General features: G+C 43.8%; 3 protein-coding genes and 35 non-coding genes across 38 annotated transcripts; 36 read left to right on the top strand and 2 right to left on the bottom strand.

Moving 5' to 3' along the window:
• Positions 1-26,366: 26,366 nt before the first annotated feature.
• LOC143712778 (zinc finger BED domain-containing protein 4-like) lies at positions 26,367-28,520 on the bottom strand. The gene has a single exon (XM_077204787.1). It carries the CDS (start codon positions 28,518-28,520, stop codon positions 26,367-26,369), a length of 2,154 nt encoding a protein of 717 aa, XP_077060902.1.
• A 1,256-nt stretch (positions 28,521-29,776) lies between these two features.
• On the top strand, positions 29,777-92,791 carry LOC143712777 (FGGY carbohydrate kinase domain-containing protein-like). The gene is made up of 11 exons (XM_077204785.1): positions 29,777-29,817; positions 31,781-31,896; positions 31,999-32,127; positions 38,233-38,336; positions 38,413-38,520; positions 83,816-83,877; positions 83,919-84,072; positions 84,648-84,722; positions 84,852-84,976; positions 86,439-86,541; positions 92,594-92,791. Exons 1-11 carry the CDS (start codon positions 29,777-29,779, stop codon positions 92,789-92,791), a joined length of 1,215 nt encoding a protein of 404 aa, XP_077060900.1.
• Positions 92,792-96,165: 3,374 nt separating this feature from the next.
• trnav-aac (transfer RNA valine (anticodon AAC)) lies at positions 96,166-96,238 on the top strand. Its single transcript has one exon. It is a non-coding gene; the product is annotated as a tRNA-Val (tRNA).
• A 123-nt stretch (positions 96,239-96,361) lies between these two features.
• On the top strand, positions 96,362-96,434 carry trnav-cac (transfer RNA valine (anticodon CAC)). The gene has a single exon. It is a non-coding gene; the product is annotated as a tRNA-Val (tRNA).
• Positions 96,435-96,700: 266 nt separating this feature from the next.
• On the top strand, positions 96,701-96,773 carry trnav-uac (transfer RNA valine (anticodon UAC)). Its single transcript has one exon. It is a non-coding gene; the product is annotated as a tRNA-Val (tRNA).
• Positions 96,774-97,441: 668 nt separating this feature from the next.
• trnav-cac (transfer RNA valine (anticodon CAC)) lies at positions 97,442-97,514 on the top strand. The gene has a single exon. It is a non-coding gene; the product is annotated as a tRNA-Val (tRNA).
• A 526-nt stretch (positions 97,515-98,040) lies between these two features.
• trnav-cac (transfer RNA valine (anticodon CAC)) lies at positions 98,041-98,113 on the top strand. The gene has a single exon. It is a non-coding gene; the product is annotated as a tRNA-Val (tRNA).
• Positions 98,114-99,109: 996 nt separating this feature from the next.
• On the top strand, positions 99,110-99,182 carry trnav-cac (transfer RNA valine (anticodon CAC)). Its single transcript has one exon. It is a non-coding gene; the product is annotated as a tRNA-Val (tRNA).
• Positions 99,183-99,448: 266 nt separating this feature from the next.
• Positions 99,449-99,521, top strand: trnav-uac (transfer RNA valine (anticodon UAC)). Its single transcript has one exon. It is a non-coding gene; the product is annotated as a tRNA-Val (tRNA).
• A 1,837-nt stretch (positions 99,522-101,358) lies between these two features.
• Positions 101,359-101,431, top strand: trnav-uac (transfer RNA valine (anticodon UAC)). Its single transcript has one exon. It is a non-coding gene; the product is annotated as a tRNA-Val (tRNA).
• A 1,673-nt stretch (positions 101,432-103,104) lies between these two features.
• Positions 103,105-103,177, top strand: trnav-aac (transfer RNA valine (anticodon AAC)). The gene has a single exon. It is a non-coding gene; the product is annotated as a tRNA-Val (tRNA).
• A 123-nt stretch (positions 103,178-103,300) lies between these two features.
• trnav-cac (transfer RNA valine (anticodon CAC)) lies at positions 103,301-103,373 on the top strand. Its single transcript has one exon. It is a non-coding gene; the product is annotated as a tRNA-Val (tRNA).
• Positions 103,374-105,205: 1,832 nt separating this feature from the next.
• Positions 105,206-105,278, top strand: trnav-uac (transfer RNA valine (anticodon UAC)). Its single transcript has one exon. It is a non-coding gene; the product is annotated as a tRNA-Val (tRNA).
• A 1,493-nt stretch (positions 105,279-106,771) lies between these two features.
• trnav-uac (transfer RNA valine (anticodon UAC)) lies at positions 106,772-106,844 on the top strand. The gene has a single exon. It is a non-coding gene; the product is annotated as a tRNA-Val (tRNA).
• Positions 106,845-107,254: 410 nt separating this feature from the next.
• On the top strand, positions 107,255-107,327 carry trnag-ccc (transfer RNA glycine (anticodon CCC)). Its single transcript has one exon. It is a non-coding gene; the product is annotated as a tRNA-Gly (tRNA).
• Positions 107,328-108,513: 1,186 nt separating this feature from the next.
• On the top strand, positions 108,514-108,586 carry trnav-aac (transfer RNA valine (anticodon AAC)). The gene has a single exon. It is a non-coding gene; the product is annotated as a tRNA-Val (tRNA).
• Positions 108,587-109,046: 460 nt separating this feature from the next.
• On the top strand, positions 109,047-109,119 carry trnav-uac (transfer RNA valine (anticodon UAC)). The gene has a single exon. It is a non-coding gene; the product is annotated as a tRNA-Val (tRNA).
• A 214-nt stretch (positions 109,120-109,333) lies between these two features.
• On the top strand, positions 109,334-109,406 carry trnav-aac (transfer RNA valine (anticodon AAC)). The gene has a single exon. It is a non-coding gene; the product is annotated as a tRNA-Val (tRNA).
• Positions 109,407-109,529: 123 nt separating this feature from the next.
• Positions 109,530-109,602, top strand: trnav-cac (transfer RNA valine (anticodon CAC)). The gene has a single exon. It is a non-coding gene; the product is annotated as a tRNA-Val (tRNA).
• A 578-nt stretch (positions 109,603-110,180) lies between these two features.
• Positions 110,181-110,253, top strand: trnav-aac (transfer RNA valine (anticodon AAC)). Its single transcript has one exon. It is a non-coding gene; the product is annotated as a tRNA-Val (tRNA).
• Positions 110,254-110,923: 670 nt separating this feature from the next.
• trnav-uac (transfer RNA valine (anticodon UAC)) lies at positions 110,924-110,996 on the top strand. The gene has a single exon. It is a non-coding gene; the product is annotated as a tRNA-Val (tRNA).
• Positions 110,997-111,123: 127 nt separating this feature from the next.
• On the top strand, positions 111,124-111,196 carry trnav-uac (transfer RNA valine (anticodon UAC)). Its single transcript has one exon. It is a non-coding gene; the product is annotated as a tRNA-Val (tRNA).
• A 137-nt stretch (positions 111,197-111,333) lies between these two features.
• On the top strand, positions 111,334-111,406 carry trnav-uac (transfer RNA valine (anticodon UAC)). The gene has a single exon. It is a non-coding gene; the product is annotated as a tRNA-Val (tRNA).
• A 127-nt stretch (positions 111,407-111,533) lies between these two features.
• On the top strand, positions 111,534-111,606 carry trnav-uac (transfer RNA valine (anticodon UAC)). Its single transcript has one exon. It is a non-coding gene; the product is annotated as a tRNA-Val (tRNA).
• Positions 111,607-111,841: 235 nt separating this feature from the next.
• On the top strand, positions 111,842-111,914 carry trnav-aac (transfer RNA valine (anticodon AAC)). The gene has a single exon. It is a non-coding gene; the product is annotated as a tRNA-Val (tRNA).
• A 670-nt stretch (positions 111,915-112,584) lies between these two features.
• On the top strand, positions 112,585-112,657 carry trnav-uac (transfer RNA valine (anticodon UAC)). The gene has a single exon. It is a non-coding gene; the product is annotated as a tRNA-Val (tRNA).
• A 2,888-nt stretch (positions 112,658-115,545) lies between these two features.
• On the top strand, positions 115,546-115,618 carry trnav-aac (transfer RNA valine (anticodon AAC)). Its single transcript has one exon. It is a non-coding gene; the product is annotated as a tRNA-Val (tRNA).
• Positions 115,619-116,077: 459 nt separating this feature from the next.
• On the top strand, positions 116,078-116,150 carry trnav-uac (transfer RNA valine (anticodon UAC)). The gene has a single exon. It is a non-coding gene; the product is annotated as a tRNA-Val (tRNA).
• A 137-nt stretch (positions 116,151-116,287) lies between these two features.
• On the top strand, positions 116,288-116,360 carry trnav-uac (transfer RNA valine (anticodon UAC)). The gene has a single exon. It is a non-coding gene; the product is annotated as a tRNA-Val (tRNA).
• Positions 116,361-127,941: 11,581 nt separating this feature from the next.
• On the bottom strand, positions 127,942-129,249 carry LOC143712776 (uncharacterized protein F54H12.2-like). The gene has a single exon (XM_077204784.1). It carries the CDS (start codon positions 129,247-129,249, stop codon positions 127,942-127,944), a length of 1,308 nt encoding a protein of 435 aa, XP_077060899.1.
• A 9,028-nt stretch (positions 129,250-138,277) lies between these two features.
• On the top strand, positions 138,278-138,350 carry trnav-aac (transfer RNA valine (anticodon AAC)). Its single transcript has one exon. It is a non-coding gene; the product is annotated as a tRNA-Val (tRNA).
• A 123-nt stretch (positions 138,351-138,473) lies between these two features.
• On the top strand, positions 138,474-138,546 carry trnav-cac (transfer RNA valine (anticodon CAC)). The gene has a single exon. It is a non-coding gene; the product is annotated as a tRNA-Val (tRNA).
• Positions 138,547-139,120: 574 nt separating this feature from the next.
• On the top strand, positions 139,121-139,193 carry trnav-uac (transfer RNA valine (anticodon UAC)). The gene has a single exon. It is a non-coding gene; the product is annotated as a tRNA-Val (tRNA).
• Positions 139,194-140,388: 1,195 nt separating this feature from the next.
• Positions 140,389-140,461, top strand: trnav-cac (transfer RNA valine (anticodon CAC)). Its single transcript has one exon. It is a non-coding gene; the product is annotated as a tRNA-Val (tRNA).
• A 476-nt stretch (positions 140,462-140,937) lies between these two features.
• trnav-uac (transfer RNA valine (anticodon UAC)) lies at positions 140,938-141,010 on the top strand. Its single transcript has one exon. It is a non-coding gene; the product is annotated as a tRNA-Val (tRNA).
• A 654-nt stretch (positions 141,011-141,664) lies between these two features.
• trnav-aac (transfer RNA valine (anticodon AAC)) lies at positions 141,665-141,737 on the top strand. The gene has a single exon. It is a non-coding gene; the product is annotated as a tRNA-Val (tRNA).
• Positions 141,738-141,858: 121 nt separating this feature from the next.
• Positions 141,859-141,931, top strand: trnag-ccc (transfer RNA glycine (anticodon CCC)). Its single transcript has one exon. It is a non-coding gene; the product is annotated as a tRNA-Gly (tRNA).
• Positions 141,932-142,197: 266 nt separating this feature from the next.
• On the top strand, positions 142,198-142,270 carry trnav-uac (transfer RNA valine (anticodon UAC)). The gene has a single exon. It is a non-coding gene; the product is annotated as a tRNA-Val (tRNA).
• Positions 142,271-142,301: the final 31 nt, after the last annotated feature.

The following is a 142,301-nucleotide window of genomic DNA, read 5'->3' as shown; positions in this document are numbered from 1 at the left end:
GCCACCTCCATTGCATCCAGGACCCGCCGGGCGTGGAGCTGTACACTGAGACCGGCAGGATGACCAAGGGGGGGATCAGCCTGCCGGTGTACCGTTGTGCACGAGGCTCCACGTCCCTGGAGTCGTTCCACCTGCATCTCAACCGCTTCATTCCAGGTATGTTTCACATGCTTCACTGTCATGTCAATCTTTCACTGTCATCGACTCGCTGTCATTCACATTGTGTGCACTGAATAAACTGCTAAACAGATCTGTGTTCCTCCTCAGGAGAAAGTGCCAATGCCTGGCACTTCCAGGCATTTCTCCTGGAGGGGTTGACGCGGTGGAACGCCGACAGGGCGGCGTCCGTGGCACAGGAGGGACGGCCGCTGATCCGCTCCTACAATGGCCCCCTGCAGCACTCCCTTGACCAGCTCAGCCAAAGGGTGCTTGGCACGAATGTGGTCAAGGATTACACCAAGCCCAGGGAGTACACGGGTAAGAACACTCAAGCCACCGCGCTTACACCTGTCCACACTGAATGATATTTGTACCAGACTGACTGATGCGATTTGTGTTGTTGTACTTCAGGGGAACTCATCGGCATCGAGTACCTGTACTCCCAGACGGGCAGAGTGCTGCAGGACGTCAGCTTGGACCTTGACATTCCGGACGCGGGGGGGGGACGTTCCCCAACTTGTCGAGGATGACGAGCTCGCCGACGGCCCGCAGGAGGTGGAGGACCTCACCCTGCCTGGCGAGTTCCCAGCTCCTCAGACGGACCCGCGGTCAGGGCGACCGGCTGACGCACCCGCGCCCGAGTCATCCAGTCCGACCGGTGCCCACGAGCCCGCACCCCACTCCCCCGGCCGGTCCTCGCCAGAGCCTCAGCAGGCTGCTGAGGTAAGCACGCCACCTCTTTGTGGTCTGCGACTGCAGTGCATCTCGCATCACCAAAAACTGCGCTCGCTCTGTTCCATCCAACTGACTTATTGTTTTCCATCTCTTCTTATGTGTCTGCAGGACTACAGAGGACCGGATGACCAGCCGGGGTACCTGGCCGTGGTCCAGTTGGCCACGGCCTTGGTGGGGTTGCGTCACGACCCGGCCTTGTCCGAGGGGAGGGTAGACGAGCTTATCAGGCTCTACGAGGCCCTGTCACCGTACGACAGGGCCCGAGTAGTTTACCCTCCCCGCTACAGGGACAGGCCAGCTCAGGGGCGCTTCATGGCAGCCAAGCCAAGCCCCACCAGTATACCTGGTGTGGAAAGCTTGAGACGGTAAAGCTACGCTTCCATCATACATTTCCCTGGTGTACAAACAAGCTGCTTTATGTAATGTTGCCCATTATCATGCTCATATCTGTCATTGTTTTTGTCCATTGTCCACAGCTGCCTGGTCAGAGAGACCTCTGGACCTGCCAGCAGTCCCAGCGCAAGCCGGCTGGTAGAGGCAGTATGCACCCAGCTCTGCCGCTTGATCCCCTCGGGCAGCCGTGCGCGCGGTGCCCGGAGGTCGCGGTGGGACAGCATACTGCTTCGGTACCAGCACATCCGGGACCTTGTGCTGGGCCACCAGAGGCTGATGGCTCGGGCGCCCATACAGCTCTTTGAGCTGAACGCCAGGACCCTCTCGCTATTGTATGTTTGATGCTTTTGATGTTATGGTAATGACATGCTTGAATGGCATGCTCTCAAAATTGAACATGTAACTAAAACACTACGTTGAAATCCGTTTTCAGGTTCACCAGGATGCAGCGGGAGAAGGAGAGGACTGTGCTAGCTTCAGGCGTTGCAGCAGAGGGACGACCACCAGCGGCAGCGGCAGCGGGTTCGGCGCCGTGCCCAGCAACAGCGGTGGATCGTTCTCCGGCAGCAGCAACAGGCCAGGCGAGGACGGCAGCGCCAAGGGCGGCGGGACCTCTGGCAGCAGCACCGGCTGTGGCAGCACCGGTGCCTGTTCTGCCAGCGCCAGTGCGCCCACTGGCGCCTTTACCGCATGCCCCCTCAACTGTTGTCCTGGCCATACCACCGGCTGCTGCAGCTGCAACAGGACCTTTTCCGGCAACACAGCCTCTCTTTCTGGACCTCTCACTGCCCCAGCAGAGTGTGAGGGTGCTCCCCATCCCAACGCTCCCTCTGACAACGCCAGCCCCACACGTCCTCTCGCTGCCGCTGGCCGCCGCACATCACGCCGGCCCTCGGCTGCCTGCACCACCTCCTGCTCCCCCTCCTCAGCCTCGCTCTGCGTACAAAACTGAATGGCTGAGGAGGAAGAGGGCTGAGCAGAGGGCAGCGGCAGGAGCAGTCGTCGCTGCCCGGGCCGGCGTGCCACAAGAACAAAAGTGCAGGAGATGCGGCCAGCCAAAGCGGAGGGAGACCGGACACACCCGCTACAGCAATGTACATTTTTGCTCTGCCGCCGCGGCGGGTAAGAGTGTGGAGGACTGACTGAGGGAGATGAAGGACCAGGGTCGAGCTCCGGACTGATTTCGCATTCTCGCTGGGGCAGGTGTATATAGTTGTTTCAGTGTTTGTTTGTTTTTTAAAGACATTGACTTTACCCTCCACAAGGACCGGGACCTTGCCGCGGTGTGGAGGCTTCCTACAAACACCGGTCCACACCTGCCACAACTTTTCTACAGCAAAAAAAACATTGTGTATCCCATTCACACCTGTACAACATTGCCATGCCTTTGTACTATTCTGATTCTTTGCACTGACAAGTTATACGGGCCTATACTGTGTGTGTATGCTGCCTATCATATGGCTTAAGAAAAAGAAAAGAAAACATTGTCTGTCCCATTTACACCTGTATAACACATTCACACCTGTATAACACATTGTCATGCATTTGTGCTGTCGTGATTTTATGCGTTGACAAGTTACATAGGCCTTTTGGACATGTGGGTATGTTCAATAATGTGGTCACTGTCTTTGGAGTTACGTCCAGTTGCCACTGGCTCTGTTGCCGCCGCGTTGGTACTTCACACTGTATGCTGCTGCTTTATGTATCCATGCATGTGTGTAATGAGCCCTTATACTATGCGTCTGTCTGCTGTGATTTATGTGGTTTAAAATAAGAGGAATGAAGCCTTGTGCCACTGTTCTGCATCACTACCACTGTTCTGCATCTCGCCCCAGAATATTTATGCCATGTGTCTGCTCTGATGCTCTATTTTTATTATTATTATTACTATCATCATCATCATCATCATCATCATCATCAAAATCATCATCATCATGTTTTATTGTATTGTAGTTTGAAATAAATAATCTATTTCACACTGTAGTCTACTGCTGCTGTGTTTGGTGTTTTCTGCATCTATACATCATCATCATCATCATCATCATCAACAACAACAACAACAACAACATCAACAACAACAGATATTTAATTGATATTTTTTTTACTGAAGAAAAAGGTGAAACGAATAATACACGGTATGTAACTTTTATTTATACATCGAAATAAAATTATTGACATAATATAAATGTAATATAATGTTTAACATAACAAATTGTAATATATATGCAGAAAAAGGTGAAACAATATAAATACAATATATCTATGCAGAAAAGGGTGAAACAATATAAAAAGGGGAAACAATATGAATACAATATATTATTTAACATACATTTTAATAAGGTGACACAATATAAATACAATATAATGTTTAACACAACAGATTTGAATAAAAGGTGAAACAAATAATACACAGCATGTTACTTTTATGTATACACATGAAATAGGCATAATATGAATATAATAGTGTGTAATATAATGTTTAATATTTGTGCTTCGGTCGGGATTCGATCCTGCGTTTTGATGGTGTCTCGTTTGTACCGCGTTTGTGCGACTGGGCATGCGCGAAGGCACTAATGCGCATGCGCGACAACAGAGAAGAACGATGGCTGAGCTTTTCCCAGGGGCTATGTTAATCTGCTCTGTATCGATCCAATTTTAGTATATATGCTGCCTTAGCAAGCACAAGTTTGGTGCCCAGCTCAAGGCATATCTACACCTCGGGTTCCAGCGAGCTATCACCAAGGTGGTAGGGCCCAGCGAGCCATCTCGCCTCTGCATACCTTTGCTTGACACAATGATTGATGCAAAAGCTCAATCAGTTTAGGAATAGGACACCTTAGAGCTTTAGGGTTCATAAATGGCCAATTCCACCATGATGTATGAGAGCATCTACTGAAAGAATGGGTTGGGCAGACTTATGGATGGTACCAAAATACAAGCTCTGAATGGGCTGTGTCCTCCAGGTTTTCGAGAAAAGACCGAGTTGGCAGAAAAACGGAAAGTGCTTAGCGGATGGTGACAGAATCAACACAAAGTGAGCATTTAATGTTGTGTTTAGACTATTGTCTTTATATCTGGCATTTATAACCACCTATCTTGTGGAACTGTGTTATTTGGACCAGTAACATTAAAATGATCACTTATTTTAAGGTGGATAAAAACATGTGTACAAAATGTTTTGAGCAAATGTATCACATAGTCACACATAGACGTCAAGATTTTGCATATGATTCACAACAACGGTGACAACCAAAACAAAAAAGCTTGGGAATCAAGGATGTTTTGTACTTTGAAAGCTACCCATCATGCATTGCAGCATGAAGCTTTTTTTTATTGTCACCATTGTTGTGAATCATACGCAAAATCTTGATCTCTGTGTTTCACTGTATGATGCATTTTCTCATAACATTGTGTAAACATGCTTTTCTTTTATCCACCTTCAAATAAGTGATCAATCTAATGGTACTGGACCAAATAATGCAGTTCCACAAGATTGGTGGTTATAAATGCCTGATATAAAGACAAAAGTCTAAACACAACATTAAATGCTCACTTTGTGATGATTTTATCATCATCAACGAGGAGCTGATGACAGTCGATCTTACTTTTTCTTGGCTTTCTCTGCCACAACAATTGTGTTATACAAACACACAGTTACAACAGCCACAGTAAAGTTAAAGTAAGAAGAACTGGGACCAAGAGCCCAACTAAAGCAAACACTCATCACCACAATGGTTACTTAAAATAAAACATGATGTTGAAAATATGTCCACAATGGCCACATTTGAACTAGTTTTTAAACTGGTACGAAGGTTCGATGGACGTCTATATCGGACGTGCAGAACACGTCAAAAAAAGACGTCATAAAAACGTTCATTCTGGCTCCTCAGTGGACGTCTTTTCAACGTCCGACTTTTGTGACAAAGACGTTGAAAAGACGTCTTTTGGACATCATGTTGTTTAGTGGGTACTCCGTTGCCAACCAACACTAGCAGAGCTAGCTTCTCTCTACCCCATGCCTTGTCAACAAAATTATTCTAGTCGTGATTTCTAGTGTTTAATCCTAGGTACGAGAGACAGATGTGTTGAAAACGTCAATGAGTACATGAAGCGTCTGACATCAAATGTTTTATTTAAATGCCTCCTTCCCAAATGCCCCCTCGCCCAAAGAGTGAACTGCCGGTACGCTGTTAACCTTAACAGTCTGAGAAGAGGATATAAGTTAGCCTAGCCTAGCCCAGTTGCCAATTCGTAAAATACACTGTTACATACCAGCTACTTATGGGGCGCTCCAGCGTCTCAGCTCGGACATCCCTTAGAGATAGCATAGCCTCCTCCAACATGTCTCTCTCACCGCACAGCATCCGAAATGAACGGTGCATGGTGATGCATTTTCGCCGATCAATAAATGTTCCAGGTTGACCTCTCTGCAACAGTTCTGCAACTCTCTCCGGCAGTGCCCGCGCCCACACACTTCCCCCAAACGATCCTGTACTGTATGTGGAGCCTGAAACTGGTTCAGATTTTTAGTTACTCTTGCTTTCATATTATAGTTTGAATTCATTTTCTACAATATTTATTTCATAATTTAATTAAAAATTAAAAGGTTTTTAATTAAAAATTAATAACAACCTGATAAAAAAAATTGGACCAGGCACAGGGTCAGAGTGTTTGCAAAAACAGGTATTTCATTTTACTTTAAAGGATCATTCAAACAAAATGTTAGTGTAACTCTGTTAAGGAATGCTAAATTATACTCACTGTATTTTTACTTCAGGTGACTATGAAACTGCAAAGAAGTGGTCCAAAAGAGCAGCTGTGCAGTCTTCTGTGGAGAGCTCTGATGACGTTCCCAAGAGAAAAAAACGACCAGTGTGTCTCAGCAGCTCTGATGGAGGTATGAACCTGAGCATGTGAAATAAGTTTACAAGTAAACAATTAAAGTAATTCTAAAATCATTTTTATTCATTTTTTTAAAAGATACTTCTTCAGTACCTCACCCCAAAAAGAAGAGCCGGGTGAACTGTACATCAACTGGTAGGCCTTTCTTAGTTTTAATTATTTTACTTTACCACTTGTGCACAATTTCATATTAAAAAGTGTTTGGGGGTTTTCAGAATACCAAAATTTCATTAGTTGATTGATACCAATACCAGTACATTTCATCGTTTTTCGTTTGTTCCTATTTTTTAGTAATTACCTTCTAATTTACAGTGGAACCTCAGCTGCCATTTCCCCGAGCATTTAAACCCAACAAACAAACCACACTAACACCAGCAAGACCTGAAGATTATACCATTCTTGATGCATCATTAAGACCAGTGCCTCCTAGAGACATCCAGAAGAATGGTAAATGCAAAACATAATTTGAAACTTAGTTTTTACCTTTATTTGAATGAATCAATCTTGATTCTCCCAGATCAACTCCTGAGTTACTCACTCAGAGAATCATCAGCATTGAGAGTGAGATGAAGGCGATGAGGAGCTCAACAGCAGCCCTGTATGAACTGTGCTCGTGCCCTGGGTGATGGGACTAGTCAGCGAGTGGAGGAGATGAGCCTTGATGTGTGTGCCACTATGGAGGAACTCCTCTCTCTCTCGAAAGAAAAAATGAAGAGGAGACATTTCGGAATAGTGTGGTATGTTAATAGTGAACTATCCGTGAAATGCCAAAAAAGTGTTAGAATTAAGTTAAATAACAAAAGTTATTACCATTTTGAAAATGTATTCCATCTTGTAGACACACCATTTAAGTCTTGTTGGAGGTCCAAACCCTGGGGAAAACACCCGTAGGGTGATGCGGGCACTGGCCTCCTACAGTGTCTGGAAGGAGTTTAGTCTGAAGGGGAAGAAAGGGAAGAGCAAGTCCTATATGTTAGTGACACAAAAAACCTGTATTACCAGTACTTTTTTAACCATTGCTGCATAGTTAAGGAATTTAATATTACAGAGGCAGTGATGATGTCCAATCCTAGAATCCAGCAAGCAACAGTGGAGGACATTGTGGCAGACACACTTAAGCTCCAGCAAGCTGTCAGAATGTAAGCTCCTTTGGTGCAGTTTTCTATAAAATAGTTATTATATTCTAATTACATAATTAAAAAAAAAGGGAGATTACATGTTTGTCAGGAACCAATCAGACACCACATCCTTCACAACACAACGATCACTCTCACCAGAATTCTAATCACCTGCACCTGTTCACAATCAATAGCCTCTGAATAAAAACACTCACCACAGCTTCATTCACCGTCAAGCCTCCAACAGGAACAGACCATTTCCCGCTGTCTACCAAAGTCTATCTCCTCGTCATCGCCGACCAAGTAACGTATACTCACCTGTGTATTACTGACCTCTGCATTCCTGTTCCACTGTCTTCAGACATCCTACCCGAGTCCTGGTTTCCTGCATTTCCTGTCTGGATCCCTGTTCCCTAGAATCCTGTATTTTCCTGAGTCCCTGTGTTCACGCCGAGTTGTCTCATCCACGACGACACCTGAAAGAGAAAAGACAAGTATGAATGATCTGTGACCGCTTGACATCCAATTAACCTGAAGAGGACCTGCTCACCTGTTATCTGCCCCGCACGTAGAGACCCTCACCGCATCTGCACCTGAACTCTGAGAATACTCACCTATGCACTTGTGTCACGTTCAATAAAGCTGTGTTTGGATTCACTTACCTCTGTCTCCTTGCCTGTATCCTGACAGAAGGCTTGACCAACTACCGCTATGGATCCAACACAACCGCCAATCGATGCGGCGAGTTCGTGTCCTCAGCCCACCGCCACTTCCGCGAACCCCACTTCCACGCTAGTATGCATTGCTAGCCCCGCTTCCCGACCAGCGCCCTTCTCTGGCCGGGCGGAGGATTGCAATGGCTTCATATTGCAGTGTTCGCTCATCTTTGACCAGCAACCTCATCAATTCCCCACAGATCGTTCGCGAATCTCTTTCATCATCCAGCAGTTGTCTGGAACAGCATTGAGATGGGCTGAATCGCTGTGGGCACAGGAGACTGAGGTTATCAGGTCACTACAAAATTTAATAAATCATTTCAAGGAAGTTTTCGGCCAACCAGTCAGTGATTCCACCATCAGTGATAAGTTAATTCAACTCCGTCAAGGAAAAAGACCCGTTTCAGAGTACTCCATTGAATTCCGGACTCTGGCTTCAGTGAGCGGTTGGTACGAAAAGGCTTTCTTGGCTGTTTATCGCGGCGGACTAAATCCTGCACCTCGTCTCCAAATGGCGATCTATGATGATAACCTGGGACTAGAGAAATTCATACAGCAAACTCTCCGTGTTCATCAACGATCTCAGAGCTGCTATCGAGATGCTCGACTTTCTCATGTCACATCCCCTCATGTCCTCGCAAACCATGAGTCTGAAAAACCCCCTGAGGAAATGCAAGTCGATGCTCATCGACTCACCCAAGCTGAACGCTCTCGTCGCAGAGAAATGAAGTTATGTCTGTACTGTGGTGGTAAAGGTCATTTTCGATTTTCATGTCCCATTCGGCCACCTCAGATGACGGTAAGCTCCGTTCTGGATCACCACGATGTATCGACCCCGCTCACTATCTCTGTAACCTTGAAAATCCTAAATTCCCATGTATCTGCAACAGCCATCGTCGATTCCGGATCAGCGGGGAACTTCATATCAGGACGGCTCAGCGAGAAACTTAACCTCAGGAAGGTCGACATTCCCAAGCCATATTCCATCCATGGAGTGACCGGCGAACCCATTAACAAGGGGTATGTGACATCTCAAATAACACCCATCCAGTTGTCTATTGAAAAGCTTCACCATGAAATGTTCGAACCTTTCATTCTACAAAATAGCCAAACAGACATCATCCTCGGCCGTCCATGGCTATCCGTCACCAACCTACCATTAATTGGCAGTCCGGCAAGATAATCAGTTGGGGATGTCATTGCTCGCTTAAGAAAAGCGCACACTCTGCTCCCCCAGCCACGGAACCTAAGAAAGTGCTCACTGTGAGTTCCACCTCCATCGAGAGTCCCACGGAGAATCTGTCCACAAATATTCCCTCTTGTTATTCCTCGTTCTCTGACATATTTAACCCTGTTACTGCCTCCAACTTGCCACCCCATAGACCATGGGATTGCGCCATTGATCTGGTCCCCGATGCATCGATTCCTAAGGGAAAAATCTACTCACTCTCCATTCCTGAGCAAGAATCTATGCGGAAATACATCGAGGAAGCGTTACAACAGGGTTACATTCGTCCCTCTACATCCCCTGCGGCCGCTAGTTTCTTTTTTGTTGCCAAAAAGGATGGAGGGTTAAGACCTTGTATCGATTACAGAGCCCTGAACCAAATCACTGTCAAATTCAGTTACCCACTACCTCTCATCCCAGCAGCCCTCGAACAGCTCAGAGAAGCCAAGATCTTCACCAAATTGGATCTGAGGAGTGCATACAATCTGGTCAGAATCAGAGAAGGGGATGAGTGGAAAACTGCTTTCATCACGCCTGCAGGGCACTATGAATACCTGGTCATGCCGTATGGGTTGGTAAACGCTCCCTCCGTTTTCCAGAGTTTCATGGACGAGGTACTCCGAGACTACCTGGGGCAATTTGTGTTGGTGTATATTGATGATATTCTGATTTATTCCAAGAACCCTGTTGAACACCAACATCATGTGGCCCTGGTACTCCAGAGACTCAGAGAGTTTACCTTGTTTCTAAAGGCAGAGAAGTGTACGTTTCACCAGACTAACGTCGAATTCCTGGGATACCAACTCAGTGAAAGAGGTGTAGAAATGGATAAGCGAAAGACCGAAGCCATCATGTCCTGGCCCACTCCACAGTCGGTGAAAGAGCTCCAGAGGTTCCTCGGTTTTGCAAATTTTTACCGACGGTTCATACACCGATACAATTTCTTGACAGCTCCTCTGACCTCCCTGTTAAAGGGAAAACCGAAGGTGTTACTTTGGACCCCAGAAGCAGAGCGTGGTTTTAACTCCCTCAATGCCGCTTTCACCACTGCACCCTTGCTCCACCATCCAGATCCAGAGAAGGTATTTGTGGTGGAGGTAGATGCCTCCACTACCGGGGTGGGAGGAATTCTGTACCAGTACTCGGGTTCACCCTCCAAGACCATACCTTGCGCGTTCTTTTCCAAGAAATTATCTACGGCAGAGATCAACTACGACATTGGAAACCGGGAGCTTTTGGCTGTGAATCTTGCCTTGGAGGAATGGAGGCATTGGTTAGAGGGGGCGAAACATCCATTCCTAGTACTAACGGATCATAAGAATCTTCAGTACTTGAGAGATGCGAAAAGACTGAATCCACGTCAGGCCCGATGGGCATTGTTTTTCACCCGGTTCCATTTCAAGATTTCATATCGCCCAGGCTCCAAAAATACTAGAGCGGATGCCCTCTCACGCATCCATGCCCCAGAGATCCCGAGGGAGGAACCTGAGGCCATCCTGCCTGAGAAGTTGTTTGTCAACCCCATCCAGTGGGAGATCAACAAGCAATTATTGGAGCTGTCCCGACAACAACCTCGAGTTCCAGGATGTCCCCCCGAGAAGATTTACGTCCCAGAGGACTTCCGAAACTCTCTCATTGCTTCAGCTCACTCCTCCGTAGGCACAGGTCATCCTGGCATAAGCAAAACGTCCACAACTTTCCAACTCAAGTACTGGTGGCCCAATATGCAGCAAGACATCACCACGTTTATACAGGGTTGTATCCCATGTGCCATGTCCAAAGTCCCCAGGAATCTCCCTGTGGGTAAATTAGTACCGCTCCCAGTCCCACATAGGCCCTGGTCCCACATTGGGGTAGATTTCGTTACGGATCTACCAGCATCCGACGGAAACACCTGTATCCTTGTCGCCATCGATCGGTTCTCCAAAGCATGCAGACTAATCCCTCTGAAGGGACTCCCTACGGCCTTTGTCACTGCTGAACTTCTGATGGAGCATGTGTTTCGGAACTACGGCATCCCAGAGGACATCGTGTCTGACAGGGGACCCCAATTTATCTCCCGAGTTTGGCGAGCTTTTTTCACTCTCATGAACGTGACCGTAAGCCTGTCATCAGGGTACCATCCACAAACAAATGGCCGAACCGAACGGAAAATCCAAGATGTAGGACGTTTCCTGCGTACCTTCTGCCACTCCAACCAAAACATCTGGAGTCGTTATCTCATCTGGGCAGAGTACGCACAAAATTCCCTCAGACAGTCATCCACGCAACTAACTCCTTTCCAGTGTGTGTTGGGTTACCAACCTCCATTGTTTCCATGGTCCGGCGAACCCTCAGAAGTACCAGCAGTAAACAAGTGGTTTCAAGAAAGCGAAGGAGTGTGGAATCAAGCCCATCATCACCTTCAGCAAGCAGTGAATCGCCAACGGCATTTTGCAGATGCTCACCGCCGTCAGACTCCTGAATATCAACCCGGACAGTAAGTCTGGCTCTCCACTAAAGACATCCGTCTACGTCAACCTTGCCGCAAACTCAACCCCAGATACATCGGAGCTTTCCCCATCGTAAGACAAGTAAACCCAGTCACCTACCAACTCCGCCTACCTCCAGAACATCGAATCCATCCCACGTTTCACGTCTCCCTCCTGAAACCTCACCACCCACCTGTACCCAACTCAGCCACGGAACCAATCCCTGAGGATAACCCCCCGATACCGCCTATTGAACCAGAACCCATCTATTTGATAAAGGAAATATTGGACTCCCGACGTCGAGGTGTTTGGATTGAATATCTGATAGATTGGGAGGGGTATGGACCTGAAGAAAGATGTTGGGTACCCCGGAACGACGTCCTTGATCCCAATCTGCTCCGAGAATTTCACGCTCAATATCCTGACAAACCTGCACCACGGCCCAGAGGTAGACCACCACAACGTCGGGGTCCAAGGTCCGCTGGCGCGGACTCTGGAGGGGGGGGGGTAATGTCAGGAACCAATCAGACACCACATCCTTCACAACACAACGATCACTCTCACCAGAATTCTAATCACCTGCACCTGTTCACAATCAATAGCCTCTGAATAAAAACACTCACCACAGCTTCATTCACCGTCAAGCCTCCAACAGGAACAGACCATTTCCCGCTGTCTACCAAAGTCTATCTCCTCGTCATCGCCGACCAAGTAACGTATACTCACCTGTGTATTACTGACCTCTGCATTCCTGTTCCACTGTCTTCAGACATCCTACCCGAGTCCTGGTTTCCTGCATTTCCTGTCTGGATCCCTGTTCCCTAGAATCCTGTATTTTCCTGAGTCCCTGTGTTCACGCCGAGTTGTCTCATCCACGACGACACCTGAAAGAGAAAAGACAAGTATGAATGATCTGTGACCGCTTGACATCCAATTAACCTGAAGAGGACCTGCTCACCTGTTATCTGCCCCGCACGTAGAGACCCTCACCGCATCTGCACCTGAACTCTGAGAATACTCACCTATGCACTTGTGTCACGTTCAATAAAGCTGTGTTTGGATTCACTTACCTCTGTCTCCTTGCCTGTATCCTGACAATGTTCAGTTCACTTAGTACTTTTCTTTTACTAAAAGTAGAAACAATGTGAAGTTGACCGTTTAGTCACTGGTTTGATTTACTTAAAGTTGCACAAACAAAGAACATCTGACTGTACATGTGAGTGGAGCATTTCACAGTCTGTCGTTTAGGTCAGTTAGGCTTGGGGTAGGTTTGAATTTTAATTATTCCAATTCCGCTCATTCGAATCTAATTAACGGTAATTTAGGTAAAACAAAAGTTTGGATCTCGTGCTATAAGCTAACATGATTAGCGCATCTCACCTCGTCATAATTTACATATAGTTGACATCTGACAATCCTAACAACAAATAAAATATCAAAATGAAAAATATAATTCATGGTTACTCACATAGAGCACAGCTGGAGTTTTTTCTTATATCGTTCAACAACTGCCGAACAACCGTCCTTCTTCATTTGGTGTAATGGCGGGTTGCGAACCAACATCAATAGGTGCATGTCGCCACCTACTGTCATGAAGTGTGAAGAGAACTGGTTCTCACGTAATCCCTATATCCGATTTTGTAATCCACTAATCCTAATAAACTCACTATTGCATTTATTTGTTTCCTGCATTTTAACCATTTAGTAAATACAATTACTGGATTTATAGTATATTTATAGTTATCTTACATGGTTAATATAATGAAACCATCATATTTTAAATAAATTATATTGACCAGCTGAATCTAACATTTAATTTCAACAAACGTAAAAGTCAAATGAAAAAAATTATGTGCAATTAATTGTATAAAACTGAAATAGGCTACTTTTCATTTTGCAGCAGCAAGACCAGAAAAAAGGTGTGCAGCAGCATGATGGAGATGATGAAACACTCCTACTTTTGGAAAACAAATAAGACTTTTTGATTTTTTTGTTGTTGAAATTTTCATATTTTCTTCCTTAAAGTAAGATCAAATTAATTAAAATTAATGTATATGCCAAATTTTCACTTCTCAATAACTTGTTAACATTTAATATATATATATGTTAAAAATTATATGTTAATTATTTATTATCTTGAGGTGGAGAATGTCATTAACTAACTGCTGATTATTAAATGATATAAATGTTTTCTAGTTGATTGATTCTCGAGGCACACATGTGTGTGACACATTGATGCATGCGGTGCATACACACAATAGTACAGGTAACACTGAATAAATGCTGATTAAATGTATGCAGTGTTTTTTTTTGTTGTTTTTACGTGGTATTTTGGTCGTTGTTACGACTAAAACGGTCCTTTGATGTTACCTCCTCAGAACATACCAGTTAGGCAATTGAGACGTAGGGCCTACTCATCACGTTCTTGCTGACGTACCACAATAACGTTGCCACGACGAATACAGGAATCACAAAGTTACGTGCTGGAACGTTATTTGGCACGTTGTTACGACGAATATGGGCCGGTCCTGTTACGTCTTCACAACGTAACTGTGTTAGCTGGGATATATGATAGCTAGCTAGTAAGTTAGGGTAGTTAGGTAATAAATGTTTTATATCCTTAAGTTTGTGATTAGTTTATTTATTTAATAAACCAACCAATCAATAAATCAATCTACATTCTGAATCTTGCAGGGCTTATAATTTCTGTGGGATGTTATCAATCCTACAGGACAGTATGTGGACAAACCTACAGGACTCAGCAACAGGCGCGTCTTAGACATGGGCATTCGGGGCTTCAGTCCCGGATGTTTTTTTTATAGCCCCGGATCTCAAAAAAATTAATTTATTGATAATTATTTATTTTTTTTAAATAAATTTGTATTTATTTAAAAAAACGAACGGGTCTTTTAATCTATCCTTCGGAATCATGTATTAAAGACGATTAAAATGTGTTCAAGCAGATCAAAGTTACTGTGGTTACAATAATATGCTTGCATTTAGAGTGCGCACCAGAGGAGAGAGAGAGAGAGAACCTGAAAGAGCCATTGGTTAAAGGGTAACTAAACACTAAAACAACTTTTTAAAGTTAATGATCTGTAAGAATGGAGCTTCATAAATGCTGTTCATTGATTCCAGTAAATTTTTTGACTTTTTGGTTTAAAGTGTTTTAATTCTACAATATATGGTGTAGAAACGTCTGAGTGCTGCCCTCTTCAGGTTGAACGGTGGCTACTGCAGTTGAATTTTTCTATTGGATGTTTGCGGTGGTTCGTGACGCAGCGGTTGTTGGTTGCGGGATGCGCATAAGCGCTGTGTGCCGCACTGTATTGGAGTATTTCATAATCATATAATACTTTTGCGCAATGAAAGATTATTAATAGCCTTTTTTGTTCTGTTCTGTCCTATCTATCATATGTTGCTGCCTCATTAAACAGCTGTGCAATACATTTAAATAATGTCTTAATTTTATAGTAGACTATATATAATAATTGATCTTTCTGATTTTTATCTTGTTTTCATGTATTTTACAACAATACAAAGAGCAATGTGTAACGTTTTACCAGATTTAGTGCTACACTTATTGTCTCTTTGTTCCCCACTAAATAATGTTTTTCACAAAATGTTCATATTTTATACAATTATTGTTTTTTCTAGACTAAATTTTACTGAGTTAAAACTGCGCTGGTATCCGATCGGTATCGGTCGATACTCAAAATTTTTGGTATCGGATTGGATCGGTTCAGAAAAAATGGTATCGGGACATCCCTAATAATTTCTGGTAGGCTATATCTAAGTTACCCAGGAGCTTTGTTCACATAGGCTTAGCTTGATGAATCGAGTCATTGAACACAGCAGGAGAGAACGCAACGTTAGCCAGCTAGCTAAAGCTCCAGTGGAAAATTATTAGCTAACGCTACGGAGGCCATAATATTTTTGACTCATGGCTGAAGTTAAGTTTCTCCAGCTCTCCCCAGGTTGGCAAAAATGCATCTCAAAATGCATCAGATTGATGGTTTAAAATATGGAATATTTTAATTTTTCTTACGGGGGAGCGTGCCCCCGAACCCCCCTAGAGGGGTAATATCCTTCTCACCTTTTTCACCCCTGGCCCGTTTTCATGCCTGCTATAGTTCCTTTTCCAGACTTATACAAGCAGACTGTTGGAGTGATGTGTGTGTGTGTGTGTGTGTGTGTGTGTGTGTGTGTGTGTGTGTGTGTGTGTGTGTGTGTGTGTGTGTGTGTGTGTGTGTGTGTGTGTATAAATAGATATAGATAAATATAGATAGATAAATATCTATATACACAGTATATATATATATATATATATATATATATATATATATATATATATATATATATATAGTTTTATATTCATTTTTTAAAATATTATTTAATATTCATGTATTATTTATTTGTGTTTCTGTGAATAGCTGTTACAGTTCTACAAATAAAGCATTCTATCTTTTTACATATCATTTAAAATGCTACAAAAATGCACCTGAATGCAGGAAATGAAGTGTTTAATGCCCAACGTTCCCTGGGGGAGGTCCCCCAGACCCTCCATTGATGATATTATTGCTTATAATTATGTGCCTCTGAGTAGAAGTAGTAGTTACCAAAAGCGGGGGTGGGTGGTGCGGACTGGGCTAAGCCCCCAATGTATCAAGACCCTAGCAACGCCCCTGCTCAGCAATATCCTGTTCTGTAGGATTTTCATTCTGTCTTGCAGGATTCCTGCATTAACCCCGCACAGTGAGTGCAGGATTTGAAAGGGTTTTATTCTAAATATCCCATTATGACATCGGCACGAATGCTATTGAGTCTCGCGCGATCGTACTTTTTGGTCGTACAAAGTACATTGTGAATGTTTTTCTCTTCAGTCGCTGAAACTCTGACTGAAGTCCTGCAGAAGCGAATGAGAGTAAACGCGTTTACTCCAGACGCGCGCGAAGCAGGTAGGAGTTTCACTGTGAGACAGGGACGTGCACAGGAATTATGAGGGGCAGTTGCTCTGACCTGAAAAAAGGGCTTCCCCTACATTCAGTTGTGCTTCTTGCACGTATTCAGTTCTGATGGTAGGCTACGGGCAACTACGCATGATTTGTAGTATGATTGCGTAAAGGGAACAGGAATTCCGGTAGGCAACAGAATCGACTGCTAAACCCAGGGCCGATCCTGAACTCCCCCTGGGGCCCTAAGCAAAAGGGGCCCTCTACCTGACCTGTGACGCCGTGAGCTATGTAAACCATTTGCCATTGCCACACAATCACACCTGACACTTCAGTGCTCCCAATACAATCCTCCCTCCTTTAAACAAAACAGTCAAAGAATAAGTACAACAATATAGAACAGAATGAGGTTCAAACAAACAATATTTATTGAATAGAGTATTTTCTATAGAATGTTAACATAACAAGTGAATATTAACGTAAACATAAATAAGAAGAAAATAATAAATTATAACCCCGAGCTTTGGCTTTTGGGATTAACTTTGGTTCTCTCTACAGCCTGGGTATTTTCTGCATCAGTATGATTTTTATTTATTTATTATTATGCATGTTGAAGCAATTCTTGATTTATGGTTATTATTTACTGAGGGATGTGCATCCATATTGACTAGTATATCCAGCTAATCCAGTATATCTCTCTCTCTCGCTCTCTCTCACTCTCTCTCTCTCTCTCTCTCTCTGTGTTTGTCTCGCTCTCTCTCTCTCTCTCTCTCTCTCTGTATGTGTGTGTGTGTGTGTGTGTGTGTGTGTGTGTATATACCTTCTAAGCAGAAGTTATGAGGATAAAAAAAAGAGTCAGGAAATTACATGGTTAATTTGTACATCATTGTAATGTTTAATCATTGTTTAATAAACACATATGGCACCTTTTTCCAAGTCTTCATTTGTCACTCTTTCTTTTTTTTTTTTTAAATATCGCAATAATGATCGTACCGTGGTCTTTACACCAAGGTATTATCGTATCGTGAGATTTTGTCGTTACATTCCTATTATTTACAAGTCATAACTTTTGCCAATATTTGGAATAGAATTTAAAAAATGTATACTACAAATATTTTTCTATTAATTTAGTGTGCCTTTACATTGCTTCAATGCGTTACTATTTTAGCGTCATATTTCTATCCCGTGCTGCGTGAATCCAGGTCACTTCTGAAACTTTACAGCATGCAATTGGCGTCGGTTCTCTTAGCAGCATGAAAAATAATAGTGTTATTCAATGGATTAAATAGGCTGAAGCCTCGAATGCGAGTCAAGACTGCTCCCTTTACAATCACTAATGCTGTCGCTCTGTCATTTCATCACGATCTCACAAAGTGCAATGAAGCTGCCAACAATGCACAATAAATCTCTAAGGATACGTCTACATTAATCCGGATACATTTGAAAACGGCGTTTTCGTATAAAAAACGCTGTCCATCCACATTAACGTTTTCCAAAAGCTTCTCCTCCACACTAGTGTTAGTGATGGGTCGGTCATGAGTGATTTTTTTCACTGTAAACGAATCTTTAATACGACTCAGGAGCACTGAGTTGTCTCAGAGAGTGATTCGTTCATTTTGTGTTGTTGACCACCCATTTGCAACATCCTATAGGTTCTGTACAGGAAATGGAATTCTCACAAAAGCTCAATGAGATGATACAAATGGAAAAATAAATGATAAAGTTATCGCGCAATTCCTCTGGCAGGATAATGCTATTTAGCAAAATATGTCAGCATTCACTGAGTTCACCAGGTTGCACTCAGTCACCATATGTTTGGTCTTTGCAGAACTGTGATATGAAAGTAACATTTTAGCAACAGTGTGAACGTGAATGGCACATAAGATGCACAATACCGGTATAAACATGAATATATACCGGTACAATATGTGTCACATGACTAAACATGCGTCATCGTTTTCAAATACCTCCGTTTTGACAGTCCACACTACAATGCCAAAATGGCGTTTTCAAATTTATCCACTTTGGAGAGCGTTTTTCAAAAAGCTTAGTTTTCATTTATAAAAACACCGTCTTTTCAAACGAAAACGTATTAGTATGGACAAGGTCTTATGCACGATTACACAAGTTTTCAGCCCTGATTTTAGCCCTGATTTTCACTCGCTAATATTTTATTAACAAAGTTCGGGAGAGGCACGTTCAGATAATTAACCTAATTGTCATGGGAGGAGCTCATCCAGTCAACTCAATTAGCTAACATCAGGAGGTATACAGCAGATTTTACAGCTGTTCTATGACAGCTTTCCAGCATTTGGCCCCCGCCCAATTGCAACATGTCTGAAATCGAACTCTAGCCGTTTGATGACGAATCCTTTCTCTCCCCTGATCCTCTGCCGCAATCTGGCGCCACTAGGATCATCCCTCCTCCTCCAGTCACAGCCGCCGAACCCCCGGTTTCATCGCGTGGACGTCGTTCCGTCCGAACCAAGTTAAGCATTGAACGTTAGCATTTTGTTTTTTTAATTGTTATTTGGATACCGCCATGAAATATGAAACGCTATTTTCTGGACTGAAGACTGAGAGTGATTTTTGCAGATGTGTGTGTTCAATTTGGCTAACCAGTGTGTGAAATATAGTGTGACAGTGTAGATTTCAGTAGCTAGCTATAACGCAAGAACAAGCTGTGACTTATTTATTTGCTCTGTGATTTAAGGGCTGTTTAAATACATATTTTCTCTTGGAAATAAAGGACTTTTTGTTTTTATCAATTAGCTCATCTTCACAGTTCACATATTTTTAGATGTTTAAATAAGCAGAGGCAGAGTAAATTGCATTCAAATGCCACAAATGTTTGAGATGCAATATGTGTTAATTGTGTTATTATAAGTGAGTGGTAAGAGTAGTTCTCTTACGAGAGTATCTCTCGTACTGCGTAATATCTTACGCTATGTGGAAAACCTCTTTTCCACGAGATATTGAAGCCAAAAATTATCCTTAATTTTGAATTAATGTAAAACGCTGTGCAGCAGCATGCAGACATAGGCAAGACGGCTTGCGCGCCTATTGGCTGCCCTGCGGCAACAGCAGCAACCTATCGATCCGGAGTGAGAAGCCACGCCGTCTGAGAAAAAGCACACAGCGGGACGAGCCTTGAGTCTGAAGTCGCTGGCATCGCCGCCTTTAGCCGCCGTACCTGCTACGCTTTCCGGCATTATATCCTTTTCTGCAAGTGTGTGTGTTCGCTGCTGCGACACACATTTTTTCACTGTCTCTCTCCCTCTCCTAAAAGAGCTGCGTCTTTTTCAAGATGCATAGATCCTGCGGCTCGTGCCGAGCCACACTCAGTGAAGAGGATCGCCATGTCATCTGCGTTTCCTGCCTGGGTGAGGATCATGCGGCTCTCGCTCTCGTCCACGGCGGATGCCCTCACTGTGAGCTACTGCCGATGGTGACTCTGAGGACTTGCCTGGCATCATTCTCAGAGCCTGCACTTCAGCCAGCTGTAGCGCCGCGCCATAAAAGCGCCGTGCCAGCGCGGCCCCGAGCATCAAAACCGCTGCGCGGCTAGCTTTCTTTACGTTACAAGAAAGCTATCCCGCCCCCCGTGGACATGCGTCACCGGCGAAATGAGGAAAGAGTGTGTTTTGGTCACAATCCAGTGGCCATTCTCCATTTCTCAAACATTTCTCAGCTCTTCTTAGGTCGAGCGCATGAAAAAGTTCAATATTGCAGCAATGAGCCTGTTGTATAACACGCACGCCTGCAAACAAATGCCAACACATACAAACTGTGATGACGCTCTCTTATCTGCTCGAGCTATTTTAAGCTTTTGTCGTTTCCCCCTGTGGCTCAGAGGCAAACCCAAAGCCTTTGCACGGGAGACCCGTGTTCGATCCCAGGTCTCGCAGCAGATAAAATTTAGTCTCGCCGCGGCCAGACTTGCACCGAAAAGGGAGCTGTCACCCAAACCGAACACAGCCCAGTGTTCATTTCTACACACAAACACAGCCGGTAAAACGAAACCAACCCACATACAGTCAGCTAAGACCCACGGTGTTTAAGTCTCGCCGCGGCCAGACTCCACCGAAACTTCTCGCTCGTTCAGTTCCAAACAATGTGACTGTTCCAGTGTATTTCGTGGTAAACAAGCCGGCACCACAGCCCGCTTGCCTGCACACAAATGCCATTTTTACGGCGACCCAGATAATTCCCAAAAGAGTGTATTTTCTGGTATTCCGGTCACGGCCGATGGTGTTATGAGTGTTGTAAGAATGCCCACGTCTCAGTGCCCATTCCCACACACAGACACAGCCCGCCACAGTTCAGGGCTAGCACAAATAAAATCGACTCATGTCGATTGTGCAAAAATGTAGTGAATGTGCCCACGACACAGTGCCAACAAACACTACACGATGCGTGTCCCTCGTTTTCTGTAAAAACGAAACACACACGACGCACATTCGGTCAGCACAAGCCGACGGTGTTCTCAGTGCAGTGAATGTGCCCGCCGTCCCGCGCCCACATTCCTTCACAGACACGCTCAACCCCACAGGGTTTGTCCCACTCGCTCTCTCTCCACAACCTGTCACAGAGAATTCGAGCGCGACCAGGCTGCCCGCCGTGATCGGCGCGCCTCCCGCCTCACACACTATAAACACAGTGTTTATGTCTCAGCACACCGAAGCTCTGCAGCTGCCGCTATGCCGCGGCCAGAGCCCGGATTTCATTCTACCCCTAGCTATTCACGCAGATGCGTGGGCAAAGCTTCCCGGGGTATCAGAATGGGTGTTGAACACTATAAAAAGAGGCTATTCGCTACAGTTTGCTCGACGTCCCTGCCGTTACACGGCGCGAGTCGAAACCACGGTAAACAATGAAGTATCTCATCTACTTCGAGCCGAAATAGCAAAACTGCTGAGCAAAGGGGCCATAGAACCTTTATCTCAGGCTCAGAGCGAAGGGGGGCTTATACAGCAGATATTTTCTGGTACCGAAAAAAGACGGGGGTCTCAGACCCATTCTAGATCTGCGACAGCTGAACAGAGTGCTTATGAAGCGCCAGTTCAGAATGCTGACAACCAGGAAAATCCTCGCGCAAGTGCGCCAGGGAGACTGGTTTATGTCAATAGATCTGAAAAATGCCTATTTCCAAATACAAATAGCGTCACGTCACAGGCGATTCTTGAGATTCGCCTTCGAGGGCCAGGCATATCAATACACAGTCCTACCGTTCGGCATATCCCTAGCACCCCGTACATTTACGAAGTGCATGGATGCGGCCCTCGCACCCCTGAGACTTCAGGGCATGCGAGTTTTGAACTACTTGGATGATTGGCTGATTCTAGTTTGATCACATTCAGAGCTCATAGAACACAGAACCACATTACTCGAGCATCTCGAGAATCTGGGTCTCACAGTCAATTTGGTGAAGAGTTCGCTGTTTCCTAGCCAGAAAATCTATTTTCTGGGAACAGTGCGGGACTCGCTGTCTATGACAGCACATCTGTCGCCAGAGTGAGAACTGGACATTCAGCGCACCGCGAAATCCTTTCGCCGTGGCTCTATAGTCCTGCTCAAAAGGTTTCAGAAAATGCTGGGCCTCATGGCCTCGGCATCTTCAGTACTCCAGATGGGCCTGCTACGCATACGTCCACTGCTGTTATGGCTGAAAGTGCGAGTTCCACCCCGGGCATGGACCTCTGGTCTGTTTCACCTCAGGGTGGACATGAAATGCGTTTCGGCTCTGGAACCTTGGAAAATAGCCGACTGGTATCAGTCAGGCGTGTGTCTGGGGACTCCCTCGAGTGTGACGGTGGTGTCCACGGACGCCTCCACCTCGGGATGGGAAGCTCGAGGGCAGACCGTTCTTCGGCCAGTGGTCAGAACGGGAAAAGCTCCTACGCATAAACTGTCTAGAAATGCTGGCAGTCGACAACGCGCTATGGCGTTTTTGTCCCCAGATAAAAGGCCGCCATGTCTTAGTCCGGTCGGACAACATGTCAGTGGTGGCATACAAAAATCACCAGGGTGGCGTCAGGTCCCGAAACCTTTACAGGCTGACGGAACGCCTCCTGGTCTGGGCTCAGCACAACCTGCTTTCACTGAAAGCAGCGCATGTGCCTGGTCGCCTGAATCTGGGACCATCTGTCCAGAAACAATGTCCCAGCAGGGGAATGGTCGCTGCACCTGCAGACGATCCAACTGCTGAGGGAGACATTCGGAAGAGCGCAGGTGGACCTGTTCGCGTCTCAAGAAAGCGCTCACCGTCCGAACATTTTCTGCAAGAGCAGGGATGCGCTGGCCCATGTGTGGCCCCGCTGCCCCCTCTATGCTTTTCCCCCGTCTCGCTCCAGCCTCAAGTGCTGGAACGAATCAGGGAAAACGGATGCCCAGTGCTACTCGTGGCTCCGCTCTGGACAAACCAGAATTGGTTCCCAGTCCTAATGCGGCGGACCAGCACTGCCCGATACCGGTGAGGAGAGACCTCCTCTCTCAGGCAAAGGGCTCGATTTGGCATCCTCGTCCGTAATTATGGTCCCTACATGCATGGGCCATCAACGGGTACCCGCTAACCTCCCAGGGGGAGTGTTAAATACAATCACGCAGGCTAGAGCCCCGTCTACTAGACGGCTCTATTCCTCAAAGTGGTCAGAGTTCTCTGCCTGGTGTCAAGCTCAGGGCTTTTCACCCACAGAATGTGGAGTTACGGAAGTGCTCTCCTTCCTTCAGGAGCTGCTGGATAAGGGCAGAACCCCATCCACGCTCAAAGTATACGTGGCGGCCATAGCGGCGTTTGCAAAACCGACGTCTGGCCAGTCACTGGGGAAAAACGACCTGGTCGTGCGATTCCTCAGGGGAGCTCGGAGGCTGAATCCTCCCAGACCCCCCTTAGTCCCTGTGAGGGACCTTTCTACGGTTTTGGAAGCCATGAAAGGTGCCCCATTCGAGCCAATCCATTTGTCAGACATGAAACATCCTTCTCTCAAAACGGTATTCCTTATGGCTCTCGCTTCAGTGAAGCGCGTAGGGGACTTGCAAGCGCTTTCGGTAAGCGCGTCATGCATGGAGTTTGAGCCTAATGGCTCAAAAGTCATACTCAAAACAATGCACGGGTACGTGCCCACATCCCTCAACACACCGTTCAGGGCCCAGGTTATTTCCCTGTGCGCCCTCCCGGTTCGTGATGAGGAGAAGGATGCGAGTCTCCTCTGCCCTGTCAGGGCACTGAGAGCTTATGTGTCCCGCTCGTCGGTCTTCAGACAGACTGAGCAGCTCTTCGTTTTGTTTGGCGGACGCTCCAAGGGACTGGCCGCATCAAAACAGAGCCTATCCAGATGGATAGTCGACGCCATAGCACTGGCTTACACTTCTAAGGGCCTGCAGTGTCCTTTGGGTGTCAGAGCGCACTCCATGATAGGCGTGGCCTCATCGTGGGCGTGGTATAGTGGGGTTACCGATATCTGTAAGGCCACGGGCTGGGCCTCGCCGTCTACATTTATAAGGTTTTACAACCTAGAGGTTCCCGCCTTACAAGCCAAGCTTCTGTCGGTATAGAATTCAGTGCTATCTGCCCCGCTGTGCCGGCCCAGATGCTGAGTTTCGCTTGTGCATCGCTCACTGAGCGATAAAACAGCTCCATGGGTGTTGAATAACCCGTACTATTACCCAGTTCAGGCTGAACACGTTCACCCTGTATGCGTGTAACACTGTTAACATAACTAGCTCCTGTAGGATGCTATTTCATGGGGAATGATGCTTGCAGCCTCTCTTCTCAGACTCTCTGTGAGTCTATGGTGATTATGCACTATATGAGCCCCGGGCTACTGCCCTTGGGACTTTGGTGTCGGATCCCAGTACGCACTGAGTTTTGCATTGTGTTCCCCATAGCGTAAGATATTACGCAGTACGTGGGATACTCTCGTAAGAGAACGTACTTGGTTACTAACGTAACCTCGGTTCTCTCTAGAGAGGGAACGAGTACTGCGTATCTTGCCGTGCATACACAGCTCTGGTTCGCTTCGGCGATGAAAACCAGTTGTACCAGCCTAATCGAGCTATGTTTATAGGGCGTGACCACGCCCTTTCTGGCGGGACGTGATGAAATGGGCGTGAAATGCCCCCATTGGATATGTGTCACGCAGAGCCTCTCTCGATAGGCTGCTGCTGTTGCCGCAGGGCAGCCAATAGGCGCGAAAGCCGTCTTGCCTATATCTGCATGCTGCTGCACAGCGTTTTAAATTAATTCAAAATTAAGGATAATTTTTGGCTTCAATATCTCGTGGAAAAGAGGTTTTCCCCATAGCGTAAGATATTACGCAGTACTCGTTCCCTCTCTAGAGAGAACCGAGGTTACGTTAGTAACCGAGTACGTTATAAAAATAGTTTAGTTATGTAAAAATAAACCTTTGTAGATCCTATATTTAGGCACATTACTGACACCTTTCTTTTTGACATTTTAATGGAGTCAAAGCTGTTATTTAAGGGGTTCCAGAGCCCCACGAACACCTGTATTTTGCACACTGATTCTAACCCAATTTGACAATGATCCTGCTTTATGTTTGTAGTTATAGCTATTACTTCAAAGTGAATTGACTAACTGATTGATTGAGTGATTGAATTACATTTCCCCCAGGGTTAGGGTTAAGAGAATAGTTATGAAGAGAAGCAGAGATATTCAGAGCTTCTTCAAAAAAGAAAAGAGTCAGAGGCAGCCACAGCTTCTACAGCAGCAGTGAAACGGCTCAGTATAGGTACAGCAGTATTGATGAAGAGCAGTCAGCTCCTCCTACACAGGTTGGTAGGCTAAGTCATGCTTGGATAGTTTGAATTTACCATGTAGGCTCACATTCAAGTTGTTTGTCACTCCAGTTATACAATTACAACTGTCTGAAACATCACTACACAAGAAAAATAGTTAAAACAGTTGTAAAAGACAGAAGAACAATAATAAAATGTGCATAATACATAAATACACACACACACACACACAAACACACGTTTGAAGAGACAAGGACTTTAATCCACAACAAGGAAATAGCTCTTAGAATATGTGTACCCTATCCTGAACATAATTACTGATTAAAAATAGACGTTAAAATAACCAGAGATACTTGAGGACTATGATAGGTGGAAATTAGGGATGAGCGAGTACAGCATTATCTGTATCTGTATCTGTTAACCATATGAATTATCTGTATCTGTATCTGTACTCGGACTGGGCGGGGCCTAAACCGGAAGTGGGTGGGATTTAACCCGGAAGTGGATCGGGTTGTCTTGAAATGGGCGGGGCTTTAACGGGTATGTTATTTTAAGCATGCAATTGATATGGGTTGATCAGAAATTGTTATATTTATTGCTGACTAGAAAACTATATTTACATGACCGCATCAGCATTGAGCTTTAGATCAATGGTTTTTTTGATCACGATAACAAACGAACTATATACAGAACAAGTTTTGCAATAATGAATACAACACATGTGGTTGTAATTATTAAGTAAAATGTAATGAACAAGAGTTTTCATACTCAACATAACTTTCTTTTTTTACCTTTTAATTTTTTTAAGAGTGTGAATTTTTTTTTGTTCTTTTTTTATTTTTATTTCCACACCAGGTGTGTGTGTGTGTGTGAGTAAGAGAGAGAGAGAGAGAGAGAGAGAGAGAAAGAGAGAGGGGGGGTCGGGGGACTGTGTTCTACGAATCAAATAGTCCAACGCTGTTTTTCAGATCTGCATTGACTTTAATGAAGACCAGTTGTTCCACATGGCTAGGGTCTAAGTTTGCACGTTGTGGACTGACCACATTTCCAGCTGTGCTAAAAACACGCTCAGACTGGACACTTGTAGGTGGACAACTGAGATGCTGCAGTGCAAAGCGTGTAAGATTGGGCCAGCACTGAAGCTTGCCTGACCAGTATTTCACTGGGTCATCGGTAAGGCTGATGTCCCCATCTGCCAGGTAGGCCTCCACATCACCTGATGGTAAATGTGTCCTCATTGGAATAGCCGATTTCTTTTTCTGCAGGAAAGACAAGACTGAAGTGCTGCTGGTGGCAGGTGTCTCTTCTGTGTTTCTTGCAGGTGTAGCCACAGGGTCACAGAGCTCCATCCTGAGGAGTAATGTCCTCTTCAGTGTCTCCACATCAACATTGTTTGGAAAACAGCTGTCCTTATATCTGGGGTCAAGGAGAGTGGCAAGCAGAAATGTGGAGTTTGCAAAAATTGGTTCAAAACGCCATTTTAGTTCTTTGCTCTGATTGGCTGCCAGTTTCCTTGCTGCTGTGCCTAACCTTTCCCTGGACTCAGCCGCAACATCTTGGCCCAGCCCCACTGTGGCATCCTGATCATCATCACCAGCCATGAACTGATCAGATTCATCCTCAGATTCCTCACCAGCATGCAGTGACCTGATGATGGAGCACAGGCCATGCAGGAGGGGGATGACCTCAGAGATGGAGGCGCTGTGTTTTGAGAGCGCCCGTGTGACCTCCTCAAAAGGAATAAGAACAGTGAGCATGTCTGATGCTAACCCCCACTCATTTGGATAGATGATTGTTGGAGCTTTACCCATGTTAGACTCCTGTGTCATAATCTGCACAGCCCTGCGCTGCTCCACCAGCCGCTGGAGCATGTAGAACGTATAGTTCCACCTTGTTTTTACATCTGTTATGAGCGTGTGCTGGGGGAGGTTCAACTGTGTTTGCAGCTCATGTAGTCTGTTGCTGGCTTTGCTTGAGCGATGAACATGGCCAGATATGCTCCTGGCTTTGGAGAGAAGGGATGTCACAACCCTGTCCTTCTCCAGTGCTTTGATCACCACCAAGTGAAGCGTATGGGACACGCAACGGATGTGCCCATATTCAGTCAAAGCTTTCACCATGTTCGCTGCATTATCTGAAACAACAAACCGTATTGTGACAGACTGACCAACAGACTCTTCCCACTCTCTCATCTTTTCCTTAAGGCAGCACAGAATGTTGTTTGATGTGTGCTCAATGTCCAGCACACCAACATTTAGCAGCCCTGCTTTCCTCTGTACTGAAGCTTCCCCTACACGTTCACACCAGTGCCCAGTAAGACAGAGATATGCATGTGCGTTGTGATTGCTGGTCCAGAGATCTGTAGTGAGGTTGATGACACATCCTTCAGCTGCCTTCAGTGACTGGACCAACTCCCCTCTCATTGCCTCATACAGCTCAGGCACTACAGTTCGACTGAAATAGTGCCTCGATGGGATCTTATACTTGGGCTCTAAAAAGCCAACAAGTGTCTTGAAGCCTCTCCTCTCCACCACAGAGAAAGGTTCAAGATCAGTGCAGATCATTTTACCAATCATCTCTGTAATTTGTTTTGACCGGGGATGGTTTGCTGAGAATGGCTGCTTTGCTGCAAATGCAGTGAGTATTGTTGAAGAGGAAGATGAATGTGAGCCCTTAGCAGCACCCAGCTGAACACCAGTGACCCGAGAAGGAAGAGGAGAGGAGGAGGAGGTGCCTGATACAGTGGGTTTTCTCATGTGATGAACATATAGCAGATGGTTATGTAGAGATGTTGTGTTGTAATGTTTTGCATCTCTACCTCTACTTAGCTTGGACTTGCATAGCTTGCAAATGGCTTTGGAGGGATCATTTTCAGATACAGTGAAAGAGTTCCATACTGCAGAAGTCCTCTTGATCTTTGGTGGAGGAGGACCTCCATCCCCAGATGCAATATTGGTCTCAGTGGGGGAAAGGTGGGTGCTACAGTCACTGTTTTCATTGTCACTGATTTGACCCTCACTGTCCTGCAAGGTTAAGCAAACTCTGACTGGTGGTGCAGTGTTAGCTGAAGTACTCTCTGTATCACTCATTATTCTGTATCACTGATCATGAGAGAGGGAGAAAGAGGGCGAGAGATAGAGAGAGGGAGAGAGAGGGGGGGGGGGGTGTTTGTGTGTGTGTGTGTGTGTGTGTGTGTGTGTGTGTGTGTGTGTGTGTGTGTGTGTGTGTGTGTGTTTGTGTGTGTATCTTAATTTGTAATATTATTTATTTATACCACAACTACCTTTATTTTTTTTATATAAAATACAGCAAGATGTCAGACACTCAGTGCGTAAAGTCCAAAAAAAAACAGACAGTTTAAAAAAGCCAGCAGACGGTTTAAAAAAAAAAAACTCCGATGGCCGGCAGAGAGAGGGAGAGAGTGTGTGTGTGTAGCTAATTATTAATTTGTAATATAGTTTACTTTATTAGTTTTATACCACTACTTCCTTTATTTTTTTATGAAATACAGCAAGACAGTGTCACACACTCAATGCGTGAAGTAATAAAACTGGTTAGAGCAAGCTGAGCTGACGGTTTAAAAAAGAAAAAAAAATCTCCAACAGGCAGAGACGCAACGCGAGTCGCATTCTACCAAGCACCACGTCTGAACAAACCCCACGTTTACCAGAACTCTACTGGTTAATAAGTAAGTACAAATCTGAAGCTGAAGAAACCCTAAACGTTAACGGAAAAGACACGCCCACGAACCTGAGTGACTGAGGGAGAGACAGAGAGAGAGCTGTTCTCTTCTCTGTGTTCTGTGTGTGAGTGAGCAGAGCGGGACAGAGTAACACGATAAATCTGTATGTGTGGAGGAGCGCTGTGACTAGCCTATCACAGAACGCAGACAGTCAGCTACCCAATGAGGATTTTATTCAATCCGAGCACAGATATTGACTCGTATTACTCGTATAACACTCGTACTCGGCAAACGTGCTTTATCCGTACCGGATACTCGTTTCAGCCGAGTATCCGGCTCAACTCTAGTGGAAATGGAATAAAAAAATGACTTTTTAATTTGGTTGGTTGTTTTCTTTACACTATAATTATCGCTCTTCCGATGTTGTGAGCTGCAGGCTCCCGTCGGATGCAGCGCGACCCCTCCCGGTCGAGCGAAGTAATAACCAAACACCTAAAGCCTTGTTTATACCCGACGCGTCCGCTAGAGCGCGAAGGTGCGCGCGGCAAAAATGACGTCATTGCGGTGTGGGCGGTCGTGTGCGTTTGGGTGCGCAAGACCCCATTTCGCCTGGCGGTGTGCACGGCACTTTTTGTAAAATCTCGCTCGGCGCCGCATCCGAAGATGAACGACTTTGAGCCGAATCTGGCCGAACTGGTACGTCTGTACCAGCATGTTTATGATCCTTCTATACACAGAGACATTTGCATTTTGTGAATAGGAACACATTTGCATTAAGCACCCAGTTTGCACTTGTCTAAAGTAACTGCTTACATTTACAAAATAAGCCTACAATAGCAGAAGTAAGCCCTGCTGATGAAATTAAGGTTTAAACACTCTTCAATAAGGCTTCAGTTGTTTAACTAGTTTACATGCAGTGAAAGTACAATAAACCTACTGCATTTATTACTCTTTTTATATGAATTTCAGCAATTAATAACCGGCAAGCTACTTCTTCACTGCTGATTCCTGGTGGTTTAGAGGAGAATTACTCCAAGTCGCCCCCTGTCGTTTCACAGAATAGCACAACGGCGAGCGCGTCAAGTATAAACGCCTCGTCTGTTTGGAGAGGTGCGCACGCAGCCAGCCGAGACTCGCGCTCGTGCGGACGCGTCGAGTATAAACAAGGCTTTACCGATCTTGCATACCTGACGCGTCATTTTTGCCGCGCGCATCTTCGCGCTCGTGCGGACGCGTCGAGTATAAACAAGGCTTTACTCCGTGTCAGCGCGCGCTCTGATCGGTAAAGTGGCACAGACCTCTCTCGAATCATCTCCTGCAGCAGTCTCCGGCCAAGCATCACTTAACTCCGCCTCCGTTTCCCTCGTAAGCTGATATTAGTATTTAAACATTCTGAATTACAAACATTACATTACAAACAAGACATGTTTGTAAAAATAATTTAAATAACACGGTTTTGGCGGTTATAGAGCTCTAATGACGGTGTTTAACTATAACCGTCGGTCTCACGGTTATATAATAACTGTCACACCCCTATATGTAAGTGTGAACTCGTGAAATGATGTTTTATTAACAAAGTTCGGGAGAAGCACTTTCAGATAATTAACCTAGTAATTGTCATGGGAGTCATCCAGGCAACTCAATTAACATAAGGAGGTATACATACAGTAGCTTTTACCGCTGTTATATGACAGTTTTCCAGCGTCCATCCACCACCCCATCTCCTCACTTAGTTGTCCTATCCCAAACCTGGGATTACTCTGGGTTCGGGCCAAAATCTGTTATCCAAATACAATGTGTTATTACAGTATCAACTGAGGGTGCTCTTGCTTGTGTCGAGCGTCGGCCAATAGTGAGCCTATGTGTGACGTAGATCTACGCAATCACACTACGTTGACTGACTAGAGGCCCACAGCGATATAAATATATAGATATGCCTGTTCTGGTAAATTCTTACTGAAGTCCTTAAGTGAGTTTGCTGCCTTTGCTGTGAGGGAGATGCTCACAGAAGCTGCTGCACACCAAGACCTGCAGGTAGAAAAAAATAAGAAAAGCCTTAAATATAAATATGGTAAGCCTTACCAGTAATGTGATAATTATTTTTAAGGTTCTCGACATTTTTTAAATAAATACTGTAATAATAATAATAGTAGTTCAAAGTATGAATAGTTTTTAGTCAAATGACATAAAAAGACCGGGCCCCTCGACACTCTTAAAACTTTTCTCCCTCAAACAGCAAGCTAACGTTACTTATGCAGGCTACACACAGCAATATAAACAACATCTCTTCACGTCGTTCTAGTAAAATAATAACAATAATAAGTAAACAAACCTCAAAATCACTTTGCTGAGAATGATACACCAGCAGCCGAGGAGTTGAAGATATCCTCTGATAGTGCGCGCGATATTAAAAAATGCGCGTGCGGCGTGTCATCCGGGTGAGTTCGTCAGGTGAAAGGTCATCATGTGGGTCATTTTATTTACGGCTAAATTATTATTCATTAATTTTACTAATAGTTAGATTGGGCAGGCATCCACAAAAGGGCCTTTAATTACAAAAAAAGGATAGGAAATTTTGCCTTGACAAAAGGGCTCTTTGGGCACCAAGGGGCAAAGGGCCAGGTGCTCAAGCAGTGATACACAGCATGTCTTGCTCTCCTGATGCAGGTCTCTCTGTACTCTTGTCTGTAAGTGGACGTATTCTCCGTCTGAAGGCTGGGACGACACCTTCTGGAGCGCCATCGGCTTGGAGGACCTGATGGAAAACTGCTATTGTAAAATCGGTGGGAGAGAGTAAAGCTCAGGTGTCTGTGTGTGTTCAGCCGGTCGTGTTGACTGATAGTGTGTGTGTGTGTGTGTGTGTGTGTGTGTGTGTGTGTGTGCAGGTGAGCAGACTTGTATTCCTGGGACTCCTGTAGGACGAGGACTGACCGCAGAGGCGGCTGCAGATCTGGGCCTGAGACCGGGAACGGCTGTGGCCGCTTCACTCATAGACGCACACGCAGGAGGGTTAGGTATGATACGCCACACCAGCTGAGTGCTAATGCAGCGCTCACTCATCCACGTCTCTTTGAAATGAAGAGAAAACTGTGTCATGGCCTCGTTTACACTGCAGGTCTTGATGCCCAATTCTGATTTGTTGCCTATATCCAATTTATTTGACTGTCCGTTTACACGTCTTTTTCAATTGTGACCCATTTCCGATTTGACATACTATCTGAAACATCGCGCATGCTTAAAGTTGGTTCTTGCACAGATGGACGAATGCGAAATATGCTTGATGCTAGCTCTGCGATATATGCAAAGTTCGCCAAACATCAGCATGACTGTGAGGCGGAGGACGACGAAAAGGGCCATCATTGCAGCAGCGCATGTGCTTCAGTTATTGTGTGCGAGAGATCTCGGGACTGCTGGGAACATACAACACGATCTCATGAAAGTGCGTAACTAATTTTATTTCTCGCGCCATTTATACGTCAAAAATAGTTTTGCGTGCATAATACGCACTGTAAACCCCTTGGGTAGGATTAGGGGTGTGGAGTGCGTGCGTATTACACACCATAAAGAACATATTTTTGAAATTACCATTGTTTGGAAGCGCTATATAAATGCCTCATTCATTTATATCATATGCACTCAAAAACTATTTTTGGTGTAAATGGCACGAGAAATAAAATTAGTGGTATAGATATGCACTTTCATGAGATTGTGGCGGGCTTTAACGAGAAGCAGTGGGTCCGAAATGTTAGGATGAGCTAGCCAACTTTTGATATGTTGTGTCATCGTGTGTCCACATTCCTCTCCTATGACGACACCATCCGTCCCTTCGCAGATGCGTGTCGGGGTTGTCTCTCGTCATTAAACCGCGGAGACGTAATGCCTCAGAAAATCCTGCCTTTTACATGACAGTCGCATTGGCACATATATGATTTATATCTGATTTATTTCCACATATGAACGAGGCCTGAAACAGATCTCGAAATATCCGAATGCATGCGTTTTTTCCCTGTTTACACAGTCATATAACACATCCGATCTGTGTCACATATGAGCAAAAAATCTGAATTTGGTCTCATTTCACTGACAGTGTAACCAAGGCCATAATGAATGCATTTACACTGCGTTAAATACGGTGTCACTCCACTTCTGTTTGAGTGTGTGACCTTCGACAACCCGCTTCACTCCTAAATAGATCAGGTCTTTATATTTTTATCACTACAACACATATTGTTATTTTGATTAAACAATCATCATGTGTTCTAAAATAGAAGCAAAGAGACTATACATGTAATATAGGTCTACATTTATGTAATTTTAATGCTCTGGCCTTTGCAGATATTTAAAATATGGCCATCTTTAAGCATGACTCTTTGGATTTATATGAAATGGTAACACTTTACAATAAGATTACATTTTTTAGCATTAACTTAGGTTAATAAATGTTGTATAAGTATTATTCATTGTTAGTTTGTTAATTTCAACATTTACTAATACATTTTAAATTGAGTTTTAATTTTTATTTTATCTGTTATTACCTTAGTTAATGTACTATGAACTAATATGAATGATCAAGGTACAATTGTATTGCTCAAATATTAATACATGCAGTAAAACATATATTGCATAATGCATATAGTTCATGAAAGCTAGCTAATACATCCTTGTTAACAAATGGGACTTCCAAAGTGTTACCTATGAAATTTATATAGGCTATGTTTCTAGGTAATAGCTAAAGAAACACATATCTGCAATATTTTAATGTCTAAATTTATTTCTGTATAGTTAGTTATGTAGAACTTCTCATTTTAATATATTCATATTTATATATTTATTTAATTTAGCACATTTCAGTTCAGCACTGTTTTACTGGAGTGTTATGTTTGTTTTTAATCCAGTATCCATTTAAAAAAATATTGGTTGAATAATCGGTTATCGGCATGTACGGTCAAACCTAAATATCTGTATCTGTAAAATCCACTATCGGTCGACCTCTACTGTAAACAACAAGAACAAGCAGGAACACTTTAATTTCCTCATAATATCCACTGCAGCATCAGCTTTTTTCTCTCTGTGTCTGAAATGCTTCGATCAAGGATTCAGTCTCTCGAAACCCCGCCTCTCTGAGAGCTGCTCTGCTCTGATTGGTCAGATGGCCCAGTCTGCTGTGATTGGTCTGAAACCAAACCCTCATTATCATATCTGAATCTCAGCTCTTGATATACACTGGGATGCGAACATTAACAATACAGTGGGTTTTACCATATCAGGAAGTGAGACTGGAATTACAGGTTGACTCATTTCAGTTCAGAATCGCTTTCTTTTTGGAGACAAAAAATCTATTTATCGGAACTTTGATCATTGAAACGATACTCGGTTACTAACGTTACCTCGGTTCTCTCTAGAAGAGGGAACGAGTATTGCGTAAGCTAAGCTAAAGTCATCTTTGCTCGAGATATTGAAGCCAAAATGGGGGTTGCTTAGCGTATAAAAGCCAGGCTCGTTGGCTGTGTCCTGGTTTCAGCAGCTGAAGCGAAAAACGCTCGTGGCGCCTGCACAGTCAGGTTACGCAATACTCGTTCCCTCTTCTAGAGAGAACCGAGGTTACGTTAGTAACCAAGTATCGTTCTCTTACGAGAGGTTCTCTCGTATTGCGTAAGCTAGCTTACACTACGGGAACCCATTGTCAAGGCCGTGCGCCCAGCCTCCACTTCATGAGTCCCAGGGATTCCCGGGGAACATAGATAAGTGGGAAACAGGTGGCCAGCAATGCGGGCCAGCACATGTTATAAGCACATACAGGGTATACAGAGCGGCGTCGCCGGTCCATATAACTATTCACTATATAGTGCAGCTCAACCAGGAAGGCGAACGTCGCGTGAGAGAAGTCTGCGCATGATCATCTGGGCAGGACAAACACACTGCTCACACTGACAGAAGTTTAGCCTGCAAGGCGGGAACTTCCAGGTTATAAAACCTAACAAATGTGGAGGGAGAGGCCCAGCCTGCCGCCTCACAAATGTCATGAATGGAAATTCCGCTGGACCAAGCCCACGACGAGGCCACGCCTCTGGTGGAATGCGCCCTGATGCCCAAGGGGCATTGCAGACCTTTAGACTTATAAGCAGATGTGATAGCTTCCACTATCCATCTGGACAGGCTCTGTTTAGCGGCGGCGAGACCCCTGGTGCGCCCACCGAACGAGACAAAGAGCTGTTCCGAACGCCTGAAAGAGGCGGAGCGCGTAATGTAAACCCTCAGTGCCCTGACGGGGCAGAGGAGATCTACATCACCCTCACTATCGGATGCTGGCAGAGCCGAAAGAGAAATGACCTGCGCTCTGAAGGCGGTGCCCAACACTTTAAGGACATAACCATGTCTTGGCTTGAGGATGACTTTAGAGTCATTTGGCCTGAACTCAAGACACGCTGCGCTAACAGATAGCGCGTGTAAATCCCCCACACGTTTAACTGATGACAGAGCTGTCAGAAAAACGGGTTTGAGCGAGAGGTACTTTAGGTCCACGGAGTTTAATGGTTCTAAGGGGAAAGCTTTCAGGGCCTCTAGGACCAGTGAAAGATCCCACATGGGAACCGACGAGGGTCGCGGGGGATTCATCCGTCTAGCTCCTATAAGGAAGCGAATGACGAGCTCGTTCCTTCCTATTGACTGGCCACGCGTCGACTCAGTGAACGCTGCGACGGCCGCCACATAGACTTTAAGCGTGGGTGGGGACCTGCCCTTATCCAACTTCTCTTGAAGGAAGCTAAGCAACCCCGTGACCCCACACATTCGTGGGTCTAGATCTCTATCAGCACACCATTTGGAGAACACGACCATTTAGACGCGTAAAGTCGCCTCGTAGAGGGAGCTCTGGCTTGCGTAATCGTGTTCATCACTCCTTCTGGCAGTACAACGGGTATCCGTTGATTAACCATACGTGCAGAGACCAGCGCTCTGGATGGGGATGCCAGATTGAGCCGCGGGCTTGAGAGAGGAGATCTCTCCTCACCGGAATCGGCCAAGGGGCTGTTTGGGGCAGCCGCATAAGCTCCGGGAACCAGGTTTGATTCTGGGCTATAAGGAGCACCGAGTGGCGCGTTTCCCTGATTCTCTTGATTACCTGTGGTAACAGAGAGACCGGAGGGAAAGCATAAAGTGGGAGGCTGGGCCAGATTTAGGCCAACGCATCCTCGTTCTTTGAAAAGAACAGCGGGCAATGAGTGTTGTCTTTTGACCCAAACAGGTCGACTTTCGCTTTGTCGAAGAGGCGCCACAGTAACTGGACTGTTTGGGGATGCAGGGACCATTCCCCTTGGGGAACGTAGTTCCTGGACACTTTGTCTGGATCGTCGTTCAAGTGGCTTGGCACATGCGTGGCTCTCAGCGAGCGCAGGCGGCCCTGAGACCATATAAGAAGGCGTTCCGTCAGATGGCAGTGGTTTCTGGATCTGACGCCGCCCTGACGGTTTATGTAGGACACCACAGACATGTTGTCCGAGCGGACCAGTACATGGTGGTCCTGTATGAACTATCACTTGGGTGTTCAGCCAGCGTTTTAGCGGGCGGATGCGCAGGAGGCCCAGCTGAAGCACAGCCGCAGCTGATGCCATACAGCCTAGCATCTTCTGGAATGTCTTCAGAGGTGTAATGCTGCCCTCCTGGAAAGACGCGGCTAGCTGTCGAACACGGCGGGCGTGCTGTGTCGATAAGCGGGCCGTCATAGCCACAGAGTCCAGTTCTATTCCTAGGAAGGAAACCTGACTGACTAGTGGGCAGTAATGACCTCTTGGTCCAGTTGACCATGAGACCCAAGCTTTCCAGATGGCTGAGAAGCACAGCTCTGTGAGATAACAGTTCTATCTCTGACTGACTCCGCGATGCGGAGAGCTTCGCTGAAGATGATGAAATCAGTGACGCAGCAAACGAGCCTGGCTTTTATACGCTAAGCCACCCCCATTTTGGCGGGCTATGACGCATAAGGGCGCAAAGCGCCCTCATTGGACGTGACGTCACGCGCGAGGCTCAGTGGTAGGCTGCAGCAGTTGCCGCAGGGCAGCCAATGAGCACGCAAGATGGCCTGCTCTAAGTCTGCTGGCTGCTGCACTACGTTGACAATAAATACAAAATTAAGGATAATTTTTGGCTTCAATATCTCGAGCAAAGATGACTTTCCCCGTAGCGTAAGCTAGCTTACGCAATACGAGAGAACCTCTTGTAAGAGAACTGCAGATCTTTCACATTCGCAAACATATTTATTACACACTACATTAAAGGAAATACACTAAAAAGCATAATTGGGGCTTTTTAAATCCTGTTGACACAGGAGGAGCATTGCAGTGTTTGTGTGCTCCTAATATGGCCCTGATGTTTAGTCAGCCTCTTCTTGGTTTCATCACAGTGTTCCTGTAATAACTGTCCTGACCTGCTTAATCTAAACCTTCAGATGATATATAGCAATAAATAAACAGGCAAAACATGTAAACTAGTGCAAGATTTTACAGGCAAAACCAGGGTTTTTTCATCCTCTTGTCAGTTTTGAGCTCTAACTGCTTCCATAGCTTGTCTTCTTTCAAACTAGTGGAAAGAAAACAAGTGCTTATTTTATTTCACTTTATCTATTAGTGTCTGTAAATTTTAATCCTTAAAGACGGTGAACTTGAGTCCGAAATCTCCAATTCAGCAGCTTCACACACGCCAAAATTTTTGTTTATATGAAATCTATATCTATATGAAAGTTTGTTCATATATCATTCACCACATTTATGCAACATTTTTATACAACTGCTAAAAACATGATGAAAATGTATTTGTTTCTGTCTGTTGACAGTCTTTTCTGATTTATAGAGTGATAAAAAGAAAAATCCAAAATCCCTGCTGGAAAAAAACAGTAATATGTCAACAAAATCAAATAAAAATGATGAATCTGGTTTCTGGACAGGAAATATATGCAAATGAGTGCATATTTAATTAGATAGTGACTCATTTGCATATTGCAATGCAAAAACAATTGTGTTACTGTACTGTGATTAATTAGCTGGGTAATTATCGTAAGATCTGTGAGTTTAAATTTATGTAGCAGTGTCAGTTATATTTTCTGTAATTTTATTGTCTTGTTGTAGAGGTCATCGGGGCCGATGTGAGGGGACACCAGCTGCCCTGTGAAGAGCAACCAGTCACGTCCCGTTTGGCTGTCATATGTGGGACGTCCTCATGTCACATGGCTGTGAGCTTCAGTTCCTGTACTTGTTTGTGTTCAAAGCATGTGACTGTTGATGTCAGCGTGTGTCTGTATCTCTCAGGTGAGCACACAGCCGCTGTTCGTCCCTGGGGTCTGGGGCCCATATCTGTCCGCCATGCTGCCGGGACTGTGGCTTAATGGGGGAGGTCAGAGCGCCACGGGACGACTGGTGAGTCAATCACATCTATCTTTAATATGGAAGGAAATCCCAGAATGCACTGGACAAAATACATTTAGATTTTATTCAATACTGAAAGCATAATTGCAAAACAAACCAGTCTAAGAGACCATTCACACAGAACACATTTTTGTGGTTAAAAATGCAAGATGTAGCGCAGTGGAATGGAAAAACACACTCAAAACACTTCAAGCCCCTTAACATACTAAAACAGTGACATTAAAAGTGTAATTTAGTGTACAGCTTATTGATGATGCAGATGAGCACAGAATGTTAACACAATACTAAATGTTTAAGAATTTCCTCTATATTGGTTTCCTTCCTAAACGTTTACTCGTATTGCGTCTTTGCTAGACGCTATGGGGGAAAACTTAGTTTTGAAAACTTAAATGATTTATTGAAGCCTTTTTTCAATAACGCAGTGCTACTGCACAGCCATAATAGTGCGGAGATGCACGCATGCTTTTGGCTAGGCAAGTGGGAACTGCACAAACCTATGGCCAACTGGCATGTCTGCGCGAGCCCATCCGGGGCTGGGGGGGGGGGGGTGTCCCGCCGAACCGTGCGCAGAGCCCGCAAAAGAGGCGGGGCTTCTGCCTATACAGCTGCTCATTTTGCCATGGGATTTCAGAAATTTTTCTACTTCAGTAATGATCAACTGCCCTTCATTTATTCCACATGAGTGAAGCTTCGGCACTCTCCGGCGACCAAGAGCCTGATCGTTCGGCGCACGCCCTCAAAACCTACCTACCAGACCTAAATGGACATCGCGTCTTAATCCGGTCGGACAACATGGCGATAGTATCCTACATAAACCACCAGGGTTGGACTCAGGTAGAAGCCTCTGTACAGGGTAGCCAGACGTCTGCTCTTTTGGGCACAACACAGCCTGCGCTTGCTGAGAGCGATGCACGTGTCTGGCAGATTGTCTCGCGACAGCATGTCTGCTCCCTGATTCAATGTGTCCCCGGGAGAATGGGCCCTCCAGCCCCAGGTTCAAACAATTTGGAGTGTCTTCGGCAGGGCAGAGGTTGACCTCTTCGCCTCCAAAGACAACTCTCACTGCCCAATATTCCATGGCCCACAAATAGCCCAGTCTTCCCCTTTATGCTTTTCCCTCAGTCGTGCTCTTCCCTCAGGTCATCAACAGGATCAGAGAGGAGAGATGCACAGTCTGTCTGGTGGCCCCCCTTTGGTGGACCCAGCCTTGGTTTCCCGAGATGATTCAGCTGCTAGCAGCAGCCCCATGGCCAATGCCATGGGCTATCCATGTGGGCTATCCACGAGAGTGTCCTAAACACTATATCTGAGACCAGAGCCCCATCCACGAGACTCGTCCACGTACTTAAGTGTTCTGTCTTCTCCAAATGGTGCTCAGCATGGAGCCAAGACCCTACTTCATGTGATGTACCGCTCCTATTTTCCTTCCTACAAGTGCTGCTGAACGCGTGTCGTACCCCTCCACGCTCCGTCTATGTGGCGGCCATAGCAAAGTTAGATGCTCCTGTGGCCGGCCAGATGTTGGGTAGAAGCAATTTGATTGTTCGCTTCCAGAAGTGGGCAAGGATGCTCAACCTGCCTCGCCCCCTCACAACACCTTCCTGAGACCTATCAGTCCTGTTACAGTCTTCAGGGCCCTCAAGGGGCCCCCGTTTGAGCCGCTACAGTCGGCCGAATTAAGGGCACTTTCGCTCAAGACCGCACACTTGCTAGCCTTAGCATCGGTCAAGCAAGTGGGCCTGAGATTACGGGAACGAGTATTGCGTAGACAGCTGTGCTATAGGCAGATGCCCCGCCCTCTTTGGCCGGCTCTGCGCTCGGTTCGGCGGGACGCAGCCTGATTGGCTCGCGCAGATGTGCCACTTCGCCATAGACATGTGCCGTTCCCACTGCCCAGCCAATAGCGTGCGTGCATCTCCGCACTATTATGGCCGTGCAGTAATACTGCATTATTGAATAAAAGGCTTCAACAAATCGGACAAAAAGGAATTTTCCCCCATAGCATCTAGCAAAGACACAATACTCGTTCCCGTTATCTCAGGGAACCGAGGTTATGTTAGTAACCGAGATGTTTTATATGGGACAACACTTGAGGAACGTTTCATCTGCTCGCCTGTACACAGTATGCATCATCAATAAGGTGTGTATTGAATGTGATCTTTTAATATCTCTGTTTTGCTACATTAGTACATAGGAAAGCCTTGCCCTCAAGGTGGGTGTGCCTATAAGGGTGTGTTAGAATCGAAATGAAATGGTCCAAACGAGAAGTGCCCCAATTATTGGTCTTTTATTATGAATAAACAATTCACAACCCCAGCGCCGGAGGGAGACAAAACGCTCAGCTCATAATGTCTAAATTAAAGTCTTACGGGGAGGAGTATAAGTCCAGTTAGTATAAATTCATAGAAAAGAATGTGCAAACGTGTCAGTTTTCGGCTGAACAAAGAATCCTTCTTATGTTATAGATTTATGCTGAGGGAGAAAATATATTTCTAACAATGGCCCCATTGATAAGATAATTATCACATAATAGAATTATCATATCACATCATTCTCAGCATATTCATTCTAGTACAATAATACATGCAATATTCTTCAATCAAACATTTCCTTCAAAATCATTAATATTTGACAGTTCTTTTCATCAAAGCATATACAAAAAATTCAAAAGTATTCATAGCACGATGAATCTTAATAGATTCAGTTATAATTATTGCTAATATCAATCAGCAATCTCGTTCTTCGTCTACTTCTCTTCCTCGTTCTCCTTTCGATCAGTGCTTCCACATAGGCTTGTGCGTTCCCCTGGGATGGAGCTGCCTTAACCCGGCTAGCATGGACCCACTGCGGCTGGTGGTCAGTCAGAACACCGGTCCTCGTCACAGCGATAACAGTGGATGGTCCTGAATAGTTCGGCTCACCGAGTTACGTGGGCTTCAGACACCTTATCAGCACCTGTTGTCCTGGAACGAAAGGATGAGTCGGCTTTTCTGAAGGAAGAGGGAGAGAGAGAGAAACATCACCATTTATGCCTTTTAACGTTCTAACTAAGGAATCCACGTAATCCGAGATGATCACCTCCGTGTCACCTGTGGAGAGATTGCCAGCGCGACCTCTGACCCAAGGGGTCGGGAAAGGTCTACCCATCAGAATTTCAAATGGAGAAATTTTTGTGGTTGCTGATGGGGACATTCTCATTTCCGTCAATACGGCAGGCAGCAAATCAACCCAATTTCTGCCTGTATCTAGACACGCATTATTGAGACGTTCTTTTATCGTCTTATTTGTCTGTTCTACGTTAGCTTATAATTGCGGCGAATAGGGAATGTGGAAGTGCCAATTAATATTAAACTCTTTGGCTAACAATTGTGTGACTTTTGAAGCAAACGGAGTTCTAATATCACTCGCTATAACGGTTGGAATACTGAAACGCGGTATAATTTCTTTTGCAAGAACCTTTACAACCGTCTGAGCGTTTTCTTTACCACACGTAAAAGCTTCAGGCCACTTAGAAAATCGATCAACAATCATGAGCAAATATTTGTGATTTCCACATGGAGGCATGTGTGTAAAATTGATCTGTAAATATTAAAAAGGAACCTCAGGATGCGGTAAAGCTTCATGCGGGTTGCCTTGTGTCTGTTTGTTCGTGCACACACCAGGCAAGCATCCAATATCAACAAAGTATTCTTTCGAACATTTGCTATGCAGTATGATTGATTCAAATTTTGTATCACTTTTTCTTTTGACACGTGTGATACACCATGATAATGCCTGCACAGCATTACAACGGTGGATGCTGGTAGAGCGATTCTACCCTGCTTGTCTCTCAGAATACCAGCTTGATCTGGTTTTACTTCGTTCGCAGCCCAATGAATCAAGTCAACTTGCGTAGGGTTAGCTTGCAGTACTTTAATGTCCTCGTTGCTCTTTTCATTTACGTATGGACTAAGTATTACTTCTTTAGCAGCCCATTTCGCGACTTCATCTGCAAACCTGTTTCCCTTAGCCTCATCCGATTAACCTGTTTTATGACCAGCTACTTTAATAACAGCAAGTTTCGATGGTTTCGATGTTCAAAATTGTTTTTCCGTCGGAGGTTTTGAAATTTCTTTCTTCCCACAATTTAGCAAAATCATGGACAACGGCGTACGCGCATTTGGAATCAATGTATATATTGATGCACTGAACTTTTGCCAACTGACAAGCTCTTGTTAGAGCAATTAATTCTGCTACTTGAGCTGATTTATATGGCAATGAATATGCCTCAATTACACGATCAGGTAATTTGACAATAGCATATCCACACAAGTATAAATTGTCATTTGGCTTGAAACAGGATCCGTCTATATACCAATTATCTCCCTCCTCCAGGAAAGATGTCGACACATCTGGCCTGCAGGCAGTCGAAGTTTGGATTCTGGTAAGGCAGTCGTGGTCGTCACTCTCAAATTCACCATCTGTCAACAACCTGTGCAGATGTACAGTAGGACCATGAATAACAGAAGTTACTTTCAACGTTAAATTAGCAGTTGCTAATAATATAGCCTCATAGCCTGAACGACGTTGAGCAGTCATGTGTTGAGTAGAAATGTTATGCATAATTGCTCCTACCTAATGTGATGTGTTAACTGTGAGTGGATATGATAAAACAACCCTTTCAGCATCCTGTACCATGATCGCTGCAGCAGCCACTGCACGTAAACAGGCCGGGAGTCCCCGAGCCACTGAATCAAGAGTTTTAGACAAATAAGCTACTGGACCAAAAGTGCCCCCATGCTCTTGGGCCAGGATTCCTGCGGCTGTGCCCCCACCTTCGTGCACGTACAGGTGGAAATCTCGCTTGTAGCAAGGAAGGCCGAGGGCGGGAGGCCTTAACAGAGAGGATTTCAAATGTCTTAACGCTTGGTCCATCTCACTTGTCCATGTAATGTCCTCTCTATCATCCAGCGTAGCGTCTCGCAGGATTTTGTCATACATGGAGCAATTTGGCACCCATAATCGACAGTAATTGACCAGTCCCAGAAAGCTTTGCATTTGCTTCCGTGTTGAAGGGTGCTTGAACAAAGCGATGGCTTTGACTCTGTCCGCAGACAGGCGAACTTGGCCTTGTGACAGTTCATTGCCGATGTAATTGACTTTCCTCTGCACCCACTGAAGTTTCTCTTTAGATGCCTTGGAACCAGCCTCTGCTAAAACGTTGCAGACAATTGTAGTGGCAGCAGCACACATGTCCGCAGAGGCACCAGTGACGAGAATGCCATCAGCGTATTGGAGCAGGCAGGTGTCAGGAGGGAGTCTGACATCCTTCAGCCTTGCGTGCACTACAGCGGAGAAAACAGCCGGAGAATCTCTGAACCCTTGAGGGAGTCTTGTCCATATGTACTGGCAATTCTGAAAACAGAAACCAAAAAGTGGCTGAGTTTGTTGGTCAACAGGAATGCTGAAGAAGGCGGAGCATAAATCAATGACAGAATAAAATGCATGTTCTAAAGGAATAGAATTAATAATAGTTTGTACATCTGGCACAATAGGAGCATGTGGTTTTATCAAATCATTAATTTTTCTCAAGTCTTGCATTAAGCGCCAAGAACCATTTGCTTTCTTGATTGGATTAATTGGTGTGTTGTAAGGTGAATGAGTGCGAACCAGAATGCCTTGAGCCAGAAACTGATCAATGAGGGGTCGAATTCCCTCCTCTTTTTCCTTTGAAAGCGAATGTTGTTTTTAAAAAAAAAACAGGCCTATTCATTGTCAAATTGGCCACATAAGGTTGGATATCAAGAAGTCCCACGTCATCCTTATGGGCCGCCCACAATTTCGGGTTTACATCAGCTACTTCCTGTCAGAGCTCAGTTGCAGATACATCCTCGAAGAGAGCACTTCCTGTGTCGGTCGTAAGAGAAAAGGCTGCTGGAAACATGAGTTGCAAAGAGTCAGAGTCAAATCCTAATTTAACACCCAACTTATGCATTAAATCTCTACCTAACAAGCAGAATAAAGAATCAGGTATAATTGCAAAAAATCATGCATTTTGAACAATGATGGTATATCATTAGAAGTAACAAATAAAGGTGGTGTCAAATTACAAACCACTGGAATATTATCTATTCCTATAGAATTTAATGTCCGTCATTCCTTTCCCCATTCAGTCGGATACACAGGTCTCTGTCTTTCAGAGGGAGAAAGAAAGGGAGGCCATCAAAGCGCCTAAACATCGGTTTCTCATTAGTTTGCTGAAATCTCTCAGCTTTTTTTCTGCAAAATCGCTGTGTGTGTCCGCTGTGTGTGACATAAAAAAACACTTTATGTCATTCCTAACATTGGGTGGCGGGCGATTTTGGACAGTGGAATTTACTTGGAACATTTCCTCTGGAGTTTTCAAATGCCCCAGCAGACGACAGTTCACGCAAGCGTCTACCCAATTCATCAACAGAAATGTTACTAATGTTGGTTATAGTTATTCGAATCATTTGTGCAGTCTCGTTGTGCATGTTATTCAAAAATGTGTTCACAAATAGTAAATAATTTTCATCAACAGGGTAGGATTTATTTTTTATAGGTTCCGAGACAGGAGAAGTTTGAATGCTCTCATATCTGGGAGGGAGGGGCGCTCTGACTTCAGCAGGATGTGAAATAACTTTCTCCTTCTCAGGCTGTTCAGCTTGAGGGGGAGAAAGATTTTTGTTGTTATCCACTTTTGGACCACGATTCCAATAAGATTGCATGTCTTTCCAGATCTTATAGGTACGTTTCATATACGAATAATCCCAATCGGGATCGCCCCAATTTCCAAAAATCATGTATTTTGCTTCACGCATATATGTGTCTTTAAATGAGCCGTCACGAGGAAACGCATCTAATTGTGTTTTGCCAGTTGACCAGCCAGCTAAATTTGACACATATGGCTCCGTAAAAAATGCTTGATTATTTCTAATCATAAAATCTTTCGGAGATTCATTTTCTAACGGTGGACTAATTTTATTCCCCATTGTACACACACAAAAATTTCTCCTTCATGCAACTTAAATAAATTGCAATATAGCCAAATGGAACTGTAGGGTATGGACCAATCAGACACTAATTATTCATTATATACAAAGGTTTATGAAACTCCAAAACTAACAGCCCAAATGAACGAACACAAGGGGCAGAAACAGTGTCATGTTACAGGGCATGATGAGGAGATTTTACGACCTCCGAGGAATGTGGCCACATGCACAAGAGAGAGACTAAGAAACAGAAACCCTCTTTAAAACAGACTTTGCTGCATTAATCATAGACTAACTGATCTATAAATGAACATGCATAAAACTGTGAAAGAAACAGTGTAAATGGTTGACTGTCTCGTGTACTATTAGGTATATGTTATGGTATGTATCCTTGTATACAACCAACTAACGATCAATGTAACCTCACCTGTATCATGCCTCCTACCTAATTAATCCTCATTTAATGACTCACACTTTGATGTTCATCACCTTCTTCTAGAATGCAGTGTGGATGTGTTATAGCTATCTGAGCATTAATGAAGGTATAACCACGCTAGGGACAAAGACCCGTTAATCAACTAAGAGCCACTTTCCCTCTCAGACATGTCACCTTTCTGATTGGTCGAGTTCAACCCTTAGGGGAGGATCTTTTCCAGGCTTTATTAGAGACAGCCCACATGTGACCTCCCTCTCTTAGTTCTTTCATCCAGCCGCAACACTGTTCTGGTGATCCTGGGGAACCCCCTCCCCCTCCACAGGGGCCCCAGGGCCCAGCAGGCCTCGATCCAACCAGATATGGGCACAGGCAGGAGAGAGAAGACTCTCACAAAGAACCAAGGACAATCTCAGGAGTTTTGGAACAAAGACTCCAACCAACAACGACTCCAATCACTCACTCTTCCGACTTCCTCACTTCTCCTGGGTGCTCAGCGTGGCCTCAACAGGGCCCCAGGCCCTGACCAAACCAGCCATGCGTTCCTGGAGAAAGAGAACTCTCAACCAACTTCCACTTCACACTGCCGGAACCATCAACGACTTAAATTTTCAACAACTTCAAGAATTGTTCCCACTACAAATGCAAGTATTCAATTCAATGAAATGTGAAAATGAAATTCTGATGGTTCTTCTCATAGACCCTTTCTCCGGTTGCCAATTTAATCCTATCACTTACCTATTTCTGTATATGTGTGTGTTTAGTTTATTCATGTTTATGATTTAGTTAATAAAACTTATGCACTTTATGTATTTGGTTCTGATTTGCTTGCAATACGAAGTCCCTTTATGGTTTCGGTTCTTGCTACATGCTCAAAACGCTGTACATATTAAGAAATAATTATTCTTCTGTGGCCAGGGAAGATACCCTTTTCTTAGAATAAATGAATAATCAAAAGAGTTCGTTGGACGAACTGATTAATTGATTGTAATATTAATTTAGCCATGTCAAGTTAATCCAATTAACTGACCCAAATATTCAAAATTAATCATAACAAGTTATTATTGATTATTAATATTTCATATAGCTAGGTTCCTTACAGAACTCAAAGAAAAGTATACAATTTCAAATTAATTGTGTTAGTAAATTGGCAAATAGAGAGAGAAATAAGAGAGAAGAAAAGAAAATCGAAAGTTAAAAGAAAAAAAATAGTGATTTATTTATTCATAGCCCTAGACCAAAGGGAAATTAAAATAGACTTTGCAAAAGAAAACAAATTATCTGTGTAGCAAATCTATTTTTTTCTTGCAAAAAACGGAGGAAAGTGATCAATTTTCCTTACGTTCTTCCCGCATTTATCGAAAACACGAGGATAACCGGTCCCGTATCGTTTTAAACAAAGACAAATAACATCGAAAGAGGGAGCTCAAATCTCTTTTGCTTGTTCTTCTCACATTTTTTATTAAAAATACGAGGCTACCGTCCTGTATCGTTTTATACAAGGACAAATAACAAAAAAGAGAGAGAGATCAGTTCCCTTTTTTCTGCTCTTCCCGCATTAATTAAAACACGAGGCTGATTTCACCAAATATGGTAAAAATCACGGCACTACAAATACGTTTTCTCAGCAGACAGTAAGAATCAACTTTCTCTTTTGTAAAAAAAAAAAATTCTTACCTGTCTGGAGAAATCCCTGACGACGCCCCCAAGTGTTAGAATCGAAATGAAATGGTCCAAACGAGAAGTGCCCAAATTCTTGTTTTTTTATTATGAATAAACAATTCACAACCCCAGGCCGGAGGGAGACAAAACGCTCGGCTCATAATGTCTAAATTATACATTATATAGGCAAAGTATTACAGGGAGGAGTATAAGTCTAACCAATAGAACCAAACATTACATCATTGGCATATCATATAGACTTTATATTACAACTTCTTTATATGGGCAGTATGCGCTAGAATCTCCTTGCAAGCCTGGAGCTCAGAGGAAGCTCTTCAATGTGTAACATAGAAACACAAAGAAAGAAAAGGAAGAGAAAGGAGAAGGGAGGGGGCTCCCTTCCTCATTAATGAATACCAGATGTTTAACTTTACATACATAGAAAAGAATGTGCAAACGTGTCAGTTTTAGGCTGAACAAAGAATCCTTCTTATGTTATAGATTTATGCTGAGGGAGAAAATATATTTCTAACAGGGTGTGAAGATTTTCATAGTGAAAACAAGGGTTGTGTACCGAAACCTGGTACCAATATGGAACCGGTACCTAATGGCTCGTTTCCACGGAGCGGTACGTTACGGTACAATACAGTACAGTACGATTTGGGATGGTAAACCCTGATCTGGCTTGCATTTCCACCGCCAACAGTACCCTTACTTGATAGGCGTTGTAGTGTTACAAATTTATTAAAATGTTTCAATTTAGGTTCAACAGTATTTTATCTGAGAAAGTTACCATTTTGAGGCATAGGACATTAACCGTTTTGTTACTTCTCATCTGATGTCACAGATCTGCCTGTTCCTGTCTGTCCTGCTCTCTCTATTGTAAGTTAAATTGATTAGAGCACTGAGACTATCACCTTTTGTCTTTATCCACTGCCTGGCCATTAAGCTCTATGATAATGTGAAGGTATCGGTGAAGAGTCAGGCTGATTGGATTAGGATATTTACATTACACTGTTATGCTGATTGGATTAGGATGGGTAACACTCTCAGTCTAGGGCAAGTTCCTAAACTTGTATGCCTCATTTACATGCTTTTGTTTCAGAGTGTCTCCACCTTTATGTAATTCCTCCCCCTGAAAGGTTATATGAACAAAAATTTATACTGCCTTAGTTAGACTTGGGTAAGATTTTGGACGAAGCAGACTAAAGCAAATAAAGAATCCTGCTTAAAAGATAAGCCAAGTTTCCTGGTCTTCGCTTCTGAGTTTTTCTACACTTAAGAAGAACAAGGTTTACAACAGTATCCTCTCCCCAAATTTGTCACTAATAAAACTCAATAAAAAATATTTAAAGAAAAGGCTTATATTTACCTTTTAATAGTTTGTTTACATCTACCTTGTAAATATATTTTTTTATTAAAAATGTTACAATTACAACAACAATTCAAGTGCAATCTTTCTTTGTAAAAACTAAAGTATACATTTTATCATACATATTTCAAAGTTAAGGATTCATTACTTTGGATATAGCCTAGGCTACATTGGAACAAACACATAATAACATATTATTTGATTACTTTATTTTTGACAAAACATACTATAGGCCACCTATTCTTAACCATAGGGCCGCGGCCCGAGCGCCACCTGGAGGGCCGCAAAAAACTTTACGTTTTTCACCTGTGGGCCGCGAGGGCCGCGGGACCAAGCTAGTTATCAATTGAAGACACCAGAATGACCACTGTTATCCATGAGACAGTTACGGCCGCTTCACACCGCAAGCGTCAGCGGCACGTGAGCAGCGCATATTTTTTTCTTGCATGTTAACCCTTGTGCATTGTTCAAATTCACTACCCTTTCGTTATGTTAGTGGCTGAAAAAAGCCACTACTTTAAACTGCTGTAAAAATGTATCAGATAAATATTTTTTTCAAATTTTTTTGCATACATCTATTAATCCACCTCAGTCCTGATCAAAACTACTAATTTAAAAAAAAAAAATCTGGATTTTAACTCTTTAATTGCCAAATTCATAAATGATGTCACTGATTTGGGGGTGAAAAAAACACAAAACGATTGATTTTCAATATAAAATATGATTGTGGACTGGATTTTTTTTTACTTTTTATCACAGTCTTGGACATGTCAAAGATTAGAAACAACATTGGTTTTGAGGCATTGTTAGTTTTTGTGCAGCAACAGATTTTAACTTTTTCTCCCTCATTTACTGTTCGTGGCTGTTTTTGCCCCATTGACTTCCATTATAACCACATTTTTTGATTGCAAAGCCATGACAACATATAATCATGCATTTTTGATTGTTGGTGGTTTTCCCTGTTGGGAAGAGGTCAAATTTGTAATTTTTACTGTTAATAACCAGGTGGCACCATTAACCCTTTATAGGCCTGTGCAAAAATAAAGCTTAGTTTCTGGCTTTTACATGGAGTGTAAAGCATGGCTTTTGCATGATTATGAAGTATAATAGCATATTAAAGTGTGCGTGTGTGTGTGAGTGTCAGTGAGTGTAAGTGTGAGAGAGAGTGTGAGAACTCACCTTGATGCGTCTGAGAAAATCAAAACATGCACCTCAACTCTCAGAACTACATAGAGTAAACAAAAACAAAGTAAGTCTAAGTGGCATTTGCTGCCTTTTGATGGTGAGAAATGCAGACTAAACAAAAACAAAGCAAGTGGATTTAAACACTTGCATTCAAGCCTGCTGGTCATTTGTCAGTTGATGGTGAGAGGAGCAGCATCATGAGTAAGCGCTTGACTTGTAGTGACGTTTTAGACATAATTATGCAGCCTGACCCCTCCAGCGAGCTGCAGGATGAGATATTGTCTTCTGCCTCTGACACCACAGACTCAGGAGAGTCAGATCCTGATTTGGATGTGGCGCCCTCATCATCCTCTCTAGATTCCACTGAAGGTGAGGAGGATTCTGTGGATCCTGGATCTGGGTGGATTGGGAAAAACGGCGAGGTGTGGTATTCCACCAACATGGAGACAACACCCTTTCTACAGCCTGCCAGAGGCGTGACTCCAGGGCCGACGCGCTATGCCATCGCAAGGGTCCAGAGTGTGGATTCTGTGTTCAATCTGTTTTTTACGGAGGAAATGATTGACCTCATTGTCAGCATGACCAACCTCCATGGACGCCGCACTATGAGAAACTGGACCGTTGTGGACTCCACAGATCTCCATGCCTATATGGGCTACTGATTTTGGCCGGCGTGTACAAGTCCAGAGGGGAGTCCACACGTTGCCTGTGGGATGATCGCAGTGGTCGTGCGATTTTTAGAGCCACCATGTCCCTCTCAAGATTCCATGAAATAAGCAGAGCTCTCCGTTTTGACGACAAGCTGCAGAGACCAGCTCGCCGTAGAGACGACAAGCTTGCCCCGATCAGATCCCTGTGGGAAATGTGGACGCATCGCCTTCCCCTCCTATTCAACCCTGGCAAAGATGTCACAGTGGATGAGCAGCTTGTGCCATTCAAAGGGAGATGCAGCTTTCGGCAGTACATGCCAAAAAAACCAGCCAAATATGGACTCAAAATTTGGGTGACTGCTGATGTTGCCACATCCTATGCCTGGAGGTGTGACATTTACCTGGGTAAGATAGGTAATGCTGCAGAGGTGGGTCAGGGAAAGCGTGTTGCCATGGAGATGACAGAGGGACTCCAGGGCGCCACTGTCACTTGTGACAACTTTTTTACCACCTACTCACTTGCTCAGGAGCTTCTGCGGAAAAAAATAGCCTTGGTCGGGACGATCAGGAAGAATAAACCTGAGCTGCCACCCAACCTGGTGCAGGCTAAAGGACGGCCTGCCCTCTCCAGCGTTTTCACCTTCACAAAGAACACCACGGCTGTGAGCTATGTTCCGAAACCGGGGAGGAATGTGCTCCTCATCAGCACAAGGCACCGCGAAGCAGTGGTGATGGAGGGACCAAAGAAGAAACCTGAGATTATTGCAGATTACAACCGCTGCAAGGGAGGTGTCGACAATCTAGACAAGGTATGTGCCATTACACATTTGTTACTACATGCATCCTATTCCTATTAACTTTTACTTGAATACATTTGCTTGTTAGAGATAATTTTAGGAGATACTGTTTGTGTTTTGACAATGTCTGAATGATTATTCTCATTGTCATGTGCAGCTTCAAAAATACTTATTATGAAATCTGTACTTATTATTTTCTTGTTTTATATTTTTTATTTTTGTAGGTTGTCGGCACCTACAGCTGCAGAAGGAGGACCAATCGGTGGCCACATGCGTTATTTTTCAATATGGTGGACGTCTCGGCATATAATGCTTTTGTCATCTTCACTGCTGTGGATCCCACCTGGAACCAGGCAAAGCTCTTTCGGAGGAGGCTTTTCCTTGAAGAGCTGGGAAATTCTCTGGTCTCTGCCGCCATATTGAGGAGAGAGCGCCTCCCTCGCGCACCAGTTGCTGCTGCACTGGTGAGAGAAATTCAGTCTCCTGCAGCTGTCCCGCAAGACGTAAATCCACAGACCCCAGCAGACACCAGCAGCTCAGAAGTGAAGAGGGGGACATGCAAGTGCTGCACAGTGCAAAAAAAAAGAACATTCAGCACTTGCATCCGTTGTGGTGGACACATATGCAAAGAGCACCAAGTGGTATGCTGCAAGTCCTGTTGGAATGACTGAAAATACACACACACAGAGTTTGTGGTTTGTTCAATTGTTTATTTCTTCATCCATCCTCAACTGTTGAACCATTGTTAAGTTTATTTGAAGTTGTTGTTGCATTTTGGTTCATAATAAAGTGTTCATAAATTTGATCAGATGCTGAGTGTTTTTTGGGGTTTTTTGCACAGGCCTATAAAGGGTTAATGGTGCCACCTGGTTATCAACAGTAAAAATTACAAATTTGACCTCTTCCCAACAGGGAAAACCACCAACAATCAAAAATGCATGATCATATGTTGTCATGGCTTTGCAATCAAAAAATGTGGTTATAATGGAAGTCAATGGGTCAAAAACAGCCACGAACAGTAAATGAGGGAGAAAAAGTTAAAATCTGTTGCTGCACAAAAACTAACAATGCCTCAAAACCAATGTTGTTTCTAATCTTTGACATGTCCAAGACTGTGATAAAAGGTAAAAAAAAATCCAGTCTACAATTACATTTTATATTTAAAATAAGTCATTTTGTGTTGTTTTTTTCCCAAATCAGTGACATCATTTCTGAATTTGGCAATTAAAGAGTTAAAATCCTGTTTTTTAAAAAAAAAAAATAGTAGTTTTGAAAAGGACTGAGGTTGATTAATAGATTTATGCAAAAAAATGAAAAAAAAAAAATGATCTGATACATTTTTACAGCAGTTTAAAGTAGTGGCTTTTTTCAGCCACTAACATAACGAAAGGGTAGTGAATTTGCCCACAGTGTACTGTTGAGTTTTTGAAAAATTTCAAAGCATTTTCCCAAAATATGTGTTAAAATAAGATTTGTCACCAAAAATCATTCCATTTGCTGAAACACAGAAAAAGTTATGGACAAATTAAGACTCAAAAATACCCCATAGTGGCTGAAAAAAGCCACAACAGCACATAAGGGTTAATCAATGAGTGCATTCACACTGCGAGCAGGAGCAGCGCGTGAGCGTCAAGCAGGAGCGTCGCGTGAGCAGCAGTGAAGCGGGGGATTCGGCGCCGAGTCTATTTTTGCTGCGATGCTCACGCTCCATTAAAGTGAAAGCACACTTTAGATGGACAAAATAAATTTTATTTCACACAAAAAGTGCCCAAAATGCACAGAATAAGCATGTCTAGTGAGTTTTAACAAGAACTAGAGTAGGCAAAAAAGGCAAGGAATATAGGCAAATTCAGTTTGGGTGAAAGTATGGTGTATTATAAAAAACTAAAAAACCTAAAGTAAAATAGCCAGAAAATATTATATAAAAACTTTCTTTTAGTTTATGAAATACACAGACAGCTACATAGGCTAGCACAACCCAAATCAAACCCGAGTGTGCGGTTTTGTGTGTGTGTGTGTGCTTTATCTGCGGAGTTTGCATTCTTGTAAACCTATTGAAAATATGCTATGACTGAAACGACAAGATTGGAGCTGTTTTCTTGGTTGTTTTGTTGTTTACTGACATTTATATGGTTTACCAACTTCTAAAATCAAATGTATAGTTGTCTTTGTAAATAATTGTTCGCTTATATGTAGCTTTGGAGCCGCTACTGTGACACTGTACAAACGCTTCCAGTGTGAATACTCTCGCGTGTCTGCAGCTGCAGTGACGATGTAGTTACGCTGACGCACTGCTCAAGCCCCGCTCACGCTTGCGGTGTGAAACAGCCGTTACAATGCACCATCCCACCACTATCTGTGAAGCAGGCCCAAGTGTCTCATTAAGAGGGGAACATAAATAGGGAGTTGTAGCTTGTTCAAATTGGACTATTGTTATTGTTCATTTATAACAGATATGAAGAGCAACTTCAGGTTCTACCATGCAAAAATGTAGACTGCTGAAACAATTATCAAATTATTTTGCAGATTATAAAGCTATACTTTTTAATTTGCACTTTATTTAAATTTTAATTTACAACTTATTTATTTTGAAAAATATTATTATGCATTTATTTATTTAAGCAACACATTTTATTGTTTTTATTTTTATTTATATACATTTTCACAGGCAGTGACATTCACAGGCAGTGATTCAAGTGATACAGCAAATTCTCTTTTGTCTTGTCGCGCATGAATGGTTCAAAAGCATTCGCACGAATAAGAGCGGGATCATGTAACACTAGCCAAAGGATGACAAAAATAACAGATGCTGCGTTAATTGCGTTAATAGCCCTATTTGTTTATTTCATATAAAATCGCAGCATTTTGCTTCATATAATCGCATTGGCTTGACATCGCGATTGCGATACGATTAATCGTGCAGCACTAGTTAGGCTAATATGCCTGACTTGAGCCTTTAAATTTGTTCTTGATGCAGATTGATTTGTTCCATGAATTGTTGTGTGTTTTGCATCTTGTTGTAGCCTATGTGCATGTTTACATACACAATAACCTGTTAAACTGCAAGTGGATTTCATTTAGTTATTGAATACAAATCAAACCAATGGTGAGATCAATAAACCAATACAGTGCTAATATTTGAATGGGCCCTGGGCCACTTTGTACTGTAAAATTTGGGCCCCGACATCAAAAAGGTTAAGAACCCCTGCTATAGGCTATTTAACATATGAGCAAAATTGGCAAACAAAAGCTTATTTGAGATGGCAAAGATTTTACAGTAAAAATGTATAATCTATCCAAACCTAGTCAACGAAATGTTGTCTTTCATATGTCTGTAACATAGGTCTTTCGTTTATATTAGAAATATAAATGTTAATTTGCAGTTTAATACGTTGCTTATACAAATACATTTTATTTCAACATATTTCAGTCGATTTTTACTCATCTCAGTATAGCAATATAGTTTGCTAAAAGCGGATCATTCATTCACACACAGAAACGCGATTCAAATTTAAACTGTCTTTTTGCGAGTTGTGGTAAACAGCGCATCTCTGCTGTTCATTCATTCACACACAGAAACGCGATTCACTTGAGAATGAAAAAAACTTACTACAGTATTCCTCAGTATTATCCTACAGTATTATCATACATATTTTAAAGTTAAGGATTCATTAGTTTTTATATAGCTTACATTGGAACAAACACTATAATAACAACTTAGTTGATGAGTTTATTTTTGACAGAACATAGCCTACTATATATTTAAAATATGAGCCGAAACTGGATGACAAAAGCTTATTTGATATTTTAGAATAAAATCTTTATAATCTATCCAAAACTACGAAATGTTATCTATGGGATCAAATTACCGCCAAATGTATTGCGGCCACGGATCAAAATATATTAAGCGTGAATCAAAAAATAACAAGCATGTGTAACAGGTCAAAGAATGACAAATATTTTTGCAACCTTTTATCTTTTATTTTCTATTGGTTGTGAGTTTATTTCACCAAAATACAGTATTGTTCAGTTATGTCATGGTAGCTTATAGGTATTGGGAGAGTTATTTGTTGTGTATGTGCGCCCTCTATTGGATGTGAGGTCATATACTAAATTTTCGCATTCTTTTCTCAGTCTGTATTCTACGTGATTGAGAGAGGTATGTGTTCGCGTCAGCGCAATGTAAAATTGAGATATACCTGTTAAAACTTTAGTTTCAATGCACATGGTAACTAGTATGTGTAATTTATAATGAGTGCAGTTACATTTAATCGAGATGTGTCGAGAACTTTGCTGTTTCGAGAGTTTGAGAAATTGCTAACATAGCTAACCTCGTGTTCCCTTACGAAGGGAACTCAACGATGCGTCCATCGACGCCATGGGAACGCCCCCAGCGTGACTGCGTCTGAAGCATCTATGTCAACTAGTCCAATGGAAAGAATGAGCGTCACGGGCGGGTGACGTCATGACCAGGATATGATAAAAGCACATCCGGTGCAAACCGGCATTAGCTTCTGTTGCCTCAGCAAGCGATCTGTGTCAAACTGTCTGTTATATTTACTGTTGTCTGTCTGATATATATATTTATGGAAACTAAACAATTGCACAAACTCTGTGTTCTCCCTGCTCGCGCTATTTAACGAGTAGGGACACACACGAGCTTTGTGTGATGGGTTTGGGAGTAGAGCATGCGGTATCAGCCTCCGAGGGGGCTGATTGCCAACATTGTGAGAAGCTTTCGCTTCGCATGCTCCGCTCCCGCCTGTCACTTTTCGAGGAAAGTGGCCGGGCTCGCAATTCTCAGGGTGACAGGTCCCGCGTCTGCCGGGGCAGCGCGGAGAATGCATTCCTGTGGATCGCGAATAGGATCTCTTTACGGGGTTGGAGACGGGTCCGCGGATCTTATCTCCTCCCTTTCCACGAGGGATCCAGTGCTCTCTCGCCGGTCTCGGAAGCCCGCGCTGCGGTCTCTTCCGCCCGGGGAGAGAGAGAAATCAATGCTTCAGTGCTCTACCTCCGAGGAGGTAGATGTGCTGGGCATTGAAAGTGACACAATCATGGGGGAAGTGAATTTGCCATCTCTTTCCCCAGCGTATGAGAAATATATATAACCTATATATATATATATATATGATAGTTTATATATTATATATAAAATAAAGTGAATATATATAAAATATATATATAAAAATAATAAGCTGGTGGAAGTGTTTACTAAGGCTGTAGATAAATTAAATATTTATGGCCAGCAGAAATAAGGGGGCACTCGTCCTAAAAATAAAATAGATTAAACGAGTTTCCTTCCCTCTGTTTTTCCACCTCCATCACGGGGCCTTCCATTTTTCCCGATCTGCACAGCGAGCTGTCTAGATCATGGAAAAAGCCTTACTCCTCTTGTCTTTTAGCCCCCACATTCATGTATATTCAGATATTTGGGGGTTAAGAGGGTATGGCTATGGGGCAATACCCCGGGTAGAACAGACGCTTGCGAGCTATCTGTCTCCCGGTTCAGTATTGTACCTGAAGGCGTCGGCTTCTCTCACTAAACCATTAAAGAAAACTATTTTTTAATCTAGTGGGAAAAGCATATATGGCAGTGGGTCTAGCATGGGCCTGCTTGCACACCATAGCAGTGCTACAAGCATATCAGGCTGACCTGCTGCGGTATTTGGACAGAAGTGAGGGAGTTTGGCCCGATGGGGTTTGAGAACTCCGTCGGGCCACAGATTTATCTCTCAGGGATGGCAGCCCTTGTGGTCACTGAGAGACACCTCTGGCTCAATTTGATGGGAATCATAGAGAAAGATACAAGATAATCTCTCCCTCGCTATGTCCAACCCCCTGGGGCTGCTGGGCGTGAGCAGCTCCAGCCGTCTAGTTTCTCATACACAACACAGCAGCCAAAGCCTTCAAAGCAGAAGCCGGATCCGAGGACCGTTCTTCACGCTGAGAAGGCTGCGGCTCAAAAGAAAAAAAGGTCCTGATGTTCACGCATCAGGCCTGTGAGGACAGCCCCGACCGAAGTGGAGCGGTGTACACCTCATTTTACGGTGCCCGTTCCATTTCGGGGTCCTCACGAGACCGTTCTGCCAACCCTGCCACCCTCGGTGCTTCAGGGCGCAGCGGTCTCCAGCGAGTCGCTGATGCTATGCTGCGGCACAGCATCGGTTTCGCGCCCTCTGAGGGGGGCCTTAGAGCGGCCAGTTCAGGTAGTTCCTGCCATTATGTTTCAGGCTCCGGAATTGGCTGTCTCGATAACACCAGAGACCAGCCTCGAGAGGCTGGTTCCCTTAGTAAATTTTCTGGCAGCGTGGAAGCTTCTGCCGAATATTTCTCATTGGGTCCTGCAGATTGTAGAGAAAGGATACAGAATCCAGTTTGGTTCTCGTCCTCCTCGTTACAACGGGGTGCTGCCCACAGTGGTGCATCCCGAGCAGGCTCTGGTAATGGAGCAAGAGGTAAAGGCCCTGTTAGCAAAGGAAGCTATAGAGCAGGTGTACTCGCCCGACATTGCGTCGGGTCTTTACAGTCGTTATCTCATTGTTCCAAAAAAGGATGGAGAGCTGCGTCACATACTAGATCTTCGTCTGTTGGAGTGTTTGGTGCTGGAACTCAATTCCAAAATGCTGACACTCAAACAGATCGTGACTCAAATCAGATCCGAGGACTGGTTTGTCACGATAGATCTAAAAGACGCATACTTCCATATCTCCATCCTCCCTCAGCACAGGAGGTTCCTGAGGTTTTCTTTGGGGCAAAGAACACCAGTATCAGGCACTTCCTTTCGGTCTAGCTCTATCACCCCGCACATTCACGAAGCGTGTAGACGCAGCTCTGGCCCCGCCAGGCTGCAGTGTATATGCATTCTGAATTGCATAGATGACTGGCTGATTCTAGCGGAATCAGAACAGTTAGCGGTTCGGCACCGAGGTGTCGTTCTCGCTCCTATGCAGATGTTGGGGTTGAGGCTCAATGCCAAGAAGAGTGTGCTTTCTCCAGTACAGAGAACCACTTTCCTTGGTGTGGTATGGGATTCAGTGACGATGCGGGCCACTCTGTCGCCCGTTCGTGTAGCTGCTATCCTAACAGCCGCAAAAGAGCTGAGGCTAGGCCAGTCACGCACTGTAAAACAGTTAGAGAGACTGTTGGGTCTTGTGACAGCAGCGTCCAACGGGATAACTTTTGGCCTGCTGTACATGAGACCTTTACAGTGGTGGCTCAGGACCAGAGGGTTCTCCCCGAGGGGAAACCCACTTCGTATGATCAAGATCACGCGGCGGTGTCTCCGCACCTTGGTTATATGGAGGAAACACTGGTTCTTAACCCAGGGTCCGGTGTTGGGAGCTCTTTGCCATCGAGTTGTGATCTCGACAGATGCTTCCCTCACCGGCTGGGGAGCGGTATTGGAAGGCCGCTCAGCTCAGGGCTTGTGGAGGAGTCATCATCTCTCTTGGCACATGAATTGCCTAGAGATGATGGTCGTCTTCAATGCGTTGAGACATCTCCTCCCAGACCTGAGGGGCCATCATGTGTTGTTCTGGTGACTGTTAGGCCTCAGGGCAGCAGCGTCCAATGTGATACCCTTTGACCTGCTGTACGTGAGACCTTTACAGAGGTGGCTCAGGACCAGAAGGGTTCTCCCTGAGGGGAAACCCACTCCTTACGATCAAGATCACGCGGCAGTATCCCCGCGCCTTGGTTATATGGAGGAAACTCTGGTTCTTGACCCACAGACAACACGTTGGTGGCCTCTTATTTTGGTCCCTCAAGAAATTACGCTGTCTGAGGGCAGTGTATATTCCGGGGGGGGCCAGAATATTGGAGCAGACACCCTGTCGAGGCAGGGGCTGAGGCCAGGGGACTCCACCCCGAGGCGGTGGAGCAAATATGGGAGTTTTACGGCCAGGCAGAAGTGGATTTGTTCTCGTCTCAGCATACGACGCACTGTCCACTCTGGTTATCCCTCACTCAACCAGTCCCCTCGGGGCTGGATGCTATGGTGCAGACGTGGCCGAGGCTACGTCTGTACGCATTTCCCTCCGTTGCTCTGCTCCCAGGAGTTCTGGAGTGAATCCGCCAGGATGGAATAAGCCTATTTAGTAGCACCACCCTGGCCGAGCTGAATTTGGTTTGCGGACCTAATTTTTCTCCTCGACGGACCTCCCTTGGAGGTCCCGATCAGGAGAGACCTTCTGTCTCAGGCAGGGGATGCAATATTGCACCCCCGGCAGGGGATTTGGGAACTGTGGGTTTGGCCTCTGAGGGGGCCCAACTCATAGAGAGTGGTCTCTCAACCGAGGTTGTTTAGACCATTCTAAGCTCCAGAGCTCCCGCTACGAGGAAACTATATTCACTATTTCGAGAGTTTTTCACTTCTTGGTGTTACCAGCGTCAGTGGGATCCGGTTAACTGTTCAGTAAACACAGTATTCGAGTTTCTGCAAGAACGCTTTGTATCAGGTCTATGTCCTTCCACGCTTAAGGTATAATATGTGTGGCGGCCATTGCGGCTTTCCACGCCCTGGTGGGTAGTACATTTTTGGGTCGAGACCCCCTGATCACTCGTTTCCTTCGTGGCACTTTGAGGCTGAGGCATGCAACTTGCACTAAGGTGCTGGCTTGGGACCTTGCAATAGTTCTAGAAGGCCTATCTGGGGCTCCCTTCGAGCCCTTAGATTTGGTCTCAGAGAAGTTCCTTTCTTTTAAGACTATTTTCTGCTAGCTATTTCGTCCCTATAAGAGTCAGACCTTCAGGCCCTTTCGGTCCCCACCTGCCTTGAGTGCACCGGGATGGCCAAGGCAATCTTACCCGAAACATGGATATGTTCCAAAGGTGCCTACCATTATTCCGAGGCCTATTGTGCTGCAGGTTTCTGTCCTCCCCCATTTTTCGGACCAGGAAAAGCTGAACCTCTTGTGCCAGTGCGAGCACTGGACACTTATGTTCATCGGACTTCTCTGTCGAGAAAATCCAACCTATTGAGCATATAGATAGTCGAGACTATTCTTCTTGCTTGTGAGTCTTCTGGCCAACCATTTGGTGGTCAGGGCTCATTCCACTAGGAGTATGGCTTCTAAGCGTATTATCTGGAGTTCTCTCCAAGACGTTTGTGATGCGGCGGGCTGGTCCTCACCGCTCACATTCATGAGGTTTTACAGCTTGGACCTGGATGCTGCCCCAGGATCCCAGGTGCTTGGTGCAGTGTGACAACAGGCTGACACTCAGGCATTTGAAAGTCTGGCGCTTTGGGTATTCTCGTTCCCATGGCGTCGATGGACGCATCGTTGAGTTCCCTTCGTAAGGGAACGTCTCAGGTTACTATTGTAACCATAGTTCCCTGAGAACAGGGAACGAGACGATGCGTCACCCTGCCATACTTCCTGCATCCCTGTGATCGGCTTGCTTCGGCAATTTTCGAAGCTAATGCCGGTTTGCACCGGATGTGCTTTTATCATATCCTGGTCATGACGTCACCCGCCCGTGACGCTCATTCTTTCCATTGGACTAGTTGACATAGATGCTTCAGACGCAGTCACGCTGGGGGCGTTCCCATGGCGTCGATGGACGCATCGTCTCGTTCCCTGTTCTCAGGGAACTATGGTTACAATAGTAACCTGAGACGTTCTGTAGTTGTATGTTAGCGATCGTCATTCTATCGTCTTGTGTCACAGCCCTCATGTTTCAGTTTTCCTTTTTCTTATGTTAGGCTGATTCTGCTCGATGATAGAATCCTGAACTTTTGCTCTCTTTGAAATTTAACAGGTATGTACTCCCAATACCAGGTTATGAATATAATGTGTTCATTTAAAAGGTTTTCTTGTATTGATTAATGTTCAATGGCACTGAAAAGCCCAATGTAAGGCATGTACATGTTGTTTCGCACATATTACTGTATGTATGTATTAACTATTGAAGGTTTGTTTCATGTTGCATAGTGTTAATGTAAGAGCTAAAAGCCCAGAGTGGAGAACAGAGATAACACGCAATATGACACATGTACATAATATATCCGAGCATAATGTGATGTTTATTTTCTTTTGTATTTTCTTTTCTGATTTTTGAATGCGATTAAATGTGCAGTCTGTATTCTACGTGATTGAGAGAGGCTGATTCTGCTCGATGATAGAATCCTGAACTTTTGCTCTCTTTGAAATTTAACAGTTAACAGTCTGCATTCTACGTGATTGAGAGAGAGTTGAGCCAAATAAAGTGCCTTGAGGAAAGTCAGTGTCCTGTTTTCAGCGCACCAGAACACAACGCAGTAGTCGGCGAAGTGCAGACCGCGCCGGCTACATTGGTGCCGTGACCCGGATATCTCCGCTTCAGATCATCGCCAGGGTGATCGCCGGTGGTTGCTGTGACGAGTAGAAACTTCTTCGGGACATTGACAAGTATATGGGCTAATGTTAATGTGTGAATTGTAACTCTTAATTGCTCTATCTCGGTTAATATCATTTTACGTTGTGATTTACATGCCATATTTGCATGTGCTAGTAATTCACATAGTATTTCCATAGTCTATCACATTACAACTTTGGTAAAAAATGGCTGATGGTAAGGATGTGCAGACACCACTTAGCTTTGGGGATGCTGGGGTGCTAAGCCTAGGGAGGGGCAGATTTATGAGTAGGGTGGAGTGCACGCCGGTTAAAGGTGCTGGTGTACTAGACAGACCTGTACTCTCATCCACACGCTTGCACACTGACGAGTATTCTCCCACACCACACATGCGTAGGTTAGGGGATGCCCCAGACATTGGGAGCGGTGTTAGTTCAGTGGGCCGTCCTGTATTCTCATACACTCACGCGCGCACAGATGAACATTCTCCACGTCAGCCAGTGTCTAGTCCAGATGTGAGTTCCGTGAACCTAGGGAATCTCATCACACAATTAGCTCACGAAATTGGAGAGAACATTGCTAGCCAATTGCAGAGATCTGTTGGTAGTGCAGATAGCCAAACCACCCCTACACCTAGCCTGAACTTAGGATATGGACAGTCTGACTTGAACATGACTGGAGTAAAGTTAGTTATGAAGACAGATGTCAAAGAGCCGCCGTACTTCAGGGGTGATGGAACAGACAAACATACAGTGCATGAGTGGGAAGAAATTATGAGCGTTTACCTGAATAAGAGGGGTGTCCCCCTGCAAGAGTACTCCCAGGAGATAATGTCAAGACTAATGGGAAAGGCTAGAGACATTGTAAAAGTTACCCTGCGCAGCATGCCATCGCTGCAGCCAGCTGAAAACTCCATGCTCGTCTTTGATATTCTGAAACAACATTTCAGTGAAGTAACCTACTCCTCGATGCCTTTAGCAGATTTCTATAACACACTTCCTTTGGCTGGAGAAAGTCCCATGGACTATTGGATACGCTTGAATAAGGCCGTTGATGTCGCGGATGAGTGTCTGAGAAGGCAGGGGCGAAACATTGAGGACCCGTCTCACGAAGTCACAATGATGCTGGTGAAACACTGTCCTGACCCCGCTCTTTCAAGTGTCTTAAAGTGCAAAACAGCTGAAAAGTGGACGGCAAATGAGATTCAGGAACACCTCGTTGAACATCAGAGAGAGTCTAGAACAATGTCTCAAGCCAAATCTTACCGGCCAAAGAACGTAGGTGTACATGCTCAGACATCAGCAACAGAAACAGTCACTGCTAATAACACCACAGACCTTACTTGCTACCCAAAGACAATGGGGCTCCCATCCTCTCCTCAGAACGAGAGCGTCTGCATCCAGTCTCTCATTGGCTTGCTGAACCGTGTGCTGGAGCAGACGGGCCAGACAGCAGCAGTCATGCCACCTAGCAGGGGGCCAGCGGCCATCGTTCAGAATAGATGTAGAGTCTGTCAGTCTACTGAACACTCAACTACTGCGCACTGTAGACAGGCGAACCTCTGTATGGGCTGTTACAAGCCCGGCCACTGGAAGAGAGAGTGCCAACAGCGCCGGCCAAGAATTAACACCCAGCCACAGTTAGCACAAGCACAGCCTGAACCTGAGCAAGGCGGAGCCAGTTTAAACTAGATAGCTCACATACGGAAAGGGGATGTGTGAGCGTTAAAGCGTCAACCCTTGAAGAAAGTGAAGAATTGAAGGAGATGTATGTCAATGTTTGTAAAGCAATGTCCGATAATTGCACAGTAATTGTTCAGAATATTCAGACAGTCGAGACGTTCAGTGAGTTATTTCACGCACCAGTGACAGTGAATGGCCGTGCTCAGTTGCAAGGACTCCTTGATACAGGGTCAATGGCCTGCACGATAAGTGAAGAGGCGGAGCAGAGACTACTATCAGATCGTGTCTTGACCCAACAGCAGGAACTCCCGCAACGCATCATCCTTGTTGGCTGTGGAGGAGTACAGGTGAGCCCCAAGTGTATGTATGACATGGAACTAAGTCTGTATGGGGTGAACTGCATGGTCCCAGTCCTGGTGGTCACTGGTCAGAAAGACGACGTCATAATAGGCACCAACATGCTAAAACGTGTGCTGCATCAGCTGAAAAGTGAAAGCAATTATTGGACACTTATCTCGAGCAATACAAAGGGGTCTTCAGATGGGGAACAGTTCTTGGAAATGATGTCAAGCCTCACAAGATGGAGGGGTGAAGATGTGCCGGAAAAAGTAGGGACAGTGAAGTTAACTCAAGCGGTGACTCTCCTCCCCAAACAAGAGTACCTGCTGTGGGGTAGACTGCCAAGTGATGTGCCCAAGTCACCTGGGAGCACGGTTATGGTGGAGCCTACAACCTCTAGGTGTGTGCCCAGGGGCATCATGGTGGGGAGAGTGGTAACACCGCTGTGGGGAGATGGCTGGACCCCAATGAAAATCACCAACATCTCTGACAAACCACTCACCCTGAGAAAGAACAGTAAGCTCGCAGACGTCTCTACTTGTGTTGCTGTTGAAGACCTCGCACTGTTCCAGGGTTCCTGTCAGAGTGGCTCTGGCTCTGTTAGAGTGACTCATGAGAAACAGAAAGACAACACTGACCTGAAAGACAGGCTGCAGAAGTCTGGTCTGGGAAATGTCGACATTGACCATTGTGAAGCGAGCCATTCTACCAAGCTCCAACTTGTGACGTTATTGGAGAAGTATCAGGATGTATTCTCAAAGCATCATCTTGACTGTGGAGAAGCCAAGGGTTTTGCGCATAGAATCCGCCTCACTGACGACCGTCCCTTCCGTCTTCCGTATCGCAGAGTGCCGCCAGCCCCCTATCAAAAGCTGCGTCAAGTTCTGACCGAGATGGAAGAGCAGGGAATCATACGGAAATCAATGAGTGAATATGCTTCCCCGCTTGTGATGGTTTGGAAGAAAAATGGCGATCTCCGTATATGCACAGACTTTCGATGGCTGAATGCGAGAACTATCAAGGATGCTCATCCTTTGCCCCACCAATCGGACTGCTTGGCTGCCCTTGGCGGTAATGCTGTCTTCAGCACCATGGACCTCACGTCTGGTTTTTACAACCTGCCCATGCATGAGGAGGACAAAAAGTATACCGCCTTCACAACACCACTAGGCTTGCACGAGTATAACAGAATGCCGCAGGGGCTTTGCAACAGTCCGGCGTCCTTCATGAGGATGATGCTGAGTATCTTTGGTGATCTTAATTTCAGCAGTCTCTTGTGCTACCTAGATGATCTATTGATTTTTGCCCCCAATGAACAGCAGGCTCTCAGCAGATTGGAGGTTGTTTTTCAGAGGCTGCGGGAGCACAACCTGAAGTTGAGTCCGAAAAAGTGCCATCTGTTGCGGAAATCCGTGAAGTTCCTCGGGCACATTGTTGACGGTGACGGTGTGGCTGTTGACCCAGAGAAGGTTGAAGTCATCACCAAAATGTCAAAGAGGGACTTGATGGAAGACGATAGCTGCACTCCTTCAGTCCACAGAGTGAAGTCGTTCCTGGGGATGGTATTTTATTACCAACATTTCATACCAAATTGCTCCTCCATCGCAAAACCCTTGTTCGCCCTCACAGCTGGGCAGAAACGGAGAGGAAAGGCCGGAAAGTACAGTCAGAATCCAGGAGTCTACAGAAAGCTCAAGCCTGCAGACTGGAACCCTGACTGCGACTCTGCTTTCGCCAGTCTTAAGGAGAAGCTCCTGAACTGTGTGGTCCTCACCCATCCAGACTTCTCCAAGCCCTTTGTTCTGTCCATTGATGCGTCGCTTGACGGCCTAGGGGCAGTTCTGTCCCAGATACCAGAAGGGGAAATGAAGGCACGCCCGATCGCCTTTGCAAGCAAGACCCTCACTGGCTCACAAAAAAGGTATCCTGCCCACCGCCTGGAGTTCTTGGCGCTCAAGTGGAGTGTTTGTGAAAAATTCAGCCACTGGTTGAAGGGCCACACTTTTACAGTGTGGACCGACAATAATCCTCTGACTTATATAATGACCAAACCAAAACTTGACGCTTGCGAACAAAGGTGGGTGGCAAAGCTTTCCCCATACACTTTCAGCATCAAACACATCCCTGGGATAAAGAACATCGTGGCTGATGCCCTAAGTAGAGATCCTTTTGCTAAATCAGTGAGCCAAAGGTTGATCAGTGAGCCGTATGAAAGTCTTTTGGCTGAAGCAGCCGGAACCAAGGAGGAAAAAGTCCAGGATCTTTTCCGGTGCAAGACCCAGTGTTTCCAGGCACACGATGCAGGCTGCTGTGTAACCACGGGCACCACTCGAGATAGGCTGACCGGCAGTCAAGAACCCTCGCATGTGAGATCTGCCTGTGAAGCTCACATAGAGTGGGAAAGGGGAGCAGAGATAAGAGCAACACAGTTTCTCAATGCTTTTCCACAGGCGGTACCCTCAGAACAAGACACACTTCCAGCCCTCTCCATCGGCGAGCTAAGGCACAGCCAGGAAACAGATCCAGTTATCAGGGAGGTTCTGCCACTCGTTCAGAGGGGTGAGCCACCACCTAGGCGAGGGAGAAGTAGGTTAGCTCTTACGGCCCAGACACTGTGCAAGCAGTGGCATCACCTAAAAGTCCAGGACGGAGTTCTATATAGGGTAACCAAAGACCCGTTAAGTAGAGAGAAGAGGTATCAGTTTGTGCTGCCTGTCAGCTTGAAGGCCAAGGCTCTCGCTGGTGTGCATGACCTCGCTGGGCATCAAGGGCAGGCCAGAACAGCACACCTCGCCCGACAGCGTTTTTTCTGGCCGCAAATGGGAAGAGACATCAAGGAATATGTGAAATGCTGCCGACGCTGTATTCTTGCAAAGACCCCTGAACCAGCTGCCCGAGCTCCCTTGGAGAGCATTCGCACTTCAGCACCCATGGAACTGGTGTGCATTGATTTTTGGAGTGCTGAGGACTGTAAGCAAAGGTCTGTGGATGTGTTAGTCATAACAGACCACTTCACAAAATTGGCTCATGCATTCCCCTGTGTCAACCAAACTGCAAAGCAAATAGCGAAGAAGTTATGGGATAACGTGTTCTGCATCTATGGTTTTCCGGAGCGAATACATTCCGATCAGGGAGCCAATTTTGAAAGCAAACTCATAGCCGAACTCCTCAGCCTCACAGGGATTATGAAAACACGCACAACAGCATACCATCCTATGGGAAATGGGCAGACCGAAAGGTTCAATAGGACGCTGGGCAGTATGTTGCGTTCCCTACCGCTGGCAGCTAAACAACACTGGGTCCAACAGATACAGACTTTGACCTTTGCGTATAACTCCACCATTCATGAAACAACTGGATATCCCCCATTTTACTTGATGTATGGCCGAGTCCCCAGACTCCCGGTAGATATGGTCTTCAAACAGGTCTTGAAGGATCCCGTCGTGGTGAATTATAAGACCTATGCAGAGAAGCTGATGGCAAACCTCCATGTGGCTGCCAGCATAGCTCAGCAGCATACGAGGAAAGGACAGCAACATCAAGCTGATGGTTACAACAAGACAGTACGTGGAACCCACTTGAACGTTGGCGACCGAGTTTTGCTTGCTAATAAAGCGGAGAGAGGGAAGAGGAAGTTAGCGGACAAGTGGGAGCCCACCATGTATACCATCATAGACCGGAACCCTCAGACTCACGTTTACAAAGTCAGGGAGGAGAGTGGAAAAACCAAAGTCGTCCATCGGAATCTGATGTTGGATGTGAGCTTCTTGCCTGTGCCAGAACAAAGCAGGGAAGAGATGGATGAAGCTGCCTCAGATGTGGCCAGCGAGTTCCAGCCTTCCTCTGTTGATGCCTTGAGTGGCCTGGCAGTAGACGATTCTGAGGACCGTACCTGCTCGTGGTTAAACGCGTCATCTGATGCTGAGTCTGAGTCTATGGGAGAAGCTGATGAGTCTGAGATGGAAAATGAGATACCCCACTCTCTGTCCAGAGACCCTGTTCAACTGACACCCACGAAAGCCCAGTCTAAAGAGGTCAGAGACCTAGAAGGAACCGAATACTCACCTGTGAGAGACTTAACGGGTTCCAGTGTGCCTCTTGACTCACACATGACTGACACTGACACTGTCCCCCCAATTGATGTTCCTGACTTAGGCGAGACAGAGTCCCCGGACGTCATCTCACCTGTCACAATGACTGATAGTCAGACACCCACACAAGCACAAGGGCCAGAGAGACAGGTTGTGAGGACACGTACTGGCAGGGTTGTTAAGGCAGTCAATCGCTTGATAGAGAACATGGCGCAAAAACCACTCGCCAAGGGTTTTGTAGGAGGGGTCAATAGAAGGTCACTGTCTTTACTTTCCTTATTTTAGATTGGAAAAAAAAGAGACTTTATCTTATATAAAGATACTTTTCTTGATCACATGTAGTATGACTTGGGTCATGAGATGTTCATATTGGAGGGAAGGTGTTCCAAGATTTTTATGGTGTAAAAGGCATCATATTCACTAGAAGGGGCAGTAGCCTGATCAACTGCTGTTTTTCTTTCAACTTACTTTGTAAGTAGCTTTATATGCTGTGTATGGGGAATGGAGTTCCCAGGGTTATCTTGGACCAAGTGAACAAGAGTTTTGTTTTGTATGTTTTGTTTCTTTTCTACCCTCTACGTGCTAAGGATTTTGGTGAAATTAAAGAGGGGTGAATGTAACAGGTCAAAGAATGACAAATATTTTTGCAACCTTTTATCTTTTATTTTCTATTGGTTGTGAGTTTATTTCACCAAAATACAGTATTGTTCAGTTATGTCATGGTAGCTTATAGGTATTGGGAGAGTTATTTGTTGTGTATGTGCGCCCTCTATTGGATGTGAGGTCATATACAAAATTTTCGCATTCTTTTCTCAGTCTGTATTCTACGTGATTGAGAGAGGTATGTGTTCGCGTCAGCGCAATGTAAAATTGAGATATACCTGTTAAAACTTTAGTTTCAATGCACATGGTAACTAGTATGTGTAATTTATAATGAGTGCAGTTACATTTAATCGAGATGTGTCGAGAACTTTGCTGTTTCGAGAGTTTGAGAAATTGCTAACATAGCTAACCTCGTGTTCTGTAGTTGTATGTTAGCGATCGTCATTCTATCGTCTTGTGTCACAGCCCTCATGTTTCAGTTTTCCTTTTTCTTATGTTAGGCTGATTCTGCTCGATGATAGAATCCTGAACTTTTGCTCTCTTTGAAATTTAACAGGTATGTACTCCCAATACCAGGTTATGAATATAATGTGTTCATTTAAAAGGTTTTCTTGTATTGATTAATGTTCAATGGCACTGAAAAGCCCAATGTAAGGCATGTACATGTTGTTTCGCACATATTACTGTATGTATGTATTAACTATTGAAGGTTTGTTTCATGTTGCATAGTGTTAATGTAAGAGCTAAAAGCCCAGAGTGGAGAACAGAGATAACACGCAATATGACACATGTACATAATATATCCGAGCATAATGTGATGTTTATTTTCTTTTGTATTTTCTTTTCTGATTTTTGAATGCGATTAAATGTGCAGTCTGTATTCTACGTGATTGAGAGAGGCTGATTCTGCTCGATGATAGAATCCTGAACTTTTGCTCTCTTTGAAATTTAACAGTTAACAGTCTGCATTCTACGTGATTGAGAGAGAGTTGAGCCAAATAAAGTGCCTTGAGGAAAGTCAGTGTCCTGTTTTCAGCGCACCAGAACACAACGCAGTAGTCGGCGAAGTGCAGACCGCGCCGGCTACACATGGAAAAAAAAAATTTAAACACATTAAAAAATATTTTTCATGCTTTCTTTAAAATGATGTTTTCCTTGGTTTTATAACTCTGTACTTTGCGCTCTTTCATTTTCTGCTCATAATTTATTTTTTGGTACGCTTGTGCTGTTTTCCTCTTCGCTCATCTTTCCATGTTCTGGGCTTGCTCTTCCAAATGTTGCAGTTCGAGTTTCATGTAAATTAGGGCGGGCTTAAGCGTCACCATTGGTCCACTGGTTCTAGATTGACAGCTCCTCCTCTAGCCAATCAAACGAAGAGGGGAGTTGACGTCACTCCAATGCGACTCGCGCTACTGTACTGATGTTCTCTCGTAGCTACAGGTGAAGATAACCATCAGCTCAGCTGGCAAAAATCTTTCCGTGGCAGGACACCGTTAAACTGTATGTGTGCCTGGAACTCGACCTGTTACGTCTACCTGGCGATCCGTTATCGTTAAATTCGTCACTTTAACGACGACGACCTGTTGTGTCGTTAGTTGACAGTTGTGCCTGTCTGACGATCCATCATATTAACCTTTAAAGATGAACTGAACTGAAAAAAATCAATGTTGATAACATGTTGTTTATGACAATTAAAAGTAATTTACATTAAAAATTGTAACTAAAAATATCAATATAGCTTTTTTTAAGCAGCACAAAAATTGCGTTTGTTACGCTGGCAATTTCGATGACGTCACTGGCATGGTAGGACCCGCGAAGGTATATAAGCAACAGCTGCAAGTCCTATATACACACACGAAAATGAGTAATTTTAATGGCATGAGTTACGCATTTGAGCATGTGAGGGACATGCCAGTTGTATCTGACTACCACCACATGGAGAACGACCAGTTTCAGGCTCCACATACAGTACAGGATCGTTTGGGGGAAGTGACTGGTGTGGGCGCGGGCGCTGCCGGAGCATGGACACTGCACCGGAGTCGATCTGTTGAAGAGAGGTCAACCTGGAACATTTATTGATCGGCGAAAATGCATCACCATGCACCGTTCATTTCGGATGCTGTGCGGTGAGAGAGACATGTTGGAGGAGGCTATGCTATCTCTAAGGGATGTCCGAGCTGAGACGCTGGAGCGCCCCATAAGTAGCTGGTATGTAACAGTGTATTTTACGAATTGGCGACTGCGCTAGGCTAGGCTAACTTATATCCTTTTCTCAGACTGTTAAGCTTAACAGTGTACCGGCAGTTCACTCTTTGGGCGAGGGGGCATTTGGGAAGGATGAATAAGATTCCGTTCCCATCCTGTGCAGTGAACTAACGTTAACGTTACATCTTTTCCCCTCAGCTGAACATCAAGGATTCTAGTATGCGTTGGACTTGTAGCTAAATAAAACATTTGATGTCAGACGCTTCATGTACTCATTGATGTTTTCAACACATCTGTCTCTCGTACCTAGGATTAAACACTAGAAATCACGACTAGAATAATTTTGTTGACAAGGCATGGGGTAGAGAGAAGCTAGCTCTGATAGTGTTGGTTAGCATCGGAGTAGCCTACCATTCCAGTGACGTAGTTGAATGTTGAAATCCAACATGGCGCGCCCGTGTAACAACAACAACATTTTCAAAATACCATTTTATCCCTTTCAACAAATTCTGCCATTTAAATAATTGTACCAATGAGAATAAATAAAATACATCTGTTATATCACATTTTTTCAAATTTCAGTTCAGATCATCTTTAAAGCCCTGGCCTTACTTCTGGACCTTGCACTGTGAGCGTCGATCACCTGCGAGCCACACAACAGTGTTTCATTAAAGAATTCCTGATTTGAACGAGAAGTTTGAATGAATGACTCACTTATAAAGACAGTAACTTGCCACCACCTACTGGCCGCTTTACTTTCATATTTAATCTATGACATGGAAGGGCAATGTCGGTCCTCCTGGATGCAGAGTTTAGCTCCTCCAACCCTAATCAAACACACCTGAACCAGATAAACATCATCTTTAGGATTATTAATACTGCTAGCTAGGTTTTTATCGGAGTTGATGCTAAATTCTGCAGGACAGCGGCACTCCAGAAACGTTACCTATCCCTGATCTTTTCAATAATTTTCATGTTGCTGTATTAAAAATTTAAGCTATATTTAAAACATTAATCCTAGAGTAATATGCAATTATGTAGCTATGCAAATGAACACAATAATTATAATAAATCACTGCATATCAAATCCACCTGGTTTCTGTAATCTCCTCTGTACACTATCATTTTCATTAATCTTTAGTCAAATGGTACATCTATCTAGTCTAGAATTAATTTACCATGCTACCTAGGCTATATGATCGCTTAACAACAACAATTAAGAAAATATTTCAGGATGGCGTATTTAACTGTAACGGATCACCAGGTAGGCTGTGCATCTTTTTTCCTTTTACAAAGGCTACAGGTTTATTTTAAATTTTAGTTGTTGTTCTTTGTTTTACATACTCTGAACTGTACCACAAATGCCTTTGTATTCGTCTTGTACTTTTTGCACTGTATGCCTTGTCTGTAATGGAACTAAATAATATAAAGGCTGTGTGTAGCATTGAAAGGTCAAAGTCCTAAATTCTTCAGACGGGTAAAATGGTCGTTTTTAACTTAATTTTAGCAAAGAAATGTAGTGTTTCAAAACTGCATGATGTTTTAGAGCTGCTTTAGGATAATCATGAGCCATTGTCTAACACCAATTACCAGTGTGCGCATTAAAATGTAGGCTACCTCAAAAAAGGAGGAATTTAATTATTTGTATATGTCCAGAGTTCAGATAGCTTTACTGCTTAAAAGTCCTTGTAAAGTTTAAAATAAACTTTTTGTGAAAAATATTTTTTAATGTGTTTAAAGTTTTTATTCATGCTTGTTATTTTTTGAATCACGCTTATTATATTTTGATCCGTGGCCGCAATACATTTGGCGGGAATTTGATCCCATTTTTGATTCACGCTTATTATATTTTGATCCGTGGCCGCAATATATTTGGCGGGAATTTGATCCCATAGTTATCTTTCATATTTCATCTGTAACATAGTAGGCTAAACATAAACAACAGCGCCCATCTGTGCCGTTAATTCATTCACACACAGAAACGTGATTCAAATTTAAAGTCTTTTTGCATTTACAGACATTAGAACAAAGCACAAGAATAAAAAACTTAGGGTAGCTACTCACAATTCTCGGCTAGATCGGTCGCTCCTCAAAATGAAAATAAACCAGTACATGTTCTGAGGTAAATGTCCCAGGATTACTCCTCACAGTCACAGCCTCACAAGCCGAAAAGGTACATTAATCTGATGATTAAATTTGTTGTGTTATCGCGTTTATGAGGGACGTTGACACGTTTGCATGTGTCGCTTCAGATCATTTGCGTTTGAATATCGCACGCTCTCCGTGGGCGTGTCACATTAGCAGAATAATGAACTGAGAGAACGATAATGAGATCGGCTGACACCCCTCTCTTTTTTATAGATTACATAAACAGAGAATATTTATTTTAGTTTTGAATTAGATATTTTAAAAGTACAAACTTAAATGATTATAAAGATATATTGCTCATGCTTGGGTGAATAGTATTCGCTGAGTTTTGTTTAAGTTTAGAGACGTGCTCCAGAAAAAAGGTTAACCGAGATGGAGAGACAGAAAGCACACCCTGTTTATTTTCTTTATTTTACAAAAGCACAATGTTTTATTTCGATTGTAAGTGGACACATAAAAAAATAGACATTCAACAGTTTATTTTTTTATATTTCTTAAGTGTGTATGACCAAAAATGACAGAGTATTTTAAGTCTATTTTCCTGCTACTGTATGTGAAAAAAATCGAGCAAAACGTGCCGGCGCGTTTGTCGACCCCAGAGGGTTAAAGAAATCTTAAACATCATAGCCACACAAATGGGGTTCAGGCAATGCGTATTGGTTATATTCACTGCATGCATAACGTTAGCCTATTCATAACAAAACGAAATATAAAACAACCCTGCCTCTTTTCATTTAAATTCTAAAAATATTACAATTATTAATATGGTCCAGGCAATATGTGCATTTGTACTAAACAACAAATGTTGCAGTAAACAACATTACAGTGCTCATCTTCACTGTAATAAAATTAAAAATGACAAAACTCAACTCTGTCTCTTTTTGTTAAACTTCAGTTTTATCAATAATAGCCATTATAAAAGTATAAGTAAAAGGTACAAGAAGCTATACAATAAGAAATAAAGCAAACCATTCAGTCAAAAGTCAGCGCTCTAGTCTAACGTTACAACAGTAAAGTTAAATAGCCTAAATATATAAAGTTTTGGAACTTCACTTAGCCCTCAACCATTGGCCAGGGAACAAATGATAGATTCACGAGACCAAAGATCGCCCGTTAGGTCTACACAAGACGAATTATATCTCATATTTAACCACTACAGAGACGTCAGCAGCAAACGTCAGAACGACTAGCCGAGAAAGGCTGTTCCAGGCGGGGTACATGAGCGCCGAACGCCCTGTGATCGCCTGGAATGGATCTCACAACCTAGATCAAATTTTCATAAATCTTTATAAATAAACCACAGATTTCAGCTTTAAACAACTACATTCTCACCTGAAAAACTCTTAAAATGACATTTTGAGACACAATGACAGTAATATATTTCAACTGTATATTAAAAAATGGTGCTTCTTATGTTGTCATTCCCCTTTTAGCACGTGCAAGTGACTATTCTCTGTCAACCAATCAACATTCTGCAGTGAGTCTAGCTCCACCCTTTAGGTACCGTACCACTGTGCTAAGTACCCCAACGGAAGGGTACTGAAAAAGTGGTATGGCTTTTGGCAGTGGAAACGGAAATAGTTGCGTACCATACTGTACTGTACCGTACCGCACCGCTCGGAAACGAGCCATAAGTAACCGACATGTACTCGGACTTATGCCTCAGCTGTCGGTTGAAATACTTCCCTCTGGTTCTCCGAAACGGACGTAAGAAGCATCATCACCGCACGTGATCGCTAGTTAACCCTTTAACACGTACGATCGTTCACGCCGGTGTGATTAGACACATAAATAGACTACCTACTAGCAAACAATACATTTATTGTTTGTAAAATACACAACGATGTCCATGGAAGCAGCAATAACAATCCTTTCAATTATAAATTGAAGAAGTGTTTATATGCATATTGTGTAGGTAACTATAAAATTTACTCTATTCTTCTCACACTTCATTGGCCACTTTCATGTATTTTGGGAGAAGTGGATGAATTGACGCTCTATAGGCCTAAATCTGACAGATGCAATTCTCTGAACTGCGGTGCGTACTAACATGGCGAACATTATGCGTTAGATCAACTAACATGAGTCATGACCATTATAAAGGTTTCTTAAAAGACAAAACACATTCACTTACATGTATTTAAGAATAAAAAATATCAGCCAAGGACTGACTCGCCCGTCACGCAATCACAATCACGTTTTGTTCCGCACCATGTTTAGTGTGAAAATGTAAAGTTGATGTCCCTACAATAACAGACCTACATAGATCTAATAAATTAGTCAGGAGTCAGGAGAGGTGTCATATTTGGCCAGAGAAGACAAGAAATGTGTTAATATTTCTGCAAAAGAGAAGCTAGTGTGAAGTTTCTTTTGTTTAATATTCATTGTATTCTATTTTCACATCTTTTTGTTAAGGACTTTTATTTTGGTGTTGAGTCCTCAGAGAGAGGATGATGTAATGAGAAGCGGGAGTGCGGGAAAGAAAGAGGGATAGAGAGGGTGCGAGCGAGGAGTGTGGTGTTGCTCTGCTCTCTAATTCTAACACTCTGCTCAATAAAAGTTGTTAGCCGTCAATATTCCAAGTCCATCGTCATTCTTGAGATTAATCCACGGACAGTTAAACCCCACGCCTTACATATTTGGTGGCAGCGGTGATGGTCTCCGGCCTCTTTGGAGAAGTTTATGCTGGACGGGTAACTTATGGTGACGAAAACGAAAAATATATGATATTTGCTGCCCTTTCATCATAGAGACTGGATCAGTTGTACTGGTGGGTTAACTCAGACTGGAACACGTTTTGCTTAACGTGTAACGTTTTCATTTACATGGACTGTATTCATACGGACTATATTTATAACTTTAGAGCAGCTTTATTGTTTTCACCATCGTGTGAGTTTTCTTTTCATGTAGGCTACAGTTATATATTTCGTTTATTTTGGTGAATAAAAAAAAAAAAAAGAGTAAAGACGCCTGCATCTCGACGGTTCGAAGTTGGCTCATTGCCAGGATTTGACGACGCTCACTTTTTCTGAAACGTGTGCTTGTGTCTCCCTCTTGTGGCGGCCTTCGGTAACTGCACATAGCCGAGAGTAAAAGGAGAAAGCACTGCAAATGTGACTTATAAAATAGACTTGTTATAAGTGTTCATCTACTTTTTTTTTTTCAACATTTTTATATATACATCCTCACTACAAAAGTCACAGTATAAGTCCAACTTGCAGACAATCTTTATCAATAAAAGACTTTGCTGGATTGAACTGGTTGGTACAACTGCATTGGCATTACTCTTTTCAAACATGGCAGAAGACAATGTAACAACCCCACAAGTGCACTTCAGAGCTGTTTTACCTCCAGACTTCACTGGGGATGGCAACGAAAGCTTTTCTCAATGGGCTCGTCGTTTTCAAGTATGCTGCGAGACCTCAGGTATGGACAAACCTCAGCTTGCCAAAGTACTTCCTTCAAGATTGGCAGGTGCTGCATTCAGTTACTGGGATAGTTTGTCAGATGACATCAAAGCTGATTATGACAGTACATGTAACAAGATTGCTACAGTTTTTAATCACAAACAGCTACTGAGAACTTTTCAAACATACTTAAATGCCAGACCGCGTCGGAGCAACGAGCCATTTGAAGTGTTTGCTGCTGATTTGACCCGCCTTGTTAACCAGGCTTTTCCGGATTATGGAGAATCTGCCATCAAAGGTGAAATTTTGCGACGCTTTATAGCTGGACTTGAACTTTCATTGCAAACTAAACTGTATGAGTTTGGTGTAACTACACTTGAGGATGCAATTAAAGTAGCTGGTCGGTGTGAGAGGGCACGTTCCACAGTCACTGAGCCTTTTCTACTGCCGACATCCTCTGCACCTGAACCTGCCAAGGTACACAGCCTCACAACTGAGTCTGCCAATATGCTCGCAGCGCAGCTCAACGACCTCCATCTGAAAGTAGACAAACTTCAGTCTGTCGTGACTATGTTGACACAGCCTAAGCCTCATCACACCAGTTCTGTCTCACCTCCTGATCGTCACTTCACCTATCGTCAGAGATCACCTTCACTTGACAGGGTGAAAGACAATCACTATATGCCATCTTCTCGTTATCAACATTTCACTGCATCTGATGTGCCCTACTCCAGAGGAAGATCTCCTGTACGTTCCAGTAACAGTCATAGCAGACTACACGGGAGCCCCGGGCCAAGTTATCATCAGCAGCAGCAAGGGTATGATAGACCCTTACGATACGACAGCAGAGAGACTCGTTTTAGCCCTCAGCAGAGATATACTGCATACGATGACTCAGTGCCTTCTCAACCCAGCTACAGGCATCAACTGAAAGATGACAGCAGCCCAGGTGAGAACCGAGATCGATGGAGGGATGAGCAGTATCACAGACGTCGCTCTCCAAGTCCACAACGACCCCATTCCCGCCATGTACACTTCGTCGAACATCAGCAATCGGGAAACGAGGGGTAACTGGAGATGAGGGCCAATCTTCAGTTCAACTGTCAGCGGCCCATAGCAACAATACAGTCACATCTGTGGACACCACACGCTGGACACCTTACATAAAAGGCCTCGTCGAGGATCAAGAAGTCAGTATTTTCCTTGACACGGGCGCTGGTTTGTCACTCATCAGTGAGGCCTTACGTCAACGCATCCCTGCACTTAAACATCGCCCCTTACTGAAAAGTTTCCAGGTGGCACACACACTGACAGGACAACAGTTAGACATTTTAGGTTCATTATCTGTTACATTACGTCTGGGGTCACACATATTCAGTATGAACATGTATGTCGTGAGAGACTCTAGACAGGATGCTCTTCTTGGGTGGGACTTTTTCAAAATGCATGGTGCCTCAATTGACACAGCCTCTGGTGCTTTTATGTTCAAAAATGACAAAATTTCTCTTCTCAGTTCCTACCAAGCACTGCCTTTTTGCTGTAATGTGTTCCTGCTCTCACAGGTCTCAGTCCCCCCTTTGACAGAGGTTGTTGTTCCTGCCTCTGTAGCATGTACCTCAGAAACAGGAAGTCAGCTCCATGGTTTTCAAGGTATTCTGGAACCACATGTGACCTTTGACAAAGATTTAGCTGTTGCTCGGAGCTTCTCTAATGTCGAAAATGGGCTCACAGTAGTTCATCTGCTTAATCCTACACATCAAGACATTGAGTTGCCCAAACAGACCCATTTAGGTCAGTTCTACTCTGTGCGTGACATGCCTTCTGATTTCTATAAGCCTGTGGACGGTCTTGTAGCTCAGGTTAGCCTGCCAAGCCCTTCATGCCAATTACCTGATATTCACATGGGTACAGACACTCTTACTCCCAATGAGTTAGAGGTAGTTAACTCCCTCCTACAAGAGAACTGCGATGTCTTCAGTACTTCTTCTACTGATCTAGGTAGAACTGATTTGATTAAGCATAGCATACACACATCCTCCACATCCCCTGTGCGTCAGAGAGCATACCGTACATCTCCTATCCTACGAGAGGAAATCCACAAACAAGTAGAGAAACTCCTTGATGCTGACTTAATTGAGCCTAGCCATAGCCCATGGGCCTCCCCAGTGATACTTGTTCGTAAGAAGGATGGGTCTTACAGATTTTGTATTGATTATAGGCGGTTGAACTCGATAACCATTAAAGATGCACATCCCCTGCCACGTGTGGATGACAGTTTAGATGCCCTTTCTGGGGCCACCTTGTTTAGCACTCTAGATTTGTCAAGTGGCTATTGGCAGACTCAAATGGATGATGCTAGTAAAGAAAAAACTGCCTTTACTACGGGAGATTCCCTCTATCAATTTAAGGTCATGCCAATGGGCCTTACCAATGCCCCCCCAACATTTCAGAGGTTGATGGAGCTTGTTCTCCGTGGCCTCCATTGGTCTAAGACTCTGATTTATCTTGATGACATCATAGTCTTCAGTAAGACCTTTAAAGATCACATTCATGATCTCTCTGAAGTGTTTGGAAGATTGCGGCAGGCTGGTCTCAAACTCCATCCTCGAAAGTGTCAGTTTTTCAAACAATCTGTACTCTTTCTAGGACATGTGGTTTCAAAGGATGGCATTCAACCTGACCCCAAAGTGACTGAGAAAGTGCTGAATTGGCCTCGTCCAACTACACCTACAGAGGTTAGAGCTTTCATAGGCCTCTGTTCATACTATCGCCGGTTTGTCAGAGACTTTGCGGAAAAAGCAGCCCCTCTACACAATCTGACGAGGAAACATACCAAATTCACATGGAATGAACAATGTGAGGACACATTTCAGTATTTTCGCCATGCTCTGTCTTCCCCTCCCATTCTCACCTACCCTGATTTCAGCAAGTCTTTTATTCTCTATACGGACGCATCTCACCATGCGATTGGTTCCGTACTTGCACAACAGCAACAGGGTGTTGAAAAGGTAGTAGCCTATGCCAGTCATGTGCTAAGCACAACAGAGCGTAACTGGTCCACCTTTGACAGAGAATGGTGGGCTATTGTTTGGTCCGTTAGACATTTCTCACACTACTTACAAGGATGCCCCTTTGTGATTGTTACAGACCATCGTCCCTTGTTAGGGTTAAAGAAAATGCCTATTGATCGAGATCCAACAGGGCGTAGAGCACGTTGGGTATTGGAGCTTGACGTCTACAATTGGGTCATAAAACACAGGAATGGCGTAAAGCACACAAATGCAGATTCACTATCTAGATGCCCGAGTCAAAGTGATACTATTCCTTCTGTTCCCTCAATGTCAGACAAACCAGAACCTTCTGTAGTCACCGCCCCTCTTACCGCTCATGCTGTCATAGACCTTTCTCAGACTTTGTCAGTCGATCTTGAACAGGGTCAAAAAGATGATGTCACACTGAGGACAGTAAGGGAATGGTTGAAGGAAGAAAAGAGACCCCCAGCTTGGGTTCTAAAGAAGGGGTCGACAGAGCTCAAAGTATACTGGCGACAGTTTGATAGACTGCATTTGCAGGATGGAAAAATCTACCGTTTTGCCTGTAACAAACCTAAAGAGTCACCCACTCTTCATGTAGTCATTCCCAGTACAGCTGTCCCCCAGGTGTTACAGTTTTTACATGGTCATTCCACTGTAGGTCACCTTGGTCATAAAAAGACACTTGCAAGGGCCAGGGAGCATTTCTATTGGCCATACATGGCTAGAGACATAGAGAACTACTGCCAACAGTGTGTTTCATGCCAGTCTAGATCTATGCCAGTCCCACATCAAGTAGCTCCCCTACAGACTATTCATGCCAATCATCCTTTTGAAAAGGTAGCAGCTGACATTACTGAGCTTCCTATGACACCATCAGGCCATAGATATGTCCTTGTTCTTCAAGACTATTTCACCAAGTATGTGAATTTGTACCCTATGAAGGACCAAAGAGCTGTAACGGTGGCACACTGTATTTTTGAACAGTATGTCACAGACCATGGTGTTCCTGAATACCTTCATACAGATCAAGGTCGTCAGTTTGAGGCAGATTTAATCAAGGAGTTGTGTTCCAAGTTGGGTGTCACCAAAACTAGGACATCTCCTTATCATCCTGAGATGGTTTAATTGAAAGATTCAATCGCACCCTGAAAGACCAATTGAGTAAATGTCTGTATCAGCAAACAGAGTCATGGGATACCATGTTGAGGTCAATCCAGTTCTCTTACAATACCAGTGTGCACAGCAGTACTGGATACACCCCCTTTTTCCTTGTTCATGGACGTGAAGCCAGGCTGCCTGTGCATTTACTCTTTCCTTGTCCTACTGAAGCTTCTAGTGCCTCTGCTGGCACCCCAGCAGAGTATGCTACGTCTGTCTACAGGAAGCTGCAGTTTGCATTCAAGTTGCGTCAGGAGAATCAGGAACATGCTCACGCACAGCAAAAAGCTCAATATGACAAAAAGGCCAAATTCACCACGTACAGTGTGGGAGACTTGGTTTGGCTGAATGATCCTGCTCATTCCCGATGTAAACTGGCCCCACGCTGGAAAGGACCCTACATTGTAACACGAACTGTTCAGCCTGCCGATGGTAATTCTGTGCTGTATGCTATTCAGCCAAAAGGTTTTCCTGAAAAGACACCGCAAGTGGTACATCATAATCGTCTTAAAACCTACCTGCCTTCCACATATCAGCTGGGGCGAACAGTATCCGATGCATCGTCTCCCATTGCACAGACTGTGGAAAAGGAAGTATCCCCTAATATTTCTAATTCTTCTACACTTGCTGTCCGAGAGAACTTGCCTTCTGTTGTCTTTACTGGAGAAGTCCCCAATCAGAGTCCAGCTAGGACATTGCTTTTGGGACAGTTACCGCTGAGCTTAACTCAAAACACTGGACAGTTGAATGTTCCTCAGCCTGATAATATGGACTATGTAACCTCAGAAGTAGGCTGTTCTACTGCTGTGGCTCCACGTGCTGTTCTAGACTCTAGACCGTTAGGTCGCAGGCCTGTCAAATTGCCTGCAAAGTTCAAAGACTATGTTGTGAAGTAAAAGAAAAAAAAAAGTTATCCATCCTTTGCTTTATAACTTTTGCTGAAACCCTTGCATGTCTTGGACTACAGACCATTTTGTGTTTATTGAAACTTTTGGTTTTTGGTGCACCAATAATCTGCACATTGCTTTGCCTGGTTTATTAAGGGCATTGTTATTTTCTGTGTTGAAAACGTGGACGTTTCTTTTCCCACGGGGTAACTAATGTGAAGTTTCTTTTGTTTAATATTCATTGTATTCTATTTTCACATCTTTTTGTTAAGGACTTTTATTTTGGTGTTGAGTCCTCAGAGAGAGGATGATGTAATGAGAAGCGGGAGTGCGGGAAAGAAAGAGGGATAGAGAGGGTGCGAGCGAGGAGTGTGGTGTTGCTCTGCTCTCTAATTCTAACACTCTGCTCAATAAAAGTTGTTAGCCGTCAATATTCCAAGTCCATCGTCATTCTTGAGATTAATCCACGGACAGTTAAACCCCACGCCTTACACTAGTTTGTAGCACACCAAGAATACACACTACTTTGCTGTTATTAGAAATGTAACTGCTATTTAGTGTTAAATTATTGTAGTTGGGTTAGGTGGCTTGGGTTTTATTGTGAATTTATTATGAAAATTTGTTGTGTTTTGTATTTAGTACACTTTAAATATTTCAGTATACTATCGTTTACTATAGTAAAAATCTATATATTGTTAATTTTTAAGATTATTTTATTTATTTATTTTTCAATAAAAAAGCCGTTCTTTAATGTCATTCACCATCGTTTTGAGGCTCTTTTTTTAAAGTATCGGTTCAGGCACCGTTTAGGCAGCGGTACCGTTTTAAAAGTATTGATTTGGCACCGGAAAAAAAAAAACGATAGCCAACTCTAGTGAAAACTATGAATAGTTGTGCGTTCACTGTGTTTTTATCCTTGTTCGACTCCTTTGTGAGTCGAGTCTCCTGTGCGATCTGTGTTTGTTTGATGCTCAGAGCTTCAGTCATTTATGAGGTTGTGCTTTGTGTTAAGACGCTGCTTGAGAATGTTGACAGAAAGACAGTTTATTTGGGTTTGAAACAGAGCCATGATTTTTTGGTTGATTAATTGATTGATTGGTTGGTTGGTTGATCGATTTGATTGGTAACTTGGTTGGGTTTTTTTCTTGATTGATTTATGATTGATTTGATTGGTTGGTTGTTTGTTTTATTGGTTGATTTTTCTTGGATGATTGGTGGTTTGTTTGTTTTTTCTACTTGGTTGGTTGTTTTTTTCTTGGGTTGATTAGTTAATTGATTTGATTGGTTGGGTAGTTGGTTGTTTTTTTATTGGTTGGTTAATTGATTCGATTGGTTGGTTGTTTTGTTATTTTCTTGGTTTATTGGTTGGTTGGTAGATTTTGATTAGTTGGTTGGGTTTTTTTCTTGGTTGATTGTTTGTTTGGTTGATTGATTCGTTAGTTTTTTTCTTGGGTTTGTTGGTTGGTTGATTGATTTGATTGGTTGGTTGTTGTTTTTTCTTGGTTTATTGATTCGATTGGTTGTTGGTTTTTTCTTGGGTTGGTTGATTAATTTGATTGGTTGGTTGGGTTTTTTTCTTGGTTTATTGGTTGATTGATTGGTTGTTTTGTTCTTGAAAGGAGTGGTTGATTTGGTTGGTTGTTTTTTTTTCTCGGTTTATTGATCGGTTGATTGATTCGATTGGTTTTTTGGTTGATTGGTTGTATTGTTCTTGGATGATTGGTTAGTTTTCTACTTGGTTTGGTTGATTGATGGATTGTTTTTATTGGTTGGTTTAGTTGATTGGTTGATTAGTTGGGTGGTTATTTTCTTGGTTTGGTTTATTAGTTGGTTGGTTGTTTTCTTGGTTGGTGGGTGGTTGGTTGATTGGTTGTTGTCTTTATTGGTTTGTTGGTTGATTGGTCGTTTTTTTACTTGGTTGGTGGTTTTCTTGGTTGTTTGGTTTATTAGTTGGTTTCTTGGTTGGTTGGTTGTTTGTTTGGTTATTTTCTTGGTTTTTGGTTGGTTGTTTCCTTGGTAGTTTGATTGATTGGTTGGTTTTGTTGGTCGTTAGGTTGGTTGTTTGGTTGATATTTTAAATTGGTTTGTTTGGTCTGATTGATTGGTGTAGTTGATTGGTTGGCTGTTGTTTTTTTAGTTTATTGGTTGGTTGGTAGTTTGGCTGCTTGGTTCCAGACAGTCATCACTGTACTACAGGACATTGTGACAAACGTTACAATAAACACATAATACGCTATATATACAGATGGTTTACATGAAAATATATGAATATCTTAATTAGAGCGATGTCATGTCCTTTCAGGTGGACCATGTGGTGAACGGACACGCCGCTTCCAGGCAGCTGAAAGAGCAGGCGGAGAAGAGGTGAGCATCAGTCGCTCTGATGCGTTTCTGTTCTCACTCAGTCTGATCGCTGAGCTTTTCTCCTGCCTGAACCTCCATCTGGAGCACATGTCTGGAGACGCAGCACAGCCGGAGCAGCTGACGGCCGGCCTGCACATCTGGCCTGATTTCCACGGCAACCGCTCTCCTCTGGCCGACCAGACATCACGGGGATCGGTGAGGAACGCTGTGCTTGTTACAGTGCTGATGAAAAAATATAATAGTTTTCATTGTACTGCCTTTAATTTAATTTAATTTTGTATTATTTATTAATAAAACTGATAACTGGACGTACATTTTCTGCAGAATATGTGAGTGGTGCTTACTGCGGCAAAATTTGGCACCAGGCAGTTGTTCGGATGTTGTGGGTGGTTGCTAGGGTTGTTAGTGTAGTTGGTAGGCAGTTGCTATGGTGCTGCTAGAATGAGAATATTGAGAATGAACTCCAAATTAACATTTATAATAATGACAATCTTTTTTTTTAATTATATTTTTGGGCTTTTTTCCTTTATTTCAGAGGACAGAAATGTGGATTTAACAGGGACATTTGCTTAATGTCATGAAAATAATGTTAATAGCCCTAGAAAGTACTTTTTTCTTTACGTTCTAGAAAGAAAGATTTTCTTTACGTTTAATATAATTTCTTATTTTTAACCATTAAGAAAAAAGACACATCAGATAGTTTTAGCTTTTATAACTAATGTTTGCAGTGGTGGAGAGTTGATTGATGATGTCACTGCTGGTGTGTGCAGGTTGTGGGACTCACTTTATCACAGACACTGGATGATTTAGCTCTGCTGTATCTAGCAACTATTCAGGCCATCGCTGTAAGACACACACCACACACACACACACTCTCTCTCACATACACACACACAAACACACTCTCACTCACACACTAACTAAGTGTTCAGTATTACAGTGTTAATGTGATTGTGTGTCTCTGTTGTATGAAGCTTGGCACCAGACACATCCTAGATGCCATGAAAGAGGCAGGATATGACATCACAACCCTCTTCCTGTGCGGGGGGCTGAGCAAGAACGCGCTGTTCGTACAGACACACGCCAACACCACGGGTCAGTGCTCACTCACACACACGCTCATATATCTGACATGACATGACCAACACCACGGGTCAATGCTCACTCACACACACACACTCACTCATTTATCTGACATGGTAGAGACCTGCGCGGGACGGATTTTATCCCGTTCCTGCAAAAATATATGTTGTTTTCTCCCGCTGCTGCCCCCAACAATCAAGTTTCGTCCCGCTCCCGCCCGCAAAATCCCGCGGGTAAACGTATAAGTACTTTTTTTTTTAAATACATTGCATATTCTGCCTGCTACTCTGTGATTTTTTTCACTTGCTCCCCTGTTGAATATAAAAAATAAAATAAAAAATAAACGGAAAATAAACAAATGTTTCGTTTTATTTGCGTTTAATTCAATGGATGAACATGAACAAGGAACTTAGAACAAATAAATACAGTAAAAAAGTAAGAAATGTACATAAATAAAAATATACCATAATGATTATAGTATAGCCTAATAAAGTATCTTATAATAATAATAAACCTGGATTTCTTTCATGTTCAAAAGTAGCCTATATATAGGGCCTAATACTGCTTAAGAATGCCGCCTTTGCTTTTAGCAATTCCTTCAAAACATTAAACAAAAACTATCCTTATTCCTCAATAACAAAATATACCAATTTTAAATATTTAGCTAAATAAAAAAAAACTGAATTAACTAAAACAATAAAAAAAAAAAACTGTATGACTACTTAATGTGCCCATGCAGGAATAGCATGTCGTTCACTGATGAGGGCTTCAGATTAATCCGTCTCTGCTCCAGTATGCGACCGCAAATACTGAAAGCCCTCTCCGATGGTGCGCTGGAAGCTGGAATGCAAAGTACATGGCGTGTGTCATGCGGTGCAGACATTTTGCCTCTGTGTGGTAGGCTTGGCTGTTCTGCGCCTATGAACCACGCGAGAGTTAGCTTCCGACCATGTGCCTGTAAATCGTTTTTATTTTAGTTATCCTTGTTGGTTGTGCATTAGATAAATAACGGTTTATTTGTTTCTAGTTATTTTATTTTGTTCTATATTTCCCACAAATAATTTTATTTTCCCGCAACCCGCACACAATAATATCTTGCCGCCCGCACCCGCATTCACCCATCAAATATTGTCCCGCGCCGCACTCGGTTGCGCTGGGTCCCGGGGTAGTCTCGCAGAAGTGCAGGTCTCTACACTCAGGTATCTGACATGACATGACCAACACCACGGGTCAGTGCTCTGAGGGATTTGTGTGTGTGTTTCAGGGCTGCCGGGAGATGGTTCTCACTGCGGAACATGAAATCCACGGGGAGGAGTCGGATCCACTCCTCCCACCTTACATACACCTAAACCTAGCCAACTCCGCCCCCTGATCCCTAAACACACCCCTAATCCCTAAACCCAACCCTAATCCTACCCATCTCCACCCCTTGGATCTTGATCCGACTCCTCCCCGTGGATCTCATGTACTGCATTGAGGTGCTACTGGCTGCCGGTGGTCCTGTCGGCCGAACCAGAGGCCGTTCTGTTGGGAGCTGCTGTGATCGGAGCCTGTGCTTCATCTGACTGTGGCTCCATACAGGTACAAAAAACACACACACACACACACACACAAACAATATCAGCCGCTGTGATCGGAGCCTGTGCTTCATCTGACTGTGGCTCCATACAACCCTAATCCTACCCATCTCCACCCCTTGGATCTTGATCCGACTCCTCCCCGTGGATCTCATGTACTGCATTGAGGTGCTACTGGCTGCAGAACACAAAGCAGCAATTCGTAACAGAAATATGGACTATGAAATTGCGAGGCATTATGTACAAGCTAATCATGGTTCCAGTGCGTCCTTAAAATTTTTGGGTATTGAAAAAATTCTACCCTCCCAGCGAGGAGGTGACATAGTGAAGTCCCTACTACAATGGGACGCTTTCTGGATTTTCACTCTTAACACAGTAGAACCAAATGGCCTTAATGAGGAACTGGGCCTTTCATGCTTTCTATAATTCACGTTTTTTATAATTCACATTCTTAGTTAATTATAGACATGTTGTTAGCGGGTCTGCATGTACACTTTTTTTGTGTATATGTTTGTGTGTGTGTATATATAGGCTATCTATCTATCTACAAACAGGGGGGGTTGGGGTTCGTGTACTTGCGCGCGCCTAGGACTGAAGCACCTTTTAGACAGGACGCGGAACGCTGCGCTGCGCTTTGAAACCTATTAATTTCAAGGACTTCCAAAGATACATAACAGCTACAAGTATATGCACTATGCAAGCACTATATACATGATTCACCCTATTATACTTTATCGACACAAATTGATAAGTCAAACAGCAAACTGCAATCCCCAAATACTCTTTTAATCGACGATTGCTTATGGCTTATAAGTAACTTAAATAAAACTAGCTACATTACTAGTTCTCATTAAAGAACTACATTCGATTCTATTCGATACATTCAGGTGCCAAAGGCTTACTCTCAGTACGGTTGACTCTTCTCAGTCTCTCAGGTGCCAAAGGCTTACTCTCAGTACGGTTGACTCTTCTCAGTCTCTCAGGTGCCAAAGGCTTACTCTCAGTACGGTTGACTCTTCTCAGTTTCTCAGGTGCCAAAGGCTTACTCTCAGTACGGTTGACTCTTCTCAGTCTCTCAGGTGCCAAAGGCTTATTCTCCGTACGGTGAACTCTTCTCAGTCTCTCAGGTGCCAAAGGCTTACTCTCAGTACGGTTGACTCTTCTGATTCTCTCAGGTGCCAAAGGCTTACTCTCAGTACGGTTGACTCTTCTCAGTCTCTCAGGTGCCAAAGGCTTACTCTGAGTACGGTTGACTCTTCTCAGTCTCTCAGGTGCCAAAGGCTTACTCTCAGTACGGTTGGTTCTTCTCAGTACAACAGGTGTAGGAAGCTTACGGCTGTGAAGGAGCGTCGACTGGACAGCAAGTAGGTACTCCACGTACGTTTGGTCTTCCCAATACGTCGGTGCAGTAGGCTTAGGGCTGTGAAGGAGCGTCGACTGGCAGCAGGTAAATCCTCTCAATACAGTTGGTTCTTCTTAGTTCAACAGGTGCAGAAAGCTTACGGCTGTGAAGGAGCATCGACTGGACAGCAAGTAGGTACTCCACGTACGTCTGGTCTTCCCAATATGTCGGTGCAGAAGGCTTGGGGCTGTGAAGGGCGTCGACTGGGCAGCAGGTAACTGGGTTTATTCCCACTCCCAAGAACAGCGAGGATGAGACGAGAATGCACCGGCCTCAGATGGAACACACTCCGAACAGCAGGTAACTGGATTTTCTCCGTCCCCCAGAACAGCATCAATAATGAAGCAGAGTACAACAGGATTTAGATACACAACACTCAGAACAACGGGTACCTGAGGTTTCCTCCGTTCTCCACAACAGCAACGATGAGACAAATGCAGCGGGCTTCAGATGGGACGCACTCAGAACAGCAGGTAACTGGATTTTCCCCGTCCTCCAGAACAGCATCAATGATGAATCAGAATACAACAGGCTTTGGATATTCAACACTCAGAACAGCAGGTAACTGGATTTTCCCCGTTCTCCAGAACAGCATCAATGATGAATCAGAATACAACAGGCTTTGGATATTCAACACTCAGAACAGCAGGTAACTGGATTTTCCCCGTTCTCCAGAACAGCATCAATGATGAATCAGAATACAGCAGGCTTAAAGTCCGTTTTCACTTAATCTCTTCCTCAGAAAACTCCCGACTGTAACACAAGGCAAGACCGATGGACATGTGACAGAATTCTGTACAGTAAGCATTCAATAACTCCACTTCAACCACACACAGTGGGACACAGCATTAACTCACGTCACTCTCATCCACTCCGTGAAATTTAAGGTCACGGCCAACCTCCTCGCTCTGGACAGCGGGGGTAATTAGACGGAAGAATTCAGCGACTGCAATCACAAATCCTAACAGCTGTCTTCTCATTCAGACATCTGGACTCCGTTTTTTATGTCATTTCTCCTCATATATAATCTTTTCGTGTATAACCCACATATAATACAGCCAGTAGAAGTTTGGTACTTATCTTCACCCCAGTAAGTGGACTCGATAATACTTCATAGATGACTTCGCCCTCTGCCTCTCTGTTCTCCGTCACCCAGTTCTTCGTAGCGGATTCCCTTCCCACGGATCGATCTCGCCAGCCGATTTGTCCCACAGAAATCTCTCACTCTCTCTCAGCAAGAAGAAAAGTTTGAACGCCGCAGCAATCCCACCCAACCCACTCAGTCTCTCAAAGTTTTGCTTTTGTCTGTTCCTAAAAGCGACATGTCCCAATCGTCACACAGTCACTTAATGCGCCGCACCTTCTGTCACTTTGCCATCAGCGGCTGCTGTTCCTATGGTAGCGACGCATCTGAGGCCGGCTTGGTGTTCAGTTGAAACCGCTCCGGGCGGAAACATCCCCCCGTGGGCTGTGTAGTTCCGTCTCTAGTTCGTCACCTTGTGACAACTTCACCAAGGATACGGCTCACTTCAGGACTCAAACGGTAAGTAAGAAGGTAAGAGTTCTTCTCAATACAGAATCCTTTCGTCAGTGCACAGTAGTGGGACAATGATTCAAAGGCTTACTTCACCAGCGATGCTGCATACTTCCAGACTCAGACGGTAAGTAGGAAGGTAAGGATTCTTCTCAGTATAGGATACTTTCGTCAGTGCACAGTAGTGAGACAGTGATTGAAAAGCTTACTTCACCAGCAATGCTGCATACTTCTAGACTCAGGCGGTAAGTAGGAAGGTAAGAATTCTTCTCAGTATAGGATACTTTTGTCAGTGCACAGTAGTGAGACAGTGATTTAAAAGCTTACTTCACCAGCAATACTGCATACTTCTAGACTCAGACGGTAAGTAGGAAGGTAAGAATTCTTCTCAGTACAAGATACTTTCGTCAGTGCACAGTAGTGGGAGACGGTGGTTTAAAAGCTTACTTCACCAGCAATGCTGCATACTTCTAGACTCAGACAGTAAGTAGGAAGATAAGGATTTTTCTCAGTATAGAATACTTTCGTCAGTGCACAGTAGTGAAACAATGATTTTAAAAGCTTACTTCACCAGCGATGCTGCATACTTCTAGACTCAGGCGGTAAGTAGGAAGGTAAGGATTCTTCTCAGTATAGGATACTGTCGTCAGTGCACAGTAGTGAGACAGTGATTTAAAAGCTTACTTCACCAGCAATGCTGCATACTTCTAGACTCAGACGGTAAGTAGGAAGATAAGAATTCTTCTCAGTACATGAAACTTTCGTCAGTGCACAGTAGTGGGAGACGGTGGTTTAAAAGCTTACTTCACCAGCCATGCTGCATACTTCTAGACTCAGACAGTAAGTAGGAAGGTAAGGATTCTTCTCAGTATAAGATACTTTCAGCAGTGCACAGTAGTGAAACAGTGACTTAAAAGCTTTCTTCACCAGCGATGCTGCTTACTTCTAGACTCAGACCGTAAGTAGGAAGATAAGGATTTTTCAAAGTATAGAACACTTTCGTCGGTGCACAGTAGTGAGACAGTGGTTTAAAAGCTTACTTCACCAGCGATGCTGCATACTTCCAGACTCAGACGTTAAGTAGGAAGGTAAGGATTCTTCTCAGTATAGAATACTTTCGTCAGTACACAGTAGTGAAACAATGATTTAAAAAAATTACTTCACGAGCGATACTGCATACTTCCAGACTCAGATGGTAAGTAGGAAGGTAAAGGATTCTTCTCAACATAGGATACTGTTCGTCAGTGCAAAGTAGTGAGACAGTGATTTAAAAGCTTACTTCACCAGCGATACTGCATACTTCCAAACTCAGCTGTATCACTCTGGGCTTCTGATGGAGAGCAGATATAATAACTTTTCACAAACGTGTAAGCAGGGTTTGGGGCCGCTTCTCAGTAAAAGCACACCACACTCGTGTTCACTTCAAATCCACAGCCATGAATCAATGTATATAAATAAGGCAAAAACACTGCAATTCACTCACACGATAGGGCTGATCAGAGGCCTCAATCCATTCGTTACACTCCCGTGGGGGATATTTAATCCTCAGTTCCTCCTCAACACACTCTGAAACACATAGCTTCCCCAACAGTCAGATTTACATTCACTGCATCCTCTTCAAGCTTTTCGAATGTTCATAAGATGAAATCAATTCACTTATCTTTCTCTCTTCCCCACATCCAGACAACTTCCCCGAGTAAAGCTTGAGCCCCAAACTGCTCCAAAAACAAAACAGACCACATCCACGTCCCGTTCCCCGAAACCTCTCTGGATAGCCCTTTTATCTTTGGCTTGTGAAGCCGGACACCTGTGTGAACGCCGCTCCTCTCTCTCTTGCACCTGCAGTGCATTAGCGCTAATCAGGCCGGGCAATGTTTCTGCCACACCTGGAACTGGAGTGGGATGTGTCGCAAACAAATCGTTCCCTCGAGAAACTCGTGACTCACCAAGAGGGTTCCGCTCACTACGCGTTTTTGTCACCCGTGACATCCCCCCCGCCAATCGGTTCTAGTCCCGAGAACCGGTGTTCTTCAATTCCATTCGCCATACCTCTCAGGAGGCTGTCCTCGGGTGTCCCGCTGAGACCGTCGGAGTGGCGAGGGCGGAGCCACTCTTGCTTCAACTTCAGGGTCCCTCGGGACCACAGACCACCCTACCATGAGTACCTCTGGGGCGGGTGGCGCACTTGGGGCCTCGGCCGCTAGCTGCGAATAGTTCGGACATGGACGGAGCAAGTTTCGATGGAGCACCCGTATCGGTCCTGGTTTCCCCTCGGGTCGTACCGAGTAAACTGGAGCATCAGGCCCTTGTCGTCGTTCCACCACATATGGCGTCGACTCCCAGCGATCGCGGAGCTTCCCCTTCCCTGAGCGCCGGTTGTCCCTTACCAGCACTCGCTCCCCTGGTAACAAAGGGGCCTCTCGGGCAGTCCGGTCGTATAGCCGCTTGTTCTTGGCGGCTGCTGCACTCAGATGATCCCAGTCAGTGGTACTATACCCTCTTTCTGCAGCCTCGGTCCCCAGGAGCAAGTCCACAGGTAAGCGGAGATGGCGCCCAAACATAAGGTAGGAAGGAGCATACCTGGTGATACTGTGCACACTATTGTTATAGGCTTGCAACAGAGAGGGGAGACTCTCGGCCCATTGGCCCTGTTGTTCACTCTCTAGGGTCCCCAATAACCCCAACAGGGTCTGGTTCAACCTTTCGCACCCCCGTTACCCTGAGGATGGTATGAGGTCGTATGGGTCTTCCGGCACCCATAAAGGTGGCTCAGCTCTTGGATCACTCGGGACTCAAAATTTGAACCTTGGTCTGAGTGTAGGGTCTCTGGGGAGCCAAAAGGTTGTATCACTGCCCTCCAAAGGGCGCTGGCTGTGGTAACTGTCGTCTGATCTACAGTGGGGATGGCCTAGGCGTATTTAGTTAATAGGTCAGTCATCACCAGGATATTTTGAAATCGATCCGTCGGCCGACCTAAAGTCAGGAAATCGATTCCTATGATGTGCAGAGGTGCTTTGGGCCACAGGGGGACCAATGGGGCTCGGACTTCCTTCCTGCGTTTGAACAACGTACACAGTGGACAACTCTGAACGAACTCCTCAACTTTCTTTTCCATCCTAGGCCAGTAGAAATACCTCCTCAGCAGAGACAGCGTCTTCTCTTGGCCCTGATGGCCAGTATGGGTGTGGAATGCAGTCAATAGCTCGAGACTTGGCCCTCCGGTACCACCACCTGGTGTACTGTCTCCTGTGTTCGGGGATCTTGCATCGAACGGCAGATTACCCCTTCTCTAAGTCGCAGCCTCTTCCACTGCCTTAGGAGATGTTGTACTCCCACCGTCTGAGCCCGCTTTCCTCTGCTCTCGGCATGTATCCCTGTCTAAGGTACAACGTAACCTGACACAGGTCTGCATCTCCCAGCTGCAGCCTTCTCCACCGCCCGGGGTCCCATCCCCAACTAGACGGAACAGCCCTCAGGGTCCCGGGAGCTTCCACCATTGCCATCAGCAACTCGTCTTCAGGGCCAGGGGTACAAAGGGGTGTTTGGTTGTCCCTCCGGATGACTGGGAGTCTGGACAGGGCGTCCGCATTTACGTGTTCTCTGCCGGGTCGGTATTTAAGCTGTTAATCATAATTTGCTAGTTGTGCCACCCAACGCTGTTCTACTGCCCCCAACTTGGCGGTCTGCAAGTGTACTAATGGATTATTATCCGTAATCACCGTCACCTTGGCTCCCAACAGGTAATCTTTGAACTTCTCCGTCATGGCCCACTTCATTGCCAGTAGTTCAATTTTGAAGGAACTGTAATTTGCCGCGTTCCGCTCTGCGGGATGTAAACTTTGACTTGCGTATGCAATCACTCTCTCCACTCCTTGGTGCTCTTGGGCCAACACGGCTCCCAAACCTGCATTGCTGGCGTCAGTGTACAGAAGGAACGGCTGGGTGAAGTCTGCGTAGGCCAAGATAGGGGCCCTCAGAAGTTCCTGCTTGAGGTTCTGGAAGGTGGTCTCACAGGTGGAATCCCAATGCACTGACGGGGAGCCTTTGCCACGGGCACGTCCGGAACCAGCAAGGAGTTGGTTCAATGGCCAAGCAAGCCCAGATAATCCTTTTATAAAGCGTCGACAAAATACCACGAACCCCAGGAACGACCGCACCTGTCTCACTGCCCGGGGTGGCTCCCACCCTTGGACAGCTGCCACCTTCTCCGGGTCGGGGGATATCCCTGCAGCACTGAAACGATGTCCCAAGAACTGTACCTTCTTCCGCAATAACTGGCATTTGTCTGGCCTAAGCTTTAGCCCATATTTCTCCATGGCCCTGAACACTTCCTGTGTTCCTCCTCCTCCCTAGGTGGTCCTCCTCCCACCTAGATGGTGCAGGTGAGTGCGGAAGTCAGGGGAGAAGACGATCACATCGTCCAGGTATACCGGCGTTGAGTCGACCAGTTGTCCCCCTAGACAGTGCTGCATCAAGCGCTGAAAGGTCGCAGGAGCATTGCACAGGCCGAACCGCATCCGGTCCCATTCAAATAACCCAAACGGGGTGGTGAAGGCTGTCTTCTCTCTATCTCGGTCGTCTACCTGCACCTGCCAGTATCCACTCGCCAGGTCCAATGTGGAGTACCACGCCGCTTGTGTGAGACAGGTGAGTGAGTCTTCAATCCGTGGCAACGGGAATGTATCTTTCTTCGTTACACTGTTGAGTTTGCGGTAGTCAACGCAGAACCTCCAAGCTCCCGTTTTCTTCTGAACCAGAACAATTGGCGCCGCCCTGGGACTACTGCTCTCTCGAACAATTCCTCCCTCCAGCATCCCTTTCAACAGGGCGCGGACCTCGGCATAGAGGGTGGGTGGCACCGGACGATACCGCTCTTGGCTAGGCATCGCCTCACCGGTAGGTATTTGATGCCTCACTACCCCTGTGCAGCCATAGTCTTCTTCGTGGGTCGAGAACACATGTTGCCATTTTCTCAAGAGCTCCTGGAGCTGTAACACCTGTTCCTCCTCCAGATTTTCACCCTTCAGGGACTCTCCCATCAAATGGGTCGGCACCCCTCCTCCCACAGAGCCTGGTTCTGCCTCAACTGGGCGGACGGCGACTTCCACCACCGCAGAGCTCACCTGCCTGAAGCAGACGTACTGATGCTTGTGAACCTGGGCAGAGCGTACCGAGGAAACTCGAACCAGACGTTGGTGTCGACGAAGGAGCACGGAGTAGGGATTGGCATTCCGCACCTTTACTGAGACTCGCCCACGGTGGATGGCCGTCAGCCCGTGAGCCACTTCAATGGGTTGACAGTCCTCATGGGGCTCTACCAGGACACAGGTACCCGTCCCACAGGGTCCTGCAGGTACTCGGACCCAAAGCACGGTCTCGCTCTGGGGTGGGACAGACAAAGCGTACCGACAGGCTACTCGACCGATGCCTTCTCTCTCCTTCACTTGACTAGCCACGTGCACTCTTCGGCAATCGGCCAGAATCCGGTCCCTGTCCTGCTTCGCCGATGACAGAGAAGTCCGAGCTGGCCGTCCCAGAAACAATTCCTCCGAGCAATCCAGTATAACGTTCATCCCTAGGAGTGCTCGATGAATGCCCAAGCAATGACCTCGGACGATAACGACCCCTTTCTGTTGGACGGGAACCCCTTGGACCAGAAAGTCTACCACGATGTACCCAGTGTAAGGGATGTCCAGACCGTTTGCCCCCGTAAAGTCAGACTAGAAGCGTCCACTGCTTGGAGCCGATGATCTGCAACCAACTCCTGGGCCAGGCTCTCCGAAAATAACGTAACTTGAGAACCTGTATCGACCAGACAATCTATCGTGACTCCGTTAGCTTGAACCTCCACGGTGGGACAGCGCCCAACCCTGTCGTCTCGTAAAACAGGAACAGAAGGAGGGTCACACAAAGGGGTCCCGGCCACTTGACCCACAGTAGCCGGTGGGACTAAAAACCCCCTTGAGAACCCCGACGGAGCCCACACTGACGACTGATGTGTCCCGGGTCTCCACAATTAATACAGATGGGCCTTCCCTGGTCATCCCACTGGAACCGGGGGCCCACAGGACGTAGGGGGCGGCGCACAGGAGCTCGCCCCTTCTCCGAATACGACCTCTCTCTCACCATCGATCCGCCCTCGACTCGACCCTGACGAAGTTCACCCAACAGCCGGCCAAACTGCTCCCACAATTTCAAGGAGTATGCCCGAAGAGTCTGCTTAGGCCCCTGTTGATAGTTAAAGAACTGGGCACGAAGAGTGGCCACCGGGGTAGAGTCTCCATATAATCCGGACAGGAAATCGAAGATAGTTTTCGCGGTAGCCCGTGTGGCTTCTGATGCAGCAAGAACTTCTCTTTTGGCTTCTGCTTCCAAAGACCCCAACACAAACTGTACTTTCTGTGATGCACTCAGTCCCTGTAATCCGGCCAGATATTCCGTCTGCGCCTTCCAATCGTGCAAGCCCAACTCCGATCCTGGCCCTCCATAGCGCTGTGCCCAGGGAGCTCCCATAAAGATCGGTATGACTTTTGAGACAGGTGAAGGCCATCGTACCAAGGAGCTGTAGGCAGACTGCCATGCAGAATGACCTCTGTTCTGTTGTTTGTGGAATTTACAGACTGTCACACTGCCTGCAGAGCAGATTATGGGAAGGAGCCATCTTCTAAAAAGCACATGTGTCTCATCAATAGGTTTCTGTAGTGTAGTGGTCATCACGTTCGCTTAACACGCGAAAGGTCCTCGGTTCGAAACCGAGCAGAAACAGTGGTTGGATTCTGACAGAAAATTTAAACTGTTTGCCACGCTAGGTGGGTGCAGCACTCATTTCTTTTATATGCTTTTTAATAAGCGTGCACCTAAAGATTTATGTCTGCAATCTGAAGACGTGTTTCCGTAGTGTAGTGGTTATCACGTTCGCCTCACACGCGAAAGGTCCCCAGTTCGAAACTGGGCGGAAACTGTGGGTGGTTTTTGCAAAAATTTCGTATGCGATTTTCTGTTGAGCAGGTCAGTACACTTGCAGGGATGTTTGTGGTTTAATCTCTTTAGAAAAGGACAAAAATAAAACAAATGACCATTGAGGTTTCCTGTACAGTAATATAAAATGTTTGGTCTGCCAACAAAATTAGCAGCATTTTGCCATGTTAAAAACACTGGGCAATCTATAGTTTCAGTCGCTTTTGAACAAGCGTACCCTAGAAGCGGTGGGACTGACGTCCAAATCAAGTTTCCGTAGTGTAGTGGTTATCACGTTTGCTTTACACGCGAAAGGCCCTCAGTTCAAAACTGGGCGGAAACAAGTGGAGGCATTTTAAATGTAATGCTCCAATTCGCTACAAAACCCTTGCTTTTGAGACAGGTGAAGGCCATCGTACCAAGGAGCTGTAGGCAGACTGCCATGCCGAATGACCTCTGTTCTGTTGTTTGTGGAATTCACAGACTGTCACACTGCTTGCAGAGTAGATTATGGGAAGGAGCCATCTTCTAAAAAGCACATGCCATGATATCACGTTCGCTTTACACGCAAAGGTCTTCAGTTCAAAACTGGGTGGAAACAAGTGGAGGCATGTTAAATATAAATGCTGCAATTCGATACAAAACCCTTACTTTTAAGACAGGTGAAGGCCATCGTACCCAGGAGCTGTAGGCAGACTGCCATGCCGAATGACCTCTGTTCTGTTGTTTGTGGAATTCACAGACTGTCACACTGCTTGCAGAGTAGATTATGGGAAGGAGCCATCTTCTAAAAAGCACATGTGCGTCATCAATAGGTTTCTGTAGTGTAGTGTTCATCACGTTCGCCTAACACGCGAAAGGTCCTCTGTTCGAAACCGAGCAGAAACAGTGGTTGGATTCTGACAGAAAATTTAAACTGTTTGCCACGCTAGGTGGTAGCAGCGCTCATTTCCTTTATATGCTTTTTAATAAGCGTGCAGCTAAAGAATTATGTCTGCCACCTGCAGACGTGTTTCCGTAGTGTAGTGGTTATCACGTTCGCCTCACACGCGAAAGGTCCCCAGTTCGAAACTGGGTGGAAACTGTGGGTGGTTTTTGCAAAAATTTCTTATGCGATTTTCTGTTGAGCAGGTCAGTACACTTGCAGGGATGCAGGCACATTTTCTGTCAAAAATAAAACAAATGACCGTTGAGGTTTCCTGTACAGTAATAAAAAATGTTTGGTCTGCCAAAAAAATTAGCAGCTTTTTGCCATGTTTAGAACACTGGGCAGTCTATAGTTTCAGTCGTTTTTGAACAAGCGTACCCTAGAGGAGGTGGGACTGACGTCCAAATCAAGTGTCCGTAGTGTAGTGGTTATCACGTTCGCTTTACACGCGACAGGTCCTCAGTTCAAAACTGGGTGGAAACAAGTGGAGGCATGTTAAATATAAATGCTGCAAATCGCTACAAAACCCTTGTGAAGGCCATCGTACCAAGGAGCTGTAGGCAGATTGCCATGCCGAATAACCTCTGTTCTGTTGTTTGTGGAATTTACAAACTGTCACACTGCTTGCAGAGCAGATTATGGGAAGGAGGGATCTTCTAAAAAGCACATGCTCCATCAATAGGTTTCTGTAGTGTAGTGGTCATCACGTTCGCCTCACACGCGAAAGGTCCCCAGTTCGAAACTGGGTGGAAACTGTGGGTGGTTTTTGCAAAAATTTCGTATGCGATTTTCTGTTGAGCAGGTCAGTACACTTGCAGGGATGTTTATGGTTTAATCTCTTTAGAAAAGGACAAAAATAAAACAAATGACCATTGAGGTTTCCTGTACAGTAATATAAAATGTTCGGTCTGCCAACAAAATTAGCAGCATTTTGCCATGTTAAAAACACTGGGCAGTCTATAGTTTCAGTCGCTTTTGAACAAGCGTACCCTAGAAGCGGTGGGACTGAAGTCCAAATCAAGTTTCCGTAGTGTAGTGGTTATCACGTTTGCTTTACACGCGAAAGGTCCTCAGTTGGAAACTAGTGGAGGCATTTTAAATGTAATGCTCCAATTCGCTACAAAACCCTTGCTTTTGAGACAGGTGAAGGCCATCGTACCAAGGAGCTGTAGGCAGACTGCCATGCCGAATGACCTCTGTTCTGTTGTTTGTGGAATACACAGACTGTCACACTGCTTGCAGAGCAGATTATGGGAAGGAGCCATCTTCTAAAAAGCATATGCCATGATATCACGTTCGCTTTACACGCAAAGGTCTTCAGTTCAAAACTGGGCGGAAACAAGTGGAGGCATGTTAAATATAAATGCTGCAATTCGATACAAAACCCTTACTTTTAAGACAGGTGAAGGCCATCGTACCCAGGAGCTGTAGGCAGACTGCCATGCCGAATGACCTCTGTTCTGTTGTTTGTGGAATTCACAGACTGTCACACTGCTTGCAGAGTAGATTATGGGAAGGAGCCATCTTCTAAAAAGCACATGTGCCTCATCAATAGGTTTCTGTAGTGTAGTGTTCATCATGTTCGCCTAACACGCGAAAGGTCCTCTGTTCGAAATCAAGCAGAAACAGTGGTTGGATTCTGACAGAATATTTAAACTGTTTGCCACGCTAGGTGGTAGCAGCGCTCATTTCCTTTATATGCTTTTTAATAAGCGTGCACCTAAAGATTTATGTCTGCAACTTGAAGACGTGTTTCTGTAGTGTAGTGGTTATCACGTTCGCCTCACACGCGAAAGGTCCCCAGTTCGAAACTGGGCGGAAACTAAGGGTGGTATTTGCAAAAATTCCGTATGCGATTTTCTGTTGAGCAGGTCAGTACACTTGCAGGGATGTTTGTGGTTTAATCTCTTTAGAAAAGGACAAAAAGAAAACAAATGACCATTGAGGTTTCCTGTACAGTAATATAAAATGTTCGGTCTGCCAACAAAATTAGCAGCATTTTGCCATGTTAAAAACACTGGGCAGTCTATAGTTTCAGTCGCTTTTGAACAAGCGTACCCTAGAAGCGGTGGGACTGACGTCCAAATCAAGTTTCCGTAGTGTAGTGGTTATCACGTTTGCTTTACACGCGAAAGGTCCTCAGTTCAAAACTGGGTGGAAACAAGTGGAGGCATTTTAAATGTAATGCTCCAATTCGCTACAAAACCCTTGCTTTTGAGACAGGTGAAGGCCATCGTACCAAGGAGCTGTAGGCAGACTGCCATGCCGAATGACCTCTGTTCTGTTGTTTGTGGAATTCACAGACTGTCACACTGCTTGCAGAGCAGATTATGGGAAGGAGCCATCTTCTAAAAAGCATATGCCATGATATCACGTTCGCTTTACACGCAAAGGTCTTCAGTTCAAAACTGGGCGGAAACAAGTGGAGGCATGTTAAATATAAATGCTGCAATTCGATACAAAACCCTTACTTTTAAGACAGGTGAAGGCCATCGTACCCAGGAGCTGTAGGCAGACTGCCATGCCGAATGACCTCTGTTCTGTTGTTTGTGGAATTCACAGACTGTCACACTGCTTGCAGAGTAGATTATGGGAAGGAGCCATCTTCTAAAAAGCACATGTGCCTCATCAAGAGGTTTCTGTAGTGTAGTGTTCATCATGTTCGCCTAACACGCGAAAGGTCCTCTGTTCGAAACCAAGCAGAAACAGTGGTTGGATTCTGACAGAATATTTAAACTGTTTGCCACGCTAGGTGGTAGCAGCGCTCATTTCCTTTATATGCTTTTTAATAAGCGTGCACCTAAAGATTTATGTCTGCAACCTGAAGACGTGTTTCTGTAGTGTAGTGGTTATCACGTTCGCCTCACACGCGAAAGGTTCCCAGTTCGAAACTGCGCGGAAACTAAGCTTGGTTTTTGCAAAAATTTCGTATGCGATTTTCTGTTGAGCAGGTCAGTACACTTGCAGGGATGTTTGTGGTTTAATCTCTTTAGAAAAGGACAAAAAGAAAACAAATGACCATTGAGGTTTCCTGTACAGTAATATAAAATGTTCGGTCTGCCAACAAAATTAGCAGCTTTTTGCCATGTTAAAAACACTGGGCAGTCTATAGTTTCAGTCGCTTTTGAACAAGCGTACGCTAGAAGAGGTTGGAATGAGATCCAAACCAAGTTTCCGTAGTGTAGTGGTTATCACGTTTGCTTTACACGTGAAAGGTCCTCAGTACAAAATTGGGTGGAAACAAGTGGAGGCATGTTAAATACAAATGCTGCAATTCGCTACAAAACCCTTACTTTTAAGACAGGTGAAGGCCATCGTATCAAGGAGCTGTAGGCAGACTGCCATGCCGAATGACACTAGGTGGGTGCCGAATGACCTTTGTTCTGTTGTTTGTGGAATTTACAGACTGTCACACTGCTTGCAGGGCAGATAATGGGAAGGAGCCATCTTCTAAAAAGCACATCCCTCTCAACAATAGGTTTCTGTAGTGTAGTGGTCATCACATTCGCCTAACACGCGAAAGGTTCAAAACCGAGCAGAAACAGTGGTTGGATTCTGACAGAAAATTTAAACTCTTTGGCACGTTAGGTGGGTGCAGCGCTCATTTCCTTTATATGCTTTTTAATAAGCGTGCACCTAAAGATTTATGTCTGCAACCTGAAGACGTGTTTGTAGTGTAGTGGTTATCACGTTCGCCTCACACGCTAAAAGTCCCCAGTTTGAAACTGGGCGGAAACTGTGGGTGATTTTTGCAAAAATTTCGTATGCGATTTTCTGTTGAGCAGGTCAGTACACTTGCAGGGATGTTTGTTGTTTAATCTCTTTAGAAAAGGACAAAAATAAAACAAATGACCATTGAGGTTTCCTGTACAGTAATATAAAATGTTCGGCCAACAAAATTAGCAGCTTTTTGCCATGTTAAAAACACTGGGCAGTCTATAGTTTCAGTCGCTTTTGAACAAGCGTACGCTAGAAGAGGTGGGAATGAGATCAAAATCAAGTTTCCGTAGTGTAGTGGTTATCACGTTCGCTTTACACGCGAAAGGTCCTCAGTTCAAAATTGGGTGGAAACAAGTAGAGGCATGTTAAATATAAATGCTGCAATTCGCTACAAAACCCTTACTTTTAAGACAGGTGAAGGCCATCGTACCAAGGAGCTGTAGGCAGACTGCCATGCCGAATGACACTAGGTGGGTACCGTCCAAATCAAGTTTCCGTAGTGTAGTGGTTATCACGTTCGCTTTACATAGCGTTCGCTTTGACCCAGCTCTCCATACCATCCTCGATCTGTCAGTGGATCACCAGCTTCCTGACGGACCGGCAGCAGCGAGTGAGACTGGGGAAACACACATCCAAGACACTCACAATCAGCACTGGTGCTCCCCAAGGGTGCGTTCTCTCCCCACTGCTCTTCTCCCTGTACACTAATGACTGCACTTCTAAAGACCCCACTGTCAAGCTCCTGAAATTTGCAGACGACACCACTGTCATCGGTCTCATCCGAAACGGTGACGAGTCTGCTTACAGACTGGAGGTTGAACAGCTGGCTGCCTGGTGCAGTTATAACAACCTTGAGCTGAACACGCTCAAAACAGTGGAGATGATCGTGGACTTCAGGAGGAACAGCCCAGCACTCCCCCCACTCACCATCATGAACAGCACTGTGGAAGCAGTGGAGTCATTCAGGTTCCTGGGCACTATCATCTCTCAGGACCTGAAGTGGGACAATCACATTGACTCCACTGTGAAAAAGGCCCAGCAGAGACTGTACTTCCTTCGCCAGCTGAGGAAGTTCAACCTGCCACAGGATCTGCTGATTCAGTTCTACTCAGCCGTCATTGAGTCTGTCTTGTGCGCTTCCATCACTGTCTGGTTTGGTTCAGCTACCAAATCAGACATCAGGAGACTACAACGGACAGTCCGGACTGCGGAGAGGATTATTGCTGCCCCCCTGCCAAACCTCCAGGACCTGTACTCTTCCAGAGTGAGGAAGAGAGCAGGTAAAATCATCACAGACTCCACTCACCCTGGACACCACCTGTTTGAACTGTTACCGTCAAGACGGAGACTCAGATCACTGGCCACAAGAACATCTCGGCACAGGAACAGTTTCTTCCCACAGGCCATTTCCCTCCTGAACAGTTAACAATCCTTCCAAGGCATATGCCTGTAAGTGCAATGCTCCCACTGTTTAGTGCAATATCCTACAACTCAGGTGATACTTATATGTAGATTTATTTATTTATAATATTCAAAACACTGTAAATAGGTTAATAATCTGTAAATCTGAAAATGTCTATTCTGACTAAACCCAACTGTGATAGTTTTTATTCTCATATATTTATATTTTTATTTTTTATTCTTATAATTTGTAGTATTATGTTTCATGTTGTATTTGTATATGTCCACTGGAAGCCTCAGTACCAAAACAAATTCCTTGTGTGTGCAAGCACACTTGGCAATAAAGCTCTTTCTGATTCTGATTCTGATTCTGACACGCGAAAGGTCCTCAGTTCAATACTAGGCGGAAACAAGTGGAGGCATTTTAAATTTAATGCTCCAATTCGCTACAAAACCCTTACTTTTGAGACAGGTGAAGGCCATCGTACCAAGGAGCTGTAGGCAGACTGCCATGCCGAATGACCTCTGTTCTGTTGTTTGTGGAATTCACAGACTGTCACACTGCTTGCAGAGCAGATTATGGGAAGGAGCCATCTTCTAAAAATCACATGCACCTCATCAATAGGTTTCTGGAGTGTAGTGGTCATCACGTTCGCCTAACACGCGAAAGGTCCTCGGTTCGAAACCGAGCAGAAACAGTGGTTGGATTCTGACAGAAAATTTTAACTTTTTGCCACACTAGGTGGGTGCAGCGCTCATTTCCTTTATATGCTTTTTAATAAGGGTGCACCTAAAGATTTATGTCTGCAGCCTGAAGACTTGTTTCCATAGTGTAGTGGTTATCACGTTTGCCTCACACGCAAAAGGTCCCCAGTTCGAAACTGGGCGGAAACTGTGGGTGTTTTTTGCAAAAATTTCCTATGCGATTTTCTGTTGAGCAGGTCAGTACACTTGCAGGGATGTTTGTGGTTTAATCTCTTTAAAAAAGGACAAAAATAAAACAAATGACCATTGAGGTTTCCTGTGAAGTAATATAAAATGTTCGGTCTGCCAACAAAATTAGCAGCTTTTTGCCATGTTAAAAACACCGGGCAGTCTATAGTTTCAGTCGCTTTTGAACAAGCGTACCCTAGAAGTGGTGGGACTGACGTCTAAATCAAGTTTCCGTAGTGTAGTCGTTATCACGTTTGCTTTACACGCGAAAGGTCCTCAGTTCAAAACTGGGCGGAAACAAGTGGAGGCATTTTAAATGTAATGCTCCAATTCGCTACAAAACCCTTGCTTTTGAGACAGGTGAAGGCCATCGTACCAAGGAGCTGTAGGCAGACTGCCATGCCGAATGACCTCTGTTCTGTTGTTTGTGGAATTCACAGACTATCACACTGCTTGCAGAGTAGATTATGGGAAGGAGCCATCTTCTAAAAAGCACATGCCATGATATCACGTTCGCTTTACACGCAAAGGTCTTCAGTTCAAAACTGGGCGGAAACAAGTGGAGGCATGTTAAATATAAATGCTGCAATTCGATACAAAACCCTTACATTTAAGACAGGTGAAGGCCATCGTACCCAGGAGCTGTAGGCAGACTGCCATGCCGAATGACCTCTGTTCTGTTGTTTGTGGAATTCACAGACTGTCACACTGCTTGCAGAGTAGATTATGGGAAGGAGCCATCTTCTAAAAAGCACATGTACCTCATCAATAGGTTTCTGTAGTGTAGTGTTCATCACGTTCGCCTAACACGCGAAAGGTCCTCAGTTCAAAATTGGGTGGAAACAAGTGGAGGCATGTTAAATATAAATGCTGCAATTCGCTACAAAACCCTTACTTTTAAGACAGGTGAAGGCCATCGTACCAAGGAGCTGTAGGCAGACTGCCATGCCGAATGACACTAGGTGGGTGCCGTCCAATTCAAGTTTCCGTAGTGTAGTGGTTATCACGTTTGCTTTACACGCAAAAGGTCCTCAGTTCAAAACTGGGCTTAAACAAGTGGATGCATTTTAAATATAAATGCTACAAAACCCTTACTTTTGAGACAGGTGAAGGCCATCGTACCAAGGAGCTGTAGGCAGACTGCCATGCAGAATGACCTCTGTTCTGTTGTTTGTGGAATTTACAGACTGTCACACTGCTTGCAGAGCAGATTATGGGAAGGAGCCATCTTCTAAAAAGCATATGCACCGCATCAATAGGTTTTGTAGTGTAGTGGTCATCACGTTCGCCTAACACGCGAAAGGTCCTCGGTTCGAAACCGAGTAGAAACAGTGGTTGGATTCTGACAGAAAATTTAAACTGTTTGCCACACTAGGTGGTAGCAGCGCTCATTTCCATTATATGCTTTTTAATAAGCGTGCAACTAAAGATTTATGTCTGCAAACTGAGGACTTGTTTTTGTAGTGTAGTGGTTGTCACGTTTGCCTCACACGCGAAAGGTCCCCAGTTCGAAACTGGGCGGAAACTGTGAGTGTTTTTTGCAAAAATTTCGTATGCGATTTTCTGTTGAGCAGGTCAGTACACTTGCAGGGATGTTTGTGGTTTAATCTCTTTAGAAAAGGACAAAAATAAAACAAATGACCATTGAGGTTTCCTGTGAAGTAATATAAAATGTTCGGTCTGCCAACAAAATTAGCAGCTTTTTGCCATGTTAAAAACACTGGGCAGTCTATAGTTTCAGTCGCTTTTGAACAAGCGTACCCTAGAAGTGGTGGGACTGACGTCTAAATCAAGTTTCCGTAGTGTAGTGGTTATCACGTTTGCTTTACACGCGAAAGGTCCTCAGTTCAAAACTGGGCGGAAACAAGTGGAGGCATTTTAAATGTAATGCTCCAATTCGCTACAAAACCCTTGCTTTTGAGACAGGTGAAGGCCATCGTACCAAGGAGCTGTAGGCAGACTGCCATGCCGAATGACCTCTGTTCTGTTGTTTGTGGAATTCACAGACTATCACACTGCTTGCAGAGTAGATTATGGGAAGGAGCCATCTTCTAAAAAGCACATGCCATGATATCACGTTCGCTTTACACGCAAAGGTCTTCAGTTCAAAACTGGGCGGAAACAAGTGGAGGCATGTTAAATATAAATGCTGCAATTCGATACAAAACCCTTACATTTAAGACAGGTGAAGGCCATCGTACCCAGGAGCTGTAGGCAGACTGCCATGCCGAATGACCTCTGTTCTGTTGTTTGTGGAATTCACAGACTGTCACACTGCTTGCAGAGTAGATTATGGGAAGGAGCCATCTTCTAAAAAGCACATGTACCTCATCAATAGGTTTCTGTAGTGTAGTGTTCATCACGTTCGCCTAACACGCGAAAGGTCCTCAGTTCAAAATTGGGTGGAAACAAGTGGAGGCATGTTAAATATAAATGCTGCAATTCGCTACAAAACCCTTACTTTTAAGACAGGTGAAGGCCATCGTACCAAGGAGCTGTAGGCAGACTGCCATGCCGAATGACACTAGGTGGGTGCCGTCCAATTCAAGTTTCCGTAGTGTAGTGGTTATCACGTTTGCTTTACACGCAAAAGGTCCTCAGTTCAAAACTGGGCTTAAACAAGTGGATGCATTTTAAATATAAATGCTACAAAACCCTTACTTTTGAGACAGGTGAAGGCCATCGTACCAAGGAGCTGTAGGCAGACTGCCATGCAGAATGACCTCTGTTCTGTTGTTTGTGGAATTTACAGACTGTCACACTGCTTGCAGAGCAGATTATGGGAAGGAGCCATCTTCTAAAAAGCATATGCACCGCATCAATAGGTTTTGTAGTGTAGTGGTCATCACGTTCGCCTAACACGCGAAAGGTCCTCGGTTCGAAACCGAGTAGAAACAGTGGTTGGATTCTGACAGAAAATTTAAACTGTTTGCCACACTAGGTGGTAGCAGCGCTCATTTCCATTATATGCTTTTTAATAAGCGTGCAACTAAAGATTTATGTCTGCAAACTGAGGACTTGTTTTTGTAGTGTAGTGGTTGTCACGTTTGCCTCACACGCGAAAGGTCCCCAGTTCGAAACTGGGCGGAAACTGTGAGTGTTTTTTGCAAAAATTTCGTATGCGATTTTCTGTTGAGCAGGTCAGTACACTTGCAGGGATGTTTGTGGTTTAATCTCTTTAGAAAAGGACAAAAATAAAACAAATGACCATTGAGGTTTCCTGTGAAGTAATATAAAATGTTCGGTCTGCCAACAAAATTAGCAGCTTTTTGCCATGTTAAAAACACTGGGCAGTCTATAGTTTCAGTCGCTTTTGAACAAGCGTACGCTAGAAGAGGTGGGAATGAGATCAAAATCAAGTTTCCGTAGTGTAGTGGTTATCACGTTCGCTTTACACGCGAAAGGTCCTCAGTTCAAAATTGGGTGGAAACAAGTAGAGGCATGTTAAATATAAATGCTGCAATTCGCTACAAAACCCTTACTTTTAAGACAGGTGAAGGCCATCGTACCAAGGAGCTGTAGGCAGACTGCGATGCCGAATGACCTCTGTTCTGTTGTTTGTGGAATTCACAGACTGTCACACTGCTTGCAGAGTAGATTATGGGAAGGAGCCATCTTCTAAAAAGCACATGTGCCTCATCAATAGGTTTCTGTAGTGTAGTGTTCATCATGTTCGCCTAACATGCGAAAGGTCCTCTGTTCGAAACCAAGCAGAAACAGTGGTTGGATTCTGACAGAATATTTAAACTGTTTGCCACGCTAGGTGGTAGCAGCGCTCATTTCCTTTATATGCTTTTTAATAAGCGTGCACCTAAAGATTTATGTCTGCAACATGAAGACGTGTTTCCGTAGTGTAGTGGTTATCACGTTCGCCTCCCACGCGAAAAGTCCCCAGTTTGAAACTGGGCGGAAACTGGGCGGAAACTGTGGGTAATTTTTGCAAAAATTTCGTATGCGATTTTCTGTTGAGCAGGTCAGTACACTTGCAGGGATGTTTGTTGTTTAATCTCTTTAGAAAAGGACAAAAATAAAACAAATGACCATTGAGGTTTCCTGTACAGTAATATAAAATGTTCGGTCTGCCAACAAAATTAGCAGCTTTTTGCCATGTTAAAAACACTGGGCAGTCTATAGTTTCAGTCGCTTTTGAACAAGCGTACGCTAGAAGAGGTGGGAATGAGATCCAGACCAAGTTTCCGTAGTGTAGTGGTTATCACGTTCGCTTTACACGCGAAAGGTCCTCAGTTCAAAATTGGGTGTAAACAAGTGGAGGCATGTTAAATATAAATGCTGCAATTCGCTACAAAACCCTTACTTTTAAGACAGGTGAAGGCCATCGTACCAAGGAACTGTAGGCAGATTGCCATGCCGAATGACACTGGGTGCTTCGCAATATCCCTCCTCGTCTCCTCGTTCCTCTGTCCTCCATCCTATGACCCGGAAACCGATCGAGCGCAGCCATCTTGAAGGACATCTCAGTTCTCTAATTGCACCGCGAGGAGGCGAGGATCGAGGAGTGAGGAGGCTTCCAGAGGAGTCATGAGCGAGGATACACAGGTGTATCCTATGCGGAAGAGATTTATCGACTAAACGTGACGCGCGTATACATTCTCCTCCCCCTTCACATCGATCACAATCTGTTTTAATGTATACTTTACCTTTGCAGTTTATATAAACCACACATTACACATATTTCAACAGGGTATCTTGCTTTATTATCATTTATTATGAATTTCTTAAATAAACAAACTTCAACAACATAAGGGCAGATCCTTTGAGCGCTGCTGATGACGCTATGAAGTGACGCGCGAGTGATCAAGTATTCCAATGAATAAAAAAAGCTTTCATTCGATTCCTCCGTCCTCATTTTCTTTCCTTGCGTCCTTCCCTCAAAACCTACAGGGGGTGGAGCTGAGACGCTAGGAAAGGAAGCGAAGAAAGGAAACGAGGATGCACAAATAAGAAATGAGAAGCACCCACTAGGTGGGTGCCGAATGACCTCTGTTCTGTTGTTTGTGGAATTTACAGACTGTCACACTGCTTGCAGGGCAGATTATGGGAAGGAGCCATCTTCTAAAAAGCACATCCCTCTCAAAAATAGGTTTCTGTAGTGTAGTGGTCATCACATTCGCCTAACACGCGAAAGGTCCTCGGTTCGAAACCGAGCAGAAACAGTGGTTGGATTCTGACAGAAAATGTAAACTCTTTGGCACGCTAGGTGGGTGCAGCGCTTATTTCCTTTATATGCTTTTTAATAAGCGTGCACCTAAAGATTTATGTCTGCAACCTGAAGACGTGATTGTTATGTAGTGGTTATCACGTTCGCCTCACATGCGAAAAGTCCCCAGTTCGAAACTGGGCGGAAACTGTGGGTGATTTTTGCAAAAATTTCGTATGCGATTTTCTGTTGAGCAGGTCAGTGCACTTGCAGGGATGTTTGTTGTTTAATCTCTTTAGAAAAGGACAAAAATAAAACAAATGACCATTGAGGTTTCCTGTACAGTAATATAAAATGTTCGGTCTGCCAACGAAATTAGCAGCTTTTTGCCATGTTAAAAACACTGGGCAGTCTATAGTTTCAGTCGCTTTTGAACAAGCGTACGCTAGAAGAGGTAGGAATGAGATCCAAACCAAGTTTCCGTAGTGTAGTGGTTATCACGTTCGCTTTACACGCGAAAGGTCCTCAGTTCAAAACTGGGCGGAAACAAGTGGATGCATGTTAAATATAAATGCTGCAATTCGCTACAAAACCCTTACTTTTGAGACAGGTGAAGGCCATCGTACCAAGGAGCTGTAGGCAGACTGCAATGCCGAATGACCTCTGTTCTGTTGTTTGTGGAATTTACAGACTGTCACACTGCTTGCAGAGCAGATTATGGGAAGGAGCCATCTTCTAAAAAGCACATGCACATCATCAATAGGTTTCTGTAGTTTAGTGGTCATCACGTTCGCCTAACATGCGAAAGGTCCTCGGTTCGAAACCGAGCAGAAACAGTGGTTGGATTCTGACAGAAAATTTAAACTGTTTGCCACACTAGGAGGGTGCAGCGCTCATTTCCTTTATATGTTTTTTAATAAGCGTGCACCTAAAGATTTATGTCTGCAACTTGAAGACTTGTTTCCGTAGTGTAGTGGTTATCACGTTTGCCTCACACGCGAAAGGTCCCCAGTTCGAAACTGGGCGGAAACTGTGGGTGATTTTTGCAAAAATTTCGTATGCGATTTTCTGTTGAGCAGGTCAGTACACTTGCAGGGATGTTTGTGGTTTACTGTAATCTCTTAGAAAATGACAAAAATAAAACAAATGACCATTGAGGTTTCCTGTACAGTAATATAAAATGTTCGGTCTGCCAACAAAATTAGCAGCTTTTTGCCATGTTAAAAACACTGGGCAGTCTATAGTTTCAGTCGCTTTTGAACAAGCGTACCCTAGAAGCGGTGGGACTGACGTCCAAATCAAGTTTCGGAAGTGTAGTGGTTATCACGTTTGCTTTACACGCGAAAGGTCCTCAGTTCAAAACTGGGCGGAAACAAGTGGATGCATTTTAAATATAAATGCTGCAATTCGCTACAAAACCCTTACTTTTGAGACAGGTGAAGGCCATCGTACCAAGGAGCTGTAGGCAGACTGCCATGCCGAATGACACTAGGTGGGTGCCGAATGACCTCTGTTCTGTTGTTTGTGGAATTTACAGACTGTCACACTGCCTGCAGGGCAGATTATGGGAAGGAGCCATCTTCTAAAAAGCACATCCGTCTCAATAATAGGTTTCTGTAGTGTAGTGGTCATCACATTCGCCTAACACGCGAAAGGTCCTCGGTTCGAAACTGAGCAGAAACAGTGGTTGGATTCTGACAGAAAATGTAAACTCTTTGGCACGCTAGGTGGGTGCAGCGCTCATTTCCTTTATATGCTTTTTAATAAGCGTGCACCTAAAGATTTATGTCTGCAACCTGAAGACGTGTTTGTAGTGTAGTGGTTATCACGTTCGCCTCACACGCGAAAAGTCCCCAGTTCATAACTGGGCGGAAACTGTGGGTGATTTTTGCAAAAATTTCGTATGCGATTTTCTGTTGAGCAGGTCAGTACACTTGCAGGGATGTTTGTTGTTTAATCTCTTTAGAAAAGGACAAAAATAAAACAAATGACCATTGAGGTTTCCTGTACAGTAATATAAAATGTTCGGTCTGCCAACAAAATTAGCAGCTTTTTGCCATGTTAAAAACACTGGGCAGTCTATAGTTTCAGTCGCTTTTGAACAAGCGTACGCTAGAAGAGGTGGGAATGAGATCCAAACCAAGTTTCCGTAGTATAGTGGTTATCACGTTCGCTTTACACGCGAAAGGTCCTCAGTTCAAAATTGGGTGGAAACAAGTGGAGGCATGTTAAATATAAATGCTGCAATTCTCTACAAAACCCTTACTTTTAAGACAGGTGAAGGCCATCGTACCAAGGAGCTGTAGGCAGACTGCCATGCCGAATGACACTAGGTGGGTGCCGTCCAAATCAAGTTTCCGTAGTGTAGTGGTTATCACGTTTGCTTTACATGCAAAAGGTCCTCAGTTCAAAACTGGGCGGAAACAAGTGGATTCATTTTAAATATAAATGCTACAAAACCCTTACTTTTGAGACAGGTGAAGGCCATCGTACCAAGGAGCTGTAGGCAGACTGCCATGCCGAAAGACACTAGGTGGGTGCCGTCCAAATCAAGTTTCCGTAGTGTAGTGGTTATCACGTTCGCTTTACACGCGAAAGGTCCTCAGTTCAAAATTGGGTGGAAACAAGTGGAGGCATGTTAAATATAAATGCTGCAATTCGCTACAAAACCCTTACATTTAAGACAGGTGAAGGCCATCGTACCAAGGTGCTGTAGGCAGACTGCCATGCCGAATGACACTAGGTGGGTGCCGTCCAAATCAAGTTTCCGTAGTGTAGTGGTTATCACGTTTGCTTTACACGCAAAAGGTCCTCAGTTCAAAACTGGGCGGAAACAAGTGGATGCATTTTAAATATAAATGCTACAAAACCCTTACTTTTGAGACAGGTGAAGGCCATCGTACCAAGGAGCTGTAGGCAGACTGCCATGCCGAAAGACACTAGGTGGGTGCCGTCCAAATCAAGTTTCCGTAGTGTAGTGGTTATCACGTTCGCTTTACACGCGAAAGGTCCTCAGTTCAAAATTGGGTGGAAACAAGTGGAGGCATGTTAAATATAAATGCTGCAATTCGTTACAAAACCCTTACTTTTAAGACAGGTGAAGGCCATCATATCAAGGAGCTGTAGGCAGACTGCCATGCCGAATGACACTAGGTGGGTGCCGAATGACCTCTGTTCTGTTGTTTGTGGAATTTACAGACTTTCACACTGCTTGCAGGGCAGATTATGGGAAGGAGCCATCTTCTAAAAAGCACATCCCTCGCAACAATAGGTTTCTGTAGTGTAGTGGTCATCACATTCGCCTAACACGCGAAAGGTCCTCGGTTCGAAACCGAGCAGAAACAGTGGTTGGATTCTGACATAAAATGTAAACTCTTTGGCACGCTAGGTGGGTGCAGCGCTTATTTCCTTTATATGCTTTTTAATAAGCGTGCACCTAAAGATTTATGTCTGCAACCTGAAGTCGTGTTTGTTATGTAGTGGTTATCACGTTCGCCTCACACGCGAAAAGTCCCCAGTTCGAAACTGGGCGGAAACTGTGGGTGATTTTTGCAAATATTTCGTATGCGATTTTCTGTTGAGCAGGTCAGTACACTTGAAGGGATGTTTGTTGTTTAATCTCTTTAGAAAAGGACAAAAATAAAACAAATGAACATTGAGGTTTCCTGTACAGTAATATAAAATGTTCGGTCTGCCAACAAAATTAGCAGCTTTTTGCCATGTTAAAAACACTGGGCAGTCTATAGTTTCAGTCGCTTTTGAACAAGCGTACGCTAGAAGAGGTGGGAATGAGATCCAAACCAAGTTTCAGTAGTGTAGTGGTTATCACGTTCGCTTTACACGTGAAAGGTCCTCAGTTCAAAATTGGGTGGAAACAAGTGGAGGCATGTTAAATATAAATGCTGCAATTCGCTACAAAACCCTTACTTTTAAGACAGGTGAAGGCCATCGTACCAAGGAGCTGTAGGCAGACTGCCATGCCGAATGACACTAGGTGGGTACCGTCCAAATCAAGTTTCCGTAGTGTAGTGGTTATCACGTTTGCTTTACACGCAAAATGTCCTCAGTTCAAAACTGGGCGGAAACAAGTGGATGCATTTTAAATATAAATGCTACAAAACCCTTACTTTTGAGACAGGTGAAGGCCATCGTACCAAGGAGCTGTAGGCAGACTGCCATGCCGAATGACCTCTGTTCTGTTGTTTGTGGAATTCACAGACTGTCACACTGCTTGCGGAGCAGATTATGGGAAGGAGCCATCTTCTAAAAAGCACATGCCATGATATCACGTTCGCTTTACACGCAAAGGTCTTCAGTTCAAAACTGGGTGGAAACAAGTGGAGGCATGTTAAATATAAATGCTGCAATTCGATACAAAACCCTTACTTTTGAGACAGGTGAAGGCCATCGTACCAAGGAGCTGTAGGCAGACTGCCATGCCGAATGACCTCTGTTCTGTTGTTTGTGGAATTTACAGACTGTCACACTAGTAGTTATAACCATTCGGCTTATGTCAAACTGATTTATGACCCTATGATTGACAGGTGGGCGGGGCTAACCTTTGACCTTCCGGAGGGTGTTCCGGAGGTCCTCTGATGTAGGGATTAACCTTTGACCTTCCGGAGGGGTTGTTCCGGAGGTCGCTTAATTTAGGGATTAACCTTTGACCTATCGATCGATCAAGTTGACAGTTGTCTTTACCCTATTGACCTTTGTATGATATATGAAGTTGCCAGTTGTCTTTGCCAGTTGTCTTTGCCCCATTGATTTTGACCTATTGACCCCGGGGGGAAATAACTTCTTGGTGTGGGAAATCCCCTCCGTGTCGGGGTGAGAAAATAATTTTTCTAATGTCGCATATAGATTAGAATAGATTAGAATTACAAAAGTAAAATCATCTTACCGTTTCACTATGGTGAAGAATTGATTTAAAGTTGACAGTCTCCGCACTGTGTGTGTGTGCGTCTGTCTGTGAGTGTATGCGTGTCATCCGATATCCTGGCATTCCTGAGCACGCTATATAAATGGGGATAGTGAGAAAAGGTTTTTCTAATACTCTCACACTAAAGTTGAAAAGCATGCTGCTCCTTTAAAAGTATATGAATGAAATATTTATAAAATTTACATTTAGTCATTTACAATTGTCACACTAACTAAAGTTGAACACATTGATCTTTTAAAAAGTATATAAATGATTATAAAAAATCTTTTCAAAACAAAAATAAATATCTTACTAAAAATCTACTGAAGCAGTCATTTCAGATTAAATAAGTTTAAAGTTTTTAAACACTCTGTGTTTTGACACTCTGTGATTCAGAGTGGTGGAGGAATGTGTGTGTGTGTGTGTGTGTGTGTGTGTGTGTGTGTGTGTGTGTGTGTGTGTGTGTGTGTGTGTGTGTGTATGTGTGTGTGCGTGTGCGTGTGTGTGTGTGTGTGTGTGTGTGTATGTGTGTGTGCGTGTGTGTTTCATGACACCCTCCCTCCCCTCAGTCTCTCAAACACCAGCGCATGACAGCAATGGTCTCCGCGCTAAGTGTGTGCGTCTGTCTGTGAGTGAGACACCACCCTATTCCTGCACCCCCTGCTGGGGGGTGAAAGTGAGAAAATATCTCCCAGTAACTAAAGTTGAACAACATTGTTCATTTAAAAGTATATAAATAAAATGCTTGCATCATTCATTGTAAATAAATAATATTCCAATTATAGCAGTCCAAAAATAAAAATCATCTTCCATTTAGACTGTTGAAGAAGCTATACAGTATGAACGGATGATCAGAAATAAAATCATAACGTATTTCATGCAGTTTACGAACCGATGACAAAAATAAAAATCAGCTTACCGTTTCAGAGTACTGAAGAATTGGATTAAAGTTGACACTCAAAGCGCTAAGTGTGTGTGTGCTTGCAACACTGGGAGATGTATCCATGGACCGTCTTTAGCACCTGTTGTTTTCACGATTCATACTAATTTATGGTCGCGAGCATATCCTGAAAAACAACAACTGTATAGAAAAGACTCAAAGGAGCCGGTACCGCTGTACGTGCCACTTCACCCTACCGATACGCTTTCCAATTAAAAAAAATCGTATCTCAAGAGAGGAGTGTCTCTTTTGTGACAGTTTTGACCTTCTATCCGTGAAATACGGCGACAAATGTTGGATAGATCTCTGAGAACGACCTCTCTGTGAACTCGCCTGTACCATTCATAGAACACGCGCGCCATCTAGCGGACACACATAGTTATATCTTTCCCATACATTTTCACTGCATCTCAGAATGTATATATATATATATATAGATGACGGCTCGAACCCTGGCAAACCATATCTTGTCCAAACTTCAAGACTGCACAGCTCAACTCATCAACATGCAAAACAGTGAGTATTTTCTCTTTGTAATTCTTTTATGCTATGGTGTTTTAAAGATTGTTTTTTCACATAGGGTGTGAAACAATAGATGTGAATTTTTAAATATGTAAAATTATATTAATAAAGTATGATTTTTAAAAATATCTGGGTACAGATATTAAGTATCAGTAATATAAAATGTTCGGTCTGCCAACAAAATTAGCAGCTTTTTGCCATGTTAAAAACACTGGGCAGTCTATAGTTTCAGTCGCTTTTGAACAAGCGTACGCTAGAAGAGGTTGGAATGAGATCCAAACCAAGTTTCCGTAGTGTAGTGGTTATCACGTTTGCTTTACACGTGAAAGGTCCTCAGTACAAAATTGGGTGGAAACAAGTGGAGGCATGTTAAATATAAATGCTGCAATTCGTTACAAAACCCTTACTTTTAAGACAGGTGAAGGCCATCGTATCAAGGAGCTGTAGGCAGACTGCCATGCCGAATGACACTAGGTGGGTGCCGAATGACCTCTGTTCTGTTGTTTGTGGAATTTACAGACTTTCACACTGCTTGCAGGGCAGATTATGGGAAGGAGCCATCTTCTAAAAAGCACATCCCTCTCAACAATAGGTTTCTGTAGTGTAGTGGTCAACACATTCGCCTAACACGCGAAAGGTCCTCGGTTCGAAACCGAGCAGAAACAGTGGTTGGATTCTGACATAAAATGTAAACTCTTTGGCACGCGAGGTGGGTGCAGCGCTTATTTCCTTTATATGCTTTTTAATAAGCGTGCACCTAAAGATTTATGTCTGCAACCTGAAGACGTGTTTGTTATGTAGTGGTTATCACGTTCGCCTCACACGCGAAAAGTCCCCAGTTCGAAACTGGGCGGAAACTGTGGGTGATTTTTGCAAATATTTCGTAAGCGATTTTCTGTTGAGCAGGTCAGTACACTTGAAGGGATGTTTGTTGTTTAATCTCTTTAGAAAAGGACAAAAATAAAACAAATGAACATTGAGGTTTCCTGTACAGTAATATAAAATGTTCGGTCTGCCAACAAAATTAGCAGCTTTTTGCCATGTTAAAAACACTGGGCAGTCTATAGTTTCAGTCGCTTTTAACAAGCGTACGCTAGAAGAGGTGGGAATGAGATCCAAACCAAGTTTCCGTAGTGTAGTGGTTATCACGTTCGCTTTACACGCGAAAGGTCCTCAGTTCAAAATTGGGTGGAAACAAGTGGAGGCATGTTAAATATAAATGCTGCAATTCGCTACAAAACCCTTACTTTTAAGACAGGTGAAGGCCATCGTACCAAGGAGCTGTAGGCAGACTGCCATGCCGAATGACACTAGGTGGGTACCGTCCAAATCAAGTTTCCGTAGTGTAGTGGTTATCGCGTTTGCTTTACACGCAAAATGTCCTCAGTTCAAAACTGGGCGGAAACAAGTGGATGCATTTTAAATATAAATGCTACAAAACCCTTACTTTTGAGACAGGTGAAGGCCATCGTACCAAGGAGCTGTAGGCAGACTGCGATGCCGAATGACCTCTGTTCTGTTGTTTGTGGAATTCACAGACTGTCACACTGCTTGCAGAGCAGATTATGGGAAGGAGCCATCTTCTAAAAAGCACATGCCATGATATCACGTTTGCTTTACACGCAAAGGTCTTCAGTTCAAAACTGGGTGGAAACAAGTGGAGGCATGTTAAATATAAATGCTGCAATTCGATACAAAACCCTTACTTTTGAGACAGGTGAAGGCCATCGTACCAAGGAGCTGTAGGCAGACTGCCATGCCGAATGACCTCTGTTCTGTTGTTTGTGGAATTTACAGACTGTCACACTAGTAGTTATAACCATTCGGCTTATGTCAAACTGATTTATGACCCTATGATTGACAGGTGGGCGGGGCTAACCTTTGACCTTCCGGAGGGTGTTCCGGAGGTCCTTTGATGTAGGGATTAACCTTTGACCTTCCGGAGGGGTTGTTCCGGAGGTCGCTTAATTTAGGGATTAACCTTTGACCTATCGATCGATCAAGTTGACAGTTGTCTTTACCCTATTGACCTTTGTATGATATATGAAGTTGCCAGTTGTCTTTGCCAGTTGTCTTTGCCCCATTGATTTTGACCTATTGACCCCGGGGGGAAATAACTTCTTGGTGTGGGAAATCCCCTCCGTGTCGGGGTGAGAAAATAATTTTTCTAATGTCGCATATAGATTAGAATAGATTAGAATTACAAAAGTAAAATCATCTTACCGTTTCACTACTGTGAAGAATTGGATTAAAGTTGACAGTCTCCGCACTGTGTGTGTGTGCGTCTGTCTGTGAGTGTGTGCGTCTCATCCGATATCCTGGCATTCCTGAACACGCTATATAAATGGGGATAGTGAGAAAAGGTTTTTCTAATACTCTCACACTAAAGTTGAAAAGCATGCTGCTCCTTTAAAAGTATATGAATGAAATATTTATAAAATTTACATTTAGTCATTTACAATTTTCACACTAACTAAAGTTGAACACATTGATCTTTTAAAAAGTATATAAATGATTATAAAAAATCTTTTCAAAACAAAAATAAATATCTTACTAAAAATCTACTGAAGCAGTCATTTCAGATTAAATAAGTTTAAAGTTTTTAAACACTCTGTGTTTTGACACTCTGTGATTCAGAGTGGTGGAGGAATGTGTGTGTGTGTGTGTGTGTGTGTGTGTGTGTGTGTGTGTGTGTGTGTGTGTGTATGTGTGTGTGCGTGTGTGTGTGTGCGTGTGTGTGTGTGTGTGTGTGTGTGTGTGTGTGTGTGTGTGTGTGTGTGTGTGTGTGTGTGTGTGTGTATGTGTGTGTGCGTGTGTGTTTCATGACACCCTCCCTCCCCTCAGTCTCTCAAACACCAGCGCATGACAGCAATGGTCTCCGCGCTAAGTGTGTGCGTCTGTCTGTGAGTGAGACACCACCCTATTCCTGCACCCCCTGCTGGGGGGTGAAAGTGAGAAAATATCTCCCAGTAACTAAAGTTGAACAACATTGTTCATTTAAAAGTATATAAATAAAATGCTTGCATCATTCATTGTAAATAAATAATATTCCAATTATAGCAGTCCAAAAATAAAAATCATCTTCCATTTAGACTGTTGAAGAAGCTATACAGTATGAACGGATGATCAGAAATAAAATCATAACGTATTTCATGCAGTTTACGAACCGATGACAAAAATAAAAATCAGCTTACCGTTTCAGAGTACTGAAGAATTGGATTAAAGTTGACACTCAAAGCGCTAAGTGTGTGTGTGCTTGCAACACTGGGAGATGTATCCATGGACCGTCTTTAGCACCTGTTGTTTTCACGATTCATACTAATTTATGGTCGCGAGCATATCCTGAAAAACAACAACTGTATAGAAAAGACTCAAAGGAGCCGGTACCGCTGTACGTGCCACTTCACCCTACCGATACGCTTTCCAATTAAAAAAAATCGTATCTCAAGAGAGGAGTGTCTCTTTTGTGACAGTTTTGACCTTCTATCCGTGAAATACGGCGACAAATGTTGGATAGATCTCTGAGAACGACCTCTCTGTGAACTCGCCTGTACCATTCATAGAACACGCGCGCCATCTAGCGGACACACATAGTTATATCTTTCCCATACATTTTCACTGCATCTCAGAATGTATATATATATATATAGATGACGGCTCGAACCCTGGCAAACCATATCTTGTCCAAACTTCAAGACTGCACAGCTCAACTCATCAACATGCAAAACAGTGAGTATTTTCTCTTTGTAATTCTTTTATGCTATGGTGTTTTAAAGATTGTTTTTTCACATAGGGTGTGAAACAATAGATGTGAATTTTTAAATATGTAAAATTATATTAATAAAGTATGATTTTTAAAAATATCTGGGTACAGATATTAAGTATCATAAACTATGATTTTAAAAATATCAGTCTGCATATGTACATTTTAAAAAATCACATCAGTCTTTATTTCCATGCTTATGGGGTTATGCTACGGTGATTTAAATATTGTTTTCACATGGTGAAAAACAGTAGATATGATTTTTAAATAAGTAAGATTATATTCATAAAAGTTTGAAATTTAAAAATATGGAACATTGGTGTTTTTTTTGTTTTGTTTTTTAAATCACACCAGTCTGCATACCCATGCTTATGGGGTTATGCTACGGTGATTTAAATATTGTTTTCACATAGGGTGAAAAACAGTAGATATGATTTTTAATAATATGCAACATCACATTCATTTATCATAAAGTTTGATTTTTAAAATATGGACCATTGGTGATTTTAAACCAAATCAGTTTGCATATCCATGCTTATGTGTATTAATATGGATTATCATCGGATGTACTGCTTATGTGAAACTTTTTATGTGAAAAAGCTTTTATTATGAAAATCATGGATCAGCCGTCGGCTTACCGCAACATACTTCACTCTTCTACGAATGCTATTTGTGTGTTATAATGCAGCGCTATCTTTTAATGTGAAAAGACGGTGATATATACAGCGTTATAATTTAGTAAACCGATCTTTCGGATAGCTAACCATGCGGCATGGTGATAGAACATGTGTGTTGGTTAGCATCTCGTGCTACGCTGCTAACGGGTCTCACACATTGTTATGGGCGCTATATCATTTTGCTTTTGTCTGTATATGTTTCAGAAAAACATTGCTGATGCTTCTGACAGTATACTGGTATATATTTTACCATATAATCATCGTTTTAAACACTTTCTGAAGCGTCACATTCAGGTATGGAATGGATATGGTTGCCCATGAGTTCAAACAACATCCAGTTCACAGACAAATAGCGCCCCCACAGGCCCGGAGTTCAAACAACATCCAGTTCACAGGCAAATAGCGCCCCCACCAGTCCCGGAGTTCAAACAACATCCAGTTCACAGGCAAATAGCGCCCCCACCAGTCCCGGAGTTCAAACAACATCCAGTTCACAGGCAAATAGCGCCCCCACCAGTCCCGGAGTTCAAACAACATCCAGTTCACAGGCAAATAGCGCCCCCACCAGTCCCGGAGTTCAAACAACATCCAGTTCACAGGCAAATAGCCCCCCCTAGTGCCCTGAAATGATATACAATGCACTCCTTACTGTGATAGGTCATCCTATGGTTGGAGATGATTTTGTTTAGAGCAAATTGTTTTAATCTAGCTATTTAAATGCTGATGTGATGTATTTAAATTTTCCAAGTTGTATGATTCATAAATTATAGGTGTGTGTGTGTGTGTGTGTGTGTGTGTGTGTGTGTGTGTGTGTGTGTGTGTGTGTGCGCGTCATCAACCATATAAAACGGCCCCACCAGGCGGCTTCAAATCATAATATGTTTTTCCCCCTCAGATTCAAACGTCGAGCGGAACGCCTTTGATGCCATTAATTCATGTGAGAACTTATTTTCTATTCTTTATAAATTAAATGTACCAATTTTTATGCGTCTTTATTTATTAATTTTAATTTATTTTAAGTTTTACTTATTTTTAATTCGTAGTGGCTACGCATGGGTTTGATGGAGACAGCACTGCCAATGGTAAGAACAAGATCCACCTTCAACGTAATGTTTTACGTTTAAGGAAATCTAACGTTTTATTTATTTTATAGATTTCATCCAATTCGTCACACAGCCTGGATTCCCGGTGGTCGACCTTACTGAAGACGAGAATGAACAAGACACCATCGTCGTAACAGATAGGCGAGACATAGTCGGAGATCAAATAGTTCCTACCCCCACAGCTTTAGACCAACCAAAGAAAAAGACTAGAAAAACGAATTATTCTGTACCCCCATTTAGTCCTGAGCTATTTAATGGTGAGGCTATCTACATGTATTAACATTTAAACTCAAATTTGTCATACCATTATGATTGATTGTTATATTTCCATACAGCAGGTTCGGATAGAATCCATGATGATGATGATGACGATGTGACTGACTGGGGTGTGGCTCAACTCCACGCTTGGGATCAGAGCTCTTGGACGAGCGAGCGTGGCGAAGCGTCGAACGCCGGTCAGACGCCATTTCATTTTCACCAATCGTCGGAAGAGATCGATGTTGAAGAAGTAGCGCTGACCCCTCAACCAGTCGATGAACCATCCAACGATAAGCCTCTGATTCGCCAGCTCATTAATTCAATAGATGCATTTCGCAGTGAGTTTCGTGAGGCGAATGCGGATATAAACAGGAAGATGCAAATTCTGCAAGGCAGGAAGAAAACCGTAGCAGAATAGATGCCTTACGTAACGAGCTACGATCCTTTCAGCCAGAGATACATAGCAGATTCGATGTTCAGGATCGTTTTTTTCAGAATGTGAGCGATGAAATATTTCACCGCATCCATATTATCCGATTAATCATGGATGAGGATTCTGATATAAACGAGCATATGTCAACGCAACACCATAGTGAAATGCTGCTCAAGCTTCGTCTTCTCCATACCCTCATAGATGAGATGTCTGCTACAATTAATAGTTTACTCACGATCCATTTTGTACCGCGTTAGATCATGTATTGATTGTTATATACACTCTTTGATTTTATACTCTTTGATTTATATTCCTTTTATATACTCTTATTATATTACATGTATACACTATGCTATTTTATCTATGCTCTATGATTTTGTAATATCTCACGTTTTATACTCTGTGATTGTTTTATACTCTGTGATGTTAGTCTGAATTTCAAAAATGGATGGATCAAAATACTTCTTTACAGACGCTCGTCAATCAGACCAATCTGACACAGAACTGTCTCCGGATGAGCTTGAAACGATAAGTATGCTTCCAGATTCTTTAGAACAGTATCTTAATGTAGAATCGTCACACCAATCTGCTGATTTGGATCTTTTTGAATTAGCCGTAAATCCAAATATGAATCTCTATGACCCACCCATACAACACGGTGCAGGGTTAAATACCGCCGAACCACCCCCAGATCCTGACGACGATAGTGTAGAACATCCTACCGACGATGATAATACTTTCCGCGAAGGTAATCCTCCTACACATGAGCGATTAAGTCCCCTCGACATTGATGCGTTGATTCGCCGGGGTGGGTTCGTTAACGGATATCACGTTTTACCACGACCTCGTTTCAATAGCGTATCGTTGAGAAGGAGCATGAATCTGAGAGTCATCAACTCTGCAGATCTGGCCGATTATCATCGTTACTTACACGACACACTGAGCGGGATTGTTACTTTTGCTAGAGATTTTGGTGGGGATGTACCCGTGATTAATTTGACCGTGAGTTTTAAAAAGTTTTACAGAGCAACGATCAGTTATTATCGGACCAGGCCGTTGAGATAGAAGCTACCGTTGTTATGAACAGGCAAGGAGGTGGGGGTCAACGACGTAAACTTATGGATCTGGCCATTGGTGAGGTGATCAAAAGAAAAAAAAACAGTTTATTTTGCCCCACAAATATTTCGAATAATTTCTGCTTCTCCATTTGTCTCGCCCGTTTTCTTAACCCACAACACCCGAGACCGAGTTAGAAAATCTGGCTACCACCATCCAAAACAGTGCAGGCTTCTCAATCCAAGATCCAATCGCTTTTAGCGACATAGCCTCATTTGAACGAGCTCTAGGCATTAAAATTGTCGTATTTCACAGATCTAACGCAGCTGTCTTAGAAACGTACAAAACTTGTGATGAACCCCATCCGAAAACGGTGTTCCTCTATCACCATAACGATCATTACTACATGATAACGAGTTTGACAGGGTTCATCGGTTCGGAATACGTATGCGAATTTTGTTACAAAAGTTACACCAGTCACAGAGATCATCGATGCAAACACGTCTGTAACGTATGCTTCGACTCAGAATGTTACACCTACCCTAAAACGACCATACACTGTCTAGATTGCATGCGTTACTGTAAATCGAGCTATTGCTTCGAAATGCATAAAAAAACCCCACCTCCGGGTCACGAAAACCCCGCCTGTGATCTTATAAAATACTGTAAACTATGCAACAGACGCTACCAGGTTAAACCGGGAAACAAGAAAACCAAACACGTATGCGCTCCGGACAAATGCGACCATTGTCGCGAAATTCTGGTGGACGAGGGAGAACACCAATGCTTCATACAGCCCCTAGCGCCTAAGGAGTTTTGCGAAAAATACATTTTCTACGATTTTGAAACGCGTTATGAAAATGGGAGGCACGTGGCTAATTTTGTTTGCGCGATCACGTTCCAAGGGGAGAAATTTGTAGCTCGCGGTACAGGCTGTATAGCTAAGCTAATCAAGCGCTTCAGACAGCCGCGATATGAAGGCTGCTGCTTCATTGCTCATTACGCCTCCAGATTTGACTCCTTTCTCATTCTGGAGTATTTCTGCAAAGCAGGGATTGCCATCGAGGTTATCATGCAGGGATGTAAATTAATCCTTATGTATGATGAAACGTTTGCGCAGCGATACCTCGACAGTTATTCATTTTTCCCCGTTTGCCCTAGCCAAAATGCCAGCTGCGTTAGACTTGACGACGACTGAAAAAGGCTACTTTCCACATCTTTTCAACAGAGTGGAAAATGCGAAGTATTTCGGACCTTACCCCGACAAAAAGTTTTACAACTACGATAACATGTCGGATAAAGACCAACAAAAGTTCGATGCCTGGTACAGCACGGTTGAGGGTAAGTTCTTTGACTTTAAGAAAAGAACTGTACGAGTACGGCGTTAACGACGTTGTGTTATTACGCGAAGGTTGTATGAAATATCGCCAGTCGTTCATCGAATGCACCAAACTTGACCCTTTCAGTTTTACGACGATCGCTAGTTGTGCGATGGGGATCTTCAAAACACATTTCCTTAAGAAAAATACGCTGGCTTTCACGCATAACAAAGCGTACATCCGACAGAGCAAATGCTATTCATCTGGTTCAATAGAATGGCTGGAGTATGTCAAAAAGACTCGAAACGTCGACCTACACCACGCCTTGAACCATGGCGAAGTATCCTTCGGTAAGTACTTTTTAGACGGTTACTACGAACAGAACGGGTTGAGGTTTGGCTTAGAATACAATGGTTGTGTACACCATGGACACTGCTGTCGCTTTGAACCCCATCAGACACACCCCTTGTCGCGAGTACCTTACGGGGTTCTCAGGAGACAGTTTGACGATAAGGTCGAAATTCTGCAGAACGCGTACGGTTTGCAAATCGAGGTTCTTTGGGAATGCGAATGGAGCAAAATGAAAAAGACCGATCCCTCCGTGATAGAATTTATGGACAATTATTCGGCCCCCGAGAGATTGAAACCGCGAGACGCTCTGTTTGGTGGTCGAACTAACGCTTATAAACTCTATCACAAGGTGACCGAAGATGAAAAAATAAGGTATCTCGATTTCACCAGCCTCTACCCCTTTTGCCAGGCTAGGAAAAGCTATCCGATCGATCATCCACAAATCATTTTCAAAGATTTTGAACCGATTGAAAATTATTTCGGCCTTATCAAAGCGACCGTGTACCCTCCCCGCAAATTACTGCACCCGGTTCTCCCTTACAGATGCGAAGGAAAACTCATGTTCCCGTTATGTAGAACTTGCGCTCACGAGCAAAACCAGACCTCAACCTGTACCCACACGGATCAGGAAAGATCGCTGTCGGGCTGTTGGGTCAGCATCGAGCTTTTAAAAGCCGTCGAGAAGGGTTATGTGGTAGCCAAGATAGACGAGGTTTGGCATTTTCCTCAGCGGTCAGACGCATTGTTTGGCGATTATGTCAAAACGTTTCTGCGTTTGAAACAACAAGCGTCAGGGTATCCGTCGAATGTGGTCACGGAGGCTGAGAAAGAGACTTACATCCCTGAGTATTTTGAAAAAGAGGGGGTTCAACTCGACCCCGAAAAGATCAAGTACAACGCCGCCCAGAGGGCAATCACGAAATTGATTCTCAATTCGCTTTGGGGTCGGTTCTCGTTAAGACAGAACCTGCCTCAAACGACTCTGGTGAACGACCCCGAAGATTTCACCAGAATCGTTTTTGGTAATACCGACACACTGTCCTATTTCACATTCGTCTCGGACGACGTAGCTCTCGTTCAGCATAAACCTGACAAAGACGATGTTTGTAAGGCGCACGACGTTAACGTGTTTCTAGGAGCGTTTACAACGGCTCATGCACAACTGGAATAGTACGAATTGATGGACAGACTCGGCGACCGGCTTCTTTACTCAGATACGGACTCCGTCGTCTTTGTGTCTAGGGAGGGGGACTGGGAACCGCCTCTAGGGGATCATTTTGGGGAGCTGACGAGCGAGCTAGACGACGGCGACTTCATAACGTGTTTTTGCACGAGCGGGCCTAAATCTTATGGGTACAAGACGGCCAAAGGTAAGACGTGCATGAAAGCTAAGGGTATAACATTGAATGCAAAAAACTCCCGAGCCATCTGTCTGGAATCCCTGATTGGTCTGGTTGACGGTTATGTGACGTCGCAGGATAGCGCCAAACACATCCTGGCTCACACCGAAAATATTGTGAGGAATAAAAAGACTCTCACATTGCACAACAAATCAGTCGATAAAAAGTTCAAGGTGGTGTATAATAAACGCAGACTTTTGCCCGATTTCACCACTCTTTCTTATGGCTACTGATCAGGTGATGCACAGAGGGTCTCAGGTTGTTTCCGATTTTGATTTCAGACTTCAACATCCATTTAGTTGTGTTATAAGTGGGCCGTCCAATTCTGGAAAGTCTTATTTTGTAAAACTTTTGTTGGAAAAGGGTTTGACTATAATCTCCAAGAAAATTGAAAACATTGTATGGTTGTATGATTGCTGGCAGCCTTTGTACGACGATGTACTGAAATTGTACGACATTAAATTTGTGCATGGAATACCCGAGAGTCTGAATGATGATGATTTACTCATAAAACAAATCTTCTCATCGTGGATGATTTGATGCAGCAAGCTAGCGCCAACCTGGAACTCCAGCGCGTATTTACGCAATATTGTCACCATCGGAATCTCAGCAGCATCTATATAGTGCAAAATTTATTTGCACAGGGTAAGTCCAGTCGAACCATCAGCTTAAACGCCAATTATATGATTTTGTTTAAAAACCCCAGGGACGTCAATCAGGTAGCGATGCTAGGACGACAAATGTACCCGGGAAACACAAAATACTTTATGGAATGTTATCACGACGCGGTCAACCGATCTTTCGGATACCTATTGATAGACTATAAAGCTAAAACTCCGGAGCAGTACCGTCTCAGAACAGGATTGCTGTCCGACCGTCAAGTGGTTTATATCCCGAAAAAAAGAAGAACGTGATAAATCGTCATGTCCGCCAGACTTTGTAAACATCTGCCGGTGTTAAAACTGCTACATAAAGCGTCTCCTAAACAACGACGTGTTATTTTACAATCGGTGTCCGACGAATTCATTTTATCGCTGTGCGAATTGGCGCTAAACATCCTCTACCCGGTCAAACATCCTCTGACCGATCCCGGTCAATCGCCAGCAGTACCAAAAACTGAAAAAGAGAAAAGCGGAAATCAAATTTGTGGCCGATAAAAAAATTGGCATAGCGGCCAAGAAACGAGTCATCAACCAAAAGGGCGGCTTCCTTTTACCTTTATTAAGCGTCGCCGTCCCGTTCCTGACAAGCTTGATAGCCAATCGATAGGATGGAGTACGCTGAGAAGATGTATTTAGTCCCGCAGCATCAGCTGGATAAGATGAAAACTGAGAATGTACGCGAGAACATTCAACAGACTGTGGAAAACGATTTGGACGGTGCCATAAGAAATATTTTACATCGCACCAGTTTGAATCCGTACGAAAAAGCCAAACTTTACACCAATACCCTAAGCAGGTTTTTGACCATCGTTAGACAAGGGGATCGTGAGAGCGGGGTTTTAACCCTCTCGTTACCCCATAGTGACCCTGAGCCTAAAGATGCGCAAACGCCAGCCGCTCCCCGCACTGCTAATGTTGAAGACGGTGTTGCTGAGGGGGCTGTGGAGGACGAAGTGCTGAAGAATGTCCCTTCGAGAAGCGTGAAAAACAGTAGATACATATTAGACAAGATGTCTAAAGCTAAAGGACTAAGCGGGTGGAACGAATCGGGGGAGTTTGTGTTCAAGGGTAAAGTCGTACCAGGTTCACACATGGTTGATTTGTTAAAAAATGTGACGGCCCCCCAAAAGGTTCGGGATGACCGGAGACCTCTGGGATGGACGGAGTTTCTACAGGCTTTTGGCGAGTTAAACATTCCTTTTTCTACAGTGCCGAATCAACAGGTCAGGAGCGTGATTAAGTCTCTAAAGAGTAAACCCGCCACCCCTGCCACCACACCCGATGTTAGACCTTATAAAAAGGCACGGAAATATTCATGCTACAGGACTCCGAAAGACTCTGTGTTTAAAATATCGACCGGTGATCCGAGGCAATGGTTGGAATTTTAACGAATGTATCTTACGATTAAATAAAGACGATAAAAAATAAAATGTTTTACGATTTTTTATTTATAGATCAAACACGTTTGCACACAGGATGACATTTTATCATTACACACATGCGGTCTTAATCTCTTCACAAATAGGGATACCATTTTATCATTTTTAATATAATCGTCGGTGTATAGTTTCAACACACGGTCATAGTCACAACCTTTAGTTAAATGATATAGAAAAAACAAACAGTGCTCCCCACAGGTATTGGATGAATAATCCTGGACTTGTCTGTCGGAATATAATACTTGGGAGTGGTTGGTCGCTAGAAAGTGATCGATGCTGGTTGGGAAGCGGGTGCTGTTGGGTGGATTGCCAAAGCTGTCGAAAAAACAAGCGGGCCCCTCTTCGGGTAAATAAACGGCTATCACATGCTCACCGGGTAGCCGAGCGGGGTCGGTGTTAATGATCCCCATCGCAGGTAAGGTCCTCACAGGTTTTTTGGGTAGTTGATCGCTCGGTAGAACCCCAAGAAAATGTGTTCTGCACGTCATTTTATCCACGATAGCTGTGAGTTGAAGCGTGTTCATCTCTCAATAGTAATCGATCAGCACCTGTCTGCGGTTAGACACTTCAATGAGAGAATCAAAAACGGCGTAAATGATTAAGTTAACGGTATTTGGCAGCGGTTGTCTGAAACGAGCTTCGACTCTGATATTTCCGGACTTGATGAGCGAAATGTGCTGGCCACACTCTTCATCCGGGGTGAGGTTAAACGCATAAAGCGTGTATCCGTTTATGAAATCGTTACTGTCGATACAGAGTGCGCGGTCTTTAAGGTGTCTACCGGTCGCCATCGAAAGCTGATAAAATTCACGCGCCGCCACACCGGCTTCGAAATTAGGTTGTAGAGGTTTAGCGGGGAATTGCTGAGAGTCGACGTAGACGGCTAAGAACTCCAGATTGTAATGTTTGAACGCAAATGGATTTTTTGTGTAGGATCCGGTGAATGCATCGTTGTCGACCATGGCGATGATGATAGACTTTGGCAATGTTCCTAAAAACAGATTTTCTTGATTCAGAACACGAGACCCAGTAGGGATTGAGAACGTTTTTAGACAGACCCTGTCGACGGCGTACTTGGCCGTTGTTGACAGTAACGCCTGTGCGTGAGCCAGTCTCACCGGGGGTGATACAGACACTTTCTTGACAAATAGGGATGCCGCCGTTATATTTAATTTGTAAGCAATGTCGTCGCCCCTCATCAGGCAGAATTCATCTTTTGCTCGAATAAATCGCAACTTAACATCCACCCCATTCAGTAAAAGTTTCTCCTGGAAGAATATATCGGCGTGTATGGGGGTAAACAGTTCCACCTCCCTGCTCCGGCTGGTATAGGTCGCCCTCTTTGTCAGTCCCGCGTTATTGCCAGGGGGGTCATGCACATCCATCTGACCCGCCGAATCTTTGTGAAACAACGATGTGGAGAACAGAGATTCCAACGTATCCTTACCGTAGTTGAGCAGACTCTCTATGATACAGCGATAAGGATAGGTGCTTGAGCTTTGAGATATCAGGCGATCACCCAGGGTTATGTCGACTTGCGAAAATATTGTAGCGCCCGGGTAGTTAATGAGTCCAACCCTAGCCGGATGCGGGATATCGTCTCCGTCAGGCTGCGTGATTTTCACCCGTAGATAGAGCATGGTGTTATTGAGATCCATATAATCATCCCCGTTTCCCGCGATAAAAAACTCTATCGGGGCAGAGGGCGAAAGGGCCGATAACGGAGCTACTTCTAAATAGCTGTTTTTCTCGATGATGGTCTGTGTCAGAGGTACCGTAAATAAGTCCAGCTCGGACTTGATGCACTCTCCCGACATACGATGCAGTAACGCCATGTTAGAATATGGTTTTTACCCCTCTCTTGACCGACGCGTTTCGCCTAACAGTCTTCTTGCGCTTTCTACGTACGAGTGAGCGTTTGTTTGATACATGTGTTGTTTTCTTCCTTTTCACCCCCGATTGACCACGCCTTCTCACACCGGGAGGTTTGGACGTTCTCTTACGTGCCATGACCATCAGACCAGATCCGCCTTGAGCTTTAGCATCATTGTCGTGGGAACGCATCAATACATTTGAGAAGACGTCGGATACTATATTTTTAGCAGCCGATTTTAGGTGGGGCTTTGCAATGCTGAAGCCTCTTTTTAACAGAGGTACGGCCATCCTGAACAGACCTCTAAAAATACCCCCTAAGCCGCTACCATACATAACCCCTCCCCCGGCATAACCCGGTAAAGCTCCCCAGGCTTGGTTTTGATAGTAGGCGACATAGTCCGGACTCTCTCTAGGTCTATAATGATAATTCATTTTTTGGTTTAAAGTGTAGTTTTACGATGACTTTCCCGTAAGTGAAGGGTACCGGTTTGTTTTGATCGTCCTTAACCTCTATGGTGATGTCAGTGATGTGATCCTTGGCGATCGATGCGTAATGCGGCTTGTCGTATCTAGCAATGACCGTCTCGTTGGTTTTACCCGTTATATGTACGCATCTCAAAAGAGGTACGTGAGAATCGCCGACCACTTGATATTGGATAATGTCCGTGTAGACGTAGAGTGTGTAGAACCCTGCGTTGATGTCGCATTGATGGGGGGCGTACATCATAATGGTTTTCGTCAAATCTGTTTCTTTATCGTAGCTCGATTGTCCGAGATACCCGCCTTTCGCTAATCCTAAAATAATGCCGAGTCTCCCTCGGAAGTAGAGTGAAACGTTGGGTTTTGCCACCAGAAACAGTTTGTTTTTTATTTCATCATGAGTCAATACCCCATGATTTAGGATAAGTTGATTTATAACACGTACGATGGCGCGAATATTCGGGTAGTACCCTCCAGCTATGTTTAATTGCTTCGCTGTGTTTTTTTTAACCGTATCACCATCCGACGCAATGTTTAGGGTGAAATATCCTTCTTTGTCGTTAAAGCTATACCAACTTCTAGGATATTCGATTTCGACTAGTCCGACTTGCCAGGGTCCTTTCAAGCTTATAGCTTTTGGTAGTCTGGTTGTATAGCTGGATATTCGATTTTGGGGGTAAACCCACGACGATGCATTGCATGGTAGCGTGACGTAGAACCCGTGCTCGTCCATGATGGTATGATCTCATCCGTTATGGTCGATGCGTTTTAAGGAGATTGCAAGTCCACCACAGTTTTTTTATCTACATAGCTGTTGAATTTTGAAGGCCATCCTAGCCATTTCACTAAAACAAGCGTAGATTTGCCTTGTTTTTTCTGACCTAAAATCTTTTCCACCTTAAAAGATTTGTTTTTACTCACAATTATTTTTTGCAGCTCTTTTTCATAAAAAACCCCTTCAAGGACTTCGCCGTCATAATCGCTGAGTCTGTAGACCGGGGGTTGGCGCGGGATACATGAGGATACAGTGAAAAACTCTTCTGTGTAGTTCTGCTCATAACCTTTGGCAAACGGACCTCTCACTTTAGAAATCCTGACGACGTCGCCGACTTTGAACTTTAATACGGGTTTCTCGGTCTTATTCTTCTTTACATCCCCATACAAGTTTTGAAACACTTGACCCTCATTGACTCTGCTGACGTCCACGGGTCTCATTCTGATACTGCGATGATAACTGGTATTGTACCCTTGAATAATGTCCTGTAAAACATCTATGTATCGTCGTGAATTGGTAGCCGTTAAAAATCTCCACATGCGACTTTTTAACGTTCTATTAAATCGTTCAACGACGCTGGCTTTCAAATCGGTAGCGGTAGCGAAATGATTAATGTCATGCTTTTTCATGAGATTTTGAAAATGTTTGTTAAAAAATTCCTTCCCCTGATCCGTCTGCAATTTCTGTGGGACACGCCCCTCTTCGAGTATAGACTCGAAAGCTTTGGTAACCTCAACCCCGCTCTTATTCTTCAACACCCTGGTCCACGCGTGTTTGGTGAAAACGTCCACGCAGGTCAGCAGATATTTATGACCGTCATTATCCTTGGCATAAGCGGTCATGTCGACCAGATCAGCCTGGAACTGAGTATCGATTCCATATACAACCACCCTATTTCGTTTGTATTTTATCGGCGCTGTTTTGTGTAATGTGTAAGCATCCTCACCGGCCAGCCATTCTGAAACCTGTTTATCGCTTAGGCGGACTCCGCTATCTTTTAAGACGGCATCTTTTAATCGTTTTTTACCCCCTAAAGAACCTGGGTTGGACGGTGTATAATAAGCCTTTTTCATGAGCTCGGACATGATGATGATGATGTTTCACCCGCTGTGAAAGAATGAGAGGTACGGATGATTTGAATCAATCTTTTATTAAAAAAATATGGATATAATGACATTACAGAATATACAGGCTAAGTAAAAATGGTTATAATGACATGTCTGTACACGCTAGGTAAAAAAAATGAATATAATACAACAAACATTAAGTAAAAATGGATATAATCATGCTACATGCACACTCAAGGTTAAAATGAATATAATACAACATAGTAAAAAAATGGATATAATGACGTTACAGTCTAAGTAAAACGGATATAATACAACGGTCTAATCACAATCTAGCCAGAATAAAAAGTCGCGGAACACAAACATGTTTCTGTTTAGGACATAATCGGTAAACAGTTCAATAATTTGGTCGACGTTGTTAATCAATTGACGACGTTCGACCATCTCCTCATCATCAGTGTCTAACCCTTTTGACTTTTTGACCAAATGGATACATACATCAACTACAAACGTGAACATGGATAACGTATCATAGACATCGATGTCAGACTGTGAACCGTACAGCCAATCGAGAACCTGTTTTATCACATAGAATACTTGTTCGTCATCGTCAAGACATGCGGAGATCATAGAGCACCATGTATTGTTACGACCCAGACCTCTTACATTTATCATCATTTTCTTGAGATTGGTCTCACGTGTACTGTCGTCATCATCACGTAAAATTTCAAACGGGGAATCGGATGCGTCCTCAATAATCTTGTTCATAAGACCGATGATCTGGTCTTTGTAATGATCTTTAAACATGGATGCTATAAAGTGTGTTATACTCCCCACAACGCCCATGTCGGAGGAGGTTTGGTCACTCCCCATTCACGATGGAGAGACCTTCCCAGAGATCAACGACGTCGTAGATGATCTCCTTGCAGGGTTTGTCCAGAAGTCTCCCCCTGATTTCTTCTAGCTTGGCTGTGATTAATGGTTTGTCTTTTAATTCATGCAGAATACCCCCGACTGTTCCTTGTATACGGTGGGGTCGAGATTTTAACCCACACCGGTTGAGGATAATAGTAATGATGGTATGAAAATTGGGTTTAAACAGCTTGCCTGACAGTTCATCAAAGTGTGTGTCGAAGAAGTAGTTGGGAGGGTCAAACAGGCAGGAATGCTGCAGCTGGCTAGGATGATCAATCGCACACCCCTCACATTCCTTCTTGAGCTTATCACCAATGAGATGTTGCAACAGCACCACGACCGCTGCTTTTATGATTTTGAATCCAACGTCGCTGAAACATCCGTCTGTAGCATCTAAATTGGGTTTAGCATCGGGGTCGTTGCGTCCGTCGGACTCGTAAGTCAGGTTGTGAGATCCAAGCTTTTTGTTGGATGGTGGTGAAGGTTTAGTGCAAGCGCAGTCGCACTCGATCTCCAAATCCCAGTCTAAGCGACGTTTGGTATTTTTAGTCTGAGCCCAGTCGTTTTCAAAGCACGGTGCCAAGGCTATGCGACGTCTGGTAGTTTTGGCCGGGGGCCAGTCTTTGTGGAGACCCGATGGTCCGGCGTCGTCGGTCAGAATATGGTCGATCACGCTATCGTCAGGGTCGAGAATGCTGCCGAAAGAGATACCGCAGCTGCACACGTGTGTGGGTTCTGGACCTCCGTCTTCAGCCATGGTTTATATGTGTTTGCTCGGGAGGGTCTGGTCGCTGGAATTTATGAGGTTGTAGAAGAGGGCGGAACGTTCTAGAATTTTAACCACGGTTTATAAAGACGCTTGGGAGGGTCTGACAGTCGAGCTTTAGGATGACTGTAGTGAATGGGCGTGGATGGCTTAGTAAACGAACTGCTGCGCGCGCATCTCTCGGGGTGGAACAGCTGCACTTTGATTTTGTTGTATCCGTCGCGTTACAAATGATTTACTTTTAGCTTCTGACCAAGGCTGTATCTCAATACTAGTTCTACTCGATCTAAGCGCTGCGTTCGACACTATCGATCATAAAATACTCCTGGATCGACTACAAAACTACACTGGTGTTCAGGGACAGGCATTAAGCTGGTTTAGATCTTACTTATCAGACCGTTACCATTTTGTCTGTCTAAATGGGGAAAAATCAAAGATAACGTCAGTAGACTATGGAGTGCCGCAAGGATCGGTGTTAGGCCCTCTGCTATTCTCAATATATATGCTGCCACTTGGTAATATTATAAGAAAACATGGAATTAATTTCCACTGTTATGCTGATGACACTCAATTATATATCTCATCACGACCAGATGAAAACACTAACTTATCTAAGTTGACAGAGTGTCTAAATGATATAAAATGCTGGATGACGTGTAATTTCCTGCTATTAAATTCAGATAAAACGGAGGTACTACTTATTGGTCCAAAAAACTACCCACAAAATCCCTTACAATACAACTTTAATTTAGAAGGATGTCCTGTTACTTTATCCACTACAGTAAAAGACCTGGGTGTTATACTAGACCGCAACTTGACTTTCGAAAATCATATTTCATATATTACAAGAACAGCCTTTTTCCACCTTAGAAACATTGCTAAGCTACGCAACATGCTATCTGTTTCGGATGCAGAAAAGTTAGTTCATGCATTCATGACCTCGAGACTAGATTACTGTAATGCTTTATTAGCTGGCTGTCCTACATCCTCAATCAACAAGCTACAGTTAGTGCAAAATGCAGCTGCTAGAGTTCTTACTAGATCAAGAAAATATGATCATATAACACCTATTTTATCATCTCTACACTGGTTACCTATTAAGTTACGTATCAATTACAAAGTATTCCTACTGACCTATAAAGCCCTAAATGGTTTAGCTCCTGTGTATTTAACAGACCTTCTATCGCCATACAATCCATCGCGCTCTTTAAGATCACTAAATTCGAGGCTTCTGGTCATTCCTAGGATATCGAAGTCCACTAAAGGAGGGAGGGCGTTCTCGCATTTAGCTCCTAAACTCTGGAATAGCCTTCCTGATATTGTACGAGACTCAGACTCGCTGTCCCAGTTTAAAACTAGATTAAAGACGCATCTCTTTAACCAAGCATTCACTTAATGCTTAACCTTTGATACTGCTGAATCAGTTCGAATGCATTAACATTATGAACATCAGCTATGCTAATTATTTCCCATCTGCCTTTCTGCTGTTATCTCGGGACGCTAGTCCCGAGGTAAATAGCGTTCGTCAGCTCCAGTTTGTATCCAGCCTCTCACGGAGACTTCAGATGCCCCAACGCCTGTGAAGAGACGACTCGACGCCTGTGAAGAGACAACTCAAAGCCGGCGATATGTTATGCCATAAATTAATACTTGATTAACTAACTGTATTTTTCTATGTACATTTCCGAAATGCAATTTCTGTAAAGCTGCTTTGAGACAATGTGTATTGTGAAAAGCGCTATACAAATAAATTTGAATTGAATTGAATTGAATCTTCTAAAAAGCACATCCATCTCATCAATAGGTTTCTGTAGTATAGTGGTCATCACATTCGCCTAACTCGCGAAAGGTCCTCGGTTTGAAACCGAGCAGAAACAGTGGTTGGGGTCTGACAGAAAATTTATACTGTTTGCCACGCTAGGTGAGTGTAGCGCTCATTTCCTTTATACGCTTTTTAACTCTCTTGGGTCGTTTTTTTTCCACATAGCAGCAACATAGACTTAAAATACTCCGTCATTTTACGTCATATAAATAAAATCAATACATGATTATAAACTATAGAGGGTCTTCTTTTTTTGTGTACACTCACATTAACATCAAAACCGTGTGCTTTTGTAAAATGAAGAAAATAAACAGGGTGTGCTTTCTGCCTCTGTCTCCGTTAAATTTTTTTCTGGTGCACGTCTCTAAACTTAAACAAAGCTCAGCGAATACTATTCACACAAGCACGAGCAATATATCTTTATAATCATTTAAGTTTGTACTTTTAAAATATCTAATTCAAAACTAAAATAAATATTCTCTTTTTATGTAATCTATTAAAAAAGAGAGAGGTGTCAGCCGATCTCATTATCGTTCTCTTAGCTCATTATTCTGCTAATCTGACACGCCCACGGAGAGCGCGCGGTATTCAAACGCAAATGATCTGAAGCAACACATGCAAAGTGTCAACGCCCCTCATAAACGCGATAACACAACAAATGTAATCATCAGATTAATGTAGCCTACTATTTCTTCTTGCGAGGCTGTGTGAGGAGTAATCCTGGGACATTTACCTCAGAACATGTGCTGTTTTTTTTTCATTCCGAGGAGCAACGGATCCATCTGATAAGTAAGTTCTTTATTATTATTGTTCTAATCGCGATATCATAGTGTATGTAAACCGCAAAAAGACTGTTTAAATATGAATCGCGTCTGTGTGTGAATGAATGAACTGAACAGTTTTTACCAAACCCTATTGCTATACTGAGATGAGTGAAAATCGACTGAAATATGTTGAAATAACGTTAAAATGTCTTTGTATTAGCAACGTATTAAACTGCAAATTAAAATTTATGCCCTAATATAGGCTCATAAAAACAACAAACGATATGCCTATGTTACAGACGAAATATGAAAGACAACATTTTGTTGACTAGTTTTTGATAGATTATTAACTGTTTAATGTAAAATATGCTACTGCCACATTGAATAAGCTTTTGTTCACCAATTTCTGCTCAAATGTTATATATTAGGCTATGTTTGTTTTGTCAAAAATAAAGTCATCAAGTAGGATGCTATTATAGTGTTTGTTCCAATGTAGGCTTTATTCAAACTAATGAATCCTTAACTTTGAAATATGTATGATAAAATGTATAATTTAGTTTTTACAAAGAAATATGAAATATCCATCTGAGAAGTAAGTTTTTTTATTATTGTTCTAATCGCGATATCATAGTGTATGTAAACTGCAAAAAGACTGTTTAAATATGAATCGCGTGTGTGAATGAATGAACTGAACAGTTTTTACCAAACCCTATTGCTATACTGAGATGAGTGAAAATCGACTGAAATAGGTTGAAATAACGTTAAAATGTCTTTGTATTAGCAACGTATTAAACTGCAAATTAATATTTATATGCCCTAATATAGGCTATCATAAAAACAACAAACAATATGCCTATGTTACAGAAGAAATATGAAAGACAACATTTTGTTGACTAGTTTTAAATAGATTATTAACTGTTTACTGTAGCCTAAACTATAGACTACTGCCACATTGAATAAGCTTTTGTTCACCAATTTCTGCTCAAATGTTAAATATATTAGGCTATGTTTGTTTTGTCAAAAATAAAGTCATCAACTAGGATGCTATTATAGTGTTTGTTCCAATGTAGGCTTTATTCAAACTAATGAATCCTTAAATTTGAAATATGTATGATAAAATGTACACTTTAGTTTTTACAAAGAAATATTACACTTGAAATATTGTTATTTTAATTGTTGCTGTAATTGTAACCTTTTTAATAAAATAGCAAATAATATATTTACAAGGTAGATGTAAACAAAATCTTAAAAGGTCAATATAAGCCTTCTCTTCAAATTATTTGTATTGTGTTTTATTAGTGACAAATTTGGGGAGAGGATACATATTCAAAACTTTCTGAAAATACAGTATGAGAATTAACTACACAATTACTAGAAATGTTCACCTTGGATATTATACAATTTGCAAGCAAAAATACAAGTGGAAAAATACTATTTTTTATAGATGTTTCCAACTGTGAACCAATTTTGTAGTATATATACACATTTCTTTTCTTGTGTCCTTGTATTCTTTCTTGTGGCTCAGTGACACACCTGTGGAAAGCTCATTATGCGGCTCATTAAGCAGGTCTTTTGTCTTCACAGGTGTGAATCAGACCATTATACATGAGTCACGCCCATTTCGCATATTGCCTTTCCAAACAAAAAGTGTTTTACTAAATTTAAATCAATGTATTGTTTTATGTGAATGATTTGGAAGGATGATTTTCAGATCATTTTGAAGCAAAAATCCTAGGCCACCTGAAGACGTGTTTCCGTAGTGCAGAGGTTATCACGTTCGCCTCACACGCGAAAAGGTCCCAAGTTCGAAACTGGGTGGAAACAGTGGGTGGTTTTTGCAAAAATTTCGTATGCGATTTTCTGTTGAGCAGGTCAGTACACTTGCAGGGATGTTTGTGGTTTAATCTCTTTAGAAAAGGACAAAAATAAAACAAATGACCGTTGAGGTTTCCTGTACAGTAATAAAAAATGTTTGGTCTGCAAAACAAAATTAGCAGCTTTTTGCCATTTTTAAAACACTGGGCAGTCTATAGTTTCAGTCGCTTTTGAACAAGCGTACCCCAGAAGCGGTGGGACTGACGTCCAAATCAAGTTTCGGAAGTTTAGTGGTTATCACGTTTGCTTTAAACGCGAAAGGTCCTCAGTTCAAAACTGGGCGGAAACAAGTGGATGCGTTTTAAATATAAATGCTGCAATTCGCTACAAAACCCTTACTTTTGAGACAGGTGAAGGCCATCGTACCAAGGAGCTGTAGGCAGACTGCCATGCCGAATGACACTAGGTGGGTGCCGAATGACCTCTGTTCTGTTGTTTGTGGAATTCACAAACTGTCACACTGCTTGCAGAGCAGATTATGGGAAGGAGCCATCTTCTAAAAAGCACATGCACCTTATCAATAGGTTTCTGTAGTGTAGTGGTCATCACATTCGCCTAACAAGCGAAAGGTCCTCTGTTCGAAACCGAGCAGAAACAGTGGTTGGATTCTGACAGAATATTTAAACTGTTTGCCACGCTAGGTGGTAGCAGCGCTCATTTCCTTTATATGCTTTTTAATAAGCGTGCACCTAAAGATTTATGTCTGCAACATGAAGACGTGTTTCCGTAGTGTAGTGCTTATCACGTTCGCCTCACACGCGAAAGGTCCCCAGTTCGAAACTGGGCGGAAACTAAGGGTGGTTTTTGCAAAAATTTCGTATGCGATTTTCTGTTGAGCAGGTCAGTACACTTGCAGGGATGTTTGTGGTTTAATCTCTTTAGAAAAGGACAAAAAGAAAACAAATGACCATTGAGGTTTCCTGTACAGTAATATAAAATGTTCGGTCTGCCAACAAAATTAGCAGCTTTTTGCCATCTTAAAAACACTGGGCAGTCTATAGTTTCAGTCGCTTTTGAACAAGCGTACGCTAGATGAGGTTGGAATGAGATCCCAACCAAGTTTCCGTAGTGTAGTGGTTATCACGTTTGCTTTACACGTGAAAGGTCCTCAATACAAAATTGGGTGGAAACAAGTGGAGGCATGTTAAATACAAATGCTGCAATTCGCTACAAAACCCTTACTTTTAAGACAGGTGAAGGCCATCGTATCAAGGAGCTGTAGGCAGACTGCCATGCCGAATGACACTAGGTGGGTGCCGAATGACCTTTGTTCTGTTGTTTGTGGAATTTACAGACTGTCACACTGCTTGCAGGGCAGATAATGGGAAGGAGCCATCTTCTAAAAAGCACATCCCTCTCAACAATAGGTTTCTGTAGTGTAGTGGTCATCACATTCGCCTTACACGCGAAAGGTCCTCGGTTCAAAACCGACTAGAAACAGTGGTTGGATTCTGACAGAAAATTTAAACTCTTTGGCACGTTAGGTGGGTGCAGCGCTCATTTCCTTTATATGCTTTTTAATAAGCGTGCACCTAAAGATTTATGTCTGCAACCTGAAGACGTGTTTGTAGTGTAGTGGTTATCACGTTCGCCTCACACGCGAAAAGTCCCCAGTTTGAAACAGGGCGGAAACTGTGGGTGATTTTTGCAAAAATTTCGTATGCGATTTTCTGTTGGGCAGGTCAGTACACTTGCAGGGATGTTTGTTGTTTAATCTCTTTAGAAAAGGACAAAAATAAAACAAATGACCATTGAGGTTTCCTGTACAGTAATATAAAATGTTCGGCCAACAAAATTAGCAGCTTTTTGCCATGTTAAAAACACTGGGCAGTCTAGTTTCAGTCGCTTTTGAACAAGCGTACGCTAGAAGTGGTGGGAATGAGATCCAAACCAAGTTTCCGTAGTGTAGTGGTTATCACGTTTGCTTTACACGCGAAAGGTCCTCAGTTCAAAATTGGTTGGAAACAAGTGGAGGCATTTTAAATGTAATGCTCCAATTCGCTACAAAACCCTTGCTTTTGAGACAGGTGAAGGCCATCGTACCAAGGAGCTGTAGGCAGACTGCCATGCCGAATGACCTCTGTTCTGTTGTTTGTGGAATTCACAGACTGTCACACTGCTTGCAGAGTAGATTATGGGAAGGAGCCATCTTCTAAAAAGCACATGCCATGATATCACGTTCGCTTTACACGCAAAGGTCTTCAGTTCAAAACTGGGCGGAAACAAGTGGAGGCATGTTAAATATAAATGCTGCAATTCGATACAAAACCCTTACATTTAAGACAGGTGAAGGCCATCGTACCCAGGAGCTGTAGGCAGACTGCCATGCCGAATGACCTCTGTTCTGTTGTTTGTGGAATTCACAGACTGACACACTGCTTGCAGAGTAGATTATGGGAAGGAGCCATCTTCTAAAAAGCACATGTACCTCATCAATAGGTTTCTGTAGTGTAGTGTTCATCACGTTCGCCTAACACGCAAAAGGTCCTCTGTTCGAAACCGAGCAGAAACAGTGGTTGGATTCTGACAGAAAATTTAAACTTTTTGCCACGCTAGGTGGTAGCAGCGCTCCTTTCCTTTATATGCTTTTTAATAAGCGTGCACCTAAAGATTTATGTCTGCCACCTGAAGATGTGTTTCCGTAGTGTAGTGGTTATCACGTTCGCCTCACACGCGAAAGGTCCCCAGTTCGAAACTGGGCGGAAACTGTGTGTGGTTTTCGCAAAAATTTCGTATGCGATTTTCTGTTGAGCAGGTCAGTATACTTGCAGGGATGTTTGTTGTTTAATCTCTTTAGAAAAGGACAAAAATATAACAAATGACCATTGAGGTTTCCTGTACAGTAATATAAAATGTTCGTTCTGCCAACAAAATTAGCAGCTTTTTGCCATGTTAAAAACACTGGGCAGTCTATAGTTTCAGTCGCTTTTGAACAAGCGTACGCTAGAAGAGGTGGGAATGAGATCCAAACCAATTTTCTGTAGTGTAGTGGTTATCACGTTCGCTTTACACGCGAAAGGTCCTCAGTTCAAAATTGGGTGGAAACAAGTGGAGGCATGTTAAATATAAATGCTGCAATTCGCTACAAAACCCTTACTTTTAAGACAGGTGAAGGCCATCGTACCAAGGAGCTGTAGGCAGACTGCCATGCCGAATGACACTAGGTGGGTGCCGTCCAAATCAAGTTTCCGTAGTGTAGTGGTTATCACGTTTGCTTTACACGCAAAAGGTCCTCAGTTCAAAACTGGGCGGAAACAAGTGGATGCATTTTAAATATAAATGCTACAAAACCCTTACTTTTGAGACAGGTGAAGGCCATCGTACCAAGGAGCTGTAGGCAGACTGCCATGCCGAATGACCTCTGTTCTGTTGTTTGTGGAATTCACAGACTGTCACACTGCTTGCAGAGCAGATTATGGGAAGGAGCCATCTTCTAAAAAGCATATGCACCGCATCAAGAGGTTTTGTAGTGTAGTGGTCATCACGTTCGCCTAACACGCGAAAGGTCCTCGGTTCGAAACCGAGTAGAAACAGTGGTTGGATTCTGACAGAAAATTTAAACTGTTTGCCACACTAGGTGGGTGCAGCGCTCATTTCCATTATATGCTTTTTAATAAGCGTGCACCTAAAGATTTATGTCTGCAAACTGCAAGCGAAAGGTCCTCAGTTCAAAATTGGGTGGAAACAAGTGGAGGCATGTTAAATATAAATGCTGCAATTCACTTCAAAACCCTTACTTTTAAGACAGGTGAAGGCCATCGTAACAAGGAGCTGTAGGCAGACTGCCATGCCGAATGACACTAGGTGGGTGCCGAATGACCTCTGTTCTGTTGTTTGTGGAATTTACAGACTGTCACACTGCTTGCAGGGCAGATTATGGGAACGAGCCATCTTCTAAAAAGCACAAATAGGTTTCTGTAGTTTAGTGGTCATCACATTCGCCTAACACGCGAAAGGTCCTCGGTTCGAAACCGAGCAGAAACAGTGGTTGGATTCTGACAGAAAATTTAAACTCTTTGCCACACTAGGTGGGTGCAGCGCTCATTTCCTTTATATGCTTTTTAATAAGCGTGCGCCTAAAGATTTAGGTCTGCAACCTGAAGACGTGTTTGTAGTGTAGTGGTTATCACGTTCGCCTCCCACGCGAAAGGTCCCCAGTTTGAAACTGGGCGGAAACTGTGGGTGATTTTTGCAAAAATTTCGTATGCGATTTTCTGTTGAGCAGGTCAGTACACTTGCAGGGATGTTTGTTGTTTAATCTCTTTAGAAAAGGACAAAAATAAAACAAATGACCATTGAGGTTTCCTGTACAGTAATATAAAATGTTCGGTCTGCCAACAAAATTAGCAGCTTTTTGCCATGTTAAAAACACTGGGCAGTCTATAGTTTCAGTCGCTTTTGAACAAGCGTACGCTAGAAGAGGTGGGAATGAGATCCAGACCAAGTTTCCGTAGTGTAGTGGTTATCACGTTCGCTTTACACGCGAAAGGTCCTCAGTTCAAAATTGGGTGGAAACAAGTGGAGGCATGTTAAATATAAATGCTGCAA

Source organism: Siphateles boraxobius, unplaced genomic scaffold (assembly GCF_051911475.1).
Source record: "Siphateles boraxobius isolate OS27281-9 unplaced genomic scaffold, OSU_SipBor_1 51, whole genome shotgun sequence".
Classification (NCBI taxonomy): Eukaryota; Metazoa; Chordata; class Actinopteri; order Cypriniformes; family Leuciscidae; genus Siphateles; species Siphateles boraxobius.
This window is presented reverse-complemented; position numbering and strand designations above follow the sequence as displayed.

Coding starts and splice junctions, on each gene's coding strand:
- LOC143712778 (XM_077204787.1), bottom strand. CDS start 28,520: ATGAGTGATACAGAGAGTACTTCAGCTAACACTGCACCACCAGTCAGA.
- LOC143712777 (XM_077204785.1), top strand. CDS start 29,777: ATGAACGACTTTGAGCCGAATCTGGCCGAACTGGTACGTCT. Junction 83,878..83,918: donor AAAGAGCAGGCGGAGAAGAG/GTGAGCATCAGT, acceptor GTTCTCACTCAG/TCTGATCGCTGAGCTTTTCT. Junction 84,977..86,438: donor CACGCCAACACCACGGGTCA/GTGCTCACTCAC, acceptor TACTGCATTGAG/GTGCTACTGGCTGCCGGTGG.
- LOC143712776 (XM_077204784.1), bottom strand. CDS start 129,249: ATGGCGTTACTGCATCGTATGTCGGGAGAGTGCATCAAGTCCGAGCTG.